This window comes from Merops nubicus, unplaced genomic scaffold (assembly GCF_000691845.1).
Source record: "Merops nubicus isolate BGI_N331 unplaced genomic scaffold, ASM69184v1 scaffold19238, whole genome shotgun sequence".
Classification (NCBI taxonomy): Eukaryota; Metazoa; Chordata; class Aves; order Coraciiformes; family Meropidae; genus Merops; species Merops nubicus.
The window spans coordinates 1-110713 of record NW_008627959.1 but is presented as its reverse complement, the minus strand read 5'-3'; the positions used below and the strand labels follow the sequence as shown (position 1 = coordinate 110713).

Genomic DNA, 110713 nt, shown 5'->3' with positions numbered 1-110713 from the left:
GGGTCTGTGCCGAGCTCTGGCCGAGCCCCGCGCCCCGGCTCCCGCAGCGCAGAGGACAAGCAGAAGCAGTGACCGGATGGGTCGATACACATGGAGTATAACGCAGTGCTGCTCTGGTAAGGATGGAGTTACTGAAAATCCCCCTCCGGAGAGAGGAACGTGAGCTCGTTTCTTCATCCGGCATAGTTGGGTTTGGGTTCCTTTGTGTCGGGCAAGCCCTAACTGAGAACCTGACTTTGTTCTGGAGGGTAATGTAGCAACAACATAATTGTAGAAGCTTGTGTAATAAATATTAACCTTAATAATAAACCTTAGATTCTTAATTTTGTCAGTTTGTTTCCCTTACATCCTCACTGTGCTTTAGAGTCACACAGAACACAGGGCAGTTTCCGCCGTGCCGTGTTCCAGCAGAAGGCTTTTGATGTCGTGGAGCAACCCCGGCTGCGTGGCCTGACGCTGCCCACTCACCAGAGCTCTGACTGAGAAATGAAAATTGCTCTCAGGATCTCCTCAACAGGCAGCTGGGAAGCTGTGACTTTTAGGGTGGTGTCCTACAATAATTCAGTATTTTAAGATGCTCTGACATCTGGAGACATATTCATGAGCTATAAGAAGTTTCACTTTTCCTTAAGGCACTAAACCCAAACAGACATCGTGTTTACATACGAGTGGATATAAAAAGCATGTGAGGCAAGTTCTATCCCACTGGTTTCAAAGGAGCCATATGCAAAGAAAACCTACGTTCTCCTAAAACTTCAGTCTTGAGTCACCAGCTTGGAAAAGCTATTGATGGCTTCTCACAAAACAGTTTTTAAAAGACCATCTCTTGGGAAGCAACAAAATACAGTGAGAGAAGCCCAGTCTCTATTTTACAGAAGCCATAAGAAATTGTTTTGTGCTTCAGTAGGAAGCTGCAGAAGCAACAGTAATGCTCCTCAGGGGAAAAAAACATGCTGTGATCTAAAATGTGGCAAGCACTTGGTTAGCCAGCTCAGGAACCTCACCAGCATGCTGCCCTCTTTAATAAAGAACGTCCTGGCACTTCCTGACAGGGGTCAGCAGAAGGGAGCCCTAAGTCATCCTCTTGTAATGGAAACACAAAATAACTTCCGGAGAACCCTGTAGATGTGGTGAGGATTACTGGAGTCATAACTAATGCCAGTAAATAATATATGCACCACGATCTGTACCAGTTAATGAAAAGAGCCTCAACAAAGCGTCTGAATTTTAATGTGACCAAAGTTTTGTGTAGGTCTAAACCCAAGACTGACACTGCGCTTGGTATCTAACAGGGTGTTCCCTGCTCAGTAGAAGTTCTTGCTGTGACAGCTGTGCCTAGGAGGAATAAAAATATATTTTGACAGAAAATAGGAAAAAAATACTCACTTGGGAAGACCACTACAAGAAACACTGTATTCTGACATCTATACTTAAAATTATTGAAATGATTTGTGCTATGGGGGTGGGGAGCTGTCTGAAAGGTTCGAGGAGGGGAGGGTTAAGCAGCCAGTAAGCTGGCAGGCAGCTGCACCCCATAAGCAAGGTGATGAGGCAGAGATAAAAATCTGCTTTCAGCTGGAAGGAGAAGATGGAAGGGGAAGTCAGAACCAGCTGGGAAGCAGCGGCCTCAGTTTCTGATCCTCCCTTTGAAAGAAGAGCCATAAAGCACTTGAGGTTGGGTGGAAGGTGCCCGCCTGCAGACGCTGATCCAGATAGCCCAGTGCAGCCACTTTGTTCTGTTAACCTCTTAACCCTGGGCTACCTGGATCAGACGGTGCTGCCAGAGGGACAACACCTGGCAGGGAAAGGCATTAAAGCAAGATGCTGCCTCTCCCCTCGTTCCAAATGGCTGGACAACCTGGCCACTCTGCTCCTCTTTAACCAGCAAGAGCTTAAACACCATTAATTGTCTATAAAGATGAAGCAAGGTATTTTCAGACAAGACAGCAAGTGTCTAGAACTTGCTCTTGAAATCACAAGTAGAGCATTATCTTTGGAAAAGATGGGCTCTGTTAAATCAGAAGTTGAGTGTCTAGAGCAAAAATCGCTTGGCAGTGGTCATAGCCCATTTTATGCAGTTGGGTCTCATGAGCTTGACTTTTATGAAACTGCTTGTGTAAGCAAACTGCACTCTCTGCATTGAGTTTCTTTTTTCTTTTTATTTTTCCAAAGCTTTTGCTTCTCAACTGCCTTTTTGCCCTTAATTCTATATGGATAGGCACATAACATCTGTGATGGGGCAGAATACAGAGTATTCTACCTCCCTGAGTACAGAGGCAGAACGGGCTGGACAGAAGAAAGAAATTAGGCTTTGCTTATAACATGAATATGTAAGGATGGAGAAGAGACTGGTCAGGAAGAGGTGGACAAATGTAAATGCTTCTAAGCAGTGACCTTAAATCTACTCTTCTGCAAACAGAAGTGGCAGCCTGAACACCTGGGAACACAGAAAATTTTATCTTTGCCTGCAAAGCTGGTGTACTGTGAAATAGAGCAGCACTTGCCTGTTTCAGAATAGCTTTTGTCCCCTAATTCCTCTTTCTTTCATTAAACAGCTAGAGATGCTCTGCGTACAGAAACCTCCAGAACATCAGGATCTTCTGCTTGAACCTCCTGATGCACAGGTGTGTTTGTGTGTGTGTGATGCCAACACACACCAGGGTAGAGGAGGCACTAGGAGATGAGCAGAGAAGGGGAAGCAGCAGATGAGTGTTGAGCAAAGGTCTTACTGGGGAAAACCCAGCTCGTGTAGAGGGAGCATCGGCCCCATCTGCCACGTTTCCAAGACAGAGAATATCAGGAGGATGACAGGTTGCTCTCGTGCTGCCTGGTTTGTGCCTCTGCAATCACAACATACGCTGCTTCCCATGAGGAAGAAACAAAAGCACCTCTTAGGAAACACCTTGATACTGTTTGAGGACAGTATCAGGTGGTTAGTTATATTTTAATTAAAAACAGAAGAAACAGCTATACCAGTGGAGATCCAGATGCCATCTAGATCTCAAGCAGCTGCAGATGCTGAAGAACCATCGATATATTCCCAAAGTGTCTGGGAAGGACCAGCCCGAGCAGCAATGCTTTCCCACTCACCAGCTATTTTCATCTCTGGGTACTGCAGAAGGACAACATGTATTTCTCTCACCAGTAACCACCAATCTCACATATATGGACTTGCCCAGGAGACACTGAATTCGTGTAGGCTTTTGCACCCATGAAGTCCTCTGGAACTTCAGCAGATCTGCTGCTGCTGCGTGAAGAACCTCCTTTCGATTCTGACTCCTGCTTGAACAGCCCCCAGTTATTCTGTACAACTTTATCATTTCTCCATTAAGTCCTCTCACCTTCCAGGCTAGAAAAAAACAGCCCTATTCAATCTTCTTCACTGAGCTATTATTCCATATTGTGGGTGATTAATGTCCTTCCCATGACCCTTTTCCAGTTCCAATAGATCATTGCAGAGTACTCCAGGTTTTGAAAAATCACAGATTTATAGGATGGTGCCATGATGTTTACTGTTTTGTTCTCTAATATTTTCCTAATAGCTTTTAATGTTTGATTTGCTTTTTTTTTTTTACTCCCACTAAACTGATGTTTTCTTGGAGTTATCTGTCATGACCACAGACTCTTGTACTAGAGCAGTAATAGGCTGCTCAGAGCCCATCATTTTACATCTTCCATATAAGCATTACTGTATACTCATCTACAATGTCTTTGTATCTGTTGTATTGTTTTATTTATTTTACTTAAAAATGTGTTTTAACAAGGTGTCTTGCAATGCATAGCTAGCAAGATTTGGTCTGAAATGCTTCTTACATGATTTCAGAATCTTAATTCTCTGTATATGTTCAGTGTTTCAGTGGTAAAGAAAATTCAGAAAGCAGAAAGGGTTAAACAGAGTTCAGAGTGTTTTAAAGACTATCTATTACTGTGCTGACATTAACTGATGATCAGGCCATAAAGTCACTGTTGCAAGCTTGAAGAAAAACTCACTCACCCCATTAATATGTTCCCTGCAGTAAACTCTGATATCAGTTGAAGTTTACACACCCCAAAAGGAAAATAAAATCCTTGAAATACATTTAAAAAATCTAGACTTAAAAATTGCATTGAATGAATAATTAATAGCTAGGATGATTTCTAATCTAAAATTGTCAAGGAACATGCAAATACACTCCTACTTTTGCTATACCAGCAGGGGGGAAAATAATCTTTGTATTACAGTATAAGAACAGTACATGGCGTGACAAAACAGAATAAAGTGACATTTTTTGTACAGACACTGGTTTTGTGACAGCTGTCAGTATCTTCAACAACTGAGGAGCTCAGAAGATTGTATTTCATTCTACAAAGTGAAATAACAGGAGGCTGTACTTGCCCTTAAGCAGAAGTCACTCTTTTGTTCTAACCATTTTCCTGTTTGAATTGTTGAGGTTATTTAACAGTCAATTTACTTTGTTTCAATACTAATTAATACTATGCATGAGATTGGTGATCAAACAAAAAAACTCACACTGAGCAACTTTTCTCCTCTCCATTGAAGCCCTTATTCAGCATGCTAAAGAGCAAAAGCCTTGTTTTAATAAAACACGACCAGTCGTCAGTCACCAGATATTGACTGCAAAAAATAGCTTAAGAATAGCAGAATTTCATCCAACAATAAGGCATAGTACAAAAGAAATGGCAAAAGATGATGCTAAACTTTTCCTTTCTTCATGACACTGCACAAGTCCTCCGAGCACCTATCAGTGATCTCTATATTATGCTGCCAGCTCTAATTTATTTTTTCAGTGATGCTCTAAGAAAACTGATAAAGGGAAAGGGCCTGAAGGGGTGTGAACGTCATAAGGCACAGCTCATCTCTGCAGCTAGAGACTTCAGTTTTATGCCAAGGAAAGATACTACGTTCGTTATGACCAAAGAGCAGGAAACTAGTTCAATTCCAAAGCAACAATTTGCATTTCCCTCTCCTGGACAGACTGTCTAAGGACAATCCTCTTTATTAAAGAAGATAAAGGAGCTGTGATTGTGACATACTTTAAAATAAATGTGGTACCGAGAGCAAGTTGGGGATTCAGTTGTTTATTTCTCTGCTTTTGCTTGTACATGACTGAAAATGTGTCATAGAAACAGCTGGTCTATCTTTAAAGAAAGTCTGAAACCATTAAGTAATAACACAGAAAAATGTGTTTTGGATTTGTCTAAAAAATTCAAACCCCATATAACACTACTAAAAGTGAGGGAAAAGCTCTTAACGTCTGTGAATAAAAATTTTCTATGGAATTTATAGACTATTTTTCCACCCAATAACCTTTCAAGAAGAAAGACTGGTTTGAGATATACTTAATTTCAGATGCATTATCATTTCCACATTATTCAACCACTATAAAATTTCTATGGGCAAGTATGAAGGATGATAGAAATTTATAATAACTGCGGCCACACTCTTCTAGTATCCAAACCAGCTCCATAGAACTTCTCTTTTATACCATTCTACTTGGCTAAATATATTTTAAAAATTATAATTATATGCAATTCTATAATGAAACTTAGGTTTGTTTTTTTTTCCCCATAGTTCCTATGCCTTGGAGTAACCTAAAGGTTGCTATATTCCTGTAATTTATACCTGAAATTTCAACTGTTTCTGTGAGTATATAATTTATGCTTTTATCTTTAGGGAATATGGAAATGTTTCCAGGCTATGGATGCATTTAACAAGCTTTTGGTTTTGCCTAAGTAAAACATTGTGCAGAATTTCATTTTGAATAACTATGCAATTTGAGCCCTTAAGTTAGGACTCTTTCTGTTGAGAAAGGTTATGTTTCTAATGTGCCTCCAACTGGTCAGGTAGAAAGCAAGAAACCAACTTGACAGCTTTTTTTTTTTTTTTCCATAAACCTGTAGTTGCTTCTCTCAGATTTCAGCAACAGAGCTCACGACAATCCTCCCACATCTGTTTCATCAGCTGATTAAAATGTAGATCTCCTACCAGGTAACACATTTTTGGATGATGGGCGTGACTCTAACCAGGTCGTTATTAAGAGAACAACTTTATGCACCATCAGCAACTTGGCAGAGTAAACAACTTGAAGCTGTTCTTTAAAATGGGTCTTGATATTTTGTTTATGAGAGCTTTAATTTACTGGAAGGCTTTAAGCCTTTTACAACCCATTTAGAAATAAAAGGTTTTGTTATCTTTTAAGAAGCTTTCAGCAGTAGAGACTTTTATCTCTCACAAGAAAGAATTCAGATAGGACCCTTATGTGGAGCAATGAATATTTGGTTTTCTGGTTGTGTTGGATGATTTGTGGGGTGTGTTGGAATACACTGAAGGGCAACATTTTTTTCTTTTTCTTTTTTTTTTAGCCCACAAGACACCTGGCAAGTCTTAACTTATCCTTACTCTTCAAAAAACTGAGATTCTTTTGCTGATAGGGACTGAGTGTGCTGTTTAACTACTTTTTATTTTCATTTAAAGTTGGAAACTCAAAATCAAAACATTTCAGTTAAACGTGTATTTTAATTTCACAATTAAAAAGATTGCATTTTAAACCCACAACTGCTGACCTTTCTGAAGGAAGGCATTTTTATTTTGACCCTGTCCCACTAACAGTCTCTCCTCAGACTTGCTTTACTTGTGCCCACTGGAAACGTAGCAGCTGACAAGGTAACCCCATACCATGCTGCTAGGAAAACCAGTCAGTGCCCAGAGCCACTAAAATGTACCCAGTGTCAGGAAAGGGCTTTAGGAAGCACAAACATCCATCTTGCAACTCTTTTTTTTTACTTCAGTACCTCACCCTTATTTATGCAGAGTGTGAGCCTGTGAAAGTGAACGTTGAAGGAGGAATGTGTAATGCTGGGGGCATCAGACAGAGCATTCCTGGCAGCAAAAGCAGGGGCTCAGTCAGCCTGTGCTATCAGCTAACAGAGTTGGCTTTATTTCTAATTCTCTGAGAGGAGTACTAGCTTCAGAACTTTAAGCATCATACCAGACTGCCAGACTGTTTCAGGAACCGTGTAGGTTCACGGGAGGATAGCACACAACTCACTGCTTTGGTAAAGACTGGAACTCCAACTCAGGAAGCATTTCTAGTTTTAACCTCAATATGATGACTCTTTTCTCAGCTTCTGTAAAGTTCCTTCTGCATCAAGGATTCAAAAAGGTCGCACAAAGTAATGAAAATTATAATTCTGTAAGTGCAGCCTCCCCTTCCAGGACCTTCTCTCAGACAACCCCCTCCAGCTGGGTTGTAAATGAGGTTTTGAAACAAGCTGCCACGACATGGAGCATTACTCCTTTATTGGGAATGATGTTACACTTTGTAACTTCCTCCAAGGCAGGTCTCTATACACACGTATTCCCTGTAAAGCTACAGAGTAAGAACAAAGTCCATCCTGCACTGAGAGATTAAAGACTGTTGCCGTGCACTAACTGCCTTCTGTTTCCTCATTTAGAGAAGCTTAACAAATTAGTAGTTTCCTGTCATCTCTGGATATTGGGTATTCTAAGCAAGCAGCACACTGAAGAGGTTCCCTGGTGTGGGAATACTGATGATTTCCATAGATATATGAGCTTACATGTGCACAAGACCAGAATTCATGCTGTTAGTTCAATCTACAATAGCTGCTGCTTTTATATCAGCTTAGTTACTTTTTTCTCAAACATTTTTCAGAGGTGCGTTTAAATATTAGGAAGTTCTAGTTTCTACATTAACTTACTTACATATAGATAATACTTCAGCTTTCCTGCTCTTTTTCCTGTCTGCTTCACACATAATTGTTCTTTTAAAACTATTTCAATTTTTCTGTTACTACATTGGTCAATAAAAACCTTTACTTGCATAGCTTTAGAGGTACACATGTACTAAAAAGCAAGCATACCTGCACACAGTGAGTCAAACAAGCCTATGCATGATATGTAATATTGCTGCACTAGTTAAGTTCTAAAGAATCTGCTTTAACTTTGTTTCTTTTGTCATGTAACAATGGCATAACACAAACCCTTCCTACAGACCTCCCCAAAACTAACAGCTTCTGGAGTGTAGCGTGTGAAGCTGTAGTTCCATTCTGCCTGAAATGCGTTTTTGGTATTCAGATAGACAGAACTTTCCAATCTCCATTTATCTGTTACATACAATTTACTAACTGAGTGTTAAGCTACAGTTGCACAAGAATTGGATTGTTTGAGCCTTGTTCATCCACCCCTGATGTCCTGGACAGCACTGAAAGGAGTGGCTGGCTGTCCAAAGGTGTGTGCATGGCCCAGACCTGACGGCAGCTGAACTTAGCAGCACCATTTGCACTTGTATCTCATCACTTTAGTCAGTGACTGCCACAGAAGTATCTTAGAATTATTTGTCAATGTGGTCACTTCTCTACTTTCTGTTGCTGTTAGACCAGCGAGCAAGCTAGAATCTTCAGTCACAAACAGGTTCAAGCTTTAAGCCAAATTAAAAGAGAATTAAAAACTGAAAGTTAAAAGAGACTGTTTTAAGACTACCTTATTTTCATAAAATCTTAAAGGCAACGTGAGCTCTTGTGTAATACCTGTAATGAGAGCAGTCCTTACCTGAGAGGCTATTGGAGATAATCTGCTTGAGAAATTTTTACTTCCTTTGCAAGGGTGATACTGTCTTTCACATTAATTTATACCATCTGAAAGACAAGATTTATTATCTTAAGAATATTGGATTTATTTTTTTTTCTGAAGTAAAAAGAAGGCTAAACAAGAGGTGGCAGATTTCAGACACTAGGTCTTTGTGTGCACAGTCTGTGCCATACCTGGCATGGTTCATTTATCACCTATTCTTGTCAGCCTTTAAAGCTACTGCTAAAATTCTCACCTCATATCTATAATAATAATAATAACAACAACAGCAATAATAATAACAACCACCACCATCTTAACTGTATCAGAAAAGATGTTCTCCCATTCCTAGCAGCCCAACTTCTCTAAGTAATGTCACCCACAAAGCAGAATTAAAGCATTTTACACCAAAGAGCACATGGCTAAAATAAACTCAGTGTAGTAGAGAGGCGTGTGCTTTGCAAGCAGTGAGAGTGAAGAGAGGATAACTGTGTTCTCCCCCACCAGCTACCAATTCACAGACTACTAATTCTGCGGTCAGGGCAATTTAGACTATCACTTCCAGAACTCTTGACTTAATAACTGCCTTGTTACTTTAATTGCAAGTCAGCTGATAACCCAAGTGACCAGTCAGAAAGATACGGTGGCCAGAGTAGAAGGTAATCATGGAGAACCTTTCCTAAATGGTCCATCAGCCCCTATCCATCCACCCGCCAGCGCCGTTTCAGAGACGTGGCTGGTCGGTGAGCATCCAGTTTGCAGCTTTATGAACTGGAAAGAGTACTGGAAAATCATCACCTATCAATAATACGTTCTTCTAACGACAGCAACAGAAGAAAGAATATTCTTCAAGCAGGAGTGACTAGTTCAAACCAGTTCTGCAGGAAGCTTCACACACCAAAGATCAAGAAGAATGCTAATGTGCAATCATTGAACAGAATAGGAGCCAAAACTTGCTATAAGGCACGTAATGAATAATGCTACACAATCAGCTTCTAGACACCCACAATGTATCTAAATTTATAACCCGTACACGCCATTGGAGAAAATGTAAATGCATTTCCCATCGCTGAAGTGTGCTCTCCAATCTGCTCTAACACAGGACCATATTGGGGCTGAGCAGACCATTCTGTCTGTTAGAAACGTACCAGAATGTGCTGGTATTTATATCTCATCAAAGCTGTTCAGTAAACACTGCACAAAGACCTCTGATTTCACCAGAGGCATAAACACGTGCTAAGAATTTCATTCTAGGATTTCGGACGTGAGAGAGCTCTCTCTGTCAAGTGAGCTTAACTGTCACCCCCTCATCCCAATGAATTAAACATCCTTCCACCTGGAAAGCTGTCCTAGCCTCCCAGATAAGGGTTTTGGAGTTCTAGTGACAGACTCTGCATTGCCCATGACGTACACTGTGAGGGAAAATGCAGCATAGCTTCCCAGAGTCAACAGTTTGGCGTTTTCTTCCCAACCAATCAGAGTTTTAAGGGACAGGATTTTGAGGATGCCAAACTCATCTCTCTTCCTCTTACATTTCTGTGTGGACTTACATATGTTCATGTATTTTTTATGGATATAAGCCTGAAAGAGTGACCATTACAATTTCATTCATGCTGTAAAGATCCTTTGTCAGACTTAGAAGAAAAGTGAGAGAACTACAAAGCAGTGTGATTATCCTTGTTGCATAATTTCAAAACCTGCTTCTCCAAGCCACACAAACTGCATAGGGAATAACCCAATAAACCAACAGAATAAAAACATATCAGGGTCACAGCTTCTGCCTTGACGAGGGAAGGAAAGAGTCACCCTCTGCTGAGACAGAGGAATGAGGCACGCTTTCTTGTCCTGATTTGTCAACAATGGCAGGTGGAAGGGACCATGAGAGGTCATGTCATACATTTGCTTGTGCCAAGGCAGCATCAGCTCTGCATAAATGCTTCTTAGACTTTGTCAGCCCTTTCTAGCAACAGCAGAACCTCTGCAGACAATCTATTCCAGTGCTTAACTGTGTCATCAAAGCATTTTCCTCAAGTTTAGTTTTAATTTCCCTTGCTAAGACTGTTATTTCTACAATTGTTTGTGCTGAACAGAGAGAAGAATGCTACTTCCTTTCACAGGTTAAAGAATGTAAGACAACAAAGTTAATAATCTCAAAGAAATATCCACTAAAAAATAATTAAAAAAATCAACAAGCCAAAGCAGACTCTCTCTAGAAATACCTGAAAGAATACCAAAAGCAGAAATCACCTATCTTGGTAGGTTATCACTCTTTGGGCAGACCCAACACACTCATTTAGAATTAGTCAGGGCTTGCAAAACTCATCAAAAGAATCCTGAAATCTCCACACTTGTCCTGGAAGCTGTTTGTGTTTGCTCGGGAAGTTACAAACCACCCTTAGGCCAGACAGGCTGTTTGAGAGCCGACTGCAGGGCCAGGTTATCTGGTTACATGTGATGGGACCCTCCCCTGGGAGTTAAACCAGGAACCAGGAACCTTTTGTTGTGAAAACACAGCAGGAGCCCATCGCAGCACTACAGCAGAGTGCTTTATTCCAACTTGCTGTCTTCAAAACGGGCAAGAGGACGACGCCTCATTTCAGATTTGAGATTCAAAACCTCTAGATGCAAAACAAGGGTCAACGTGTTGCTGTAATTCCTTCTGCAAAGGAATTATGTTGCAGAATGCTGAGTTCATAACCTCCAAGAGCTGTGTGCACCAGTAGTAACTCAGACTGACAGCGTCATTGTAACTACCACAGAACCATAGAATTGTTTCTGTTGTAAGAGGCTTTGAAGGCCATCAAGTCCAGCTGTTACCCCAGCACTGCCAGGTCACCACTAAACCATCTTCCTCAACACCTCATCTAATGTTTGTGCAGTAGTTGAAGACAAACATTAAAACACAATGTTAAGAATCTTCAACTTTTTTCATAAACATCACAAGTTATGGACTATGTTTTGTGTCCTGACTTCTCACTGAGATCAATTTTGTATTATTAATGGAAGTTATCTGGCACTGGAATTCTGCAAATATGCAGAAAATTTGAAAACAAATCTTGAGATTGAAGTGGCTTTGTCACTACTAATTGGGTGAACGACTGAGCAAAACACAGCCTAAAGGAAAAGTGAGCCAACAAAAATTACCTTAAAGGTATTTCTATAGAGAATATAGAAAACTTATACAATAGTATCACACATAAGTGATCTGGCTGATTTTAACAAAATGTTTTGACGTAATTCAGTTTCATAATTGAAATGTTCATAGTCTGATAACAGTAGAAGTTTAGAACAGAGTGTGCTGTGTAACTCCCTTGCAGACTAGAGCAGAAATGTCAGTCTCTCAGAACTCCCCTAGCCCCGTGCAGCACTGGGAAAGGTAAGTGACTGGGCAACTTTACTGTGACTCAGATTGAAGGTTTTAATTTGTCACCTTGGTGTTGTTTTGAATGGATGGCAATACACCTCAGTCTTGTGCAAGCATTTCACAGAGGGAATTGTGGGTATAAATCAGGAAGAGGGTGCTTTGTAGGGTGGAGGCAAACTTCAAAGACAGTGAAATAAAGAACAGTCATTGCTACTCCTAACAGCTGTCCTTCTATTGTAATTAAACAGAACATTAATTTCCAAGTGTTATGACATTTAATCAGCTATATAAAAATAATAATAGTAATAGGAATGATAAAGATCATCACTGAAATTATTATGAGAGCAGGCCAAGATCACATGCCCAATGTTTCTAAAAGCTGCTATAGACAAGCTGGTTTAGACTGTAAATGTCCAAAATGTTTTCTTGGAACATACTCTGATAAATTTCTTTCTGTGAAGAGAAACTATGCAAAGAATCCCAGAGTTCCTGCTCATTAAATGAAAAAGCAACTACAGCCTGCCATGGTATTGCATCTATGTATCCTTATAAAGATGTGAAAAAGTCTTTTTCTTTTTAGTCAGTAGGCATTGATGGAAAATGCCATTTTATGCCATATTACAAAGGCAGACTAAGGAAAGGGATGCTGAATGATTTGTCACAAAGCATAATATGGTAGCTGCAGACCCAGAAGAAGGATCTTGTCTTTTATTCTCTGGTTTTTACACCCTTTCCCTTTCCCACATAAGAAACTGGATTAGAAATATGCATTCCTTTCTTCTGTAGTACAGGAATTATAACAAACTGTCTTTCACTAAATGGGTGTTTAAAATCCTATCCCTCAGGGCTTTTGAGGAAAACACTAAAACAATAAAAAGATGAAAGGAATGTAAATCAATACTTTTGATAAATTTTGCCATAATTTATCCTTCTAGAAAGAAAAAAAAAAAAAAAAAAGTGCAAGTTTTGAAATACTTGGGGTGGGAAAGAAGAGAAGAGTTGATGGACCTCAGGCGTTTCTATCTAGCCTGAAGTGGCTTTCTGGGTAATCCAGCCCTGACACCACGCTGGAGCCTTTCCAGCTCTTCCTGAACTGTGTGGCTCATGGGAAAGGGTCAGCAGAGTCCACCTGAGCCATGCTGGAGCTTCATCCACAAGTGACAAGCGCTGCTCCTGTTGTGACGAAGCTGACGGGACGACACGTTCCTTTCCTTGGGCACTTTCAGTTCCTTGCAGCATAGGTAATAGCTGGTTATTTGAAGTGTATTTCTTTTGTTGTGAGGTTTTGTATGTTTGTTTTTCAGTGAGCCACTTCCAACAAGCACAAAAACCACCAGTGGTTCCTACTGGTTAGGAAATCCTTCTTAGACTATTATAAAGAGCTCTTGGAAAAGAAAAGCATCCGTTATGTTCCAACCAGATTTCATACGGGTAAAACCAGCAATAGAGAAGAGTCGTTAGAAGAAGCCACCATATATCTCTTTATTTTTGAATGCAGAGATATAACATAAGGTAAGGTCTGAATTCCAGGAGCCACCCTGCCACAGAGAAAATCCACTCTTGAATAAAAAAGGAAGATAGTCACGAAGAGCTGCAAGTGTCTCCCAGCTTGCTCCACGTAACCATCCAGAAATGCTTCTGCACACTCTGCATGCATCTCCATCGCTCCCTTTGATATACTTGAAACATCAATTAGTTCAGCAGCTGGCAATTAGGCCACAAATAGTGACTGGAATCTCTAAAAAAGGCTTTATTTAAGTCTTTTAAAGAATAGCTGATTCGCCTCCCTTTGATGTACTCTTGCCAAACAGTGCCAGTAAGGAATTTTGTAGTGAACTCGGTCTTATCTTCCAGACTACTAATTTGGAGAAACAATTACTTCCAACCCCTTCCTAACAATCTCCAATTAATTCATTTTTTCTTCTATTATCACGTGCATAAAGCCAAATGCTAGTCCTACCAGCACGAGAGAGTTACTGGGTGTTATGTGCGGGTTCCCACACTTTGCAGTGCTGTTATATTTGTTATTTAGAACAAATCCAGATTGTTCCTGGACCTGTGCCCATAGAAACTACTGCTGTAATGTGTTTATATGATATATAATTATAGGCATGCTGTAACCTGTCCCCAGCCACTGCAGAATGAGTTGCATTATCAAAACCATAAACCAGTCCCTGGATTAACTATTTGATCTGATATATTCCCTTTTTTCAGTAGCTAATGTCAAAGAAATTAAATGAACACAGGTTACATTTTTGAGCCCCAGGAGAAAGGATACATAATATATTAATTCCATATAATATTCCAAGCCAGTAATACAACATTCACAACTCCTGAATACTCCCTAATGCACTGTGGATTTCAAACCACTGTGTCTGAAGTGCCACTTAGTTCATGTCAGGCATTTGCATTTGAAAATAGTTGCCAAAACCCACAAAGGATGTAAGAAGAAAGATGGTACTCACCTACCAATAGAGTGAGTCACAGCATGCAAGCAGCTGAGCCTCTGTAAGCAAATATAAATTCTAAAATTTGGTTATAAACCTAGCAAACAACAGGTTATTATAGGTCTTAACCTAAGTACTGTGTCAAGGTAAACAATTAGGACTGTCTTTAGTACACATTATGTGAAAGGAGAAATATCTTTATAGAAATAGCATTTTCATTAAACAGTGGAGCACATGAAAGTTTAATTACTGGAAGAATCATTTTGATGTACTTCACATGTAGACTTTAATACCATTTCATACGTACTATATTTTTCTGACATCAAACATCCAAACAACTATTTTCTTGATAAAAATTGTAAATACATGCCAACAATTTTCTGGTCATGCATCCTTTTTACCTTATGCTTTCATTCAAGCCAACAAGTTATTGAGAAGAATTTTTAAATTTTAAAAATTTATAAAACCTTGCTTCAGTAGTATCTAGTGAACTTTTTTAATGCATTATTGTATAACCTCTTGCTATAGATACATCATAACACCACAGCTAAAAAGTGGCTCTGATGGTATTTTGGTACTTTTGTGCATGCATCCACAGGTAGAGATGAGTCAAGCCAGAACAGGAAGTGTAAGAGCCACTGCACTCAAAGTGGAGAGGGACAAGCAGGGCTGGATCTGGTGCCACAGTTTGTAATTTTATTTTCACTTTACAAATTTTCTTTTGGATCAAATCCAAGCCTAAAAGATGAATTTTGCAATTATGAAATGGACGTGGTCAAAATCACACAAGAACAGCTGGTCTCACTGCAATGAGCTACAGACGGCAGGGATCTTGTGATAGCAATCTCACAAAATTTGGTAGGAAAATTGCACGATCTGGATTAATTCACTGAGTGAGTTCCTGCAGATGTGGGTAGAGAACTTGTACTCTTTCATATCTGACACTTACTAATTTGTTACTCCAGTAATATCGTGTGTGCGTGCATTAAAGATGATTTTTTTGATTTAGACTTGCTCCATACTTATAATCAAGGGCAAGAAATAATTATACAGTATTTTCATATAGAGTTCCCATAGTCTTCTGTAGGACATGTAATATTATTACATCATGATGTTATTAAAGATTATACAATAAGTTAATGCAAAGGGGTATCTTGTGCTTACTGATGAAGTGGAAGGAGGGGGAAGCAAAGAAATGCACTGAAAAAGTACCTTACTCAGGTAACTGTGATCATAAGGGCACCACAAGACAACTTTTTATTTATTCTTACACAGAAAATTTCCAAAAGAATCTCACAGCAGTACCTCAATTCTGTGCTCTTATAGCTCTAGCTCTTCCTTCCAAATTCGAGGCAGGCTGTTATAATACGCAAAGCTCCATGATGTTTGAGTCAGGGAAATAACTCCAGCTTGTAATTCTTTTAAATATTCAAGTTCTGTACAACTCCATGCTGTTCTTCTGAAGGATGTGTGTCTGGCATTTTAACATTAATGGCATCTGAACCAACATAGGAAATATAATCCTTGTAATTTCACTATGAATGTTACTCAATTACAAATAAATCCAGTTATCTCTTAATGACATTAATTTCTGTTTACAAATATGGATAAAACTGTATATTTAATAAATGTAGGTTTATTCTAAGCATTAATAACACCTCAATATATAAAATATTATAAGCCATTTCTACCAACCCTCCCACTGTTTGGGTGTGTCAGCTGGTAAACACGACAGCTCCATCCTTATAATGGTATGACAGGGAAGATCCTCAGCTGATAGGAAAATGTGTGTATATGGGATCATCCTCTTTTCTCTCAAGTTCTGTTACGAATTTAGGTTACTCAAGGTAAAACATTTATATCTGTTGCCTGCACTTTATTACAAAGTGCTAAATTCTGTTTCAGGGAGTCCTAGTAGCAAACTGTGGTTTCTCACATATGATGCTCTAGGCAAAGCTGATCCCAGCCCATCACAGTGCCCTGAACTGGGTGACTTTCAGTGTCCCTTTTTCTATGATGTGCAAGTACATAAATATATGTAAGTGTAAAATGAATTTATAAATTAGATTAGACAAATTATTTTCTGAAATACTCCTTTCCCCCATTACAATCTTCTGCAGAGTTATCTTCTCACAACTGTTTTTGAGTGTTCTCAAATCTACGGGGCCACGTTCTGAACTCAGTTCTGTGGCAGCAGACACTGAGTGACTGCCCTGAAGTTAATGGGATTACTGCCACCAGAACAATGGAAGTGAAAAATTTGTCCATTCCCCATTACAGAGGCAGCTGAATTTTACTGATCAAGGGAAGGTAGGGGACCCTTTCTAATTACGTTTTATACCATGAATACAAATGTCATGTTCTCCTGGTATACCCAGAGTCTTTAACAGTAAAGTACCTTTGTTCTGTGTAGTACAGGAAGAAAGACAGAAAGGAGAAAGCCCCCCTCCCACGTTCTTACAGGTGAGCAGCAGCAGTGCTCCAGCTCCCCTGGCTCTGGAACCCTGCCCTGAACGATGCCGCTGACATGCTCGGAGGGTTCACACGAAGAGGGAGAGCAAGGGCTGGCCCTTTGTCTGAAGGCATATGCAGATAGGAGGTCATTCAAGATAAATCTGCTTATGAAGACAACTGTTCATTTGAGTCAACTGATTTTATAATTATGTGTTACTTTTAAAGTGGAATTTTGGATGTTATTTTCTTTGATATCTTTATGACTCATACTTCAGTTGAGCAAAGCAAGCTACAATTTGCTAATGCAAGTGTGTACAAATTTGAAACTGGTTAGGTTGGGTGTGTCTGCCTATAGAAACATAAATTTTCTTACAGTTTTCAGTAAATGTTACTGGTGCAAAATTATCTGGGTACATCTTGGTTGAATTTAAATATTTCATAGTTTGAATACCATTCTTTCAAAGTTAATTCAACTGGGTAATTGCTGAGGTTCAGGACAGGAAAACTGCATTAATTATGAAAAAAACAGTAACTGAGTAAAAAGTTGTCTATCTTGATCAGGTCACATAGGTTATATAAGCAGCTGGCACCATTTTACATCTTTTGTAGATGCAGGCCTGCTTCCCCCACACAGCCTGTGGAAAGCAGGGGGCAACTGGTTTTCATTTGGGAGAATGAAGAAATTATTCTTTCTGTTTTCCTTCAGGCTGTAGCTCGTAGTTTGGAAAGCTTGAAGCAAATATGCTCCTTTTTACCATTTTGCAAAGACAAAGGGGAGCACAGCCCACAGCTCATTTCTGTTGCTCTGTGGAATGTTGCCAATGGCATTTGCAAGGATTCATAGTCCATTTTATGCAGATATTATACTGCAAGTCAGACAAACTCACCAGAAACAGCAAAGGGGAGCAGCATGTAGGCAGTTACAGCTTTGCTCTCCACTCGTGTGCTTGTGGGGTTTGGCTCAGGTGCTGGAAGAACAGACAGGACACTCCTAACCTGGGAGTGGGCATCTCTGGAGCACGGGGAACCTATGTAATGCAAGAGGGTCTGTAAACTGCTTGGGCTGTGCTAACAGCCAAAGAATCCATCAGCTATCCTCAGAAGAATGAATACAAGAAGGTAGTTTGATGCAAATCTATTAGATTAGCTATCCAAGTAGCTGTCTTCTGGCTGAACACTCAGTCTTTTAAATCTTCCTGTCCTCCCCTCTAAGCTGGACTATTACCAGCTCAGAACAGGAATGCAACTGTTGTCATCACAGCATAAAGAACAAATTCAAGGTTTTTTGAGGAACCTTACCAATCGACTGGGCCTTTTAGGAAAAAAATATAAAAATATCATTTGCATTTAAATGTAGGTAACTATCCCCAGGGCATATACTGGTACTATTTGAAGTCCCAGTTTACCAGTCATAGATTTGCAATATATTGTATGAGGAAAAAGTAAGGCTTACAAATCAATGTTTCAGCTTACTAATTCACTGCTTTGCAATCTAGTTTGTTTACTACTTGTAGACTTACAAATATGTGGAAAATAATTATATCATTTGCTTTCTCAAAATAAATATGTTTTTTCATCTACCAATCCAAATGTTTCCGAAGGAGTGATTAATATCGTATCTAAAACTGTGATTATTTTAATAAACATCAAGCAAGATATTGGACTAAGTACGACTCCAACTGTGAGTGATTTATAGTGATAAAAATACACAGATGCCATCTGTACCAACAGAAGAACACTCATCACAAATGTGTCTTATGGTAACACCTCCCTTTCATTTATACTGCAATGAGTGCTATTTCTTTTCAAATGATACTGACAGTAAAATATGGCCACTTTTAAAAGGAGTAACCTAACAGTAGGAGAAATACACTGAGAACTATGAATTAAAATACTCATTTGACTTGCTCAAGGCCTCCCTGATGGATCAGTGAATGCTCAACAAATATTAAGCTCCAGACAAGCTACGCTAGCTTAGGGGCTGCTTCCATACTAAGAGGTGTTCTTGGGTGTAACACCCCTGACACTTCCTGAAGAAAAAACAAACCAAAAAAATATCTCAACCAAAATGGCAAAAGCTTGAAGTTCAGAACCAAGCCTAAGTCATTAGTCTGACTCCATCAGCTTGTCTAGGACACATTTGCCAGCATCTTTGCCAGTTCAGCATTAAGCAAGAGGGCCATGGGGTATGCACCAGGGAAACTAGGGCAGGTAATGAGAACACGGTGATAAATATCAGTCAACTTCAAATACTAACAGCAAGATCAAAAGAAAAGAACAATTTAAATAAAATCTGCACACAGAGAATTTCGTTAGCAGCAGTTGCAGAAAGAAAGATCCGATACCCAGAGCATTATTAGTGTATACCCATGCAGCAGCCACTGGGAGCTGGGGAAGAGGGAGGATTTGCCATCACCCCCAGCAGCACCAGGCCCGCTGGCCAGGGCAGCACGTAGGGCAGGCAGGTTCCAGCTTGGTGCCCCTGAGGAGAAGGCACAGCCAGAGCTGGGCTCTCTGTGCCGTGCACTCCCAGTTCCGTGCTGACTCTGGATGTAGTGAGGAGGGAAGATTACAGACCCCCACAGCCTTGGAAAATTTTTTTTTTTTTTTTTTTTTACTAGCAGTGGCCTCAAAGCATCCCTGCTCTGTTTTGGGTTCTAAACTATGTCAAGAACTAAATTAAAGTGCAAAGTAAAGTGATATTTATTTCTGATTTTTGTTCTGCTTTGTGCTTCTGCCCCCACTTCTGACAGTTTTCCAGCCCTTCAGAATTTCCTTTGTATCAAAAAACTGACAGATTTAGCTCCTGCAAACTTCAAGCTCGTTTTCTTGTTGAAATTTAGGAAAACAGAATAGCTGTCATTCAAATATACTTCAGCAAGTGGAAAGCCTGTTCACTTTCCAACGTCTATTCCCCAAAAATCAACACTTGGATGACATGTCCTACTGACATGTCCTAAAGCCACATGCAGATCTGACAGACGTGGAGCAAACATGTGCCAGAGCCTGAGGTTCCAGAGCTCCTGCACATCTGATGTTTGGGATATTTTTAATATCTCTTTCTTTACTGCTTTAAACTGCACAGAGTGTGTAGGTCCAGTGGTCATCGTTAGTCAGGTTACGAATTTACCTTCTTGGAGAGAGGCTGCACAACAATTCCACCTGAAGCACTTCACCAGACACAGGCACAGCCAGCAGTGATGGACAAGCAGCAAGCTGCACCTGAACCTGCTTCTTCCATGCAGATTTTATGATTCTGGTGTCCAGACAGGACCATACTGGTATGCTACACTCAAATCCAAGATCCTCTTCCTCCTTAAGCAAATTGTGAGATTAAGAAGCTTCACTTGCCAGGGGGCCAGCAAGGATTTGTTCATGAACCCATTTGTTTATAATTTTACATTACTGCAAAGGTTCAAATTAAATTTTCTAAAATGAAGTACACTGAATGCAACCCAAAATCCACTTTATCAAGGACTCAGGAAAGACACAATTCAAACTCAGTTCTTGATACCCTGTGCTGCAAGAAAAACAACTTTTGGATTCCAGAGGAATATCACAAAAATGAAAAATAAGTTTACCATACCCCATACAAGACAAACCCCAGCAGTTTACTTTCTATCACTGAAGCCTCACTACTCATTCCAGGGGGTGGATTCTTCATTCAAACTTTGATGCTGCTACGTTCATGAACAGATTTTCCACACTAGTCAGATGCCACTCACGTGCCAGGAAGATATGCAGAAATAGCTGATCTGAAATTATTCTCCCTGATGACATTTTCTTTCTAGATGCAAATAAAAATTGTGTATAAAGGTGTATCTGTATAATGCAATTACATGAGCTGTATTAAGTAGACATGATAAGTACAATCTTAAATTAAGTAACTGCACATTAGGATTCTATGAAGATGTAGTTTTAGTCTTTAACAATCCTCATTCACCTGTCAGTTAGCACCAAAGTGTTATGGACATTTCTCTGCTGGTTTTTAAAGTCAAAATAACACAATGTTCTTTCTAAAGTATTGAGCCTTGACTCTTAGCATGGTTGACCATTGATTTTTTACTAATGCTAATGGAAAAAACCCAGCAAGCAGTAGACACTTCTCTAGAAGGTGCCTATATATACTTTCTACTGATTAGGTAAAAGCTGCATAAATCTTTTTGCCCTCCATGCTGTCAAATGCTTTAATCTAAACAGTTTTTCCCTTGTGAAAAGTGATGGAAGATTGCTTCAGGTACCCACACTCCTCAGTACCCCATACTGAGAATACTACAGCAGGAAGAATTTAAAGATGTGACTGAAGTCTGGAAAAAAAATGCTAATTTTAAATCATTTGCTATAAATTTACAGATATGAATGGCATTCATTTACCAACTGTTTTCATACTTTCATATCCCAAAATTAATAGAACATGTCCTAAGCATCTTTTTATAAAAACATCTTTACAGGAAAGAACAGACACTTGGAAATAAATATCACACTATAATTTGTATATAAATCAACTCATAGTTTGAAGAACAAACAAGGACAACAAGTCGCTTCTATCTTCTGAAAAAGCCAAACAAAGGTCATAATCTGCTAACCTATAAAATTCCATTAGAGTATGTAAATTCCATTGTATATTCCATATGTATAGTATAATAAATTCCATTATGGGTATGGAATTCCATGCCACTATCAAAGGTTATACTACTCAGAAATACTGCTGGGTCTCAAATTTTGCACCCATCTTACAGGAACTTGTACTGCTTGTTTACTCCACAGCTCCTGCTGACTTCACCTTTTACCTACAAATGGACACTCTTGATACTTCTGTTTAAAATCTGACAGTTTTCACCTAATTGAAAGAAAAATGCCTAATCAAAGCCACCGACCATAAGCAATTGCAACATATGGCTACCCAGCTGGGAAAGCATCTGACAAACATCTCAGCAGTTTGAGAGACAGAGACAAACAGCCCCATCAAATATCCTTTCACCAAGGGACAGGTGCACTGGGATGGAAGCCAAAAGACCATGCTTCAAAGACCCAATTATTGAGCAAAACCATAGGAAGGCAGCAGGTATTGTTCCCCCGTTTTACAGATGAGGTTACTGAGAGGCTGGACAAGAACCCTGCTGGAGATCTCTGGGAAGGGATCCATATGTCTGCTCTGACAAAACCTATTTTCATCCACTTCACTGACACTCAGACAAAACCTCATCCAAACCCAGGTTTCTGGTTACCCGAGGTGTGCAGACACTTCTGTCACCAGCCTCAGTGGGAATATTTAGCTTAGCACAAGCTATTACAGTTTTTCTGTGAACATTTCTCTCAGGATGGCTGGACTCTGTCCTCGTGCCGTTGCTGGGATTGAGATCACACACCTTTTATCACCTTTCAGTCTGATGCCATTTCTCCTGAGGTTCAATGGAAGCAATTCTGTTGTTAGGAAATATGGCAAAGGGCTGGTAGAGAGAGGAGCGTCACTCTGGACGTGGAGGTGGTTGACAAGAGACTGTATGAGACTGAGGGTCCTGGTTTGTGGGAAATGGCACACAACAGAGGAGAGTAAATGAACAGAAAGGGACCAAAGGCAGGGACAGGGCAGGTGAGGGAGAATGAGACTGAGTCCTCAAACAAGAAGTGTCCAAAATAGAAAACTTGGTGCAGGGAGACTGTAAGAGAAAACAGAGTGCAGATGAGATGGGGGAAAAAAGGATGTACTGGATCACTGGGACAATGAAAGACAAAGCAAGCAGCAAAGGACAAGAATAAGGAGTGAAAAGAATTGCAGCTCAGTTCATCCTGAGATGTATGGCAAGCACACAGGAACTGGCCCTAAGTAGCCACAAGAAGACCAAAATTTGGAATTATGTTTAAAATATTAATCCAAACCTCAGAAGTAAATTTAAAAATAATGACAGTGATCACTTTTCCCCCAAAACCTCAAAATCCAGAAAACACACCAAAATCAGTTTCATTAAAAGGCATGTCTTGAAGACAATTTCAGTATGAGGTTTTTGAATTTACAGAACCAGAACTGTGTCCCTTCAAATGTTTATAAAGCCTCCCAAATATCTGAATAAACACATTCAAATTCAGTCCCAGAGCATATGCTAAATATCTTGGACACTTTGAACAGTCTTTCAACTTCTGTTTTCAAACACAAAACGTTTAAAGTGCAACATAATAGTTGTATATGGATATCATTCAAATCACATGGTTAAATTGATTTTCATTACATGCTTCAGAACAGTTGATAGTAAGAAAGTTAGAGAACACCTCCCTCTACTGTTCCTTTCTTGTAAAAAAGTAATACTGCTTAAATAGTTTTTATTCGTCTTGAATTTACTTCTACTTTCAGCTTTGATTTTAAACTATCTTTTTCATGGGACACTTTTTTTAAAAAAAAGAAAAAAACATAAGTATACTAACAAGCTCAGCAAAAAAAGAGAGGGGATCATAAAGTATATTCAAAAGGAAGAATATAATCTGAGAAAGAAAGAAAACAACCACAGGGCACACTGAAGGGCACACTGTCTCCTCCCTTTGGATAGAACTGATATAGTGTGACCTGTGCATGAGACCTCAGGTGAAACAGTCAGTGCTTGGCTTGTATTAGTACTTCAGTGACAGATGGTTCCAGTTTACTTGGGTAAAAACTCCACACTTCTATTCTGACCATGTTTATGTTTAGGCTTTGGATCTAAGACATCACGCTGATAATTAACAGCTTTTTTGGTTATTCAAACCATCCTGCATTTACTTTCAATCCCTTCTTCATTCTTGAGCATTACCATACACCAGTCTCTCCTCCCTCCCAGGCTGAACACTCCTGAGCTGTTCAGCTCTGCTCATACAGAGCCTGTTCCTGCTGGTGTTGGTCCCTGTTGTTCTCCAGCTTGTTTCTGGTTGCACTACATCTTTCTTCAGCTGAGGTGACCAGCATCACAGCATTCACCACATGGACCCACCTTAAGCAGTTACAGTGGCACAATGATTTTTCTGAGTTCAGCTCACAAAACACATTTTAAGTCCACAGGAATTTTGCCCTTGATTCAGCTGGATCAGAAATTTACCACAAAAGAGAATTGAAAATAAAATCTGCTTAAAACATCCACACATTTTGGATGTCTTTTCCAAATCAAACTTGAGATCAGTTTGAATTTTATTTTGCTTGTCTATACCTGTGCTTTGTCTGTGATGAAATTTGGGCCTGAACGCTGCATCTGCTCTCCTAAAAGGATAAGGCATGTTCCAACAATCTACAATAAACTCATGCAATAAGAAATTAAATTGTAAGAGGTTAGTATGGCACAAACTAATGAACAGTCTTCCCTGCAGTTATTATTGCATACCTTATAATTTTTCACATTTGAAATTACACTTTATCTTACAATTCAAATATGAAAAAGAGATATTTTATAAACACCAAAAGTAAGGGTTCTGCTTCCCCCCACACTGGTTGTATACTCTAAGAAAAACTCCAGTACCTGCTTGCAACAAAACCATTCTTTGGTATTAGTGTGTGTCTTCTCTTTTTTAAAAACATTATGGTTAGGCTTTAGATGTTTATAAGTTACTTTCTTTTGAAATCACAAAGTAAAACCTTGTGCATGAGCTAAGGTAAGTGCAGATAGCATGTGCTGTCTCACTGTCAAAAAACAGTTTTGAAAATGTGTAAGTGCTACATATGCAGGGTTCTCTTTTTTAAAAAAGGAGATTTTTATCCAGTATGCCCAGAGGCAACTCACACTTTCATCAGCTGCAGTATCTGCAATCTCCCAGTTATTCAGCTAACTAGTGGATTACGAAAGAACAGATTTTGGGCAAATGAAAACACAGCATTAAAATGCTCCTAGTCCTACAAGTGCAAGCAGGCTGGCTTCTGCTGTGCTAGCACTCCCCAGTTCCACAGACCAAGCAAAAAGGAATAGATTTGCTGTGTACCTTTAGGGGTAGGAGATGACTCATTTACAGAAACACCATCAGCAGTGATATGGGCAGCCCTCATCACAATTTTCTGCTCCAAATAAGCAAAACTTCATCTCTGGATAACTGGAAGGATTCCTGCTTTCTGCATTTGTGAAAGTGAAGGAGCACAGAACTTGAGCAATTAATCTTCAACTATGTGTTGTAAGCAGCAGCATTACATAATGATAATAATAATCATAATTTATAACTGAGATCTGATCCACAAGAAGTTAAAAGGTAAACTACAATCCTTCTCTGCTCATTTTTGTTTCTTTGCTTTGTAAGTGAAGAATAGAGAGATCTGTTCATCATTCTTAAAGGAAGCAAAGAGACTATAGCACATAAAAATGACCCTCTACAGCTCAGGTGGTGGGACTGGCACAGCAAAGCTAACGGTCTGTGCTCGTGCCTGCACAGAGGGGGCACAGGAGATGGACAGCTCAGGGGCTGCTGGCTTTGGTAGCATGTTTCAGAATGCAGACTTCTCTCCTTCATACACTTTAAATATTCAAGGCACTTCTTATTAAAGAATAAAAACAAAATTTTGCCCCCAGTTACCTTCTCAGGCCTCTAGCTAGCCCTCTGAATCTGATTATTTAATATTTAAAATGTTAGAGAGTGATTTTCAATATTCCTTGTGTCTGGTCCGACTACCTCTTACTCTGCTGCTCTTAAATTACTTCATTTCAAGAACTGCATCAAGGATTTCTGTTCATTACTAAGCTTTTCCATGGAGATATTACAGAGAGTACATTTCCTACAATGAACTTATTATTTGTGGCTCATAAAGCAACAGAGACCCCTTTTTGATATGACGTGACCTGATGTTGTTTTGTTAATTCTGTTTCACAAATCCATTTATACTTCAGGCCCTTCAGTTAACAGACTATGGAACCAATTTAATCATCAGATGTTTAGAGTTATTTCTGCAAGAGGTAGGTATATGAACTGAATGTTTTTCAACTCTCTTACCTATGAATATCAAAGGAAAATTTTAGTCTAATTTATGCTCAGTCCTTCAATGAGTCAAACCATTGCAAATTAATTTGAAATACTGCTACAGAAAATAAAATAAATCAGCCTATCTGCAATGGCCTACCAAATAAGATCTAAACCATTTTCAGTATAATACATCAACTTGCTTAAAATCTCAACAAAACCCAAGTTACTACAATTATTTACTCATTTATCTTTGCCTTAAAAGAAAACAAAACAAGTCAGCCATAGAAGCAGACAGTCGCAAACGTCAATGTCAAAGGAAGTTCTTCATTCTCTGCCTACTGAAATTTTAAATGTACCACTTGTAGGTTGTGCTTATTTATCATCACTTTAATATACAGAATTATACAGAAAATAATATTAAAATATATACAAAGTGGTATAGAAGACAGCGGTAAATCTGTACTGTTTAACCTTAATCTGCAAGGAGTTAAAATTTCTTTTGCTGCGTGTTTTTAATTTACATCACCTGAAATTTGTGCTTTTCCTCACAGTTCCCTCTGGAAGCACCGCTCATACGCTGCGTTGTGTGTCTGGGTTCAGCAACACAGGGATGAGCAAGACAGTCCAGAACAGGCTATGGGTCTGGCACGTGTTTGCAGAAACATGATGCCCAAGGGCCAGCCTGGCCCGGTGATGCCTGAGGCCTGGGCTGGCCTGGCAATGCATGGGGCCTGGTGATGACACCCAAGGCCCGAGATGGCCCAGCGATGATGCCCAAGGCCTGGGCAGTCCCAGCAATGCCTGGTGATGATGCCCAAGGCCCAGGCTGGCCCAGCGATGATGCCCAAGGCCTGGGCAGTCCCAGCAATGCCTGGTGATGATGCCCAAGGCCTGGGCAGTCCCAGCGATGCCTGGTGATGATGCCCAAGGCCTGGGCAGTCCCAGTGATGATGCCCAAGGCCTGGGCAGTCCCAGCAATGCCCCGGTACCTTCCCGCCAGGTCGGGGTGGCCCACTGATGGTGCCCCCAGCGATGATGCCCAAGGCCTGGGCAGTCCCAGCGATGCCTGGTGATGATGCCCAAGGCCCGGGCTGGCCTAGTGATGATGCCCAAGGCCTGGGCAGTCCCAGTGATGATGCCCAAGGCCTGGGCAGTCCCAGCAATGCCCCGGTCCCTTCCCGCCAGGTGTCAGTGTCCCGCAGCGCTGCCGCAGGGACAGTGGGAAGAGCAGCAAGGCAGAACAGCAAGAGCTCAGCTGCTCTTCTGCTAATACACAGCTAACAACAATCATAACCACCAGTATATTAAGAGCTGGGATTTGGACTAGGTAAATTAAGGCTATACAGAGCTGCAGGACCAACCAACAACTGGAGATGATCCAAAGGAGTGAGGGGATACTTACAAAGTGTCAGAAAATTTGACCAGCTGTGTCCAGACAGTTCTCCCTCATCCCACAAGTTCAGTCTTCACCCCACCCCTTTTCTTCATCTGTATGGGGAGACCTCTGAACAAACAGACAGTACAATTTCATTTTTTTAAGATTATAAATTAATGAAAAAGAAAACCCAAGCAGCAGAATAGTACTGTACCAGCCATGCTGATCTAAATTCCTTGTCTGTACACATAATTCCATAATTTTGTGACCATTTACTGTTTCACCCCTTATTTAGTACAGAAGACAAAGTGTGCCCACTGAGGCAAATATTCAGTATTTCTCTCAGTCTTTATAATTCTGTGTGAAATTCCCTGTTTTATTTACTCTAGGCAAAAAATTAGCACAGAACCATCTACTTCCTTGAGGTCTTTTATTTGGACTGTAGTGCTAACAGTTTTCTCCTAAGTACTAATTACCTTGATTATAAAATTACGTTATGAATCTCATTTGATAAATCAACTGAGACAGGGTAATACATCCCAAACCACCAAGAACTGCTGGAAAGGTGGAACTGGGAGTCATGTTTACATTTGCCTCTGTCCCAAGAGAAGCAAGTATTCACAACTCATACCGAGTTCAGTTGCAGCCCTAAGAAACTCTTGTATTGTGCAACTCCAAAGACCCCCAACTGGGCTGCTCCTTTTTCAGGTGACAGCATGCCAAGATTAACACATTCACTGAGTACCCTATGAAAAGTCAGCTACAAGGAGAGGATGTGACCAATGGCCAGTATAAATACAGGACTATTGTCACAGGCAACAAACTCACAGCATAAATGTCTGTCACTTGCTGAAAACTCATTACCTGCACACAGACTGAAGAGCCCCCCAGCTACAAGATTTTTATCTTTACCTATCATGTATTAACAGAAGAAAATAAACAATGCTTATATAAACATTTCCCAAATAACAAATGTTGAACTCTGCGACTTCGCTTTCTACAGTGATGGATTATTTTTACTAGTTCTTCAATTCCATTAAAAACAAAAGCATGAATAAATGCCTTCAAAAAAGGCATCCTTATCAGGATTTGGATCTGGAAATTCCAGGTTGATAGGCACCAGCTCTCATGTCATGGGATAGCTACACTGCCAGCAGCAAAAGATAACTTTAACCTGATGGTCCAAATGCCACAGAGGGACACTTCAATAGCTTCACATGAAAGTGCAGCCAAAGACAGAGTTATGGCATGTTCTCTAATACATGTAGCATGTCCTGTGCATGTTGTGTGTCCCATCTCTCAAATATTAACTAACTGGCTTAGCAGCAGCCATGTGAGTGGTCCCCATCTGGCCAGCACTGCTGCAGACACTTTGCTCCTCCTTGTAGCTATAGTGGTTTAGTCAACAACTGGACTCTCTCTCCAAGAGGTGCTGGTTTAGCACATGCTGCTAGTGCTGCCTTGGCAGGCTGACCGTCTGGAGAACGGTTCAGAGATGTTGCAGTGCTATCAGAATTACACTGAACAATGTGAGAGTGGCACAAACAGTGTCTTTTAACAAAACAGCAAGAAACATCTCTCTCCACTTTAATCACCAGAATGGCCTTAAGGTTAGGGCACATCAAAGGTAGATAGGAAAAGCTCTTTCATACTGGAAAGCCCCGAAGATTACTATCAGCTTCCCTTATCTGCCCATGAGTGCCTGATGACCTATTACCTCTCCTGATACCATATCTTAACTAAGAGCTCTTCTTTTTGCAAAACCAAGTATCTGCACTCCCCCTTTATTTTACCTTTCTTTCATACCTGGGCTAGTTCTGGAAAACCACTTTTAGGACTGCCAGACCAAAGAAAACATTTCAAAATTAACCCAATGAAATTCAAAGGCAAACATCTTTGTAGCTATTTTCTTTACTATTTTCCAAGCCATAATCTACAATCTTTTTTACTATGCCTACCTCTCACTGGATGCAAGATGAAAAAATCACAGAAAATACTGTACTACATTATTTAAAATATTAAAAGCAGTGCAAAACTTTTGCAAATTACAAAATTATAGATAACAATTAGGTATGTTATAGAAAAACAGGGCTTCCTTCTTAGCTTCTTGGATTATTTCAGTAAATATGATTAGAAAACAAACTCACTTTTAAAGAAGTCCTGGTTCAAGCATATGGTCAAATGTGGAATAATTGCATCAAATGAAATTATGACTTCACTGATTCCATTATTTTTTTCTATAGGGCTTTCATGCTTATATGAACTAAATACAGTGCTAATACATTTTCCTATACTACAAAACCTGTGGCAATATTATTAACATCTTTTGCGTGCAAGCATTCACAATAAAGTATTATTTTTAATGTTACATGTAGCATATAAGGAACAAAAAAGGTGCAATTTTGTGGCCTTGTTTCTACATAAAGGACAGAATAATTTGTAGGACTTATTAAGGCTATAATAATTAAAAACTCAAGGCAAGTTAAATTTTCAGCTGCAATCTAATTTATGGAATGTGAGCTCACACTGCCCACAGGTAGTACACAGGAGAATGTTTATTTTGTGAAACCTGGTAAAAAGAGTTTAGAGTTATTTCTGAATGCTAACGTTACACAAAATGTGCATTTCTGCAAATAAAACTCACTGTTTTTCATGTTATACTGCAATAAAATCAAGACACACATTGTGAACAAGACTTACAGACCAATTAGGCATACAATTACATGTGCAGAAGGCATGCACAATTGTGCAGCTAATTTGTGCATGAAATTACTTTGATTGCACATACTAATTGGATAAATGTGTGTGCAAATGCCAGTAGTCATTTGTGCTAGCAATTATCCAATGCACATACATAGTCATGGCAACTGCATGCATAAATTAGATGCACTCCTGCATACCTAACTGGTCTTGGGTTTTAATCAGAAATCCTTTTTTTATCTCTACCAGGCCACTTGGACATTATTTTTTTGAAATTTCCTATTTATTTTTATCCAGATGAGTCAAAACAACAAATATCAGCATTACCAAGTAACCTGACTTTTTAATGAACAACAAAATGAAAAGAATGGATTTCTTTTCTAGCGATACAGCACCTTATATCTTCCTTTGATAAGGCAGAAGATGAAATATAAAGCAGTGCAAAACACAACAGGAACACGCAATTATACTATCATGACACTGATTTCAATAAATTCACTAAATTTGTTTGTAGGCTATAAATTAAAAAATGAGTAAGAGAAAAATTTGCTGTATTCCCATGGAGGTTTTAGGTAATCCTTCCAGACATGACTACCACACTTGCACACTTAAATTCAGTGCCCAAACTCTTCAATATTAAAATGAAAATAAATTCTTCCATGTAAAAGCAATGGATTGGAGTTAAAATACATATCTGTGCATACATAAGTAGGAGCCCAAATCCTGAGTGAATCCTTAAAAGACACAGTTGTTTACATTAGTTCTTTCCAATCTAAACAGCTCTTTAAACATGTATATAGTAGGAAAATATCTTTCAATAGGATTGGGCTATTCAAAGGAGTCTAGTGGAGTCTGAAATTCAGTGGGAAAAAGGTAACAAAGTCCTTTAAATCCTTGGAAAATCCTAATCTAAACAGATATTGAGCAGCAAAGGAAAAAAACCAAAAAGTGTAAAGGTGAAGTTTGAGTGAACTCAGTATTCAAAATCTACCAAGAACACTGAATTGAGCACTTACAAAGCAGCCTCGGGAACTTTAAAAGATATTTTTTTCTTCAGTCAAGCAAGTTTATTGTGCTAGCAGAAGGTATGTTATTGTGAGTCTGTCTTACAAATGAGTCAACCAGCTTCCTCCCTCAATTACTGTCTCCAGTTCTGGTCACACTCTTTAAAAAAAAATGTACAGAACAGACCAAAGGGCTCTAGAGAAGAGCAACAGAAATGATCAAAGCTATGAAAAAACAAATAATCGAAGAGTCAGAGCTAGGACATTTTTCTTTTAAGTCAAGATGAGTAAGAGAAAGACATGATAAAGAGATAAAACAGTGAACATTTCAGAAGGTAAATTAAGTGCTTCTGTTTACTCTTGTAACAGAGGCAGAAAATTGAAAGGAAGTATATTTAGAGCTAAAAAAACCCCAACTTTTCTTAACAAAACTAAACGATAATTAATCTGTGAAAAGCACTGCCAACAGGTATCACAGAAACAAGGATCCTACTAGTATTACTGTGGAACTACACGTCTGTATAAAACCTGCTAACATCTGCAATTGTACCAGTTTTATAGGCAAGTTTTATGTCTTTTCCCCAAACTAAAAAAAAACCCAAAACTCTACTTCTTCAAGACAAATTTTTTGTTCGAAGATGATTGTAAAATATCCTTTTAACAAAACTCACGTACTTAAAACTGATTCTCTGAACTGTTTCCACACAAATTCTACTCATGGTGATCAGCACCTTAGTAGCTCAGAGAAATGACAGCTCCTCAGCCAAGACTTTCAGAGAAGCTGTGCATCTACTGGAGACCTTGATGCTCAAAATAATGTCTTAAAAGTATTTCCGAAGATCCAAAAAAGCACCGCTGTAGATTTCTGTATGAAAGCATCTGATAGCAGCAGTGATTGATAACAGGATACCACAATACATGAAAGATTCATATAATCAAGAGTGACAATTGTAATCTACTAACAGTTTATCTCCTCAGTGGCTTTCTGTTTGGTTATCATTTTTTAAAACAAAACAAAAACCAGTGGCTATATCACTGCACATTCTCCCCTCCCTATTTCCAGCCTCTTCATTCTGCCTCCCAATGTTGTCTGATACTGCTCTGCCTAACACAGAATTATTTCTTTTACCTTTAAAGGGAAGCAGAAAACACGCTCTCTTTTGGAGTTATCTTTAAGGTCAAAGAAGTTAGAGTAGGCCAGGCTAGTTTATAATCTGATATAACCTGTTTCCATCATGATCTGTCAACATTCCTTATGCCTAATACATGGCAGTTCCAAGACACATATTCCATCTTTTTATAAATGACAGCTTTCAGCATTCCTTCATCCACTCACATTTACCTTAAAAAAGATGGAGATCTGAACTGAAACAAAGTTTTAATCTTCTGGGTGGATGTCACTAAATCTAAAGTTTCACTGAAAAATCACTCTAATCCCAGGGTGACTAAAGAGCTCAGGAATTCCAGGAACACACAACGAGCTTCTGCTGATGTGGAAGGCTGTGTGGCACTCCTAAGGGAAAAGGGACTTCCTTGGCATTTGACAGCTGAACTCCAGAACAAATCATTTCACTGCTTAGTTTACTACAGTAAGCAGTCTGAGTCCACTGGAAAAGGACTAATCATAAGTAATTTGCCTGATAATCACATGGTGGTAATCAGTATAGCCATACAAAGTTTATTATACCACTGTACTCTAGTGGAGATCAATAGTTAGCAGGTACTTACATCAATTAAATATTCTTGTGGTTGGATTTTTTTTTAATTTCTCTGAGGACAATGTAGCTGTCAAAGAATATTTGAAAATAGAGGAAAACATAATGACTACCTAGCCATCATTCCTGAGTGACATATCACTTAGAACCAGAACTAACCTGAAAAGCTTAGAAAAATACCTTTTGTAAATCAAGTGAAAACTTCTGGAAAAAAAACAAATTACAAAAGAAATACAAAATCCAAGCTTAAGATCAAATTCAATGCACTAACATTGTTAGCACCCACTGAGGAAGGAAAAAAAAATGTATCCACGTTGCTAAACAGCTTTACAATTCTCCTGTTAATGACAGAATGAAAGAACTAGAAACAGCTTAAAACTGTCCACTTGGATTCTCCTGAGCACACCCTTAAAATGAATCCACTCTGACCAGTGAACTGCCACTGCTTTTCCAAGGGAGGGCAAAAAAAAAGCAACTGAAAAAAAACCCCAACTCAGCCCACAGTTAGAGATACTAATGCCTGTCCTGCCTGAGAATGCCTTGGCACATTGTTATCACTCCTGTTATGAAAAATAATAAAAATATCTTTCCTCCCATGTTCCCCACCCCGTTCCTGATGCTGCAGGCCCTCGGCCAGCTCGCCCCACACTCATTCCTTTTGCAAGCTGCAGAGTCCTGGCCTGTCCAGCCTGTCCTTGTAAGCAACCCACCCCATGCTGCTGCTGATTTATTTCACTGTTTCCTTACAACTTCTCTGGATTTCCAAAATGGGCATCCTCACTCATTGTTTTCTGTTTAAATTTTACATTTCTCTTTGAGTGGCCAGTGGGCACAGCAGCAACACTGAGCTGAGAGTTTCAAAGAAGTCTCAAGTCCTCTGTCTTGACTGGTCAGCACTGAGTTACAACTTCCACCCTGAACATTTACTTCACGGTTTCCCTCCTGCATGCTGTTTTACTTCAAGTGGTTTTCCCCTAAGTTGAAAACTCTTGGTTTTATGGGCTATGCAGTGGAAAATCTGTGGACTAAGTTAGCCTCTGATACCTAAAATATCTAAATCTCGTGTGATTTTGGGCAGGTCACGACCTCCTTGTTGAGCTTTCTGTCCTCACAAATGGGGATATCAGCCCTATTTATGAGGTTTGCAAGTGTGCATCACCCCACAGATGGGCACTAACAACAGCTTTATAAAAATACTATCAAACTAACAAACTATGCTATGTATTAAGCTCCATAATGTTGAAAGGAGGTGGGAGAGGTATTTGGGTTTTGATAGCTTTTATATCATAATAAAGATGGAGGGACAGCAGTTTTGGAACTTGTTGATATGCATGGAACTCCAGAAGCTCCTGTTCTTTCACTGCATTGCATCTATCATGGCTATTCTCTTCCAAGACACAGAAAAATGATTCAGCAGAAATTGAAGTTCCTCATTTCTATGCTGCAAGGGCTCATATTCATTTTCAGGGCAGTTCACAGGCTCAGAAAGACAGTTATTGTTAGCACAGACCATTTCTGAAACCTGAGCTGCCCTGCTGAGGACACTCCATCAACAAAATCACAGTTGTCCTGCTCTCGTGTAAGTGATGCCCCTACTGTCCTCACAGTCTATTAGATTGCCCCAAGAAAATGTGTCCCATGTCACTTAGTGAACTCTGAATTTTTAGTTGTTTGCTGTCATCAGGTGTAACACGGTTGTCTTCTTTTTTTCTCCAGATGGCAGTGTTCTCTATGTACAGTGGAGAAAGGAGGACTCTAAAGTAGTCTGTTACAGCTCTATGGGTAGAAAGAGCCTTTTAAAGTGTTCAAAATTGTTATACCTTTACTCAAAAAATGTACCTGTTACAACTACTATCCAGTTCTAATAGAAGCAGGAAAGAAAAAGTCGATCCTCCAACACAGATTACAAGAAACTAATGGTTTGGGGGTCTTTAAACAGATTAATTTTTAATATTCCCTCCATGTGAAACAATAGATGGAGTGAAACTAAATGCCACGGATAGACCTTGTGAGTATTTACAGCCAGAGCTGCAGTCACTGGGGTTGTTTTGAATTTTGAACTTTAAAGTGTTTGTATAGAAAAGACAGACTGAGCATCTTGGGTTCTAGCACTATGTTTGCAGTCAAAAGAGAGTGTGGAAAATTTGAAAGAAAATGGAAGTAACTGGCCAGCTGCAATCTCCATCCCCCACTGCTTCCTACTCAGAGAACTTTGTATTTCTCCCTGAGTTTCAGCCCTCGACCATAACTTTCTATGTGTCCTGCTTCAAGTCTGACTACATTTCATCATTTGAATTTTTTTTCCTCTGAAAATATGTATTAAGTGGTATAAAAAGACATAGTAGTCCTCAGAGCCAAAAGTCATCTTCAACAGCAGATATAAAACTTCTACAACTATTAAAACTATAAATGATCTAAATGCATATTTTTTTCTTACATTCCAGTTTAAGCAGAGTTTGCTTCTTTAGGGAGTCTCAGTGGAAAGAATAAGAGGAAAGGAGAGGGCTATGTTTCAGTTTAGCTTCACTTCAGCAACTGCTGTTTCTCATTTAACAGAAAATCTCTTTCAATTCAGCTCAATTTCTTGCACTCTTTTATGCCCATCAGCTCTTTCCCAGTCTAAGTAAAAACAGTTTTGTAGCTTGTTGTAAAAGAGATTAAATCACCACAACAAATAGTTCAGGTATTTTCCATTCAACTCCTCCAGTTTCCCCTCAGAGACTGCTTTTTCAAGGCAGTTTTTCTCTACCTCTTTTTCAGCATATCTTTTCATTAGATTAACCACGAAATTAAAATACATCTCTGTAATCAGAGCAATCATAGTCAGAAATTACCATGTATTTTTTCTACTCCTTCCTGTGTTTGCATTAAAGAGACTCCAGCCTTGATCCAATGAAGTTATTTGCATGCTAACAGTTATCCTATTGAGTTCTTTTTTAGAAGCTCAGCAAGCCAGCCTCCAAGTCTCCAATTTGCAGGTGTTCTCCAGTCTGACACACATGTGAAACTCTCCTCTATGTTCTGTAAATCTTCAAGATTGTTCACAGTTGAAATTCTAGAATTAATGAGAACACACTGCAGAACCAAAATGAAAACACTAATCTCAGCAGTGTGTGAATTAATTTTGATATTATCAAATTTATCCTTTATTCTAGAGCATCTGCTGGGAGCCTCTGTTGAGGCATTTACCACCATTATTTTTAAACCTTCTTCAAAGTCACTTCCTTCCTGGACACAGTGTCCATTCTGTAGCTATAACCCATTTTACCTGTTCTACAAGAACACATTTGACTACAGCAGGATTAACACATAGTTTATGATAATGGCCAGTGCTTACTATTACAAGCTATATTACTATGCATAATGGCTCCATCCTTGTCAATGCTCATTAAGCCACAATCATTTTGTCAGTGGCAAATGTTCTGAGTGGTAGTACTGTATTTATGTTGCATTATTGATAAGAATATTGAAGAACACAAGACTTTTCCACCCTGCCAGAAATGCTGTCTTTCAAAGACTACTTCCCACTGCCAGCTCCTCTGTGAGGTCTCTCAGCTGATTTAAATCCATTTTACCTATGTTCTATTCATAATACTCTGATAATTTGTTATGTTCCAGCAAGGAAACAACTTTTACCTCTGTACAAATGATATTTTGAATGTGAATCAAATTATAAACACCAATCTTGAAAAATAATATCAAATTGTTCTAAAGATACTTGCCATCCACAATACAATGCCAACTGTCAAATGCAATGGAATAAAATTCCCTACAAACTTTTTCTTTCCTGTTCTTTGCTTGGGATTAGTCAAATTGCTCAGCATGTCATTCCAAACCAATCACAAACTACTACCAAACAAAACCCAGAAATTGAGTCTGGTAGAAAATGAGCACATAAACACTTGGCAAGTATCTAATTTACAACGATGTGACTCATAAAAGTTGGAAACATAATTACTAATATTTACATCTACTGTGTATATATTACATTTTAAATATGGTGCAAAAACGAATGGATCACACTAAGGCCAAATTCTATAGGCTAAGTTCATATGGGACTAGAATTTAAGAAGCTGAGAATGCAACAGAAAAGTCATTAGAAATACTGCAGACAAGACAGCTTGCATGAAATTAGGCAAGAACACTGTTACAAAATGTGAGAGCAGGAGTAAGATTTCAAAGCATCTTAAGAATAGAACAAGCTTCTTCCTAAAAAGTTCTAGATATTTCAAGAAAAGCTAATTGAAAGCAAACTCACTAAACTTGTGCTAAAACCAGACCTGTACATGGACAAAATGTGTCCTACAGATGAAATATAAACGGAACTACTACAGCACTTGTATATGTTAATCAAATTAATATTAGCAAATTTTAAAAACATTAACATTAGAAGAATTTTTCACTTTAAGATGCACCTTCCTTTTTTTGACCAGCTTTCAGTTTTATTTGTCTTAAACTACTGCCTCTTAAATAGCTGTGTGTGATGAAACAAACCTGGTTCCTAGACTAAGAGAAAAAAATTTCATGTAGATTAAAAAAAAATGTTATACATGTAAAAGTCTGAGAATTTTATGGTATTCTACTAAAATGTCTAAGTGTTCCTTTTCATTATCTGAATACTTACAAAACTGCTGCTGAAAAATAGTGCTAGCCAAATCCTACCCAGATGACACCACACATCCACGTATTTCCTCGTTCCCTTTGATGAACACTGAGCAGACAACGCAGCCATCTGGTCAGGGAGAAAGAAACTGTGTAAAAATGAGCTATGCGTGTGTAAATAAAAGATTGATGAATGAAGCCCTGAAAGCTGAGATGAAAGTGAAGCAGAACAGACAGGTAAATCATTCTGATACTTATGTTAGTGCTGAAATTATGTTCCTCTACTTTTTTTTTTTTCCTTTGCTGCCGACAGCAGTGCAGGTGACAAAAAATACTTTCAATTTTGCTGCTGACAAGTGCTGGAGGTTAGCAAACTGTTCTGGCTGCACTGCTGAGAAGGCATGCTTTGGGCAGGAAGGAGTGAGAAAGTTTTATTGCTTTGCTTTTAATTACTTGTGATGTATCCACACACTAGTGTGCTGATGGTTATTTAGCTACGAAGCTCCATCTTCAATGCTATGAACAAAGCAGTGGTGGATGGCTTGCCAAAATTGAAGTGCAGATTAGAAAAGCATCACAGTTCTGAACCTGTTCACTTTAACTCAAAGGGCTAAATGTATCTTCGTGCACAGTTTCAGAAGTGTTTTAAAGCTAGCCTCCTTCCCTGGCAAGTCTCTGAATTTCCTGGTATTAAAAGTTTGTTTAAATTAAATATTTTATAGGCAAGCTTCACCTAAGAGCCTACCAGACTGAAAATGTAACTAGGATCTGGATTGTCCTAGGAAATTCAAATGATCCAGTATCCAATGAACAGCTAGTTTAGAAACTGATGAACCCTACCTAATTTTTCAATGTAATTTTAAATTTGAATTTTCAACTTTCATTTCTTAGTTTATTAAGTACAGCAGGAGATAAACTGACTCTAAAACCCACTTTCTTTGTCATCATATTACTCAGCGTTTCCCTATTTGCCTTTTCACTATGATAACACTGTGGGACTGTTTTTCAATGTAATTTTCAATTTGAATTTTCAACTTTCATTTCTTAGTTTATTAAGTATCTCGTACAGTGCTTGATATCTACTGTAAATTATATAACCATGCCAGTCAACACATCTAAGAAGTTGTCTTTTTGATTGACATTTTCATATGCCATGGATGTTGCTTCCCTTATAGCTTAGGATAAAAGACATTTTTTAAAGAAAGACCTAAGCCAAATCTGAAACACCAACAATTTCAAAGATATTGGAGTCTGAAAAATAAGATGTGCAGAACTTCAGAGCTGTGAAGTGACAGAATTCAGTCCTTCTGGCTCAAAAATCACAGGCCTCTACCGTAAGATCTGAAAGACTTTTTTCCTACAACTCCCTGCAGTTGCACATTTACTGCAACAGAGCAGCTCCTAGTCAGTTTAAGAAAAGCAAGAATACATCCTATGCACATCATTTCCCAGAATAGTTTTAGGAGTAAGTTTTCAAAGGCAGAAGCAAGCATTTGATACCAGCCTCTTCTCTGACTGGAGTCAGGCACTGAAGTATAAATTAGAACTTTGGAAAAAAAATCTTGTCTTTAATGTGTTTTACATCTTTATATTAGATTACTTAGCTTACGATAGCTATAATAATTATTAAAAAATTTAAAAGCTAATTACTGACAACTGTTGCACAACAAGGTCAGCAAGATGCAAGATAACCAAATGTATCAGAGCTAACCCTATGCATTACTAAATAAAATCAGTAATGAAGTTTAAAGTTGTTTAAGCTTACAACAGTGGTAGAATCATAACAGCTTCAGAATGCACTTAGCTGATGCTATGGAACAGTGAGGAGCAGTTGTCGTATTGTTACTGGCACATATAACAGATAACTGTGGATGACATTTAGCCATGCATGAAATGCCAGAATCACAAAAGAAAAATGATGTCCACAAATGACAATCAGTTACTGCCTTCTCAAGTTGGTTATTTTTCTTTTAAGAGTTTTTAATGCACATTTTCATCTTAAGAATAAACATCAAATATCGTCTTGCTCTTTAGATGCAACTTCCATGCTCCCTTCATGTTGCCAAGTGTCAACAGGAAGCATAAATCTCCCAAACACTGAGAAGAACTGGTGTCCTCATGAGTAATTGTTTAAGCTTTTAAGTACTAAAGCCCCTGTGCCTTAAGAGTTCATTCATATCTATGGCAGGGAAAGAAATACCCAAGTACAGACGTGCTCCCTTGCTTATGATCGATACTAGGACACAGCTTTCCCAAAGCACAAACATGGTGTACAATTTTCCCCTAAAAATAATGAAATACTTTTGAGATGTGTCAGTATCTCTAAATTATCAACTGGTTATATTTAAAGAAAGAATAAAACAAACAACATAACCCCAAACCATTTTACATTTGGGAATAGATGTTTACCATACCAGCTTCCATCTAGCTATTAATCTCAGTGGTAATGGAAAGCTCTTGAATAAAACATTCTAAAGACTTCTTGACAGAGAAATGCTAGGAGTTCACCATACCAAGTACTAGAGAAATAAAAGGTATAGAGTAATTTATCTCTTATTTTAGCCAGAAGGAAAAAAAATGTGAGCATTGCTTTAGTCTGGGGTTTACCATTTTTTCCTTCTATAGCCACAGGAAAAAGCAATTAACTCCAATTTGGCTTTACCAGGTATAAAACAGAGATGCTAAAAATCAGTCATCATATCGTGACAGGAATTGGAAGAATGTTAAAGGTGGAAAAGCAGCATAATTATCACTAAGCCCATGGAATGAAAGAGGAACACCCTCCTGAAGGATTATTCCCTTTGAGAAAAGAAAAGGCAGAGCACACAACTAACCAGTGACCATGTTTTAGTCACCTGGCACATCATTTAATACAACACCAAAAGGTTTATCAGACACAATCTGAAAAGGGAATCTGACACAGGAGGATTAATTATTTTTTTTTATTAGACAATGCAATAAAAGTTACACCTAGTTTGGTTGTATCTTGAATTCAGACACATAGTCAGACTAAAAATATTTAGTAATTTTTACGTCAGTTTTAAAAGAGTATTCAGAACTTGGGATAATGTATGAAAGGAAAATGGAAAAAATAAATGGACAAATTGGATGAAGCTGGTGTAATTACAGTAAAAAGAATTAACAAAACCACCCAGATCATAGAGAAATGGAAGGGACTTGGAAACTGTGCAAAGCTTAGATTTAAGTAGCCAACAGCAGCACAAGGAGGAAAACAAGGCAGGACTCCCCAGTCCCTGCTACTGACATTCATGAAGCACTCCAAGACTCTCCATCCAAAGAGCCCAACAAGCCAAAACATGGTCACAGCCAAAACTCACCACCACCTACCGCAGCAAGAGCCCAACAGCCCACCACGCTTGGAAATCAACGGGTGGAAGAGTATTTTTTGGCAAAAGGAATTCTACTTCAGTTGTATTAAATTTCAGTCAGTAGCAGGACCTCCAAGACACCAATTCTCTAATTCAATCACTTGGGCACCTCAATCTCCCAGTTTGAGACCTCCTCATGCAACTAAAAGTCATCTCATTGGACCTTGAAGCCCAAGGTAGGACTGGGAGGGGAAATTTCCAAGCAGCATGAAGGAATAGGGTAAGGAAAAAGCAAAGTAAAGGTGACTGGAGTAAGAGATATCAAAGAACCTGGAGGTAGACACTGCCTGAGCAAGAGAGGTTCCTGGGATTTGCTAAGCCAGTCTGCTGTCTCTAGGATGGCCATGCCTACAGGCTGAGTGGTAGCAGGGCTCAGCACTCCCTTTGCTCTTCCTCCAAGCACCACGTTCCAACATACATTAAAAACAGAAAAGAATGAGGAACGAACGTGTCCTCCTCCCTTACTGGGATTTCTTCCTCCTCTGAATCAAAGAAAAATTAAAACCCCAAAGAGTTAGAGCAAGCAACACACTTGCAAAACCAGCAGCTTGTCAACCCTTTTGCTGTTTTCTTTTTCTACTTCACAGGACTTCTCTTATCCTCCTTTTTGCTCACAGGCACATGAAAAATATAACAGAACCACTATGAACAAGGCTTTTATATTTCACTTCTTTTTTTCTGGAGTACACACTGAGGTGAGAAGTGGCCCAGAAGTAAATGCAGCCTGGGTAGAAGACTGACCAAGTAGAAAACCTGAACAACATCATCTGATACTACACACCAGCTTCAGATTGAGTTTTGATGTTAGCAACTGCTTTCCAAAGAGAATGTCTTGTTGAAAAGGATGCTGTAGAAACATATTTCACATTGAAGGGCTTTGCAAAGTTGTATAATGGGTAAAACCTGAGAAATTTGGCCTCTGCTTCCTTTCCTTCCGTTCCTCATAGTTATTACTGCCTCATTATACAGTCATTTGTACAATGTTTTGGCAGACATTTACTACTGCATAAATTAAAGTCACTGAATCTAGTTTTGCCTACAGGTCTTTATGAAAATACCAGCAACATTTTTATTTGAATGTCAAAGTTTGTCAACCATTAAACTGATTGATTTTTCATTATGCAATGCAATAGGAGAAGCAATCTCCAGTCTGTATGCAACATTACTCTGAGAAAAATACACACCTCTGAAAAATCCTTCCTGCTTATTCTTTAAAAAAAAGTCTCTTCACATCTTCACCAAGAAACTAAATTTTAAGGCCTGGCTTCATACATTTTGTCAATATACTCGCAGAAGATACAATGCTGTAATTCAAATCAGTGAAACAGAATTCATTAATCTGTGGTAATCCAAAAAATCCAATAATCCTTTAAAAACCTTTTCAAGCGGCTTTATAAGAAAAATATCTATTGATTCCAGTAAGAATAGGTTGAAACCCTGTGGTGTGAAGCTACCACAGCATCCATAACCCCAACCAGACTCAACACTGTAAAGAAAACCCCTACAAGAGCGAGCGCAGGACCAGCTTTGATGTTGGTCAAGTTGGCAGAAGAATTTTTTTAGCTTCTTTAATTTTCTTTGCAAAATCACCAGGGATGACAGCCTCAAAAGTGCCTAGAAGGAACTCAAAACTTACCTCGTATTTTTCTAAAAATCCATAGAATTTACAACCAGAGTTGAGTTTAGTTTTTGCTGTGTGGGATGAACTAGCCAGCCCTGTCTGCTGAGCATCCACCTTCACCCTCAAGGGGGGCACATCACAGCCCCTCTGCAAGCCTCCAAGCCCATGAAGTACAAAGTATTTTATCATCTCTTACCAACTTTGACTCCCACCACCAAGACCACTCCCCGTGTACAAAATCAGGGTAGGGAAATGGCAGCACTTACATTTACTTTCTTTACCTTCTATTACTTTCCATGTATTATTCAAGTATTATTCATTGGCTTGGCACCACTAAACCTCCTTGATCATGTTTGACTCAGATTGTGCAGATCATACCATGAAAAGACCTGTTTAATTAAAGCTGGAACGTGTTACAGAGCGTAGCAGTAGAGCCCTACAAGTACACGTAGTTCAAGCTGTAAAAAAGGTGAATTAAAATAAGAATGTGCACTATGTGTTCACTATATATATATAATCTAAGTTACATACAAAAGGACAACAAGTGAAATACTGTTCAAAACAGGGCTCTAACACAATTCTAGGAGTTCCTTGAAGCATTCTCTTCATTCACATTTTTGCACTTGTTGATTTTTTGTTACGGGTATCCCACTGCTTTAATTTAAAAACCCTTCTAGAAAAAGAGCTCACTGATGCAAATAAGATATTAAAAATGCTCAATAAAAGTCTCTGTAGAAGGAAATCTGTAGAATTCATTGTCCATACCAAAGAGCTGACATGGAGTACAAAATTCTGCAGTTATTTTGCACTTTATAACCACAAATAAAGCACACAGACATCCATATCTGTGGTAATAATGTGAAAGGTGAAGTGCTGCCTAATTACATGGTGTATAAACAGCACTACAGAATGAGATTCTAATTACTTAAATTCAGTGCTGTAACTCCAAATAGTTTTCAAGGAGGTCAGCATTGTGAACTTCAGATGTCAGTTTTCTGAGATTCACACTTAATTCAGTCTATTTCTTTTTTATTTCTCCAAGGAAAGGACAAGTTAGGCTCTTTTAAAAAAATAAAGGCTAATAATTTAAAAACAAACAAACAAACCAACCCTATTTAGTGCATGTAGCAGTATTTTTCAGATACACTGGACCATGGACAATGAAACTCAAAGCTAACATCAGCTTAGAGTAACTCCATTTTTAATTTAACAGCACAGTCTAAAGTGCTTTACTACAAAAATATTAAGACTTCAGTTATGTCTATATATAGCCAACCTACTGAATTACCACATAGAATGTTAATGACATTAGCATTAAGTCCTAATTAAACAATGAAGCAATATGCATTACAATCTGCCAGCAAAATATGCATAATCAGAAAAAGATTTTTTTTAAAAGTATAATTTTATGTTATTTTCATTAAGCAGTAAACAAAGAGTCTGTGCTGATTGGTGAAACCTTACCTGTGAAACATGGAAAATGTCAGGGCTAGAAAAAGGGACTTGGCTAACAACATCTGCTATCCCCATCACGTTCCAGTGGTTATTAGATTTGATTTTTTCCTCAGACAATCATTTGCACCTCTACTCAAGTATTAGCATCCGTTTTTACAGTTATCATTAACACTGCTCCTTTTCTTTCTCAAATATATATATTACTTTTATAAGTTTTACCCACCTCTCTAAAGGCTTCAGGAAGTATCTGCCACCATTTAATGTCTTTTTACTATGACATTAAAAGGAAATGACTCAGTTGAGTTCACTGAAGAAACCAGTGCCAGAGCCAAAAAATATATCCATTTCCTTGAACCCCAAGTTGATCCATTAGCCCCTGTGTGTTGTCCCTCGTTGGCTTCCTAAATAGTAGACAGCATTTTTGTTGTTTTCCATAAAAGCATTTTAATTTTTGGTCTTAAAAATCTATGCTGTAATAATTTAAAAAATAGTGCACTTATTAAGTTTATGTATTGCTTCAGCATCCGAATGTGGAGCAGGAAAATACCACAGCACAGCTAACATCTACTGTAAGAATCATATCATGGCTTCTCTCTGAATGTGTAGTCTGAAAATTTAGTCTGAAGATACTTAGCTAGGGCTTACACAGGTTTTTGCACAAGGAAAAAGGCTGAATTCACTGGATAATTGATTCACAGCAAAGGACTCAACCATGACTTGGAGTGACTTTCATGCTACTGAAAAGTTCCCAGAGTGGAGAAATGTTTTGTGACATTGGTCTGACAGCTGGTTTCTCATCATGATGAAATGGCTTTCCCTTGGGTGAGCTCCAGAAATATGCTTGAGTTTAAGCAGAAAAGATTCAGAATTCCACACTGGCCATTACAAAGTTTCTTATGCATGCAGAGTCTAAAACACAGCACAGCAGCACCTGGATTTGTGATTTAAGAAAGAAAACTCTTGTAAGCTATCCTTTTCTAGGCTCAACTTTCCAGTATGATGTCAGCCAGTAATTAAAAAACTTGTTCCTCAGTCTGAACATTCAGCTCAGGTACAGAACATCAGCTTACCAACAAATATCACGCTGGTTTTATGGCCTGTGAAGTAGTCTGGAAGGTATCAGTGAACTGCAGTCGAGACGATGTTATCCAGACGTTTTATCGGTGTGCTATTAAGAGTTACTAACCTAACAGCACCCAGCTCCAGACAACAACCACTTCCAACAGGGAAACATTTCTCAGTCCAGCTCTAGGCTTCAAGCAAAAGAAAAGGAATGAGATAAAGCTACTGGTACTCAACTAGAGAGTAAGTTTCCTGAAGCTGAAGAAAACAGCTACAAAAGCTGAAGTCACACTCGGTAGCCACCAGTGGTGATTGCAGTCATGCAGTAACACCTCAGAAGAGAAGCCTCCTCTGTTGGAGAAAACAGATGGAGTGTCCATAGCCTTTGGCACACTTAAGTCTTAACCATACAGAATGGAGGAACAGCACCAAAGCCTCCTCCAGAGACCCAAACACATTATGAATTACAGGGTGGCTCTTCAGAAGGAAACATGAGATCTTAAAAATCTCTATCTAAAAATGTGGGTGTCCTGAGATTTCCTAAAAATCAGCATTATCTGTATTAAGAACACAACATCCTTGCACCATGCCTCTTATGGTAAACAAAAGATTAGACTGTCACTAGGAAACTATTTTAGTTCTACCTGATGCTTAAATCTTTCTCAGTAAAAAAACATTCTGGAAGATAATAAGAAAAGCTGAGGTCAGGAGAAGTGTACTACTGAATCCAGTGTACTGGCCAGTTATAAAAAACTTGCAGTGCTCTCAAAAAAGCTCTTCCCCAAGATTGAGAAGACACCTACATAAACCTGCCTGCCACTTGAGCAGCATTATATACACTGGGAGTCAACCACCACCTACACAACCATTGTTTAGTCAAATACATCTGGGTCTTGATACACACTCAGGGTGATACCTTCCATCTTTTTTGTCAATGTATGTAAGTAATGTAAAATATACTGTCTGTTAGAATTCTGACAGGAAGAGTATTTTCTATTAAGTCTGATCAGAACTCCCATGCAGTCACCAACTGCCTCTTCCTGATACTTCACTGTCAACTTTCTAAATCTCAAATGTCATAGAGATTTACCACATTCCCTCTTGGATCCCCATCCAGATTTTCAGGAACCATTCCCTCTTACAATCAGAAACTAGCAGCCTGTAAATAAACATAATGGTGGAATTGCTAATAAGCTCTATTTCCACCAGAAGTAATTTTTTTTGCTAGATATGAGGCTGACAAGATGAATTCCGTGTGGCTGAACATTTCCTACTACTTACCTCTACAGCTAAAAATATCATTTTAGGGTAACCTTATATCACATTAAAAAAGTTGTTCTTTGTACCGTACAGACCCAAGTTAAGATTTCCACCTGATTACTGAAGCAATCTTACTATTAAATTGGGTTGCAATAAACAAACTGTTTATATAAGTGTCCCAAAATTCTGGTGTGACAACTACTACACCTTACAAAGATACTTTGCATTGCTACTTACTCAAGGAATCAAGCAACTGCCCTGCCATCACAACTCTCTAATATTTTGGACAGTTTGGGCAATAGTAATTCTAACTTTTGGACATTCTATAGTGTCAATTTCTGCAAATGTTTAAATGACAAATTTTTATGAGTTAATTTGTCATAAGATATATACACACATACACAAAGCTAATTAATACTATTTGAAAAAATATTAAGAATTGTATACATACACATAAAACAACTAAGTTTCATGTGATCTCAGTAACTTGCTCCCTTAATTGGAAAACAAGCAACTGTATTAATTCCAGTCACAGAATCCTCAGGAAAAATTTAAAAAGGGCATTATTATTAATTGTTATAATATCTAATAGAGTCAATTATTGACTATTAATAATAATTAATTAATTAAAGGTAATTAATTAATGGGTAAAGAGAACACTCATGTCAGAAAAGCTGGGATAGGTCTCTGGAGCAGTTTTGGGTAGTTCTGACACCAGAATTTTTAAGGAGATGAATTGGTACTGATACAGGATTGTCAGATAAGTAGAAACCAAAAATGGACTGCAGAGGATTGTACAAGAGATCTACATCAGTAAATGACTGAGCAAGAAAACAGACACTAAAGAATGGATAAGCACACCCATAGCTAAACAAAAAAGTCCTCAGCCCGTGTGCTGGGTATTATTCCATTTGTTAATCTATTCTTGGTTAGTCGTTGTTACCTCATTCCAAAAAGCACATACATATTTTTTTCCCAGAGAAATAAGAAGCAAAAAAGGGAGAAAAAGGGAGAAATAAAAGTGCCAGACTCAGCTGGTCTTGGAGCAGGAAGGTCATGACAAACAGCCCCCATTTCATCCCCCCCCTCCCACTACAGCAATTCTTCCCTAGCCTTGTTTGTCTGTCTCTCCTTTCTTCTTTCCACCAGCCAAGGGACATGGGTACTTCACATGTTTTCCTGCTCTCAGCCTGGAAAAGTGTTGAGGAAATAAATTTTGTTTTTTCACAGATGAGATAATGGATTGGAAGTGACCTAGTCTCTTAGGTGTGAGAACAGTATTTTCATACTTCTGACTTGCCACTAATCAATACATCACTAGCAAATTGTTCTTGAAATTAAGCTGTTGCAACTCACGTTGCTGATATAACAATGATTTGGAGGGGAGAGAGAAGGGCCTAAAATGCAATGAGATGTCAAGCAAAAAGAGCCATGCAACGAGGGCAGCAAGTGAAACTGATACTAGCTACATAGAGAGAATTGTTAGAGGATCTCTGACAAGATATAGAAGTGTATGGAAAATATAAAATACAACATAAAAGATAAAACCCCTGAAAATGCCCCACATGCTCTTTGGAGCATTTCAGTGAAACAGCACAAAGCTGCACTCCATCACATTTCCATGCAGCAGCAGACAGTGCCTGGACATTTCTGAATCAGCAACTCTGACATGAAGGTATTTTTTTTAGGGGTCAATTTTCCCATTGGTGCAAGGAGGATTTACACATGCAAGTCCCATTAACATTAATAGGAGTTACCTACATAAATCCCCCTGCAATGATAGGAGAAAAGACCCCATAGTCTGCAAGGATCCAAGTTCTAATGATTACCTGTCAAATGGCCCTAAGCATCATCATCACCAGAAAAAGCAGACGTAGCAGCTTCATGGCTGAAAATACTTCCAAAGGAACAGTAACTAATTGCAGTCATACTGATAAGGCAATGCAACAGCAGAGGGAAAATGGCATAAATTGACTGTTTGAATATTAAGGGTTAATCCAATTAACCAACTTAAAAAGAAAGTGCTCATTAAAAAAGGAATTCAAACATATCAAAGCAGTCCTTAGGAAAAAAAAAAAAAGGTGTGAATATTGTATGAGCTCCAAGGTGCTTGAAGGATAATACAGCTACTTGTTTAAAAATTCAATTAACCTTATCTTTCTTTAACTTGATTTATTAATAATCCCACAGATAAATTGCCAGTTTTTAAAAAGTCATGTTATCTTTTGAATACATCCTGTATGACAAGCCTTAAAAACTACTTCAAATAAGCCTAACCCTCACTTTGTATGCTTCAATCATTTAAAGCAAGAACAAAATGCAGTTCAGTGCATGATTTCTGTAAAACACAAAGATCAACGGTCTTATCTACTGCTATCACAAGTGAGCTATTGGGTACTCAAGTACCACAGGAAAAACATTTTATGTTTCCATTCACCATACCAACCAGACATGAGAACAGTTTTTAAGCAATCAATGTAGTGTCAAGTCGTTGTCCACAACTTGTAGATTATCCTGTGTTATCTGAAATCAAACTTGCAATGTTTCCAAATTTTGCTCCCCTTGGACACAAAGCATGGAGACACTATTACCTATAGATTTGCTAACTCATATACACATACTATCCCACATGTAAACTTCTATCTCGTTACAGCTGTCAACATGATGAGAGCAAATGACAGGATTACCAGGAAATGTCAGTTAACAAAGTAACTGAAAGAAAACACAGAAAAATACACTTGCAAGCAAACCTTTAATTTTCATCAAACTATTTCCTTGTAAACATAGAAGATGACAAATTCAACTATGATCCCTGTTACTGAAAGACAACCAGGCACTAGGTCCCCCACTTAATTCTTTTACAGATCTGGAGATGTTACAGACAATTACCATATACTCATGCTTTCCAGTACACAGAAAAATCAGAGCTAGATGCAGAGGCAGTCTGCTTATTACTATATATAAATAACTGCTCAATCACAAGCATCCAAAGATAACTGTTGTTTAACATTGGAAACATTTCAACCACGTGTTTTCTGAGGACTTGGGGATTACACACACAACGGTACCTAGCCAATAAACAAGGGCTGTAAACACAAACAAACTGATTTTTGAAATGCAAACTGGACAAGGTACTGCAATGCAAGACAAAGTGAAGTTAACAGTATCAGTTATGCTGTAAAAAAATAAATAAATTAACCTTTATGGCATGGAGCCATTCTCAAGGCAGGCACGTGCACCCGAAACTGTACAAAAGCCTGGATGTGTCAACTTCAGGCAGTGCTGAATATTCATTATTCAATGGCAATTTTTATTTATGTACAGTATTTAAGCATTGCTAGAACTGTATTTAATTTAATGAAGAAATTTAAACCCCAAAGCATCAAAATTCACTGATCTCTACTACTGACCTACCGGGCGTACACTTTAAGGTAAATAAGTAAATCTTAAATATTTTTCATCATCTGAATGTCTAATTTCAAGCATTGTTCAGAAGAAGTGCAAGTTTATCATGGTCATTTACAACAGATTTCTCATTCTGTAATTTTTCATACAAACTAGCCTTATAAATACTTCAATAAATTTTACTGTATAAATGCTTTATGATTACAAAATGTATAATTTACAGCTATCACACTAATTTTCATCTTATTAGCTGGGATCTATATAAACCTTTGGAAGTATCAGTTGAACCTTCCCCCCATCACAAAAAAAAAACAATTAATGATTATCTAAACTTCTCAGACATCATACATCAAAAAATTTATGACTGGCTTATTAAAGGCCTGAACATGGCAACAAATCCAGAGACTAACAACAGGTAAGCTCCATCTATGATTTTCAATTGTTAGGAAATCTAGCATTAAGTTTAAATTGTGCTATTTTCCTGACTACAGTAAATTAAGTCACTAGTGAAAACACATGATCTGTTATTTCTTGTCCAAAAAAAATTGAATGTAAAATAGTTTCATATGAGGAACACCTATTAGATTATATTTGTCTCTGAATTATGGCATCAGTTTCAAAACCATACAAGAAATTTTTCATTATACAAGTTAAACATGACATCTACCATGTATTCTACAGCCACTCCAGAACTGTCATTATCATTGCCTTTAAGTTCCACTGAAAGAACCACTCTGAAGGACAGATTGTGAGGCTCACCTTCAACTGTTTAATTAGCACAGATCCAATGAGTTCTAGCAGAACTTTGGTACGTTGTATCAGAAGATCATCTCCTCACTGCTAAGCAGACTTGCACATTTTTTCTTCTAATTAGTTTCAACTTGTTGCCTGTTTAAAAGATGGAGGATTCCTTCCAAGGGAAGGAATGTAAAACAAAACCAAATTCTCGCAACAAATTGTGAAACCTATTTCAGTATTTGAAATTCAAATGCTTTGTTCTAGGGTTTTTTGTTTAGCTATGAACATTCCTGGATCTAGTGGACCTATGACTACTCAGAAAGGTCTCGGCTATCAATGAAACCATCTGGCAAAGAAAGATCATTCAAGCTAAGGAAAGTAAGGCAATTGCAAATAAGATAGGTATGGGGGTTTTAAACCTCTTTTTCTTACCCTTCCTCCCTTACATTTTAGCTTGGGTCAACCTCCTCTTCTCCTAAGGGAACAATGCTAATTCACTCCTCATTATCTCCCTTCTCAACAGCAGTGCTCCCTTCGCTACAGTTTTCCTCAGCTGAGGATTCAGGTTTTGACTCTGATGAATTATTGAATTCAGACTCTTCTGGAGCAATCTCATCTTCATCATAAATAATATCTTCTGGATTTGGTGCTGCTGGGCAGAAATCCTCTTCAGGAAACATTTCTCGGAAAATAGTCTCAGCCTATTCAGAAAAAAAAAGCATGAAGTAAACTTTACCTTGAAATGTAATAACTTGCATCAGTATTTCACAGATATTTGAGATTAACCTCTGTTCTTTCAAATCAATAGTGATTTAATATTTAGCCATTATTGTAAACACATGGGAAATCTATTCCTTCTTCAGTCCTCAAAAAAGAAAAACCCATCTATCTTTTTACCTTGCTCTTCTTGGAAAGTCACAGCAAAGGGCTTTTTTAAAAATAGTGGTCAACCTACATTCTGTTGAGAACAATGAAGATAATTTTTTTGCAAGGAAAATTATCTTTTCTGCTATAATAATATCCCTATCTGCAGTCAAATGCAAAGCATGGAAAGACCTTGCCTCTTTCCAGAAAGAAGAATCCATTTCACACAACAAGGAATCCCAGGAGACTGTATGTACAGTCTACATCATATCTATACTGGTTTCCTTCTTAGATTTAAAAATTACAAAAAAAAAAAAATCTACCTCTGTTTTTCTGAACATCTCATGCATAACTCACTTGATAAGAGTTCTCATACAGTGGAATATTAGCATTGAAAATATGGATGTATTTTTATAAATTTATAATTTATTTGAGAATTATGTCTATCATTTCAGTGTATTATGTGCATACACCTATGTGCACAAACTGCCTTTCTGAAAAGAACTGTATAAGTAACTGCCAAGGGTTAGGGCTGGGCTGGTCACTGGATGAATGGAGAGACTGAACTAAAAAGTAAAATCATTGAACAGAATTAGCTCTGTTCTAGCTCAAACCAAGACAGCAACTTCTATTTAGCTTAAACAATGGCTACTTTTAAGATACAGCTCAAGGATTTAATTTGCAATGCCACTTCATCTTCATGCCATCAAGGTTTAGAAATCAAATACACACAAAAAGTCAAGTTTTTTCATGACTGCAAGAAAAGATTCTTGATAATGTCAGGATAGTTCTTCTGTTATTACAACATAGAGAATACAACTACAAAATCTAGCGGAAAAAGAAACAAAAAATAATACAGAATCACAGAACTGTGATCTTGGAATTCTTGAGAACTAGATGGTTCATAAAAAAAAGGAGGCAAAAAATCCTGTCAAAACCACAAGAATGCAAGGAGCTTTCTTAATTAGTGTTAAATAGCTTTACATGTTCTTGTGCAAATAACCTCTCTTAAAAAAAAAAAAGCTAGAGACACTTGGGAAGTTATTTAGTGAGCCAACAAGTAAACAAGTTTTTCCTTTCCAAGTCCTTAAGCTTCTAAGGCAAATGGAGACAACTGATGCAGCTCACTGTTATGCTCTGGGTTCCTAAGAAGGCAAAGGAATATTGCCTCTCACTTTTGTCTCTCCTGTAAGCTATACCCTACGGATGACCTGTGACGAGAGCTCCCACACAGGCAGGCATGCATTTAATCTTCATATCCACACTGCTCCAGACACTGCAGTGGAGAAGCTGACAGCAGGGTCAGTTAATGCCAACTGCAAAGGCTGATTACATGATGTGGATTCCTGGAGAAGAGGGAATTGTTTTCAGATTAATACATCATCGAGCATGCACCAAACAGCTTTCTGTGACAAACTTCCCTGCCTGCCAGCAGTGGATTTGTATCACCAGCATCTGGATGCAGGGCTCCCTTATGAACTGCTTGAACGACCCTGTCTGCTCTCAGTTCTATTTAATTTTTCATTCTGAATCCTAAATTTCACTCTTGTGTACCTATTTTAAACAGTTTACAATTATTTATGTATTAAAAAATACACAAAAAAATTCTACTCTCTACTTTAAAAACAAAAGTTTGTAATTTGCAAACCTTGCCTACAGAGTCTAGTAGGCAAGGGGGTACAAACATCCTACAAAAAGTTTACAAAACTAACTTGTTGTAGGTAAGAGAAAGGCTTTTTACTTCAAGCCTGCACTTGTCCTTCACACTCCAAAAATACACTTAATTATTACATTTAAGTATTGAAGAAAGATCATATTTTGCACTTGATATATAACAAACTAGACCAGAAAAACGTTGAATGATTGTTGAGAACTGCATAGAAAGTCTCCAATTAGTCAGTGAATATCCACTCCAAAAACAGTCATGTAACTGAAGTTGAACCTGGAAAGAAATCCTCAGTGTGCCTTGTAGGACATCATGCCACTGATGACAACTGAACAATTTAATGGTACAGAGAGCTGTCAAGTCTACCAGTTTGTAAAACTAATCTTAGCCAGCTGATTTCATGCAGAATAACCAATAATAATGTAACAGCTCCTTCATTATAACACTTTGATACTCACTGTAACTAATCAGGTTAGTAAATAGTTCCTTCAATATTTAGTAGTTAATTGTACTAGCTTTTGAATTAAGCAATGGCATAGGTGTGTAAAGCACTTGCACAGATACTCTCAGTTAGTAACTGTTTGAAGTTGAATACAACTTACATTACTTTTATTTTTTTTTTTTCTTTTATTTTACTGTATCCCAGCTACAGACCTTGATGGCACGAGGACAAGCTGTGTGACAGCAACTTGTACAGAGAACACTACCAAACTGACAGTTGTTTGAAAAAGAACACACTTGAATAAATCTGAAATCCTTCCAGATACAGAAAAAAAAGTGCAAATGGGTTAAAGGACAAATATTGGCATCAAAATTTTAGTGCTTCCTCTTATGAACAGGAATAGGTCTCAGAAATCTGAAATACTTAAGGGAACATGCTACTTTAGGCTAGAATAATTCATATCAGGTTGTAACAGTGAAAAAATAGAAAACTGGAAGCCAGATGCTTTCCTTGATCCATACATACAGAATTAAAAGGACTCATAAACAGCACTTTACATTTAATTTAGCCTGTCCTCAGGGCAAGAAAATGCAGACACCAAAATTAATTCAGTACTATACTAGGAATTTAACACTGAATTAAAAATAAACCAGAAATGAAGTCATTTGTATATTGAGCTGTAGATGGATAATCAGCTGTAAAAGTTGTGGTGTCTTGCCTTCTAAATAATGTATCATCAATACAATCAAACAGAATGACAGAGAGAAGTTAGGAATACCAACGGTAATGAAAACATAAATCATGGGAAGTATCACTACAACAGTAAACACAGGATTAGAGAAATTAGATTTAATTTTCCAAGCTATCTCCAAGACTAATAGACACAGCATTTTTTTGGTTTGTTTTTTTAAAGTGTTCTGATCCATGAGTTCATCAGTATTTCATGTTTGGGAATTTCCATCCCATTGCTAGGCAGATGAAAGTGGACTGGGGGTAGGAAGCACAGCAATTTACCTGTGTTGCCCTCTTGTCTAGGAGGTACCTGCATGTGAGATGGGAAGGGTCTATCCTAACTGCAAGTTCTGCTTTATCTTCAGCCTGCTCTTCACTTAGTTCTCACATATGCTCCTCATGTTTATCTGTCCTTATGACTTCCCATTCTAAACATGTTTATGTTGAAATACTTTTCACTCTAAAGCAGTGACCATCTGTTTCAAATTTTAAAACAGGTTAAAAAAAAAAAGGAGCTTCTTATCTACTCTTTGTAAAGGACAGTGTTTCAGGCTCTTGATTTTCTCCTCCAAGATCTGGTTGTTTAACATCTATCTCACTGATGGTCAACAGCTCTAGGACAAAGGCTCCCTACAGCACCTAGAATATTTAAGCACAGCTTGATCTATAATACTCTTACCCCAAGACAAAGCTGAAAGCTAGAAAAGGTGGCTATCAGAACTAGGAACAGGCTGCCTTTTAAGTCTGTTTATCTAGCTTTTAACCTGCATTGTTTTAAACAGTTAAAAAAAAATTTCTCATTTAGAAAACGAATTTACAATTTAAAGCTGCTACAGTAGTAATTGTCTTGCATTACTTTTTGTTTTTACAGTTCTTTACCCTCTTGAAAGGTAAATTACTGCCTTGTAAAACAAACCTAAGGGTACCATTAGCCCTTAATTATACTTTTCTGACCCTACACTTCAGGCTATGTCACCCTTTCTACTTCAAAATCTTATTTTTAAGAGGTTTATGAGTTAGTCACAAAAAAAATCCTCCAACTAGTCAGAAGATGGCATGCACATTCTTTACCATTAAAAAAGCAGCTTTTAAAATGTCTAGTGCCAGTTAATTCTACAAAGGTGTAAAAGTGTCCTCAGGTGAGCTCCAAGCACACCCAGACACCACGGTGACTGCTGTGGTAGATTTGTCTGGGAATTTTATACCTCCCTTATCAAGGTGGGTCTCTGAATGGAAGAGCAAAGCAGAAGCATTCCTGTAGTGGTCTGTTGTTGAACAAGTCCTAATCTACATATTTGTGTGATCTTGTTGTCTTCTGCTCAACAGTAGTGGGGAAGGCACAATGAGAGGCATGACAAGAAATTCCTTCCCAAGTTCTACACACCCACCGTTGAAGATCTGGTGCTCCTGCAAGTTCTGCCTATTGCCAACACAGAAGGTGGCTCTTTCATGATCTCTCCATCTACCTAGTTTTGTTTAGGGAGTTTTCACTCTTCACCTCCAATTGCAAAGCACTAGTAATCTGTTTTAAACTGAGTACTGCCATGGTATGACTACTACTAGGCAAGTTACAAGGGGTTGCCTGTTCAGGATTCTCACTCACAGTCACTAGATATGTCAACACCCAACTACTGAGAACTACAGATCAGAACTGAGTGTGACTGGTCCCAAATACTGCCTTAGGGCCACTAATAGAATCCTTTCAGAGGCACAATTACACCACAAGTTTTTTAATACAGTGATACTAAGGCAAAGAGTAGGTATATAGACAACTCAGTGTAGTGGTTGTGCTGGGGTTTTTCCCAATAGATTTCAGGTTTGTGGCTATGTCCAGCAGGTATTAAACCACTCTGATGATCCTTCTAACATGAACTGTAGACAGACTTTCCTCACCTTGGGTTGGTACTGCTTCTCTGCTACTGCACCACCTCTTTAACCTTACAGGTGAAAGCTGACATACTTGGGGAGTTATCCTCTACACCTCTGAATTATCTGACAGTTTTTCCTTTCCACAGTATCAGAGGAAGCAACCATTCTACCAAGACTAGCATCTTCAGGTACTGGTGCCTTCTAAGTTCCCTTTACCTGTTCAGATAAACTATCTGCTACTCCTCATGTTGCTGTATCCACTGACCTTTTCTCAAGTTTCCCTCAGTCTCAGTTCCACCAACACTCACTTTGCTCATTAAGTAAGAATTTTTGTATGTCTAGGTGTGAAGTTTTATATCTGTTTTAGTACTAATTAGCATAAAGCACAACAACACAGAACAAAAGTAGATCACATTGTACTTCCTTAGGTCTTTAAAATTAAAGTTTTGCAACCAAAAACACCTGATCTGCCCAACCTGTTTGACAGCACAGTCATTTCCTAAAGCAGAGTCTGGTCCAGAGCAGACATAAACATTGGAGGGTAAGCCATCGTAGGAATTCTTCTCAACTCCTGAAGAATCTCTCATGTTGAAGTAGGCTGCCCAGAGGACTCTAGGTTTTTCTGGTTCTTCATTTTCAGTCTCTGAAAAGAAAAAAGTGTTCCCAGTAATCAATGTTCATGTGTAATAAAGGGATATATGTAATCTAGCATACTGAAAGTCAATTTATTAGCAGGGAGTTACTGTAATAAAGTGCTATTTTTTTTTCTTTAAAAAGCCAATTAATTTCAGTTTCCACTCTTTTCTGAGGTACTTTTTCATCACACTTTTCCCTTACAGCCATAGGTATCTAAACTGTACTTGTTCTGTACTCACTATGCCACGTAAGAACCAATTATCACCTAAAAGCACACGAACACAAAGCGTGGTCTAACCTCAACACCTTTGCACCTCAGGTTAAATGGTTTACTCTGGATAAACTCCAGGAGCATCTGATGCTCTGAACAAGTCCTCCATGGGCTGTGCCAACCTGAAGCCACTGGATTCTATATGCAAAGATAGTTCTGATGTTTATTTTTTCCTCTTCCTTTAATAGTTTATCTTTGTATGGGAACTATTCTCATAAGAGACCTTTGTGTGCTTTAAGACTGAGTGTCTTCACCTAAGGAGTGAAAACACTAATCATGTTTTTATTGTTTTAATCATGCTCATGGTTTAAAGAAAAGAAACTTGAAAGAAAAATCCACAAAGAATGATCCCCCCAAAATTAACTGCAGATAAAGATTTACCAAACCCCAGAAGTACTCCTTTCTGATGTGTGTGATACGCGATATGTAGAACCTCTAAAATTTGGGAATACCTCTAAATGAAAAAAAATTATTAATTTACATTTATCTATGCTTACTGAGGACTCGTACTGTGCTACAATACTCATTATGAACACAAAGTGACCATAAACTACACCTTGCCCATCACCTGTACCTTCCTGCAGTTACTCTGCACATTCATACAACCCCCCTGCACAGGCAGAAAAACCTCTGCGAAGATGAAGGTCACTTTTTAACAGTGCAGAATGCAAGGGAGGAATACACAACACAGATTCTTAGCTTAATAGATACTATTTGTTTGGCATATTTGCTGTCCCCTTTTGGTATTTCACCTTCTCTAAAATAAATGAAGCTTGTAAAAGACCTTGTGAGATTTACCTCTTCCCAAGGAAGAAACTTCTAGATAACAACAGCATTCAAAACAGTATTTTAAAGCAGTTGAATTAGAAAAAAAGAGATAAATCTGTGCTATTCCTTCAGTATCTTTTTATAACTGTCAAATATTTTTTAAAAAATAGGTGCTAACCATACCGAACTGTTTGAAATATAAATTAAATTCATCAGCCTGTGAAAGTCTGAGCCTTAATACAGGGCAAGATGCTCTTTAATATATTTAAAAGTTCACATTGCTCATAAAAGTTACTTCTTCCTCATTTAGGCAGGAAAATGAATGGAGTCCTCTTCTCCAGGTGACTTTGCCTCTTTGACCTGCCATGGCCCAGTGCTCACTTTATCTGGTGATTCATTTTCAATAACTCCAACAGTATTTGTTCTGACATTTTAATTAAAATACGACCACTACCTCATCCTGATGATAAAAAGGCCTATGTGTCAGTGAAAACTAGCTTTTCAGTGCCTCGGTGCACCTGAGGACCCCTATGATCACAGAGTTTCTACAAAAGAATTTCAGTCAGGTTCTAAACAATATATCATTTCAAAATTGGATCACTTTAAACATTAAGATTAATGCTAAGCCCCCCAAATGATTAGAAGACACCAAACTGCAAGCTAATCTCTTCTTCACTGAGTCTTTGAAACACATGGCACTGTCTTGAAAATTTATGATATATGTTAAATATTAAAAGTTGCATATTAGTGGGCTTCAAGTTAACAAATATCAACATGAAAAGTGTTTGCAGCTCTCCAACCTCATACAGCTTCATATTTACAAACCCTAGCTGTAGTTCACATATTTGTTTTGTAAATGCTCTTGTACTACAAACATAGTAAAATATTTACATCTTTGTGATATCAAAGATGCCTATCCTGTAAGCAAAAAGGAAAAGAATGTATATTATTTAATACTTTACTACCTATTGAAAGCACTTGGTTATCTAACAAAACCAATAAGGTATTAATCTTTTCATTAAAAAGTAGAGGAAAAAAGATGTAAAAACGGAAAAGAACACAGAAAAAGAAGCTGGTGAAAAGCTCAACTCACCCCTTCAAGAAACACTTTTGATTACAGAGCTCTGAGAGCAAAGACTGGCCACATAAAAGACTATATTTATATTTTTTTATCAGGAGAAAATTTTACCCAAATTCACGTTATGCCTCAAGATTGAAGCGTAACAGCAAATATTATAAGCAAACCAATTATAAATACTATAAAATACTTCCACATCTTACTCACTTGTGTATATAGAAACACAAACACTTCCACTGACAGCTGAGTATTGTTTCTTTATAGAGGAACTATGATTTACTCTATTTGAGTATGAGCACACTATGTTTAAAAATGCTTTGCCAGGGTTAGAACAGAGCAACCTCTTCTATGGGCACACCACCTATCCTATAAGCACCTACCAAAAATATGACTAGATTCAAGATCTTGGGATTAAATTTCAAAGACTTCTGTGGAACTAGTTTAAAGTACCTTGGGGACAATTTTTTTCTAGGCAACTACTGCTTTGTCAATAGCTACTTTCCTCTGGAACTGTGCAATTGTCCATCTCAAGGTCAAAGTTCATGAAAGTAGCTGGCAAGGTTTCCTTCAATTTAGGGCCAAACACTTCGTTATTGGAAATGACTGTAAATCTATCTTCCAAGTAACACTGTAGTGTTTAACAACTTCATGCTTTCACTGCTTAAAGCAGAACCCAGAGACTTTCAAGATACTCAAGTAATAGAAATCATTAAAAACAGTATGCTATAAAAAAACGGATTCACAAATATTTCATTTCCCTAGTGCACCTTTGAAAGATAGACTGAGAAGCACATTTCCATGAAAAAGAAAGTGTGAAAAGTTAAAAAGGTCCTAGACACTTAAAGCCATGGTCCTTGTATACTGAAGTTAAACCACAGCTGAAGAAGATCTGGAACATTAGATCACAAAACACAAAAAACCTGACATCTCTCTAATCAATCTCATTCTCAAAATAGTTTCCTTTGCTTTGAAATGCTGATATCTAAATAGCAGCTCACCATATGTTGACTCTGATGACAGATTCAGATGTTCAGTAACAGACACTTCAGTTACATGGGTAAACTATATTTTTGCAAAATAATCTCTTAATACTTTATTTTTACCTTTTTCTGTATTTAGATTGAATAACTTCTCTACAACAGGCTCTAAATCTTCTCTAGCAGTGCTAGTTGAAGGACAGGTTAAATGGACTAAATCTGTTAAAAGAGAGCACAAAGTGATTACAATCACAAATACACAGATATCTAAATATCATTTACAATTTGTAAAAGGCATAATAGGCTTTTAGAAATCACTGCTCTTCATATAAATCACTTTAACCCAGGGAAGTAGAGTGTTATGGAGATACAGTGTACATACACCACAGAGAAATTTTCTTAATACATCTCATAATTATCTCTCTCTTCCATAGATGTTGCTAAGATGAAGGATAATTTAACATAAGCAGTGCAGGCAGGGAGAACATCGTTCTAGGAAAATGTGTCTACTGATACCAGGGAAAGCAGCAGGAAGAATCTGGATATCACATTCTATTTGCCACTGATGACCTCTAGAGACTCCAAGAACGTTGTTATCGGTGCTGACAGTGCAATAGCTCAACACACTAAACCCACAAATATCACCCCTTTCATCAGCACTCTCCTTTAAGAGCTAAATTGGGACTGAGTGGGAAATTGGTAATTGGGCTACTCACAGTTGAGGCCTGGCTGTACACAAGTAAGAAGCTGTCCCCTTCCACTGAGCACAAAGTTTGAGCAAAACTTACATTTCTTTTATTGTCCTACACAGTAAATAGGAAAAGTGAATAGATGTGTGCTTTAAGTGACAGCTCCAGAGGGCTGGAGAATGAAGAACAGTGGGAACACTGGGATCATGTTTTAACAAGCTAGAGAGATTTAAAGATCTGCACTGCTGTATAGCAGTTCTGTGACTTCGTTCTGTGATCTGAGTTACAACATGTGTACAATCCCTTGGTACAACGTAACAAAAGAGCTCTACAACATTTTTTTCATTCACCTCCGTAGAGGATGGGTGAAAGTTTTGGTTTGGGTAAGGGTGAAATTAGGTGAAATTAAACCTTCACGCTCCTCCTCTTTCAGACTGCACACACAGATTATATTCAAACATTCATTTTTTATTTAACCAAACCCAGATATTCTCTGTAAAAGGAGTATGTACTAAAAAAATCACAACAGGTGCTGATAAAGAAAGTCTCCTTGTAACCTTAAATAAATATTTACAATCTAAAACACTGTAATACAATCTATTCTTTCCTCAAAAAAACCAGCTATATATCACTGAAGTTCACATCATTTACTTTCTATAAAATCATCTTTATTATCCTTAATGTTATGGCTATGAGTCACAGTCATCAGTATATATTTTGATTATATTTGATTTACTCAGGTATAACTGCATTAGTTACAGTGGTTGCCAACATTTGTCTTCAAGTAATTCTTCTAGCAAGAAGAACGATGAGTTCACTTCATGATTTCATCATTACAGTCTCAATTTTTAGGGCAAGTGAAGGAGTTTGGTTCCACTCAACTGGCAATACAGATTATATGCCTGTCATTTATGCAGTGTGATCAAAGAGTAGATGTATTTGTATACTTATCTTAAATAATTGTTTGAAGGAGAAATCAGTCAGGTTAAAACCCATTTACAGATAATGATGTAGAAGTTTTTTAAAAAATTATGAAATATGTCCCATAACTAGAATCCAGCTATACCCAAAGTAGAACTCTATTATTTCAATACATGAAGATAAATTTCATTAAGGAACTTGGTACTTTCTCTTCTGAAATTAAAAGAATTTATGGGGAAGAGTAACAGAAATCTTAATTTCTCAGCACCACAGAAATTCTTGTGAAACTTGTAATTTGTAACTACTTGAACATCAGTCCTTTCACTTCCTGCTATATGTATTTTGTGAACCCTTAAATAAAATAAGCCATTTAAAGGATAAATATTAACAATGTGCTTTATAGTACTAAGTTCTTAATTACAGGTTTATTTTTTTATTAATATAACTTTGAACGACTTAATAATTCATTTAACTCTTCTTTCATATGCAAAGAAGATCCATTTGGAAATAAAGAATACACTTTATTAGCATGAAAATCACAAGAAGACTTTGAAGAAATCACTATTACATGTAAATTTTTTTTAGAATTAATTCAAGAAGAATCTTGTAGTTCGATTCCAAAGCTGGATGAAGGAGCACACAAGTGCTGGAGAACGAAGACAATGGGCTATTTCCCTCATCTGCTGCTGACAGTAACCCAGTACAGACACACTGTTTTCTCAGCTTAGTACACACACTTTGTTTTCTCAGCTAACAGCATGGCCATTGTGGAGCAGAGGAGTGATAAGCACACATCCTAAATTTTGTTTCAGAGTCAAAGGGAAAAGTGTAGCTAAGATCACATACACCCTGTACTTACAAGTGTCTTTCATGCATGTCATGGCTGAGGGACACAGCTCAATGACACAGACTGCTGGTTTTCCTAGATCCACTGGAGGCACCATCAGAAGGGAAACCTAGCATGCAGGGAGAATAACAGGTTAAAGCAGAGTAATGTGGAGGATGAGGCAACCAACACAACCCTGAGTAAAGGTTAAAAATAAGCACAGACAGTTATAAAAAATCCTTTTTCAACACTGGGCAGAGCACTGTTAGCTAAGAATGACTGGAGTAGTTTTATGCAGGACTGCTAGCGCAAGACTTAGGAAGAACAAATTTCTCTTGTCATAAATGTTCTTATTTTGTAGATCATATTTAATTTATAATAATACAGGAAGCATAGAGAAGAAACACTTAACACTGATTAATATAATTTGAATTCAAGGTCTGCAAAGAATGATGAAGCAGAAACATTTAAAGAAGGACCTGAAAGTGTACAGTAAGAACTTTGAACAGTAAAAGTGTATGTTAAAAAAAAACTTCAAATAAAGTTCAGACAAGATAACTAAAAGTTAACAGAACACTAAAGGTAACAGTTTATTAAAAAGCAAGCAAAATAAACTACCTTAAAGACAGCAGCTTAGAAACTGTTCATTAATATGATGCAAACCAACAGGGAAACCCAAGTCACTGAACTAAACTAAAATTCCTAATAGCTTTATAGACACTAACAAATTAATTTTCAGCAGAGAGAGCTGACTAAAAAGCTAGATTCAAGCAGAAACAAACACATGAATTCCTTCCAACATTAATGCCTACAGTTAATAAAGGGGTGATACAAAATTGATATATACCTGCTGCTCTGCATCTGTGTTTAGTACAGACTGATCCGTAATGAGCACTGCTCTGGAGATCTGCCTACAAGTAAATAAAACAATTATGGCATTTCAGGAAAATGTAAGAAATGGCAATTTTGATCCATAGTTTGGGCACTATCAGTCTAAACATAACACTGTGGGAAGGCCATTTAACCACACAGTCTGATTAATATGATTGTTAGTGGGATATTTTGCCTGTTGCTGAAACAAAAACACATCTGGAACATTAATGGAATAGTTTCAATGACTAAAACAGATGGTGAATAAATGAGCCAGTGTCATCATATAAAACACTTTGGATAGCCTTCTGATTTTTAAAAAAATCTTTTAAAATCTAATCAAGATTAGTAGCAGCATGATAGAAGACTTTTTATGTTTTAAACAGCATAAGACACTTTGGTCTAAACAGGGGAAATACACTAAGGTGGATTTCATGAACTGAAGTTTCTAATCCTCCCTTGTCTATGATTATTTCTGTACTGCACCTACTACTACAGTTTTGCTAATATCTTATCTGCAATATTTTGAAGACAAAGGCAGTAAAAGTCCAATGCTTTTGGCAAGGACAACAAAGATCAGAGAAAACAATGATTTTTAATAGTTTTCCAAACCTGAAGAAATTTAAAGAGAAAACAGCAACAGGCACCTCCACCTTCCAAACACTTTTTCACAAATATGAAATTCCTGATGCACTTTAGAGATACTAGATTTTTTAATAAGGAAAGGAGGAATATGAGTTGGAGGACAAGAAAACCTAAAGATACAAAGTGTACAGTATTCCCTGAAGTATATGGAAGAAGAGAAAAACTATGCACAGAACCAAGCTGTACTGCAAAGATAAAGCAGAGAAAATTTATTCAGTTTAATTTCCAGGATACTTTATATACGATTATTTAAAGAAATTTATTATGTTTAAATGTTCTACTACATACTTGTAACAGACGTTTGTGCACGTGCTCTCTGAAAGGTAACTATCTTCCACAATAAAATATTTTGCACTTATTCTTTGTCCAAAATGATCCACAATAGCTTTGCATCTGTTAAGAAATAATAAACAAATCAAACAGGAATTTAGATAAGGTAACCAAAGCATGTGTGTTTGAAATGGAGTTGTATAGCACATTGTACTTTTCACATACATTAGCTAAATATTTCTTTTCACATGTGAACCCCTAAAACAACAACTGAAATTGGTAACTAAATCCTAGACTTATACATTCCTCATAGTATATACAGCTTTTTACATGTGATGCCAGGATAGATAAAGATACCAGAACATTAATAAACTGGTCATTTTATTAGCTTATATTTAGTTTTCCTTCTAACACTGGCATTTGATTGTACACGAAAGTGGCATGTTTCTCGCCTCATGATACACAGAAAAGGAACACTGTGAATTACTTTGGAGGTGCTGTCCTATGGCAGTGTTATTTTTTCTGCCACCCACCTTTACCAAAGGTCTGTATTTTGGCAATAATACTTTACAAATCAGCCTAAAGAGATTTAATGGAAAAAAATCTGTGGAAAAGGAAACAGTGTGCAGACTGTTCCCAGAGAACTTTTCTGAGCTTCTGCATTTGTGGCTAAATATACTGTTTATCTCTAAGGAACACACAGATAGATTAACTAAGTCATGCTGCTTTAGGAGCAACACAAGTGTTCCTGATAGGTGCTGTTTGTCTTTGAAGACAGATAAATTCTAACTCAAACAGATACTCCTCTGCCTCAGGCAGTACCTCCAAAAGAACTGAAAAAGCAACTAAACCAAAGACCAATCCCTCCCCCAAATCCTTCTAACTGTAAGCAGGTCAAAACAAAGTGAGAATTATTACAAAAATATTCTGCAAAAATATTTCAAGAATCAAGTGTAACAGAAGAGACCAACACCTCTAAGTGGGACAGAAATGCAAACAGGACAGAAGCAATGCAAGGAGCTAAAGTGGGAACAGGGTACAAATTTCAGATTTTAATGGGGAAAAATCTCTATGAAAACACAAACTTCAGACATAGATATGATACATGAAATGAAATCATATCTATGAAACAAATAAAAAGCAGGCTGTATACAGATACTGAGTAAAAGCAACTTCTGCTGCTGATTCCTACAAGCCACGAACTGTGTTCTATTTAATTGTACATACTTCATCAAACTGACACCTTGCTAACATTTTTATGTAAAGCCCTACAGATTTAAAGAGCACCTATGACTTCTTTTCCTACCTGAAGTGCAAGCAAAATATATGCACTACACTTTCTTTATAGCTTGTTTCCATATCCTAAGCACCTCTAAGGCTTTGTACCAATTTCTAAAGCAAGTTTTTAAGGTTTTGCACAACATCAGAACATTTACTGTGTAAATAAAGAAAGCAAATTAGCTCTATTTAACTTTTGCTTGGTGTATGAAAACTTTCTGCATATTTTTTCTGAATCAGTATCTCAATGTTTCAGTTGATTTAATACAGAGCATTCAAACCAGTAAATACTCTCACAAACATTTACACACACATGTGTGTACCTCTACAGGGAGGTGTTGAAAGCAACAAAAGGATGCCAAAGGCACAGACCCCTTACACATTTAAATGTTCTATCATAGCACAGCATTATTCCTTTATCAGTAAGTATCTGATGTGCAAGATGCTTATGAATAAACAGCATTTCTGTATCTTCAAGTTATGCATTAGCTTCTGTGATCAAAATGATCTTCAAAACTAGAAAACATGAGAACCAAACTTAAATAACTAACAGCAAGCAGCTGCCACTAGCTTTAGTAAACCAGTTGCTTCTGTAGCCTGAAATGAGAGTTTAAAAAGGGTGCACACAATGCTTATTTCCAAATAGAAGAGGTTTATGGCAATTAAGCTTTTTTTTCCCAACAGTAACTTCTAATGTTGATTTCATAGGAATCTGGATACTACATATATACCTATATTTGAACTCAGCAGTTAACTTGAAAACAGTAATTAAAAGAAATCAAATCTAATGGTACAAGCATTGTTCAACTCCAAACCTGTAGTATTCTTCCTACAGCTTCAACCACATCCCAGCCAACACGTGTTTTACTGGCAACTTTAAGTTTTTTAACAGTAACCAAACTGACTTAATTCTCATGCACTCATTTGAATATTGCAAATAAACAAGGAAGTCAAACTGCTACAGTTCATTTCTAATTATAACCTTTCTTATTGTTTATGAAACAATTTCCCCTGCCACCCCTCTACAGATTATCGGAGGGGAAAGGTTGATTAAATGTCATGTTGCATCACTCAAAGCCAGCAAAAGCAACCACACACTTTTTATTTTACCACTGAGTGTTGTCTCCTCTCCTTTGTTCAAGAATAGCTATCAAGTCATACGTTGGATAAGATTTTAAACAGAAAAAGAGATAGCACTTTTAATTTCAGTCTGCACTTTAGTTCAAAGGATGGTGCTGAGAAAATTTCTTTCAGGTACTGCTTCCAAATACAGAAAACACTTATGCACTGACATTATCAGGTCTCTGTCATCTGATATGTGTTGGGACAATGAATCATAGAGAACCCTCCATTGACCTTCTTTCAATGTGTCTAGATAAAAGGATGAAAATTAGAATCCATCTCCTTGCAGTGCCACGAGTTATAAATGTACTTTATAGGGCTCATTATCCAAACTAATGGACTAAGGGCGACATCCTTGAAATGGACTTACCACCACTGACAAAGCCAGTATGCAATATTTCAAGGAAGATATGTAAATTACTAGGTGTTTGCTATATCTTTTTATTACAGATATATAAATTTCCATTCATCATCTCTCTCCCATTTTTGAGACAGAATTATATAATTGGAAACATATGTAAAGTGTGATCAACACAAAATGACAACCATTATTATTAATGCAATCCATGTCACTGAAAATACTTTACATTTTATCATATGTAGACAAAAAAGTGACCTACAATAAACACAGAAAATAAACAAAAAATAATTATCCTGTATACTTTCCATGTGCTTTTTTCTCATCCTAAGGAACATGATGGGTGTTTTATTTCCTAAAAGAGCATCAGAGTACTATTAAGAATGCAAAATGTTCTGTGTATGTATTAAACCAGCAAACTTTATGTGATACAACACATTAAAAGTTAGAAATTTTCAAGGAATTCTGAAAGTTTCTATTCTTTCACACCCTCTTTCTGTGAACCTTCTTAAACACAAACTATAGATTATAGTAAAACATTAAAAATAATTACCCTGTTGGGAGTGAAATCGACTGTTCCCTGTATACACAGTTACAGGTAGTATATAAGCAAAAAAGCCATTTTTGGGTAGGAAGAAGGAAATAAACTCTGATTTCAATTTTTTTTCACATTTTCAACTTCAAATTAACTCTAAACTTAATCAACAAAACTTTCAGAAGAAAATCAAGTGTAGCTATAAGTATAAATTTTCCTTGCAGATACCAAAGCAAGAATATGAAACAGAGTGGAAAAATAACTACACTAAGATACTGATGAAGTCCAGAAGCCTAGGGAAGACACATAATATAGTAATGAATACTCTACAATTAGACTAAATTTCCACTGTTGTGAGGTTAACTTATTTGTAACCAAGGGAAGCTGCCTCTGAAACTCCACAGACAGCTGTACTGATGAGGTGTGAATTTGTCTACCACCAATTACTACTAATGGCCTGTTGACTCAAACGCTCAGTATCTCATAAATACCCTCATTAACAATTTGATAGCTGATTTTTATTAGGCAAAACACTGAAGTCCAAAGTCAAGAGGAAATTATTGCTGGTGCAGGGAGGAAATACAGAGTAAGGAGAGAGATAACATGAGGCAAGAAACAGGTATCATTTTCTCTTGATTTTCTTTTCTCTCACCTGAATGCAACGCTTCTTTTCCTTACTAAGCCTTTTCCTTAGTGTTACTTGGCAAGCTATGTAATTTGTCACTATCATCACTACTATTTCCTTTCCCTTCTTTTTCTTTTCTTTCATACCTGGGTCACAGAAGCTCAGCTTTTTGGGTGACATATTTGCTACGATGAAGACAGTGTTTGAGATTTAAAAAAAAAAAAAAACAAAAAAAAACCGAAAGCAAATGTATGATCCTCCTTTCATCACTGAAAATTTTGTAAAAATAAACATATTTTGGCCCAGGCTGCATTATTTTCATCATGCCAAAGCAGTCTGACACATCCCTTCTCTTCTATACATATTTTTTGGTGTATTTTTATTTTGATGTAGAAATGTTTGTTGGCAAAATACCTGCTTTGAAACTATGGGAGATATAAAAATTGACAACAGAAGCAGACAGGTGGTTCTGAGGAAAAGGCAGGTGGCTTGGGAAGCTGGACGTGTTGTGCTCCCTCATATTCAGCATCAGAGAATTGCTTTATTAAAAGATCAGTGTTTTCAGAATAATAAAAGGCTGGTAATTTCCTTAATTCTGCACCTCAAAAATCCTTTAGTTTTAAGTGAAAATGGTATAAATCACTAAAGCAGCCTAATAGCCTAAAGAAAGACACTTGAAACCTACCCGGAACCCTGAGGAATTACTGGATTCAAAACATAAAAGCAGATTAAAGGAAAATCAGCACTCCCATCTCTTTTGGAACACAAAAAAAAAACTCAAACAAAATATTAATTTTAAAGGTCTTCAGAATGTGCAAACGAAGCTGGAAACCAGGGCAATCAGCACCCCATACCAGTTAAGATCTCCACAGAGTAGGGTTCTGCTCCTCTGAAAAAGCAAGTTAACTAAACATTATTGGAAAATAAGGCTGCCTACAGTAAAAGTTCAAACATTACTGTTAAAATAAACTACAGAGTTTAGGAAAAGGGCTTAATTTCATTTGCATACGAATCTTGCACTTAAAACAACACCACATATGATGAAATACTATCACATTTGCATCTCAAAGTCTGAAACTGTGCAATGAACTTCAGAACCTTTAGAAACTGAGAGAAAGATAAAATCTGTTGTTTGTAGAATTTCAGGGAAAACAGACCCTACTTGACCATGTCAGGTCAAATCTAGCTACAAGTACCATGCTCAAAGAATCAAAAGTGCAGTGCAGCTGGAAAATAATGACATAAACACATTACACCAACCATTTAACTAACTACTAATTTTCTTAAGTGTTACTACACATTTTCTAGTTTAATTTTCAAAATTTGCTACGGAACATTTTGAACTTTTCAGTTACAGAAACTAAGCTGAAAACAGACTCTGAAGAGAGACAGAGTCTGCAGTTAGACTAATAACTGGTAGAATGTACATGAAGTCTGACAATTTTCAGAGGTGTGAAAAAATGCCATTATGGAAAAAGCTACATATTGATTTTTCTTAGCTCCACTTTAAACCCGCCCACAGGCCTCATTTTGTTGTAAAAGAATTTATCCTAGGATAAGAGGGCAGCATAGTTTATGACAACAATCTACCTAAAAACTCATTAAAGTCTTTTCTCTTGGAGTGACAAGCATTATCAGCAAAGATTAATCTGATGAGTCTTTAGGTGAGCTCCATTTTTAAAAATGCAATAACAGAGGGCTTTGTTGTCATCTGATGAAAATCAATTAGAGTAGGTAAGGCCACAAGGAAAACTAACATCACTCATCACCAGCCCCCCGGCAGCTGAAATGATTTGTCTTCCAAGCTTGGGTGATCAGGAGCTGTAGTAATATCACAGGGAAATTAATTTAGTTTCTATATTCTAGACCCACTTTCCTTGTTCTGGAGGACCTATACACAAATTACTTTTAATCAAGGTTGATGTGTTATTAATACCAAGGAGGATCTTTGAAGAATCATTTTTTTTTACATTGACTTCACACATTTTTCATCTGTATTTTGTATATAAACAGAAGGTTACTTATATTCCCCTTACCGTCCAGACTCTTTGTCCACTACAAGGCACTGCACAGGGTGGCGAAGACAATAGATACCTCCAAATACAGCACACATCCTAGGAACACAGCAGGAAAAAACAGAGGTTACTCCTAGCACAACTAATTGTAATCAGTGTCAGTGTGTGGTTTGAGTGAGGCAAAGTACTCTGCATGTCACAATGTTTTTAATGGCACGTCTTAATCTCAGAATTAGACAATCAAAATCCAATCAAAATAAAGGATATGTTGCTAACTTTTTTTTTTTGTATTAGCATTTATCTTAGTTCTCTGAATTATTACCTTAGTTTGAGCACTCATTCTCTGTTACCATCTTTAGTCATCCAGGATGGAAAAGCACCTGTTTGCTGAAGATGTACAGGATATTTACTGATACTCTGACCAACGACATTGCACATGGTGCAGAATAAGAATGTAAGAACACACAATGACCACACAAACCTCCTACTACAATTCCAACTGTTATTTAGCTACATACAAAATGGACTGTGGAAACTTCAATGACTACCAGCAGCTCAAATTCAGCAGGCATTGAGAAGTACCCCAACAGAATGAAGACTTCTTATAATCTAAAGATGACCTCTTACAAACAGTGACTCCTCCAGGTTCTGCCCATGTGACAAAATACTTGCTTAAGATACTCTGTGCATGGACTGATACTACAAAAATTTACTAAATGAGAAAATGAACCAGCTTCACAGGTCAGTTTTTGAAAAGCTGAAGTATACAAAGTTATTTAGCAGTTTTCTACTCACAAAACAAACCAAATTCCTAAAAAAAACCAAACACATGCTAGACAAGCATTAATCCAATACTGCAACTCATCTGCTTTTAAACTGTAAGTAGATTCAGAATTTAAAGAAACTAGATTATGATATTTAAATGTGAGGGACTCCATGTGAAGTCAGATTGCTGCAAGATTTCATCACTAGCCAGGCTGTGTTGTCACCCCCTTGCAAACATCTGACTGAAACTCTGCCAGATGAATCTATCCTCTGCCTAAGTCTGAAATTGCTCTCTCATCAAGCTGGACAGTGGAAGTTCAGTTGGTCTGGTGATACAACACGATTCCAGGTTAATTCCTACATCCTAACTTCCCACATCTGCCAAAAGCCAGGCTTAAGCTTTGGGGATCACTCTTCTGTTGATTTGATGCAACAACAGGCAAATTAATTCACAAAACCTGAGAGTTTTGTTTGTGCAAAGTGATACCCAAAGTTTTTACTGGACCCACATGAACACTGAAGTGACTGTGACATCACTAGTTTTAACATTTATTTGAATTCCAGTTCCTGAAAGATTTAAATAAAGCCCACATTCTTCAAAACTCTGTCAAGCAAGTATCAACAACATGCATCCTTTTTGCTATGCAATTTTAAAAGACTCTTTAAACTTCCTGTGAGAACACTATAATGCAGAGAAATTCATGAGTTTACAGAAATACAGGTTAGAGATTCTCAAGTACAAAGCTTAATGATTAGCTGTGAATTAAGCTAAACTCCATTTTTTTGCTTACAGTGTATTATTTCAGGGGCTTTCTTATTACACAAATAAGACAGAATGCAGAAGATTAAATTCTTTAGAACTTGCTGTGACAAAAGGTAAACCAGTATGAATATTTTTTAAAATATTTTTTCAAATATGTTAAAAAAGAAATAATCTTTCTCTTTAAAATTTCCAGTCAGCATGGGAATTCCTAGTGGAAAAAGAGAAGAAAAAAAGATGGGGCAGATGTGTCTTATCCCTTACAATACAAATTCAAAATTGCCTGTTTGCAATGCCTGTTCTGGGAATCTTTACTGTACTTTTTTTTAGTTATTTACTTATTTAAGTATCTCCAGTGGTTCGTTCAGACCGACCAGCTATCACAGACCTCTTCTCATGTATGCTGAACAGAAAGAATGAATAAATAATTTGCATATAGACAGAAACTTTTCTGAGAGAGAACTGCTCTCAGAACTTGTCTTCTATCAGAGACAACTGCCAAATGTTACCCAGTGACATTTGACAATTCTTCCTTTGTCCCACAAGTTAAACACACCTGAGCTGCTCTTGTGGTCCCTATTATTCAAAAGTAAATAGCTTCTCCTGAGTAAACCACACACCAGCCTGCAGCCCTTCAGCACAGTGCCACTGGTCTGTTCTCACTGCTCCTCTACCCATGCAGAAGCAGGGAGAATACACACCATGTCAAATCCCAGCCTTGGTTTTCTGGAGATTGCTGAGGATGACACAAAGGTTAAACATCCACTGAAGAATTACTACACAGCCTTGAGCTACAGGCTTATTATCTCTAATGCTGCAATCAGTGGCTTGGTGCCTGACAAAGCATCTGCTAGGTTCTTTTAAACCAACTCGGATGAATTTATTTCATATGTTATACGTAAGAGTAGTGCTATTACCTTAACTAGAGCTAAGACTCCTTTGTTAAAAGCTATAAATTATATTTTTCCTTTGAATTCAACCACAGTCAAGGGCTTTTTTGATATATGCACTTTATTTTCTAGCATGCTTTGAAAGAACTTTGCTGCTTGGCTGCGCAAATATGTGAATTACTTACTTTCAAGAGTAGCCTGCTATCCTGGGGAGAAGGGCATGACCTGTTTTCATAGCAGCTCAGCAGAAAACTTCTCTTTTTTTAAATGAAAATGGAAAGGAATTTTGATTGTGTTGTGTTAAGCAATTACAGAGAGCCAAAATACCTATTAAAACAGCCTACCATGAAAAAGGGCGTGATTGGGAAGAACTTGCCAAAATTATTTAATACAGAAACTGAAATATTAAACTAAATAGCATCCCAATAATTTATGACAAAATAAAACCAGTGTGCTAACATTACTTTCATACAATAGGCTATTCAAGATGATTTGACTGTACTTCAAGTACAAGGCAACTCTTTGATACCATTAACCCCAAATGACAGACATTTAAACTGATATTACTCTAATTAACTGGTGACTGCCTACACCAATAATTCAAGTTTTGCTGAAAGATAGCAACAACACTGTACTCAACTTCAACTTTGCCCTGGTGACATCAAATCATATTACAGCTAAATTAACAGTTGTGAAAATTTTTGGCCTGGTAGCCCTCCATCATACGCAGCCTTTAAATGCCATTTCAGTTCCCATCAAGGCAGGAATCAGCAGTTGTAATTATTAATACAGCTCTGAAGCAATAGGATGTATTAAAAGCTGGATTTTTGACAGCATATTCATGATGATTTATGAGTTTGTATACAATTTGATTATTCTATTAATTTTACTGATTACTGATTCAGCTAATACAGTGAAGGTCACTTACAAAATAAATCTTCATTACGTTTCACAGAAAGTGCCTCCAACTAGTTGTTTTCTTTAATTAAACACTAATGTAACAAGAGAGAAAATAGGCTTCAGGGTTGCTGCATCTGTTGCTACAAGAAGAGTTTACTGCTTTGATGTAATGCTCTCTGATATTAATTGAACAAAAATAGAACATCTCTCCATCTGACATCTTGATTTTCAACACAGACATACCATAAACACCATTACAGACTTCCCCATAGTTCATTCTGAAACTACATAAAAGAACTGGAAAACCATATCACAGTTTCACAAGGAGAGTAGGTTTTATTTCTAGTACATAGTTTGTCTGCTACTTCCTAAAATGCATGGAGTCATTAGTTAAAAAATTAAATATTTTTCTCCCCAACTGTACAGTCCTCTATAGCAAAAACTATTTGCTTCCCTCTTTAAATACGAATACTGCACCTACAGCACAGCAGGCTTTGGAGAAAGATCAAAGGAAAACATGCCAAGTGCCAAATTAATGAATTGTCCTCTTCCAATTCATTTTTACACATGGAGAAGGCTGTGACCTGGTTCTTATGTTAAATTCTGTGGTTTCTGGAAGGCCCTAGAACTTCAGCATTTCCTGCAATATTGTTGTATGTTTGAAAAACATTAGAAAGGAAAGAAGAATATCAACAAAAGCAATCAAATAAAACGGCTACAGTTGGGAAAACAAGTAATTTTCCTAACACAGAGTTCCCATTAAAAAAAAAAGAGTCAAATTTCAGTATATGCATCCACCCAGATAAAACAAACAAACAAAGAAAACACCAAAAAATACCACAAAACCCCCCAAACCAATCAACCCCAGAAGAACACCACCAAACCAGCACCAAAGAAGTAATGAAGCTAATAATGTCAAGCAGAGCAGTCCTGGCATTTGAAGAGCTATGGGAAAGGGTAGCATGTGACAATAAAAGTTTAGATAAGCAAATGAAGAGTCCAATATTTTGACTTATTCCTGGACACTGTCTTCAGCATCTATGTAAAATTTAAAAAGTCCTGAAAGATTAGAGAATCAGCTTATTTTATAAATTCAACTAGAAAACAACAGTTTTAGAACTGTCAGAAAGTCCCTGCATAGCAACAAGCTGCAAGTTAGTCACCTCCCAAAGAGTATTTTGTAAGAGTCACAATTTTTACACCTGTACTCATGTAGCAAGAGGGTGTCTTTCTCCAGATCTTCACTCCTGTCCTAGCATGGTAAAGCAGAAGGAAGTCCCAGCACTGTGCCTGGCAATGCTACAGGAAGAGCTGCTGTGGTGGCAAAGCCCCCAGCCAATACACTGGGGGGGAAGCAACGAGGACTTCTGCTTGTTGGACTTCAGCAAACTCTTTTCAGGGAGAAAGACAGAGCAGCCAGGAAAGGCCAGAGATAATAGAGGGGTTGGGGTAAAAAAAAACAACAGCCCAGTTAAATGTTCTTGTATAGCAAATTTCATATTTTTTTAATAGGGCTTTAAAAAACAACATTTAAATTTTAAAACCTTTTTGCTCCTTTTTACTGTATGGGATTTAGATTGCTATACACATTCACATACTGTGAAGAGTTCCAGTGGAGTGTAGAGTATTTGATAATAAAATAGGTAACAAGAAAAAAAATTGGTGTACTTGATTTTGTTTTAAGCACAAAACGCACAGGTCTGAGTAACACAGCTACTTACCACTTCCCCCAAGAGGCATTAGACCCTCTGTACTTTTTTCTATAATTACAAAATACAGATGATTTAAGTCTATTTCATCAGAGCCTGGCAAGGATGAGTATTTATTGTTCATGATGTTTGAATGGCCAAATCTGCATTGAAGTGCAACCACTTGAAAAGTTTTAACATTTGAGTTCCTATTACACGATGTGCAAGTTTAGGGGTTTGGAAAGTCAGTGCTATCTTTTATGGGTTGAGGTTTCCAATTCTGTTTTCTGAAACTCAAATATTAGAAGATAGTGCAATAAAAATTCTAGTTCATCCCATATTTTTATGTTCCTAGACTTCCCATCTCGCCTCATGCAAGTGTCCTTTTATTCAGCTGTTTCTGAAATCTGAGAAAGTTCTGTTGATAAAAATGAGACCACATTTAAGCTCTGTTTTCACCCAATAAACTGTTAGTAATTTAGGCAAATGAACTATCAATAGGATTATTACTACAACAAGAGCCATGCTACTAATGACTTTGGTAGAAGAGTTGTGTAGAGAGCCTGGGAGTGGTGGAAAAGTAGCTCAGTTGTAGCCACTAATAAATTCCTAAAATAAAAAAAGAAAGACTAGATGATCTAATAATGCACTTGAAAGCCATTAATATCACAGCAATTTTCTGTAACTATGCACACTTGTTAGCTATCCTCTTCTACAAGTGTTCAACTATGAAAGTAATTTCCCATCTTCCATATTTAAAATAACCACAGGACAAAAGAAATACTGAAGTTGTATAAATAAGACGCGACTGAATTTTGGGCAAAGATCTGACAAGAGGATAAAACCACATTTTAACTGTATTGTAGCTGCACAAGCATAGCTGCTGGAAAAAAAGTTTACTGGAATTTGAAAAGAAAGTTGCTGACTTATTAAATGGAAGAATTATAGAAACATTTTTCAAGGATATTGCAATTATTGCTACTTTTTGTGATTCTAGGTTAAGAATCATTCTCTGGGATGCTAAACTCAAGAAATAGATCCTTGCACAAAAGTGAGTTGAGGATCCATCAAGGCCAATGTATTCAACTATTTAACTAGCAAGTCTCCTAGAAATTACACCTAAAGCACTGTTGAAACTGTAACTACAGGGCAGCAGGGGAAAACAAAATTTAAATAATTTCTGTGGTTTCTGTAGTACTGTGATGATTTTTAATGAGAAATGCACTCTCAAGACTAATCTCTGTGGAAGGTACAAGTATGAGAACTGCCTGGCTCTAAGTTCCATTGACCTTGTAAGAGTAGAAGCTGTTCCTCACACAAGGTCCTTTAGCTGCAATTACACAACAGTTCTGTCCTCAAAGAGGAGGTTGGGAGATCAGGACCGTAGGGCAGAGACAAAATCTAGAGTAACTAGAAAGCAGTCACTAAACATCAGATCATCTGTAAGATCCATTTATGTGCTTTCTGCCTCCAGAGAAGACATAACAATTCAAGTTATCTTAAACCTCAATGAAATTCAAGGACTATTTCACTAATTCAGTAATGTTTTGGAAGCTGTCTTCCTCTGTCTTCTAGTGTAATGAAAAAGGACTCCACTCATCTACACTTGCATTTCCATCCCAGATTTGCTCCATTACTAAGCATTAATGTAATTTCCACAGATGATCTGATAATGCCATAACATGTCTGAGTCCCTGATTCTCAGGGAGATCATATAAGCCAGAATCTGCACATCCCCATGCAAGCAAAGAGGCATCTACATCCAGGAGACTGTTAAGAGATAATACCAAATAATGTACTGGATATAACTCCTTTATGTTATTATCATCAGCTTAATTATTAAACATCTATTATAGCATTTGTATCTTCTGCATTTATGTTCCAAAAAAGTTTGTAAAATGAAGCAAGCATGATGACGAATGACAGTAGGACAACGCAAGTTATTTTCAGCCTTTCTTAAAATATAACATTACATTTATTTTTCCTCTACCACAGGGTCTATTCTCTATAGCACACTGTCTTGACTGAAAACTTCTCTATGCCTAGTTAGGGATCTGAAATCAATATACTTTGACAACATTCATATGGTTCAGAGCATCCCATCTGATATATTCTAACAGTTGAAGGCCTCCACGAGGTATAAACTTCTGAAGAACACTGTGCTTCTCATCAGAAAATAATGAGCAGAAAAGCTCTCCTGTTTGTAAAGAATTTTTTAAACAAAGAACTGACAAACATCTCGCTGAGAAGACAGACAAAGTCTAAGCCAGAAAGGTAATTTCCAAGCTTCATACACTTAGAATGCATTTCACAGCAAAGGTTATTTCCAAATTAGAAGTCTTTTCCTGTCAAATCCTGAGGAATAATGTGGGCAAGGACATAAAGGCATTCCATAGCTTTATTAACGACAATGCTCACTGATCTGTGAATAACCTGAAAAAAATGAAGATTATTGAGTTACTTTACCAATCTATCCATCCATCACTAGTGAACAGGTCTCAGAATGATGGATTATCTCACTTCCCTGATGTTTATCCCAAGAAAGAGTTTCTCCTTAGAGGGAAAAACCAACAGCTGATCCTACAAACAACATGCTAACTACACTTGCCCATTTTGCTTTCATCTGCCAACAAAGTGAAAAAAACATGTCAAGTTTGTCTTTATAATCCAAACTACATTAAAAGTTTGATCATTTTACTGAAGTGCATGTGACAACAACAAAGAAGAAAGCAGCATTGCAGCTACTATTTCAAAATAAATTTCTAAGTCCAAAGAAATGTAATAATCCTTAGTGATAACAGATAATAAATATGAAAATTATGTATTTTGGAATGTAGGACTGAACTCATCTCTCAGCTACAGCCTGGTTTTTAAATCACCTGTGATTGTTTCACACTTGCAGAGAGCTGCACACGTGCCAAGACTCACATCTGTCACACCTGACAGTCACAAGGAATTAATGTTGCTTGAATTTCTCATTAATATGCCAAACCACAGGATTAACATACAGAAAAGTTATGCATATTGCTTACCTGTAGAGACATACTCCTGCATAGGTTCAAATGAAAAAGAAGTTGCACTACATTGTTAATATATGAATTCTAAGTGCTTAGAAACAGGCAGGTTTTCTCAAGTCCAGCCTTGATTTCAGAACACTCAAACCTTCCTAGAGATGCTAACAAGGACATAATTGAAACTGTTGAAGTATCTGAGACTATCTCAGGAGCTCTGACATTTGTAGCAGATAATAGCTCAAATGTAAGGGTAAAACACTGATTATTCATTTTTGAAATATATACAGGAACCTTCCAAATCAATCACATAATCAATCATATCTCAGACTGGACTCTTAATCTTCTTGTAAATACAGTCATTGAAAGAGATGAACCATCTTAATCAGATCTTTTCTCCAGCACAAAATTACTACCGTCACTGGCACTGACACAAAAATGACTAATTTCAGCTAGAATCTGTAACAACTACTAAAAAAAGGTTACACTGCCCAAATACATAGACAAAGTAAAGTTCAAGGCCTATTTATAGGAAATGCAAGTCATTAGCTGACTACCCATAAAAGTCAGTGAATCACTAATTCCTACAGTAAGGCAGACAAAGACGTTCCACCTCAACACCTATTACTACAACAACATCTGTCAATTTTTGGATGACTCAAAAAAGACATGATGTGTCACCCCTAGAATATTCATGAGATGACAGACAGTCTCCAATTCCCTCTAAAACTCCAAATAGGAAAAAACTGCACTACTACTTCTCAAACAGTCTTGTATCCATTTGGATGTCCATATTTGCAGGAGTCCAGAAAAAAGAAACGGAAGCCAAACTGTAAAGAATCCATGCAGTCTTCCCCAAAATTCAGTGTATTCATGAAGCAAGCACTGAGAAAAAGCACAGAAGTGAGGCCACAACCTAAAGCTGACGTCTCACCTCTCACTCATTAAACAACACTGGTCATGGGTGAAGAGAATCACAACTGAAAGCCTCCAGAAAGTCTTCCTCTCAAAGGAATAGTGCCAATAAGAGGCATATTTCCTTGAGGTGAACTGTATAGTGAATGATATAAACCAGTATTTGTAAAACAGCACTCCAGACTCCTCAAAACCATAAAAACCTCAAAAAAACTTTTGCTTCTGAAAAACTGGAAAGGAGATTGAAATTACAAAATGAATTTTGTACAACATGCAAAAGCAAGCATGTCCTCATATTTGACAACTATTTCTGATTTTTAAATCTAATAACTTTTTTTTTCCCAGTTATAAAGGACAATTTACATGCTGACAATTTTAACACTAACCTCCTACATCAGAAAATATTTGTGGTATTTTGTAATATTTTCTAAAACCAGAAAAAAAAAACATCAAAACCACACTAAATATTCTAAAAGTTGCATCACTGAGACTTTCCTGTTTACAATGCTGCCCAATTACACATTTTTTTTTAGCAACTTTTTTTCAAGAAAATTAAACTTCAATTACAGCTCTGCACCAAACATGTTAACAGCAAACTGCAGAACTCACACGGCACTGCTTAGCTGCCCTAGGTAGGGGCATTTTGGCATCTTGTGTTGTCCACATCAAATGTAAAGGCTTGCTTTGATTTTCCTCAAGAATGAGATAGATTGTTTTTTACTAAGCATGATACTACTACTACTACTTTTTTAGAAAGGAATAGATGTACCAGTTTTACACCAAGAAGTTGGAACCAAAGGAAGCTGTTAGGCCAGCAAAGTTTTGCTGTTTGTCAGCCTGGAGTAACATGAGGCTTCCAATGACCTTCCTTGTACCACGAGACAAATTTATGGAGATAGAAATCTCACATCTGTACCTCGACATATTGGGAGGTACATTACAGTGATATAAAAGTTTAATTTTCTCTCCTAAACCATACCTGTTTAAACCAATAAAGAACTAACACCGCTGTTACTCGCTCAAGTGTCGTCAGCAGTTATAAAACGTTGTACTGTTTATGCAGAATCCATTTGGCATGCAAGGATGTGACTTACAAATGTCTTTGACTCATTCACATAAATATGCATGCATGCCATTTATAACAGTAGCCTTGATGAGAACACACAGTGTAACTGGCTGCAGGAAACGCTTAAGAGGTTTACATTAAAACAGAATATGGAGCGGTGGTGAGAAATCACAGACCAGGTGACACCTCACTCTGATAACCTGGTGATAAAAACTGTAGGGTATGATCTATAGGTTGTGGCGTTACCACTTTACTATACAGCCTGAACAGCATTCTTTAGATACCCCTGAGTTTGAGCAAGACATAATACCCATGGCAGACTACATATAGAAGTTGTGAATCATCTCAAAAAATAATTGTGATCGCCTCCCAAATTGTTCAGTCAAAAACAAAGTTATTTAGACTTTATTTTGTATTGGAATATTGGTAATACAAACCTTTTAAAAGTGTAAGTACTTCTTGGTTTGACAGAGTAATTTGCTTCACAGAATCCCAGCATGGTGGGGTTTGGAACAAACCTCCAGAGATAATCTTGGCCAAACTCCCCTGCTCCAGCAGGGTGGCCCAGAGCAGGCTACCCAGGATTTCATCCAGGTGGGTTTGGAATCTCTCCAGAGAAGGAGACTCCACCTCTCTGGGCAGCCTGGCCCCAGGCTCCACCACCCTCACAGGAAAGAATTTTCTCCTTATGTTTAGATGGAACTTCCTGTGTTCCAGTTTGTGCCAAATGCCCCTTTTCCTATTGCTGGGCACCACTGACAAGAGTCTGACCCCATCCTATTGACCTCTGCCCTTCAAATATTGAGAAGCATTGACCAGATCCCCTCTCAATCTTCTCTTCTCCAGGCAAAACAGCCCCAGGGCTCTCAGCCTTTCTTCAGTAGAGATCCTCCAGCCCTCTCAGCATCTTTGTCCAATGAGCTAAAGGAAACATTAAGCAATCTACACATATGCATCATATTGGACAATTCCATGGGGCCTTCATTAGTTGCTGAGGCCAAATAAGACCTTCCCCAACACAGCCAGCTCTGGTGCCAAACAGCTACTTCATAGATACCTTCCACGAGCTGACAATTATTCCAGACTTTTTCTATCAACATACAATTGCATCCATCCTACAGATATCTGTGGCATCCTACACTGCCAAGTAGGCTCAAGCTTCTATGGCCACTCTTCTAGCAGTGACTTAAGTACTGTTACAGAGAAGAAAACCAGAATCTATCACACAGACCAGACATGTCCAACAGTGTGCTGTAAACCAGAATTTCTTAAGAGTAGCACACATGTAAAAAGCAGAACTTGTCCATCAACAAAGAACAAAGCAGTGAAGACTTCACAGTGATATTTAAATGAATGATACACAAATATCACTGAGACAACAAAATGGCCTCACCACACAATACTGCTTTTTTAAATAGAGCTAATATTTACTTCAGACCTACAGGTTACTACATTAAAAACCCACATGGAGCAGATGGAAAGGCTGCTTGCCAGAAAAAGAAAAGATTAAAAAAAAAAACCCAAAACCTCAGTCTTTTAAAAGCCACTTGAACTGTTGGAAACAACTGAAAATTAAAACCTCCCACCCTTTGCAGATATATTCTTGATGGTCTCCAAAAGCATCCACCACCAACTCCTCTGCTAGAACTATGATCCCTAGCTCACCTCAGGAGTTACACTGAAAACCACGTTATCACTGCCCATGGTTCAAGTAAAGGGGCTGAGGTGGACATTTTTTATCCTGGAATCAAAAAGGTGTCTTTGTTGTAATTACTTTCTGTGGCTGAAGTAGTGGAGAACACATGGCTGCTGTCTGAGATGTTAGATCATGAACCTGCAGCCTGTGTGTGGCTCAGTGTAACATGACAGGGCTTCATGGTATCTTCTCAGCTGGTCAAGTTGCAAATAGAAGCCTGTGGTCTCTACAGATCTACAAAATGATGCCAAGAGAACAAGGACACGATTTCACACCAGTTGCCCTGTTTGTACAAGTCTGTGATGGAACAATGGGGAAAGAATTACATTTTTTAAAAAATTTAATATTAAACTGGACACGTGGCACAATTTTGCTTCTTTCAGAAAAACCCAGTTCATTATTAAATATCCACCTATGAATGGTAGATGCACTCGTGGCATTAATTAGTAACTCAAATTGAAAACACTATCTGCCTGCAACTCCAGGAAGAGTGAAATGCAGATCTTCTCAACCTACCAAAATGCAGAGTCGTCCTTTTGGACAGACATCACTCCACGTCTCCTCTGCCAAGTCTGGGAAAGGTACAGCTACATACCACTCAAATTCTCTTCCTCATTTCCTAGCACTTATCACAATGCAGCTATTACAAGCTGCATTGGTAATACAATGAAATTTTTTTCAAAGTATTCAAGTAGTATAATTTCCAATTCTTTTTTTTCTTATTTCCCTTTTTTTGAGGGAGGGGGAATTTCATAGTCACTGACAATGTAACACAAATAAAACTAACATGAAATTGTTAACAGGATGATTCCTACTGAATGATATCTATTATCTTAAGGTTCCCAAGCCTTTCCTTTTTGGAAGATGGGTATTAGAAAAGCGAAGCTTACCTGCAGAAGCACTGTGGGATTTCCCCTTGCCCATACAGAGGAAACAGAAATGGTGTATTGCCATAGCGGCCAAGGCACCGAAGGAATTTTTTTGTTGCCTGAAGCCCCTCAAGAGTGGTGCATTCAGTCTCTGAAACCATTGCAATGGAGTGAAGGATGAAGTGCTGCAAGCTGGGTGTTAACTTCCGTGTTTGTAAGAACTGAGCGAAGGTGCTGTTCTCATAGTCTGAGGAAAAAGTAAGTTTAGGTAAAGGGTATAGAATAACATTTGTAATTTCTCATACACTTCAACTTAAATGAGTACTTTAGTAGTTAAATAAACAAAAACAACTGAGTTTTTCAACAAACACCTTGCTGAAAATTGATACTCTAAGTCAACAAAAGTTAAACAACTTACCCCCAGAAAGTGAGTTCTCAGAATACTGAAATATCATTCCATTAAAATATTTACCAATAACTCAAACCCACTGTATGCTTCTCCAACAGTCTAGAGAGCAACCTCTAAATATACCTTCATCTATTCATTATGTTAGACCTGATCTGAGCCCATTTCTCAATCATGTGAAATAAGTGAGCAGCTGCAGACAAAAATCCACTGAAGTGTCTTGGGATGCAGTTTCCTGTAAATTACCCAAAATATTACACCTGAAAGACACCCATTCATGAATAGTACTGTTGGATCCATGCTGATAGGTTTAGTGTATATTTAAGTGCAGAGAAGCCATTCACATGATGTCTTAATCCAAAGATAAGAAGGCCCAACACTTATTTCAAATTGATGACTTGCTCGCAACAGCCAAGTATGGATGAGACACACAGGAGCAGGGATGAATTAGCAGATCTTACCTTTAAATTAGTACTAGAACTTATATGTTTTAAATTCAAAGAATTACAAGTCTTTCAGAAGGTGTTTAATGTGTGTCACATGTCACTGAAAAACTAGTTATCTTAACCACTAATCTTTTTTTTTCCCCCAGGAAAAGACAGTATTTAAGCAATAGCATACTTCTTCCCTACTATTCAGGAATCTACTCCTAGTCTTACTTCAGTCATGGATAAATTCACAGGTACTTTAGAAACAATTCCATCAATGCTGAGACTAGCATTATCAAGCTCTATATTCCATTCAAGATTCAACCACTGTTTTATTACAAATGTATCTTACTATCCCCTTTGTACAGCCATGCAGCAAGTCATGAAATGACAAAGGGGTTTTGTCTTATCATTCTAAAAAACATTCTCAAGTTTCTCCTCAATTCAGGCTTCTTTCGTAACTCCAAATGTACAGAAAAAAGAGCTTTAAAAAAATTCTTCACTGCCATGAACTCTTCCTATTGAAAAAAAAAGTCTGCCTTCCCACGAACATAATGATCTCACCAAGAGCAATTTTAAATTTCTGAAGCCTTTACATTAGACTAATCTGGTTCAAAATATTCCCAATTACTTCACAGGCTATTTTAAAATGCAGGAACAAAACCTCTTTATCTCTAGAAGTAAAATAAATCTAATGTCATTTAGGTACATGAATCAATGGATTCATTTAAAATTGATGTGGCATCTCCCTTTTTTACTTAATAAATTTCCTACACACCACCTATATTCTCACTCTGAGCACCTCCATTTCTTCCAGTAGCAGCAAACCTGAAATTACCTGTAATCTGTAAACCACCTCAGTCTAATGAGCTTTCCCCCCTTCAGGGTTTAATGAAGTTCATTACAGATTATTTCTCCTGATCTTAGTAGAACATTCTCAACAGTGACCAATTCTTTCTTGCATATGTATAAAATAATTTCCTCTAATGTTTGTACCTCATCTAAGGGTCCTGTTCAAGTAATCAAACCTGTATATTAACAATTGCTTCTTTTTAACACTATATTTCTTGTAAAATACTGTCTAGCCAAGTGACTGTCAAGCTACAAAATCACTGATATGCTTCAGTCTGAAACTTGGTTGAATCTTAACTATTCCTCTCTCATTATTTCTTTTTGACAGATTTCTCGTTTTGCCTCAGTTTACTTATAGACTCCAAGAACTGAGAATATCACTTCATTCTTTGTACCCCGAGGTTCATAAACCCAAAGCACCTTCCTTCTAATAGCCACTTTTCCTCTTTGACCTGTTGCTCATTATTCTTCATACATTATGGCTCAGATCTATTCACATATTCTCTCATCTAAATAAGCCAACAGTCGATAATGGCACTTTGAACTTGCCCTCTGCAACTAAAAGACATTCAATTACATTTACTTAAAAGTTTAAAAGTTCCATTTTCCCCATTTCTGATTTTGTGGCAACATATTGTGAAGATTTACATATTATCCCAAGAAGCAGGGAAGAAGAGTCAGATCCATCACACCATATTAAAAAAAGCCCTGGAAGGCGGCAGGAAACATCTAAAAATTCTAAAAAACATTTTGCAACCTTGGTGCAATATGTGATTTTGCTGTTAAAGAAAAATGTAAACAATAAATGATGTGGGAACTAGAAGAGCAAGTGCTTAAGTAGAAGAACATGACGTTGAAGTGAAAAGGTCATGAAAAGGTCAAAGCATACTTTGAAAATGAATCCATAAAAATAAATTGTGTGAAAACACAGGAGAGCTATCAAAATTGTGCATAACTGAACTCCCAAGAAGAGAGTGTACACTGTTCAGTGAAACACTACCTTGGTATTCATCAGGGTGTTGTTCATAATCCAAACAAAATGTCAAAAATTTCATTAGCATTCTCTTTTCCACCATAGTGAGCTGTCTGCTGTTGAAGACATCTGCTCTAGAACAAGGGACCTGGAAAATAGTTTTTAGCATTTCAGATACTTCCCATACTCTGGATGTAAAAAGTAACAAGCAACACCACAGTTTAACTACCCAACAAATATTTTAAATTACTACTTTCTATTATAGTTATTTCCTTACACATTTCTTTCCATTATTTTCTACTATAACTATAATAAAAGTTACCAATTTTCCACAACAAAAATCTTTTTAAAACTTCTTCAGCCTCTTCCCCTTTTTATTTCCCTTCAATTTCACTTGCAGCTCTGACTGCAGTGTTAATTGTATTAATTAACTGTGCCAAAATCTCCTGTTGCTACAATGGCACCAATGACTTATCCTGTAAGTAGCAGAGAGGCAAATCAAGTCGATGTTATGAATGTGAAAAACTGAAACCCGTGAATATTTGAGAATTAACTGCCAACTTGAACATCATCTAAGTATTTGACATGAGGCAAAGATTTCTGTCAATAATTTACTGGACTCTACATTCTTATTTTAGGTTGTTTGTCTGTTTGCTTTTCCATAAAAAACATTTGTAAAACAAATACCTTTTCATTCCAGAAATGAAATAAAAATCAGAATCTTAAGGAAAAATACCAGCTTATTGTTGCAGACCTCTCAAGAAAGCAATTTTAAGCTTCTTGACTTTAAAAAGATGACATCATACATACATAATACATTATTTTATGATACCTGTTCTACTTTTCCTTCTCGAAAGGCAAGAATTCGTGTTGCATTTTTGAACTCTGCATATCTGCTAACGTTGGACTTAATCAGCAGTTCAATCAACAGACCTCGGGAGTAAAGCAACTGCATGGTGAGGAACAGAAGAGAAAACAGTGAGTGAAGGGAAAGTGCTTACACCAAAGAAAGCAGTGATACCAACAGTGTTCACTGGTAAGCTGCTTCCTAGAACTATTTACAAGTACACAGCGAAGTAAACTCAGAATAAAGGAATATCAAGATGTAGTATGTGCACAGGAATATTCAATTAACTGAAGCAACCATCCAGTTGGAGGAGATAAAGCAGTTCACAGGAGAGAAAGGGAAAAGGTGTCACCCCGCTGCTCATTTAGTTTTACTAGTCTTTTTTGCATTGTCATCTTCAACAATTTCTTTGTATTGTATGCCACATATCCTCAAACACCATATTTTATAATCTTCATTTCCCAATATCAGTGAAGCATATGCCACTGTGTAAACCATCACTAGTTGTTTCTTAAGTTACCTGAAATGATAATGTCACATTTTCTAAATATGAATTCCTTAAATCTCAATTAAGGTTTTATCATATTCTGATATACTGATACAAATCTCTCTACTTTTTCTGTAAGCTACAAACACATGAAATCTGAAGGGACATTAAGGTAACTATTAACTAAAAACACATGCATTGGAAAGGACTTTAAACATGCTTTAAACCCTAATTAACACCATGTAAAACAATGGCACAGAGTAAGTATAAAAAGGATACAAAATAACATTATCTGCTTAATCACTATACACTGACTATTGTTTTCATGACAACATTCCAATGATGCAGGAAAGAGTTATCTAAATCTGGAACATGGAGACAATACTTGAAAGAATACATTTTGTAGTGTCCCCACAAGAATTTAATAAAATATTGAAGTTTTATTTCCAGAAGTTTGAGAAATCTTTTTATGCAGAACATGAAAAATTAAGCATTCAACTTTGAAAAAACTTCCCATTGCAGAGCAGATATAGTCTAAAGCACAGAAATTAAGAAAAACTTCCATTTAACCTGAATTTGCAAGGCCATATCCATATACTGTGAACTATGTAAAAGGCAGATTTTAAACAGTATGACAAAAATGACAGACTAATAAGTTTTCCTCAAAGTAAAATGCACACTAGTAGGATTTCAACACAATAATAACTAATGTTAGTCAGCTTTTATGTTATGGATTAATGGCAACTATTTTTTTTTCCCCAATAAACTGTATTATAAATCAGTGCTTTAGGCTGAGTATAGAAAGACCATGAGAGTTGCACAACAAAATCTAAAACCCAGGAACTTCATCAGGAAGATTATTTTTCATTTTAAGAACATCAAAGATCAGCACGTAGATTGATTTTCCTTGTTTAAAAATATAAATTTTTTAATGGTACTATTTAAAAAGAGCAATTTTGCAGGACTACTTAAAGTGCTAAATTTCAGAAAATTTACTTCTATGTACATGTTTCTGAGCCATGTTTTATGGTCTCTGGTTATAAACAAACACTAAAGAGCACAAATAAAATAACTTGTGTTTGTTTTAAGGGTACTAACTCTTGCTTACTTCTCAAGAGTGTTTGATGGTTTTTCTTCTCTCAAAGGAACTGTATCAGTCCTCTTCATTGTTAAAGATTTTTTTTTTTAAATTTCAGCTTTTTAATCAAAGTAAATGTACTTACATGAACACTCAGTTCTTACCTTGGAAACTAAATCAATATTAAACCTTCTGCCTTCTCTAACAACTTGGGAATATGTAATTTTCTTTGGTTCTTGGGCAGGAATTTCTGAGGGTTCAGCTTCAGATTTTCCTGATTCTGGAGTGGACTCATCTAAATCCGGGCTAGAAGAACTTTCCTCCTGAGAGGGTGTTTCTGTCTCAGCCCCTGCTGCTGCACTTGCTGGCTCGGTGCCTGTGGCCTGTTGGGGTTCCTGGCTCTCTGCTGGTGGACACCCTTCCTCCGATCCCTGAGCAACCTCCTGGGCACCAGAGGCTCCAAAGATGGGCAGCTTCGGCAATGCACCAGCTTCTTCAACATCTTCAGCAGAATCCTGACTGAGTATAAACACAAGGGGAAGAAGGGCAAAGTCTTTTAAAGAGTCTTAAAAACCTGTTTAAAGTTTTGAGTCAGCGCCAGAATGGAAACCTCAAGCGTTTCTACAAAAAGCATTAGAATTTCTTTATCCTGGCCAAATCAGGTGTACAACCCACTACAGAATTCTAGTTCTTTGACTGCAAAGCTGTAATTCAAGAGGAGAATTTTTATTGAGGGCGGAAAAAAAGGGAGGTTTCTTATTTTACACAGACTCAAAACCCAGAATGAACTTAAAATGAAAATCGAAACTCTGATGGTGAAACAATACACAGCTACAGAAACAAAAGAAAGGTAATATTTCAAAAAAGAAAGAGCAAGGCAATTTGGTTAGGTTTTTCCTATGGATTAAAAAACTCTTTGAAATTGAAATGCGAAAATGCATTGAAGTCACTCAGCTCAGATGTTTTAAAGCCCAAACTCACTGAAGAAAGCAGACGTGCTTTACAGGACTGAGACTGCCTTGCATCTGTCATCACAGGGATTCTGTGAGGGACACATCCAGTTCTGACCTGGGCTTCACATAAAACTTTCTGATTATTTTGTCAACTCTGCCCTCACGTTCTAATGAGTTCTTCAAGTAACAGCCATACAGAATAAAGTTCTCTCCTGGACCAGTGTTATTTTATCCAAGTGTTACAAATCTGTGCAGAGCAGATGAAGGCAGCCAGTCAGAAGGAGGGACCTTACCACACAACACCTACTCTGTATAGTCTGTTTCCTTTCCACAACATCGTTCTTTAAAATTCCTCTTTTAAAGCAGACCTCCACTTTTAATCTCATCTACTCTTTTTATCTTGAACTTCAATGACATCTACCTTAGAAACTACACTTTTGAGCTTAGAATTTTAGTTTATACTACCAGCTGAGATGAATCAAATCAACACTGCTGTAAGTGAAAGGAGTTCAGCACTAATTTCATGCTATCCTTTTATCTTTACACCACAAGCCATTAATGCACTGAATAAACAATCTAATCATTGTTGAAAACTAACGAACTATGATTTTAAAGGCGACCTGCAAACATGCACTACAAAATTTCAGTAACTAACAGGATGGTTAAAATTCACTGAACAGCAAGGAATTGTTCAGTATACACATAAAAGTTCTCCCTCACACATCCGTAGCCTTGCAGAGGGAAGCAGGGGGGAGGATTTCTGTTAAAAGAAGGAACAAAACTCCTGTATCCTTTAAAAGTTGCTCCTCAGTTATGAACTCAGGGAGCTCACATGGTCTCATGAAAGTAAGAGTGTGGAATCAGTCTCAGCTTGTGCACAGCCACCAGGAAGCACTTATTCATGAATGGGGTAAAATATTGCCCAGGGAAATACAGGAACTGCTCTAACGAAGCACTAATGAAAGAAGTCTGGTTCTACACATTAATTATGGTTTTTTTGCTCCATATCACAAGCATTAGATAGCGATGAAGTATCAAAGAAAAATAAGTACTTAGCCAAATGTTTTTAAAAAAAGTAATCTCTACTTTTTTAATACAAAATGCAAATGAAAGTAAATAGAATTTTGGGGGTTCTGTTGGGATTTGGGGTATTTTCCTCTCTTTTTTTTCACCTAGGAATTTGGACCATAGTGCTTGTCAAAACTGCAAAAGCTGTTACCATTAACACAGTAACTAAGAATGAAATTTAACCCATTTATTGTTTTATAAAATAAAGGTTTTTATAAACCCTTTTATTTAACCCATCCTAAAGCTTTTTATAACACAAAAATTCAGAGGCAAGTTTTCTGTCTACCTTATCCTAAGCTCATTGTACTGTTCAATGTCGTTTTAACCATAACTTGATTATTACCTTTAAAATCAAAATAAAATTTGGATTCACAGTATGTATATTCTACACAGGTATATTTTCTATAGGACTCTGAAAAGGAGTGTAACAGGAATGTTACGTTACATATTTTAAATCTCTGTTCAAAATCTGCATGATTTGCAGCTCTATACATTTTGTAATGAAAGCCTAAAAACTGTATATAACCCAAACTCATGACATCCTTCCTATAGGAACAAATATCCCTGAATAATGTAAGAACTGTCTATAAAAATGACTCAAATTGAACTTCTGCACAGACAATTCTTCTCCTAATTCCGAAAAAAATAATACATCTGCAGACAAATTATTGTGTAAATTTAGAATATTATCTTCCACCATTCATCAATTAATGGTACTAACAAAGGAATATCTTAAAATGAATGTGTCTTATTAATGCCTTGTAACAGCAACCCCTTCAGATAGGTCAAATGAAAAATTGCCAACCAGCTGGTTAATTTATTCAGCCCAGGTGTTCACTATTTATTTTTCAGCCATTTGCCTTTTTTCAATCCAGCTTGTTGTAGACACAGTATTCTTTTCCTTTGATGGATGCACTTTGTTCTAAGGCCATTCATTTCAGATTTGCACTGGGTATATTATACTGCTACCCAGCTGTTTATTCTTTCAAAATAAATGTTTAATGGTTACTTCATAGGAGTTATAAAAGTTAAGCAAAAACAACAGAATGTAGCCAGAACATGTAAATTGTCAGAAACACAATAACTGACTCTCTCAAAGTTCTATCTTATTTTGGAAAACTTGTTCTTTGCTAGTTTTATTAGTTTTACCATTCTTCCTTGTGGGTTCAGGGTTTTTTTTGTGACAATCAAGAGAGCCAGCATTATACTGCTGGGCTGAGTTAAATGCTTAGAAGCAGACTCTCCTGTTTAGTCCCGACTCAAGTGTAATGCTCACTTCTACAAAGTGTGAAAGCTCCGTGCTAAGTGACTAATTTTTGAGCCAACCATCAGTCAGCACCACATCTCAGGAAAAACACACAAAGTTACAAGACTATGAACCCTTTAATCCAACTTAATACTGGTTCTGAACAATAGTTATTATGGCAGTAGGATTACAATTACAATATTAAAGTGATATTGCTTCAAAAAAATTCCAATATCTAATCTGCAATATAGTCAAGCAGGCATTACTGTGCAATAGACAACTTCTGAATATTCTGAGGCTGTGACCTTAAGACTGTAGAATTCACACCCTTTTTTTTTTTCTATGACGTTTACAGAAAGAAATACATGGTTTTATAGGAAACTGTCAATGTTTCATTTAACTACCTATCATATTATCTAAGGGATTCAAGGTTTAACTTGCATAACTATCCCAAAGTACCTTGCAGGAATTCAGAATAGTGTCCCGTTCAGTGCAAAATCCAGAAGATAAAAATGATAATACAAAGAAATATGTTAATTTTTCACTTGAAGCCCACACAATTTCCACTCACTACCACTACGCTTACACACTGTTCAATCTTACTGCTTCACAAGGTTACTTTAGGTGTTCCTGGAATTTCCAGAATAGAACACTGTGAAAGGCTTATCTTCTGCATGACATATACAATGAAATATCATACTTCCATTTAAAAATCTGTGCAAAAAATAAAATTTGTATTCTTAACTCTGCTAACACAGAGACAGCTCTAAAATACCTAACCAAAAGATATTTAGCATGTATCAGTTCTAAGATAGTAGAACTATTCTTCATGTGCTTGCACAACACACTCAGAAAAGTAAAAGTATTTCAAGCTAAGCACGTGGGTTTTGCATGTTGTAAGGTAAGAGCTGAATTACCTCACCTCAGGAACAGAAAGGCCCAAAAAGGCCAAGTGTTATTACACCACCAGGAGCCTCTGACCATGCAATTCCTTCTGAAGCACACTGGGTAGGCACTGCTGAGTGACTAAGTTCAATCCACTGAACATAATTACAAAGGGCAAATATTACTCTATCACTTTTGCACAATTAACTATTTTGCAGTTACAGTACTACTGTCCATTTGTGTTCCTATTCCTGTGTACAGATTTCATTTCACACGTACTTATGATTTTAATTTTTTCATAGAGCAGAGCAGCTTATAGCCAAATTAGGAATGCAAAATTTAGCAGATGGCAGTGTGTAACTATGTACTACTAATACCCACAAACAGAACTCTTCTGTTTTCTACTCAGAAGTAAATTACTAACTCACAACGTTGGCCAACAAATTCTACTGCATCCAGGTAAGATTTAAGGTCCTTTAAGAACGGTCAATTAACTGCAATGAAGTGATCTCAAGGAAAGCACAAGGCCATTATGAACATTTCAGAGGTCACAGTTACTTCTTGAGATAACATGCAATATGGTAGCGTGGTGAAGTGTGTGAAGCCAAAAACACAGTATGATTTTTTACCTCCAGGCATATAACAATATTTCTATATTTATACTTACTCGCCAAAACAGAAATCTTCTACATGTTGAATAGTTCTGTCCTTCTTGCTAAGAGAAATAGCTTCTTCATTCTCAAGGATCAGTTTTCTCCAGTCTTCACATTCATCACTGGTATCTGTCTTTTGCTTATAAAGAACAATTATAAAATGACATTTTGTACTGTGCTAGGTGCTCTTGAACTACAAATCTCTAATCTCAAATAATTTCTTGTACCATCTTGTATTAAAAAAAACCCAACTGAATAATCGTAACTGTCTTGATGTTTTTCCTATTCAGGTTGTTTGAGTTAAACCAGTTAGAGCTGGTTATTTTATGACAGCATGCCAACATCTGTGCACTACTACCTCTAGTAATCTGAAAATACCATATTAAATGAAGTACAAGTTTCAGTAGGGAGTTGAATATAACTTGAATACAACCTACTAAGACAGGTTTGCCACAGCCAGGTGAGTTCCAAATTTTGTGTCAAAACTCTTTGAATGGAGAATACAGGGAAAAAAAATACAGTGATTTGGGTATTAATCTGCCCACACAGGAATCTCTAAATCTTGCAACTGAACCCTGAGAAGATGAAGTTCTGACACTGAGCAACTCCACCAAATATGCCAGAAGGTAGTGGCATAAAAAAGGCCTAAGACCCACCTGAAAAGGTTCAGTTCTCTATAGACCAACAGGCTCATAACACTTCAGAAAACAGTACAAACATCCATTTGCTAATGCAGTCCAAGTGCTCAATCTCCTAAATAAATATCCTCTTCAGAAGATTTCTAGTGGACTGTCATGATTTAAATAAACCTCAGTCACTGAAAAATGCACTAACAACATGAATCTTTTTGTCCTGGTCACAGGACACCTCCATGGAAGGACCTAACAACTACCTTTCTCCCAGTTAAGAAGAATCAGCTGAAAACACACAAGAAAAACAAAAGGGACTGAAACATCAGAGAGTAGAAAACAAACAGGAAATGGAAAAGACCAGATTATCATTTACAGAAGGTACTGGGAAAGGAACAGAAACAACAGTGTATTTGCTTCTACACAAATTCAAGAACCCAAAAAGTACGACTGAGCACTGGACTGTTTGGTCCCAGACAATAACATGAATAAACCAGGCACATCAGAGTCTCAGGATGTTAGGCCAGATGGGTAAGTCTTAACCAGTAAAGCTGGAAACTAGAAATCTCTTTGATCTGTCAAATTACCAAAGAGAAAGAACATTGTGGTAATTTACCTTGTAATAAATGATGCAAACAACCAAGATTTAATGTTAAGGAATGTTAAAAGTAGTAATTTGGGAATTTTTTACCTGATTTTCTTTAATCCAGGATAATAATCCTGAAAAACTAAAGCTGGCCCAGTTTCCACCATAGTAATTTCGTCTGTAAAGAAAAATAGACAGATAAGACATAGCTTGCCCAGGTTTAAAGAAAAAACAACCAAGTTTGAGACATTTGAAATATTTCCCATGACAGATTTTACAGATGCAGACTGTTAAGATGCTCTGGCAAAATTTTTACTGAACTGCATATACTGTAGGTGGAGCCAAAGGAACTGATTTGGACAAAATGATCCTACCTCCCCGAGTACTTTCAGCTTGTATTTACCACTTTTTTTTTCCTGAAAAATATTATTTAATTCCTTTAAATCACAGAAAATTAAAAGTTCTGCTGGTAATCAAAAGAAGTTTCTACTCTCCTTTTTTTTTTTTTACTTTTTTCTATTAATATTTCTCTAAACATCAGTTAGACTAATTAGCTTTTGTTATCACCCATATAACATCGTAAATATTTAACAGCTCTAGAAAAAAAAAAAAATAAAAAAGCAATTCCATTTTAAGAAATCATTAGTTCTTGCAAAATAAAAAAGTCATTTCAGGATTTAACTCTGTTTTCTGGCACTTCAGAAGTGTGAATGATGCCAAAAATACCTGCCTGAACGGAGAGCTCCTGTTCCTGCACGCAAAAGAAACCAACAAAACCATTTTGGGAGGAAGATGGGATTTGCATTTCGCAGAGTTCAATCAAATGAACTTAAAATCTTATCATAACCTCCTCCACTGTTAAACTGTGGAGATAAGTGTGATAAAAGTGAAAAATTAAATTCAGGTTTGATTCTGCTGTTGAAGATGGGATTTTTTTTGACAAGGCTTATCTGCGCTGACAAAGATTTCATTACGAGTGTCAGCCCCTTCACAGCACCAGAGGGTGATGCTCTAGACCATGGTGCTTACTTAGCATATGAAGGACAGATGTCTGCTGAACAAGGTCTAATTGCTCCTGACTAGAAACTGACCTAAAAAAGTCTTTCAGCTACTGGAGGGCGACAGCGAAGAACATAAATAGGACATCTTCTGCAAAGACAACAAAATCCAGCGTTCACTGAACAAAGGTGCCTTCAACAAGAGAACGTCGTGTTTGGGGCTATGCTGGGATGACTGGGTCTATAGAACACACGTAGTCTACTCTGCAGTGTGGTTACTCCAACCAGGAGGGCTCCATCTGCAGATCTGTTACCAACCCCAAACTCCCGTCCTTGGCACAAAGGAGCTCGTACCTCCCTCATTCTGTGAGTGAAGTGGGTGAGGCTTAGTACAGCTACTCAGAATCAGAATACAAAGCAATGAGGATTAAATAAATATATTGCATGCCTCATTCTGCTAGATTTCAGTCTGCAAACCACTGACACCTGCGTGCAATGACAATCTCCTGCTCTGTTTCAGTTGTCAATGGAGGAGGTTAATTCCTCCCTGCTTCTTCAGATTCCGCTGAAGAAAAAAGTCACTATCCATATATTAGCTGCCACTTCTGGGATTTCCAAAAAACACAGCCATAAAGATTTATTTTTAAGGGAGTCTGCTGCTTTAGCTGCAAGTTTCCTTGAATATGGAAAACAATCTGGCTGTCAGAGCAAGCAAGGCCACTGATCACAGAAACCACAGAAAACACCTGCTTAAAATTAGGGCTGGGTTTCTTGAACCTGTGCCGATATAAATTCATTACAGTATTTAAAACTAAAGCTTTCAGTAAGAGAAATCAATGTGATTTTCACAGAAAGTTACAAAGGTTTATTTGTGATCCATCAGAGACCTTTGATGTAAACATTCCTCTGTTCATCAGGTGCATTCTCCTTTGAAACTGCTTCTCCTTTTAGCCAGCACTGCTGTGAATCAATCCTTTCAACAACGCGCTCAGAAACGCTGCTCTGAAGAGCAGTCACTGCTGAGAAGCCTGTGTGGCCTTTCTCAGATGGAAAATGAACTGCAGCTGTCCTTCCTCTCCTCTGGCATCTGACCACCTCTCGCAATGTTATGCTTTATCACCTCAAATATTAATCTTCTCTTGATGCATCAACCTCCAGATTTTTTTTTCCCCCTAGTATTTTAATTAGTTTACCCCACATTAAATGATGAATCAGCATCGCTTAATTTTCCCAGCTGAAAACATGACAGAAAGAAGGTAGACCAAATCTGATTACTGATATAATGAGCAAAGTTTTTAGTAAAAACCTTGAAAAGGAATTCTGAAAAAAGCTGACTAATGGTTTTACAATTAGGAGTCCTTTGTAACCAAATATTTTTGTTATAATTGCCCTGAAGATGAACCGAGGAATTCCTTAAAGTAATGGTCAAGATCAAAGCCTAATTAAATCTAAAATATTGTCCCAAAATCTCAAGGACTAAGCTCCTCTCTTCTCTTCCTCTATTAGCAAACTACAAAGATGGATATTCTCTCCCTTTTTTAGGGCTATAATTCAATTATCCTCTAAGTAAGAACATGAAATAATTTGAAGGTGTAACAGCAGCATTAGAAATTAATTTTCCTACCACGTTAGAGCACAGACGTTTTCTTTTTCTAGCATACATTATTTCCTAGATGTTATTTGCTCTAAACCTCTCCTGTAGTATCTGGATTTTCACATGAATTGAAGTACTGCTGCTTTTAGTTCTTATTTTTCAGATCTTAAATCTGTGGTTCAGATCTAATGGCAGCCTGCTGAAGCTATTTTTGCAAATTTTTGGAAACATAGCCCAAGCCAGTTTTACTCCTGCAAAAATTTAATTCCCTCTCCTCATACATCAGTTTGTGATTTTTTTCTCAGTTATTAGCACCATTCTTTCTTCAAATACTTTGAAAGAACTAGCAAATCCCAGTCCAGAACACTGCAACAGTGAATTGTTTCCAACTAATTAATATTCTTGGAAACTGAACCAAGCAAATATCTAACGTTCTTTTGAAGACAGGCTGCAATTGGAGTAATTGAACACTTTTGCAAGCATGAGATACACGAGTAAAACATCAGTAAGAACAGAAAAATATTCCATGGACTACGCCTGTTACGAAGACTGCCCTGCTCAGTGCCACATCTTAACAGCCATGGTGCAACAGTCAAAGCTGGTGACGTCTGAAGAAAAGCTGCTGATGCCTCATGATTGCTCCCCAGAGCTGCCTGGACGTGTCTGTCCTGCACTTAATCTTCCAGAAAGAAGTCTCCAATCATCAGAGTAGCTGTCTTTTGCAAATGGAGTTCCTGCCACATTGATTTTAAGGATCTGAACACAAAATTACTCATGTTTCAAACTCATAAAGTTTCATGTGCTACCCATTAAGTACACAGGCACACGTATTAAAAACTCCTGTTCTGACATAGCAATTGTGTTGAGGAGCATGAGAAGTGGACTACAGTTCCTTGTCTTCCAAGGAGAAAGGCTTCACCCAAACAGCTCTTGAGATCCTTCATCCCAATAAAAGGGTGACTGTGGCAGTCACTTGTGCTGCAATACATCATATATCCTGGTATATGAAGATGACCCAAGGTAATTCTCATGGACCAGCTGAGACCATGTTTTACTCTCTAATACCTTTGCTATGAGATCATATCCTAAAAAAATATTTTTTTTAAAAAAAAACCTTATTTACAAGATGGCAAAATAGATCAGATTTAAGCCTTTTTTTGCCAAGGTTTCCTTACCCAAAGTTAAATAATTCCTTTACTTTTCTCAGCCTGCTTTGAGTAGCAGCCTTTTCCACTCTCTGTTTGCTGTCCCTACACAGCTACCTCACTCCACTGAAGTTAAAGATCAAAACAAAGGCTATATATCTGTAGACAGCTCGCATTACATTATATATTTTACAGGTTCTGACAAAAGTGAGACAGATTGTCTAGCAAAAAGCAGAACAAACTACAAAAGGGGTATTCTTGAGGGGGGAAGCACAGGAAGGGTGTCCAGCGTGCTTTTGGATGCTCAGAGAGAACAGAATTTTGGTCAAAAAGTAAAAAAATAAAATAGGAAAGGTAACAAGTGTCAAGAAGCAAGACATGAGAAGTATACAGAACAAAGCAGTCACAAAAGAGGTGTTAAAAATCCTGCATCTAGACACTCCTTTGAATCAAATTTTACAAGGAAAGATAAATAAGCCAAGGAAATATGGTGCAGACAATAAAGGTACAGTCTACAAATGCCATATTCTAGATGCTGAAAACCAAATACAAAATGTGGTTAAACATACCTGAGCTCTCACTGCCCCAGCCTCAGTAACCAAACGAGTACACAACTATATAGGTATCTAATTACACAAAGCAAATGAGTGAAGGGCTAAAAGTGGAAAACATAGCAAGCCATCAGGAGGAAGTCCTGTGCATATGAGCAATTAGTATGGGAAGCAAATTCACTCCAAGTAAATCAACTTTTAGTCTTGATCTACCTTTCTGCAGCAACTTCCAGTTTAAACTAAGTGCCAATCTCCACATTTTAAATTGCAAATTACTTTTCTAAATCACTTAACAAATATCCTTGAAATTTCACATGTCAACAGCTCATTAATATCTACAGTAAATGTAGCTCTCTGAAAAGAACCACAGATTTTATGTTTATTGAGACAGATAGCTGGCATGGAGAAATAGAGCTCCTTCAATTACTATTTGGCAGAAGCTAACTTGAGTTTAAAATCAGTCTACAGGAATTTATGGCAAGGCTGCAGTGAAGTGACTATTTTGAATAAGATTAGCTACTGTTGATGGCGATGCTTGGACAGTGTTTATAAATCAAACTTAGAACTTAGTATTTTATAATAGGCCACTTCAAAACTATCTTCCATAATCACCTATGCAGTATATTATGATAAATGCAAACATGGCTGGAGATTAAAAGTAATAAAATGATGTACACAGGGGAATGAGTGCAAGGAAACTATGAACAAAAACTTTATCTGCATATGCTTTCTGTACCTTGTGCCTAACTTAACTCAGACCTTTGCAGGGAACAAAGGATTAAATGAAGGAGCACACCTAACACAAGCAGGTATTTCAATAACCCCAAATATTATCTTCTTACACTCTGAAAAAAAAAATTAAACTCATGGCACTTCAAAGAAGGGAACAACATATGTTGTTAAAAAGTGATATTCTGAATATAAACAATTTTTTTGTTGATGGATTTTCAATTATACTGTTATATAAATAAAACAACACTTGAAGATTTATCTAGAAATGAGAATATTAAAAGCATTTTAGTTTTATCTACTATATGCCTAGTTTAAGTCAGATAAATCTGGCAAGCTTTCTAAGACTTACCTTTCCACTTAAAATTCAAATGGCATCAGGGTGGGGGGCTTCTGCTGGCTTTGGTAGGCTTTTCTTGCAAGAGTACTAACTTAAACACAAAAAGCAGATGGCTTGAAATGCTTCCCTATTATGGGGAAGCAGTTGTACAGTACAAACATTTCTCTGGGTTTTCTGTGCCAAGATATGGATTCTAGACCACGACTCAGTGAGCACATACACCAATTAAAATGGCACTATTAATAGGAGTGAAGAACACCTTGGTAAAGAACACCCTCCCCTGACCTTAGCCTGCACCAGAGCTGGAAAATAACTCCCTAGGAGGAAGGAATCAGAAGTGGAAGCCTGCATTTCCATCGTAAAAACAAAAGCATGTGTGAATGTAAATGAGCATATATAAGTGAAAACAGTAATAAACAAAATCTGTATTTCACAGTTCTAATTGCCTGCTTCTGGGAGTTTTCTGAAAGGCTCTTCATGATAGCTAAAAATAGGCACAGATAAATCAAAGTTCCACTGGCTAACCATTACTACAGACTTTGAGAGCCAATGAATACAAAAAAATTGAAATAACACAAGTGGTTCATTTAACAAACCCTAAGTAGTCTACTGGTAATATATGCATTAAACTTAAATGGAAGCTTAACTATTTTATTCATTCTGTATCTGCTTATTCTAAAATAAGGTTTTTAATAGTTTGGTTAGTAATCCAATAGCTAATTTGAGAACTACTTTACCAAAATTTTTGACATGAATATTCTTACACATTATGATGAGCTCTTTATAGTAACTTCAGTATCACCAATATGTAGTAGTATATTTCTTTCAAATTATTACAATCTTCAGAGTTGTCTGTCTTTCAACAGAATCATGAGTTAAATTAAATATGGAGCACTAAGTATTGCCTTGCTGTGTACTATCCCACTGTGATGCCAAATCCTGCAGTATCAGCCCACTCAAGGACTTTTTTCCTTACAGTGTCTAGTTTTCCATAGGTTCTGAGAGTAGTCCATACTACCTCACGATTCATGAAGATGAGTTCTTAGTTCAAACAACCTAAGTTTTCCTAAAAACTAGTGTGCATCATAGTGTACTGATTACATAGTTTATATTTTAAAAAAAAAATTGGCTAATTGATGAAGAGAAGTAAAATGAAACGTTAATCTCTTGAAAGGATGCAATGAAATATGCTACTCCCAGTGCCTCAGCAAATCCTGTTTCAAAGAGCAACAGAAGTGCTTTGTACATCAACTGATCTCAGTGGTATTCTGTATTCTTCCTACAAACAGATTTAGCAGGGGGTAGAGAGAAGACAGCAAAACAGAGAAGAATGCTGGGTTCATCTCCTGCCCTCCTGGCCACATTTTCACTTGTCTTCAGTCTGATAAAAATTAAAATGCAAAAATACTCCTATCGACTTCTCCAGGCACTGAGGACTGACACAAATGAGATACTTGGAGAATGTTTTGTCATGAAATGGTAACGGCCCAGGTACAAGTTCTCACAAAAGAATGGCATAATTACTGCCAGGAATGATAAGAAGGGCACTCTATCTGCAGCCATTCCTGCCTAGAGAAAAGCAGGAGCCTCGGCTGCACCACTTTTGTTACAGACAGCTACAATCAGAAACTGCCTCTTCTACTGATGGAAATAGCACCCCAAAAAATAAAGTGGGTATAGACACGTAGGATTACTTAACACCAGATGAAGAGGCAGGAGAAGTCCTGGAGGGCACAGTGACACAGGCACACACACACCTTCTAGCCAGCTGAACTCTTAAAGAGGAAAAACCATTGGAGTGACTTACGCATCAACGTGAAGAACTCTCTGGCCAATCCTGGCACATCCTGCTGCAATAATAGATTCAGGCAAACCTGAAAGGACACACAAATTTTAAAACTTAGTATGGCAAGATATATTAAAAGATGAAATTAAGTTAGGACTTGTTCAGAAACAGGCAATTCAACGAGAAGAAAGTTTACAATGTACATGACTAAAATTTTTAATACCCTCATTCTACTGAGATAATGAACACTGTATTGTGTTCATTGACATTTTACTATCATCCTCTTCAATGCAATCCTTATTTTTAAATTTTTAAAATAATTGTATGGCACACATCACTGGCAGACACTACCACCTCCAAGTTAAAGCTTGTCACCAGTGTCTTCTGCAGACACCTTACTACCATAAACAGATTGAGCACTTGCCAGCCTAACAATACCCAAATTTTAATGGGTGGCTCTGTATTGTATCCCTGCTGATAGGGACAGGTATTGTCTGGAGGCATTTTTGCTCACTTCAAAGTGTCTCACAATGTGAAGACTGTGTAACAACCTGTTAAACGGTGTTTTAAAATTAAGAAGTTTATGGCAAATGGTGCATTTGCCTTGGTATGCTGTCTGAGGGTGTGCCAAGTGTGAGGGCACAGACCTCTTGGGATGGCATTCAACAGCTCTGCATGGCAGACAGAGGGTATGGCTCTCCTTACAAGGGTCTCCCTAGCAAAATCTCCCACATCACGCAACTGCATCCTCTCAAATCAGCATGTTTTGACTAACTTTAGAAAAGATAAGCAGTAAAGAAACAAACCATAAGGCTGGTGGTATTTCTCTGCCTGCCTGGAACAGCACAGGATCACAACTGGGAGTTTAATAAACGAATGAGGCTATTCTCAACCTCTGCTCCCACTCACCAGATTTCTGCATGCACAGTTAGAGGACTTGGATTTCTGATTAGATCCAGAAAAGCAGCAGAGCTCGCTACCTAAAAAGCTGTATGGCACTAGCTTTGCCAAAATCCCCTTTTGAATGATCTATTGGCTGTTTAAGCAGGTAATTCAGTAAAAGCAATTAAAATTCCAAGGTACTGGTACTAGGAGACATTCAGGCTGCGTATTCAATTAAGAGATGAGATTAAACAAAGTGACAGGAGGGCTCCATTGGTCTGATTTACAGTGCAGTGCCAGAAGCAGCTCTATGAGTACAACAGAGAGGTGGCAAAGCCCATGAGGTAGGGCACAAACTAGTTCAGCTACCATCACACCAAACATCATCTTCATGAGAACCACAGGCCTGCAGTTCTGTTTCTTCAGAGAGAATGCTGCCTTCACAGAGGAATGAAAGCACAGCAGGTTCCCAGTCTGAGCATTCACTGAAAACACATTATGCAGTATGTGAAAGGTTGCTGGACAACTACTTAGGACTTGTAAAGTAAAGGTTTATTCAAGTAAGTAAGAAGCTGTTAGACTTTAATGGTATATTAACACAATTTAGTATTCACAGGAACAGAGACAAATGATTTGAAATGCTTGAGCTAGTCTTTATTAACTCTAGGACCTGAAGTGCTGTCTAGAAAACACCTGGTGGGACTCAGATTCATAAGACCATGGTTCCAAGAACATTCAAACCTCTCTACCCTTCTCTTCAGACACTCCTGACCTCCTTCCACATGAAGGAGACAGCGAGTTTTTGGCAGACCAGTTCCATGGTAGTGTTGCAATCTGAAAGTATGAATGTTTGTATCAACACAAGGAGGGAGGTTTAACACAGGCATGACGAGTTTTCCAGGAAAATAACTACAACTTCCTGAAATTTTTTTGTTTACTATTATTACACTTACTATTTTTATGAATTAAAAAAAGAAAATCCCTTCCTAAGCTGATAAAACAGGAAAAGTTACAATAGTTTTGCACTGCTGACCTTCCACAGCAAGTGAAGGCTTATCATGGAATCAGTCTCTGGAGGCAGAGGGAGGGATGAACAATTGCACCAGCTCCTGGGGCATTTGTTCTGCAGCCTAGAAAGGCAGACAGTCTTTAGAGTTGAGTTTTTTTGAATTAACAACCCAAAACACAGGTCATTCTGACCTGGAGGAGACACGTAAGTGCAGCACACACTTCAGGACCACCACAAGACCCTGGATGCACAAAGCCTTATCACATGAAAGCAACTGCAGCAGACAGTGCTTGCCCATTACACGTTTCATTCCTCTCTGTCTATAAACTATCTGGAATAGAATCTACAACCACTGTTGTTTGTAGCTCCTGAAAAAGGTTTTCTTTCCTTCATTTGGGAGCAGGGAATATTACTCTAGAAATGGAATTGAAAAACTTGTTTCTCCTTCCTTATTGATAAAAGCCACTGGGAAAGTGTTGTAAAACATCACCAGTGCTGCCTGGCTGACCAGCACTGGAGTTATAGCTACTAGGGCATAACTGATTGCTTTTAGCTTGATCCAATTGATACTGTGTTGGAGGTCTGTTCTTCCATTAACCTTGGATGAAATTGTTCCCTGAATTAGCTTCCTGGCTTTTGAAAGCTGGCATCAATTTTCTTCCCCAAACCTTTGCCTGTAAGTTGCCGTAGCCCCCCGAGTGCCCGCTGGCAGCAGAATGAGGGAGCAGAGCAAGGCAAGGCCCATGCATCTGAGCTTCTGGAGAGGCTCCTGGAACAACAGGATGGAGCAAGACACCATTTATTTTTATGTGACAAAACCTTGGTAAACTAAAGAAATAAGTCTGTGCTTTGGCATCAGTTTCTGAACTCTCTTCTCCAACAGAAATAAAAGCACACAGAAAACAGGTACCTGTGTCAAACCCAAGCTACTCCTGCATCTGATCTGGTAAACACATGGTAATAATGTAGTAATAGATAGTCCCTCTCTACCCAAAACAAAAATAACCAACTTGGAAAAGCCTCCTTAGAGAAATGGTAGAGATTTATTTAACGACAGCACATGAATTTGATCTATCTCCTACAGGATGCTCACACAGTTGTGCAAAACAGGTCCCTTGTTCTGTTTAAGTAACAGAGAGATATATTCTCTTTACATATTGTTCCTATTTGGAAACAGTTTCCTATTCTGAACTCTATTTGTCAGAAAACTCTACGCTGGATTATATTCCAGTTTTGCAAGATGCTCAGATCCTAGCTACAGGGCAGGGCAGACTCCAGGACCTCTCCCTCACAGCTTGCTTTGAAGATAATGATTTATTACAGTTTTCAAGTGATTGCAGGGGAAAGGCTATATCCCCAATATTGATTCTAAAGTTTCACTTATGCCCTGTGAGTAAATAAAGTGGGATATCTCTAAGCTGTTCTTCACACAAAGGATTTCTTTAACACTTCCTGCCACTCTTGGGATGAGTCAGCTCCTGGGTTTGCCAGCTTAAGGGATGAAGGATGTGGCCTGGAACCTGTGTCACTCATGATGTTTAATGTTTTTGAACAAGCAGCTGAGTAATGATTTGGATCCAATAGCTTGCACCAAAGAACAGCAAGGCCTAAATGAGAATGTACATTTCCTTTTAGATCATTAAAAAAAAAATTCTAAGTTGGTACTGCTATCAAAATCAGTAACCAAGGTACTGAATCTTCAAGAGATCTCCCCTCTGGTATCATGAATAGTAACCCTGCTTTCCTACTAAGCTATTATGTGCTTCAGCTACTGTGAAGCACAGCACACATCTCATCTTACTGTATGCAAAGTGGAAAGGGCTACTGTAAAAGAATATATTCTCAAATAAGGTTCCAAATCCAGACAAGTTTTAGATTTACAGTTGTATTAGCAGGAAATAGGAAGTCAGAACAGGAACCATATGATCCAGCCACAAGAAAACAGCAACAGATCCAGACTTGAGTACATTACCAACATCTGGCAGTGTAAAAGGGATTTACGTAGAGGAATAAGGAGCCCATACAATCCTATCAATTTAATATGCTGACTCAAAAGTTCTTGGTATTTGAGGCAGAATCAAATCAGAAATAGCAGTGCTTGTTATCAAGAAGTACAAACATTTTCTGTGCTTCCTGGCCCCCTCATATCCCCCCTTTAGAATGCTTACACAGGAATTATCTGCATTATGTTCAACAGTCCTGCCCCTCATCTCTCTTACCAGGAAGAAGAAAGAGGAAGAGTTTGCCTTAATGAAGGAGGCCTGATTAGTACCAGTTGAAATCTGTATCATCAGTCCTTAAAGACATTGCCTTTTTCCTCCACATACTAAGCTCCATTTTTCAGATGCAGGTTTAGGTAAATTGGCCTCTCTGGCTGACTCAAGGAAACACTGATTTAAAATTTCAATAAATTTCATTGCATCTGCAGATAGATATAAAAGTAAGTATGAAATTGGAGATGTTGCTCAGTAGTGATCTCTGGGTAGATCACTTGGGAAGACACTGAAAAAAGTGATTAGACAAGCAGATTAAACTGTAAGAAGCTGGCTCTAAGGAGAGGAACAAGGAGGGTGGCACATCCCACTGCAGCCTGCAGGGAGTGGGAGCAGTCCCACAAACTTCTCTGTTTGCCCAGCTCTGCAGAACGTGGTGGAAGCTGCTGCAAGAGGCTCCAGGAGTACCTGGGACAGGCTGCAGCACCAGGATGGAGTAACCCAGGAGCAGATCATATGAACACCAGGTTCAGGACAACCTTCTGAAGACCAGCACCGTTCACTTTCCCCAGCAGCAGTCCCCACTGCCTGGTGCCCAAGCACGATCTCTCAGATCCCTCCTGGATACAGAGCAGGCAAATTCATCTCAATAAATCTTCCAGATGGGGCTGCTGCAAGCTGACCTTGAAGTCTACATATGGTTGTTCCCAGCAACCTCTGACCAAGATAATCTCCTTTACATGAATTTTTGGACCTTCCTTACGAAGCCAAATCACACTTCCAATTTCACAATTAATGTGTTTTACAAGAAAATTAGGGGAATAGCTACACATTATATACAGTTATCAAGATACCAAGTCTACTTTTAGTTTCACCACAGCAGATCTAAAATTAGAGATAACAGCAAAGATAGAAAACTCGAAAAACTAGAAACTCCAGAATTCTAATGTTGATTCTTCCTGATTTTTTTCTTGGGCTTCAGTGTTTCCACTTGGGAAAATAAAAACACTCACATAGTTTATGAGGTTTTGCTAAAATGACTATATTTCTTCTAAGAACCAACTGATTTTAAAAGCTTTGTGAAATATGAAGTTGTAATTCATCTCTGTGTAATCAACAATTAATTTTAGGCATACACATCGTGCCTCCTGATTAGCAGCTATCTATTAATGCTGTAATGATGCACGGCCTCTTCAGGTGACTTTGACTGGACACATTCCCTGCCCCAAAGAACTCATGAATTAAACACCTTCACGTGTGGGGAAGCACCTTGGTTCCCAAGCTGTTCACCATAAGCTATTTCCCAGTCATCCAGCTGATCAACTTTTATTGAATTACACAGGATTCATCCTGAAAAGGTTTAAATGTTTCATTTGCTTCACTGTATCGACTGAGTAAATCACAAGTGGCTTTTTCAGAATAAAAAAAATGTTGAAGGGAAATATTTTAAAAATGCTGGAACATAGACAATTTCAAAACAATATTCTGGAGTCAGACTGTTGACCAATGGCAATAAATTTTGTTTCTACCTGAAATACTAAGAGAAAGAAGAGCAGCTGCCTCTGGAGGAGCTCACTGCACAATCTTCATAGTATGCTTTTGGTATATGTTGAACTCAAAAGGCATTTTATCACTTAATTGCAAACCAAAGTTGAAATATTTACTGGATGTAATATTTTCAGTTAAAGCTAGCTAATTAAAGTAGATAGACACTTACATAAAAATCATGTCACTGGATGAGTCTCGTTGCTTAAATACAGTAAAACTTTTCCAAAGACAGTTCACTCATGGAGTGACTGGATCAAGGCAGGAGATTAAAAAATTAGTTCCCAATTTGGCAGCCCACTTCTGGAACTACAGGTGAGAGCAGCTGACTTCAAGGGAAGGAGTTCTGTTTACTGGAAAGGAACAACAACTTTACCTTTCACAATTAGAGGGCTACCCTCTAGTAGAAGAGTGATTTCCAAAGAAATATCAAACGTGTGTGTACTTTTATAGAAACAAACATTACCTATAGAAGTAACAGGTAAAATCCAGAAGATTCTTTGTGCTTTAAAGTAAAAATAAAATTGTATTGAATAAAGAGGGTTTATAAATGCTTTGGTTGGCTCTAGAGCAATGTTACAAAGAAACAAGTTCCTATGGAAGGATTGAATTAAAAGCTCTACCAGCATTCCCCAAGCAATGGAATGACATCTTCTGCTGGGGACAGGCAAACCTGTCTTCTCATTACTCCTGATTCAGACTAGAATTTCAAAGGACCTAAGATGTTTTCCAAAGTAGTTTTTCACCATGATATGCAGATGACCTACTGTGTATTTTTCACAGTAGGGTCACAGAAGTACTACAGTCTCTCATTTTTTTAAGATCAGCAACATCTGGAAAACCTGAAGAACACTAACAGGCTGGGAAAGGCAACAGAAGATTCACAAACTAATGAGTTTTCTTACAAGAGCAGCGAGGGGCATTTCACAGCATCTGGGAAAGAATTCTACTCAAGATCTCAGTGGGAGCCCAAGCCTCCAAAAAGGCTATCACAGCACCTCTGCTCCACAAAAAAAAAAATCAGAACAGGAGGCATGTTAGAAAAGAACCTCACCATTTTAGTCATGTTAAAAGAAAGCTAAAGGTACATTTATGTTTGGAGAACACTGAAAAAATAAAGTAAAAGGGGGCTGGGAGAAAAGTGTGAGTCAGTGTTCATTTTGTTTGACATTTACATGGACTGCTCATGACTTATTTACAAATGGTAATAAAAATATGGGCCCATTTCCTCTCTCCAGACATCAACATTACAAGCCAGTGGCACTGTCCTAGTCCATAACAACCATCCCCAACTGCCCATCTTCAGCTGGTTTTCCATCTAGCTTATGCTGCAAACCTCTGAACAGCTGCTGATGCAAACTGAAGACTCTGTAGCACTTATACAGGACAATGGAACCAAAATATCAGCCCAGAAGATCATCAGAAAAGATTTTAAGCACATGCTAAAAACATCCTGCAACAATAAAAACATGAGTTTGGGGTTTTTCAGATCAATTTTTTTAAATAAAATCAATCTTTAATGTTAACTTCATAATTCACAGCTATAATATTTAGGTTAGTTTTTCATGCTCTCTTTTAAAAATCATATTGGTATCTGGAAGTGATTTTTCCTAACACTATACTTACATAAGATAAACATAAAGTACTTACACCACTCCCAGCATATCGAACAATAAATAATAGATTCCCCTGACAGGACTTTGATGACCTGGCAAAGCCCGAGTGCTTTCAGCCAAAATCATATGAAACCATAAATCACCCTTTATTTTATAGAATATTTCAAAATGGATTCCTGCTTTCTACCTTGAAAGTCATTTCATGTGTTATTTATAACCACTGAAAACCAGAATGGAAAGAAAATTGCATAGAACTAGAAAATTTACTGTGACTGCTTTTATAAAGAACACCTCCTTTTTGGAAAAAAAATTACAATTACTGGCACACAAATTTCTGAATACCTTCTGAAGAGCCATGCTGGGTATTTCTCAACTTCACCAGCAGTTAATACAAGCTTCCTGGAATATCAGAGACAAGTTTGAAGACCAAATGTAGTCCCATCAACTGCAGAAACTGCAAGGTGAGGATGACCCTGCATCCTTGTCCACACCACTCACAACCAGGCAGAGCTGTGCTGCAGATCTTCCCACCCACAGTGATTTCTGCCATAAATTCAACATTGCTGAATGCTTTGCCTGTGAATTTTCCTGTCTGACAGCTGCCTAAAGACAAAAGCTCTGCCACTGACTGCCAGCTCTGAGTGCCACTCTCAAACAGATGCCTGGTTTTTCAGAGGAATATTTTCCAGAGAACTCCTGATGCTCCCTCTTGCTCTACATGTATAATCATTTTAATGCCTGCACTAATTTAAAAGTTGACTCCACAAAAGCTTATCAATAATTAGCTCATCTAAATGAACATGTCTAATGCTCACCTTGAGTTCCTCAAGCAAGTGCTTACACCAGCCCCCCAAACCCAGGTCCTACAGGCTTTTAGACAAGTAAAAATCACTTCCCAAAGAACAGACCTTCCAAAATGCCAGAACTGGTTTGACTGATGATATTTTTTTACTATCTGCTTTGGCAAAGAATCATCCAGTAAATCCATTCCTGTTTGGTTAGTGGGTAACTCCAGCACACTGTTACAGCAGGCAGGGATACGACAGGTTTTTGGGGGAAAAGAAAGAGTGACTCCAATACCTCAAGAAAAAAGGAGTTACAAGAGCACAAAATATCCTAACAGCTTCAATTCTCATGTTCTGTTGCCATCAAAAACCTCAGGATATGCCCACCAGTATTATGTCATGTGAGAACCTTGTCTTCTTTAGAACTCTGGATATAAATTCCATCCTAGTAGAGAAACTTTAGCTGCTGAATCCCCCAGGGCCAGTGTTTTTGTACTGCACATCCATCGTGCTCTGCACCTGCCCACACAAGAAAATGGTTCATCTGGGCTGAGGAAAAGTATTTCCTTCAATTATACTTTTCCTACAGAAATATTGATGAAATAATTGAACCTCAGCATTAAATGGAGCACTGATGACTAAAATTTAGTGTGAGGTTCCATTTTCATTAAGCTTACTACAGGGAAACAGTTAAATGAGCCTGAAACAAAAACAAATTCAAGTCTAATGTTACCACTCCATCTAATTACTGAAATTAACAGATGCACAAATTATAAAACCAGAAAAAGGCCACACATGCAGAAAAGAATGCAATTACTACAGCGTGGCTAAAAAGATCATCAACACAAACATTCTAGTTATTATAATATGACAATTAAATATCCACAGGTACACTCAGCACTGGTTACAGCATTAGAAATCAGGGAGTTCAAGACGTGGCTGAGATATTCCCTCAGGAGTCATTTCCCAGAAGAGAAGACAGATGAAAGTTTTACTTGGAATAATCTTCTGTACTGAGTAACTTAATACAGATTAAAAAAATGCAGTCCCTTGTGTTAGTCATGGAAAAGAGAAAAAATTTGGCAGCAGGTTTTTACTTTACCACTGGAACCATTAAAAAATGGGAGTCTTATTTCCATACGTTAGAGTCAGCTCTTTTAAAGAGCTCTTTAAAAGTTGCCTCTTTTAAAGAAGAAACACCTTCACTCACTTCCTCAGCAGCTAAATAGCCTCCTCCTGCTGCTACTTTCACCTTCTGGTTTCCTTAGTGGCTACAGTAACTAAATAGTCTAACATTAATACTAAATTTCATAAATCTCTGCGTTTCCTTTCATTTTCTACATCATCTACATAAATACTATCTTCCTCATGGCAGTAAAGAATGAATTATCCTCAAAAATCACAAAAGTTACACAATTTTTAATATTTCACCTTTTTACTTTGGTCCTTTAGCCTTTCCTTATTCACCATTCTTCTCCTACACTCAAAACAGTCACAAATCTGAACTCATACGGAAATGTCAGTTTTATCAGTAAGGCTTCCACTCCACACAACATGTTTAAGAACACAGAAAGGATCTCTTAAATTGCTCAAGAACCTTAATTTTGCATTTTTAATAGAGTTACAGTCAATAACGGGGACAATATATTTTTCTAACCTCTCACAGACAACAGAACTAAGCCAGAAATCCTCTAAGCAAGTACACAGATGCTGTAATGGGATCACTTTTTTTCTAGTAAACACTGAAAACAGTGACTACATTCTGAATCACAATCATTCTAGTCCAAATTACTAGCAGAGTAAATCCAAAGGACACAACTTGACAGATTGGTGACCTCCAAAAACGTAGTTCCTGATTTCACGTGGAAGTCAGTAGCTTTTAGAAATACCTTCCCTTTTGTTCTCCAGCCCACACCCTGAGCTGACTGGGGGAGCTTGTACAGAAAGTGCAGGTGCTTCCAGAATGCTCAGAGTTACTCTAGGTCTCTGGTATGTGCAATCACTCAACCTTATGTGTGTTAATAGATTGAGACATACACTTTGATGAGGAAGATTAAAAAAAAAACTTATTTGGGCTTATTCCTAAGCAGGTGTAGAGCTTCAAAAAAGAGATAAAAGTTTTTGTGTTATAAAGTAAAAAATATATATCAGCATAGAATGTGTTGGGTTGGAAGGGGCCTCTAAAGGCCAGCATGCACCTTCTCTCCTGTAACAACACGGAGTTCAGCTCTTCAGGACTATTCTCAGTGCACCAAAGCCGAGCTCGACCGGCAGGCAGGAATTTCGGGACGCAGGGCGGCCGGGGGCAGACAAGGCTTCCGGAAGCACCCAAC

The 110713-nt window shown here is 37.6% G+C and overlaps 1 protein-coding gene across 1 annotated transcript; it reads right to left on the bottom strand.

Annotated features, from left to right (window-relative positions):
* Positions 1-50573: 50573 nt before the first annotated feature.
* LOC103778912 (rab proteins geranylgeranyltransferase component A 1-like) lies at positions 50574-102990 on the bottom strand (the record flags this gene model as incomplete). Its single annotated transcript, XM_008946529.1, is given in 15 exon segments — positions 50574-50780; positions 56129-56295; positions 59509-59601; positions 61852-61948; positions 62666-62729; positions 63622-63726; positions 69558-69635; positions 82118-82343; positions 84783-84903; positions 85588-85704; positions 87332-87686; positions 91987-92111; positions 93293-93365; positions 100352-100443; positions 102890-102990. Coding segments are annotated over 15 exon segments (2021 nt in total), but the record flags the coding sequence as incomplete, so codon positions are not given.
* Positions 102991-110713: the final 7723 nt, after the last annotated feature.